At 40.3% G+C, this 126,251-nt stretch overlaps 5 protein-coding genes across 8 annotated transcripts; 3 read left to right on the top strand and 2 right to left on the bottom strand.

The window, feature by feature from the left end:
- Positions 1-17,233: 17,233 nt before the first annotated feature.
- Positions 17,234-31,352, bottom strand: CTNNBIP1 (catenin beta interacting protein 1). The gene is made up of 4 exons (XM_086476143.1): positions 31,309-31,352; positions 28,646-28,767; positions 28,091-28,181; positions 17,234-17,337 (listed from the first exon to the last, which is right to left on the bottom strand). The coding sequence occupies exons 2-4, from the start codon at positions 28,739-28,741 to the stop codon at positions 17,279-17,281; spliced, it is 246 nt and encodes an 81-aa protein (XP_086332269.1). The 5' UTR covers positions 28,742-28,767; positions 31,309-31,352; the 3' UTR covers positions 17,234-17,278.
- Positions 31,353-55,575: 24,223 nt separating this feature from the next.
- LZIC (leucine zipper and CTNNBIP1 domain containing) lies at positions 55,576-63,331 on the bottom strand. Of its 2 annotated transcripts, XM_086476164.1 has the most exons (8): positions 63,303-63,331; positions 62,378-62,521; positions 61,166-61,301; positions 59,991-60,089; positions 59,216-59,311; positions 57,326-57,407; positions 56,713-56,740; positions 55,576-55,977 (listed from the first exon to the last, which is right to left on the bottom strand). In XM_086476164.1, the coding sequence occupies exons 2-8, from the start codon at positions 62,476-62,478 to the stop codon at positions 55,941-55,943; spliced, it is 579 nt and encodes a 192-aa protein (XP_086332290.1). In that variant the 5' UTR covers positions 62,479-62,521; positions 63,303-63,331; the 3' UTR covers positions 55,576-55,940. The 2 variants fall into 2 exon arrangements, with proteins under 2 accessions (XP_086332290.1, XP_086332291.1); XM_086476165.1 differs by lacking the exon at positions 56,713-56,740.
- Positions 63,332-66,641: 3,310 nt separating this feature from the next.
- On the top strand, positions 66,642-71,016 carry NMNAT1 (nicotinamide nucleotide adenylyltransferase 1). Its single transcript, XM_009949882.2, has 4 exons — positions 66,642-66,774; positions 67,253-67,436; positions 68,133-68,278; positions 69,632-71,016. Exons 1-4 carry the CDS (start codon positions 66,657-66,659, stop codon positions 70,030-70,032), a joined length of 849 nt encoding a protein of 282 aa, XP_009948184.1. The 5' UTR covers positions 66,642-66,656; the 3' UTR covers positions 70,033-71,016.
- A 3,393-nt stretch (positions 71,017-74,409) lies between these two features.
- Positions 74,410-77,940, top strand: RBP7 (retinol binding protein 7). Its single transcript, XM_009949883.2, has 4 exons — positions 74,410-74,482; positions 77,013-77,191; positions 77,457-77,558; positions 77,890-77,940. The coding sequence occupies exons 1-4, from the start codon at positions 74,410-74,412 to the stop codon at positions 77,938-77,940; spliced, it is 405 nt and encodes a 134-aa protein (XP_009948185.1).
- A 4,369-nt stretch (positions 77,941-82,309) lies between these two features.
- Positions 82,310-123,690, top strand: UBE4B (ubiquitination factor E4B). Of its 3 annotated transcripts, XM_086475968.1 has the most exons (29): positions 82,310-82,377; positions 88,314-88,500; positions 93,532-93,667; positions 94,217-94,304; positions 96,655-96,799; positions 97,653-97,881; positions 98,344-98,754; positions 99,633-99,746; positions 103,095-103,236; positions 103,754-103,854; positions 105,028-105,142; positions 106,990-107,073; positions 108,656-108,712; positions 109,086-109,202; positions 109,314-109,412; positions 109,878-109,991; positions 110,958-111,156; positions 111,395-111,533; positions 113,331-113,430; positions 114,164-114,291; positions 114,660-114,758; positions 115,560-115,795; positions 116,575-116,701; positions 117,000-117,144; positions 118,218-118,352; positions 118,732-118,923; positions 121,180-121,354; positions 121,827-121,973; positions 122,391-123,690. In XM_086475968.1, the coding sequence occupies exons 1-29, from the start codon at positions 82,354-82,356 to the stop codon at positions 122,450-122,452; spliced, it is 4,047 nt and encodes a 1,348-aa protein (XP_086332094.1). In that variant the 5' UTR covers positions 82,310-82,353; the 3' UTR covers positions 122,453-123,690. The 3 variants fall into 3 exon arrangements, with proteins under 3 accessions (XP_086332094.1, XP_009946941.1, XP_009946943.1); XM_009948639.2 differs by lacking the exon at positions 99,633-99,746; XM_009948641.2 differs by lacking the exons at positions 98,344-98,754; positions 99,633-99,746.
- Positions 123,691-126,251: the final 2,561 nt, after the last annotated feature.

Raw genomic sequence — 126,251 nt, 5'->3', positions numbered from 1 at the left:
GCCTGCAACAAGCACCATGAAACAACTACATGCTTTCTTGCTATGTTCTCATAGCTTTAAAACTGCAGTCTTGCAGAAATGTGTCTGCTTTAAACACAAACCCACCTTGGAGCACCATCATGCCTCTCCGAGCCAATGCTTGCAGACCTAGGGGGTGACCTAGGGGGTTTCCTTGGTGCTCATCCCCAGGTACACATGCTGCAGAGAATGACTGTCCTGTGACAGAGCATTAATCCTGCCCAAACGGGGGGAACAGCAGTGCTCACAGTTTAGAGAAATACTCTGCATAGTGAGAAACCTTTTTTAGCGTAGTTTTACTGACTTCTATCAAGGCAAAATTCTATTAGTTCTGTTTGGAAAAATTCACAAGTTCTATCTAAATCAAGACATATCATAGGAATAATTAAGGTGCATGGAACCTGTCCTGTAATAGAAAAGGTATTTGCTCTTTGGTCAAAAATCTCAATGAGAAAATACTTCAACAGAAGAAAAAATACCTTGCCACGATCAGTTTTGACAACTAAAATGCAACCAACTTATTTTATAATTAGATATGACTACTCATGCTTTGTACCTATTAGCCATGTCACTCCCACAGTGAAATAAAAATAAAGTCCAGAATGTTCAAGATCCTAGAAATGTGGTATTTCTTTATTTTAAAACACATGCAATTTAAATACAGAGATTGATCTGTTCTGGAAAAACCTCCCCCTCCCTCCCGAGGCAAGCCCAATATTGTTACCTTCCCTGCTGACTACCTGTTTATCCCAAACTCGAGATGGGGACCAGCAAACCAAAGCTAAGAAACCGACTTATTCACCACCCTTCATCAGCCACTAAGCTCTCAGCAAGTTGACAGAATCTGGTCTGCAGCGAGTCAGTGCATTTGGATATCCAAAGGAAAGCTGTTCCGCCCACCCAACGGCTTCTTCCATCCTCAAAACCAGCCAACTTCACTTGCTGTATCTCAAGTGTGTTTGCTAACACGACTGTGTGCAGAGCAGAAAAGGAATATGACGAGAAATACACCGTGTTCCAATACGATGAACACTACCCCAATTACTGTCCTGTGCTATGGAGCTATCCCTTCACCAAGCAACCAAGTTAGCCCACATTTATTTCATTGACTCTGTGCTGTAGGCCACCTGCTCAATCAAGAGCTAAGACATCTTTCTTTTTTTAAGTAAAGCTACAGCTAAAACCTCAGTCTAAAACCCCTTGATTTCTCAGCCTGTCTAACATATGCTGGATGGCAGATCATGTCAGAAGAAGCCTGTAGCCCATCTGTTGCCAGATAGCTGAGTCTTTACATTCTGCCAACGCAGCTTCAGCTGACAGTATGCTACATTATCTATTTTTCTTTTGTACGGAGAGTAGGACTGTCCAGCTCAGTATGACTCTCAAACTAGTCTTACTAATTTAATGCATGAGTAAGAACCACGCCGTTAGTAAAGATTTGCAAGGCAAAATATCATCAGTTAAAAGATGATTGCCCATTGATGAATACATGATATAACACAAATCTGTTTGCCGAAATACTGGGTTTTGATTAGCAATATAACTATGTACAGAGCTTGAATGTCAGTATAAAAGTATCTAAGAGGGCTTGTAAGTCATCGGCCAGCTAGCGTGCAAATACATACACATACTCTAAAACATTTTCTGCAAAATAAATTATTACTACCTTGGAACTGGAGAACAACCTAAGTTCAGTAGGTGTGGCAGAAAAGACAGAGAAAAGAGCAAAATTTGCTCTGCACTCCATGTGGGCTATATCATGCATTATAGCGGGGGGAAGCACACTACCACCGACCACAGTAGGAAGGGGACTTCAGTGTTACCATCAGGACTCGTTTAAATGATTCTGATTCTGCAGAATTAGGAAGGAGAGACATCTTTAAGACAAGAAATGCTATGTCCAGGTAAACCTGATTTACTGCACAGTGACACTACCAGCACAGATTAATTAATCAGCTGAATCAGTCATGATGGAACTGGGAAATTTCCAAAGAAGGAGAAGGCACTGATTGTGTTTCACTCTCTAAGCAAAACTCCTCCGAGTCAGTTGTGACTAAGGCACTGATTCAGTAAAGCCAATAGTTCTTTAGCCTGTATTCCAAGATCAGTGAGATGATTTTGTTTAGTTAGATGACTAAGTGGTTTGAACTGGTGGTGCAGTGGCTGAGGATATGGATAGTATGGGTACTCCCGCTCTGGCGCAGACAGCAAAATGAAATTCTGATCTGTCATCACCAATGGAACATCACCGCTGATGTTCCATCAGCACTCACTCTAAAAGTATGGCAAATACAACATCCTCTCAAATACCTTTTGTTTCACAAACCTACATTTGATTTAAATTGCCCAGTGTGAGACCTGCTATGCACCAGTCCTATTTGCTGTTAAACAATAGCTATACTGTTTACCAGAGGTAACTGCATTTCACAAGCTGGCAGAGATTCTCACTTTATCTGAAATGCCACATGCCATTACTCCAGAGAACTAACTTCGGCACCTTCATTTTTACCACCTATCTCCCTCCTACTCGCTGACCTGCTTCTCAAACCCCAAAAAAGCATTGATTTTTATTTTACTGGTAAGCAACAAAACTGGAACAAATGGCTCCTGGCAGAACATGTTTTCCATTACAGATGAAAAACTATCGGACTGATGTCCTTGAAATGCACAGTGTGACTAATGCCCAGCTTGCAAGGATAAGGACACATTTATTGCACTTGTCAGAATGCAGCTGAGCAGCCAGAAACGAAAAGATAAGGTGATAGGTAAAAATGAATGCCTTTGCTTGCTACTTATAGGAAGCCAGTGCACACCATAAATACAGAGAGAAGCGAGACATGCTCAGTTAAGTCAACAGCAGACCTGGACCTGATTGTTAGAGCTCAGGATCAAAAATGATTTTGAATACACATGGAATATGCACCGTTACTTCCAGATATTAAGAGGTAAGAGGAAAGGGTCCAAACTTCAAATAGTCTAGAACTTAGTTGAGAACATGGTCCAGTCTTTAAATGAAGAGGCTGGAACTGGGTGTAGGCTTATTTTCATCTCAGACAATTAATGCCTGCATTCTAGTTTGTTTCTGGATTATGATTGCTTTTAATGGGAAGTTAGAACTCAGAACCCAGCTTTATCTCCTCTACTGAGCATTTGGTTTAACACAGTTGCCCTGAAATCACTTCTGAAAGTGGACCAATTGCCATAGAGACTATGCAGTAATTAAGCTCATGAGAGCTGCGTGCACAGCCAAGCAAAATATTAGATGAAGGCAACAACAGACCAGTTTCTGAGAAGCTGTATTACAGCTCCACTCTAGCTCCTCCCATTCCCACTAGAGCAACTAAAGCAACAGAAGAATCCTGAAGTATTTTGGGAATTTGAATTCTAGTATTTTTTAGTTCTGATACGACTTTATCAGTCTAAGCCAAGCAGGAAGAACTAACAATAATGACACTAAGAAAAAGAAAATTCAAGGTGAATATAAAAAATTAATTCTTCACAATGAGATCTATGAAACCTCAGAGTACACTCGTAAGGCCACAAGCAGAAGCAGCATCTTTTGGGTCATTCAAATGAAAACTCCACAACAAAATTCTAGAGCAATGCCCCTACCAGCTTGAAGAGAACACACACATAGATGACCTGTTCAATCCCTTCTAGTCTTGCCGTCCCTAATATACACAGTTGCAATCCTCTGTACATAGAAAGGCATCAAATTCACGTGTTTTTAGATTTGGTGCATGAGGGGTTTTTGTTTGGTTTTTTTTTTTTTTGGTGGTGGTGGTGTTGGGTTGGGGTTTTTTTTAATGCTTTGGAACCTGACTGTATATATTAGAGGAGAAAGAATTAAAGGACTGGTTTTTCCCCACACTTGAAAATTTCCAGAACTGCTTTGATCACGCGTGAGAATTGATTTAGGGGATGCAAATGACGGCCTTGACAATCTGAAGAAGAAAATCTTCTCCCCTGACATTTCTGAACGTTCAGAGAATTCTCAACAAGCCATTGAAGTATGGGTTCATCAGAGAGACAAAAAGAAAATTCAATAAGCAAGGAAGTACATAAAAATAACTAGCTTCCTCACAAGAAAAGTAGCAGCATTAGCAATCTTTCTACCTTGTTTAATCCTTCTTTTCCTGTTTAGACTTACCTTCTATTGCAACATACACATCTAGAAACTTGAAAGCAATGAAGGAAAGATACAAGTCTTGCCTTACAGAGAGACTGAATATTCTGCAACATCATTATAATATTTTACAACTCATTAGCACCTTCCATCCTAGTATCTCCAAGCATTTTACAAGCGTTAATTAATGCACTCTCACAATACTTCTGTGAAGTAGAAAGGCAGGTGTCTAGATATTGTGATGACAGGTGCATTACAATTGAATAAGACAGAATTTCTAGGCTTTTCATTTGCATATTTAGGAAAGCAGGGCACAATGAGGGTAGACAAAATTAAGAAGTACTGCAATACCTTGAAATACCTTAAGCATACTGTAATACCTTGAAGTACCTTGAACAGACTGGCTTTCAAGAGCTTTGCTAAAAAACAATAGTTGACTTAAGGACCTCAATAAAATTTAGGCTTTATTAATGTAAGTCTTTGCATCTAATACTACAATGGCTATTTTAAGCTGTGTTATATAAATAGAAGTGGAGTCTGAATCAAACTGGACCTGTTTCTTAAAAATTTGTTTCCCTGAAGGGCTACTAAGGTTTCCACTGTGGCCTCTGAAGAGCACTAAATAAATTATTTGTAAAGCTTAGTAAGGCACCACTAAGACAAAGAGGGAGAGAGTACAGAAAGTGAAATGGTATCAGGAATAAGCTATTTTACTAACCATCCTCTAACTCAATAAATAAGAATTACAGTCAGGTACTCTGGATGAGCCTTTCTACGTATGTCCACAAAAAACAAGGGGGTCCAGTGGTTCTTTATGGTGCTTCTTCATGGACTGTACTAACCTGTTCCGAAGAGCAGCATAGTGAGCCATGCCCACATTAACAATGGCTTTAACTCCCTAATTTATATGAAAAACTGAACTAGTGATTTATGCTGTGGGGAAGGGGGCGGGGGGGCAGAGAGAAAAAAAAAAAAAGAGGGAAATTATGGGTTGTCTTTGCAGTTCTATCACAGATGTCCCTTTGGGTCAGTGACTAGCCCCTACCCTACCTATCTCCTTATCTGACAATATAATACAGTAACATACCATGTATAAAAGGATGGATGGATAAACCAACTCAAATATTTGCACCAGGTACTGATGACAATGTTTAAATTACTCAGCTTACAGATTTTTTTGTATTCTTTAGAACCATGGTATTCAGTGAACATCTGGTCATACAATGAGGTTTTCCTCTCCTCTCTGCCTGCCCTCCTGCAAAGAAGAAGAGAAGAGCCATGTGCATGAGTATTCCCCTCCCTAAGAGCCATATGGGAATGTAAAGGCATTCTCTGAATTCATTACCCTGCCCCACAATATGATTCCATCTTTGTATGGGCAAGAAAATGGATGTTAATTTATTCCTTATTGCTAATTTGAAAAGGAGCATAAACACAACAGTTCCATTGCAAAGACTTCTACCAAGGGTGTAGTTTAAGTCCAATTATGTGCTATTAGTACATTTGCTCTTTGTTCCTGTAGCATATTAATTACATGTCTGGTATTCTGATAATTAACACAATTATACTCTCTATTTTCCCCTTTCATTAGACAATATTCTTGCATTTTATTCAGATAAGTAATTTTCTGTAGGTAAAAGGAGCCAAATTATTACATATTAATAAAATCAAGCAATGGGTTTTTAAGCGAGCTTATACAGGGAAGTTCCAGCAGTGTTCTTCAGCAAAAAGAAAAGCAGATGCTCTCCTGTTGGGTTGCAGTCTCTCTCAGAGACTTCTAAAAAGAAACCAAATTACAAGCCTCCAGTTATGTATCCAGCACTATGATCACTGGCTGAAGCAGCAGGGCCACAAGGACTGCACTAGTCCTGCCACACGTAGCTCTCCGGCAATGTCATCACTGCTGTTCAAAGCCTCCTTGTTACCAAGATCTTTAATCTCCTGCTGACATCCATGAAACTCAATGACATTTAGCAAAAAAAAAGTTACAAAGGGTCAACCAAGATGGTTTACAATTGCACAGATCACCCACAAATGAACGCTTTCCAGATACTGCAAAGACATATTAAGGAATAAAACAAAACAAAAAAGCACTCTTGCTACTATAAGACAGTAAGGTAGGTACATCTGATTAAATTAAGTAGGTATAGATGTACTCCACAGGTACCTCAAAGATTTTTTTTCTTCTTCCAGGACAAATTATTGTTCCACTGAAAACAAGTTACCGTTTCTCTAGTTTTCTCTCAAAGCATACCTGAATCTCCACAAGGTCTCACATGCTGGTCTGGCTAAAACAGCCCCACTGCAGAAAAACAGATATCCAAGCATTTCGTTCCGTAAGTGGTTGTTTGGTGAAGGAGGAAAAGAAGGAGGAATACTATGTCTTCCTGCAACAGGGTAGAAACTTAGTAGAAAGTTGTTCAGCACTCTGTCCCCAAAACCCTTGTGTCCAGATCTCCAGTGGGTCTGGCTGCAGTGGTTGTGTGTGCAGGAAACTTTACTGCCTAGCTGCTGGAGAAAATGATGAAATTCCTGTATATCAGTCACAAAAAGCGTCTGGGACAAAATTCAGAATTGATACAGATGTCCCAATTTCTGAGGCTGTGTTTTAGCTACGTAAACTATCTCTGGTGCTTTAAAGAGTCCCTTTCAAAATTATCTGGTCCAGGAGGAAAGCCCTCTTATGTTTTGTGCGTGGGTTTTGGTTTGTTGTTTTGGTTTTGTTTTTCTTTCTTTACAATTCCAGTGTTCCCAGCTTCTTCCTAGCAGTGCCTTGGCTATTTAAGTTACAGTCTCATCAGACAAGAGCGCAGCTAAATCCCTTTTCATTTCACATACTTATTTCTATTCTGACAGATACCAGTTGTGACCCTTCCTTGCAGTAAGCCATTGCCCTCCTGGCCTTCACTCTAATTGCAGATTTGCTAATCATGTTTTGATCACCCACCCATCTAATCGCTGCCTGCTGCAAGCCACAGAGCGGGCCCTATTTTCAGCGAAGAAGAGCATAACACGCAAATGCAGCGCTTGTGTTCTCGTCCGTATGGAAGGGATCAGAGGATTAAGAGGAACAGTCAGCCCCGATTAATGCTGCCGAGTGAGAGAGCTCCTTGCCAACAGCAGGGACCCATTGCCTCCCCGTGAGGAGCTCCAAGGCAGACAGTCTCCCTACAAGGACACGTCTGTCTTCTGTTTTTCAAGCTAGATGCCGCTTTCCATCGCTGCTCTGCAACAGAAAGGTTAAATGCTGACAGCAAACTGTCCTGGGGTGGGAAGGTTGTGTTAAAGAAGTGGAATACTGTTCTGGGAACATACTGAAGATAAACAGAGGTTTGTTTCTATCACTGACTCAGCCATTGACCTACCACCAGTAGGAAAACAGCAGAATTCTATTCAGTGGCTTTTGTACAGTCTGAATAGGTGTTACAAACATATTAACCTTAAAAGGGAGCCAGCAAAGAGCTGTATTGTCTTAACACAGCAGGAAACAAATACACACTCAGCGCTAAGGCTCGCATACCCAGCAGAACCAATATCGCCATGGTTTGTGCTCAGCATGAAGGTAAGGATGTCCCACCCACCCCAACCAGCCTACTTAAGTGAATCCGAGTGATTTAGAATAATTACCCCATCACAACATGTGCTGCTTTAATGTATCCATTAGTTTGTTCACTTTCTGTTTTCCTCTACTCAGTGAAGGATGATAAAACATTTCTAGTGAGTTCTTTCGTAAAGGTTATGTGCCCACTTGTTCAGTGGGATCAACTTCTGCTGGACCCAACATGATCTCAAAGACCATCCTCCTGCCTAGACAAACATTCAGCAGCCACACATTTCCATTCCCCCTGTACCTTTTCACATTTCAGGTCTTCTCTTGTTTTCAGCACAGACAACAAGCTTCTGATCTAAGACTTCTTACCCTTTCTCCTTCTGGTCTACCCACTATTCCTCTGTACCTGTCAAAAGCGGACCAGCTGATCGAGTGGAATGACACACTGTCTTCTGCCAAGGCAGTGGGGAGGGGGGCTGTAAATCCCATGTAGCATTCAATGGCTGAAGTACAGCGCTTCGCACTGCATTCTAACAGCACACGTTTCTCCATGTTTACTGCTGCTTCAATGATACATTGCCCATTGAGTGGAAGTAAAAAGCTTATGAGATGAGACAGGCATATCATCCTGTCTGAAGCTCAGCTTACACAGGCAGCTCTGTGCAGCGTGAGGAAGAGCCTCTGGGAATGACTGGTGCCTGTGCAATACTACATTAAAACACAACTCAGGATAGGTCAAGTATTTATTGACCTGATCTAAAAATGAGCCCGAGTGCCCAGTTTTCACCAATTTGAACAGGAAGATGACAGCTAGAATTCCAGAGGCTCTGCAATGACTGAGGAGTCCTCAAACTGAGTCAGGTGCACAGGAGGCTAGTCTTTCTGCAGTGTAAATGGGATAAAGAGAACAATGTGACATTTTTCTTTTGTTGAAGCCATGATTTAGGTACAAGATTAACATACGCCATTCTACAGTCCTAATCCTAGACCCTGAAGTAGCAGCCTAGATTGGAGTTTTCGACCATTTTCTAAAGTGATGTCACCAGTAACCAGTGAGACATCTCAGACAGAAAATATACTTGAGCAATGAAGGAGAAAAAAACCCTAAATAACTGTATAATAGCCTTTCTTTTTTTTTCAGTGAAAGGCATACAAAGCCACATACCATACACTAGATATGCACATGAGAGTTCAGCATTACAACATCTTCATACTCTTTTCCCTCAAGCATCTCTGTTCCCTTTGCTGCCCAGCTCTCATTCTGCCTGACAGCTTCTTAATCACAGTATCTCTGTCACATGCATAAAATATTATTTAACCTCCAGCACAGATGAAAATGCATTTATAACATACTGGGTTTTCCCCTTTAATCTCTCTTTTTTCCCCCCCATACTGCTCCCCCTCTCTTTTTAGTAGCTCTAAGCAAGAATGGTGCTAACGACCTTCATAAAGATTTATTCAGGTCCAGACAGGAACCAACTCTCTGCACTCTGTCAAGATAGGAGACTAAAGAAACAACACACATGACCTCTTCTTTCTAACTCAGATGGCAGAACACACACTCCATCAGACCACAAAAGCAGCATGGCCTCTCCTGCAAAGATGTCAGTATGTGTCATTTTAGAATTACAGAACCAATTTAATTGTGGCTGAAGCTCAACTAAGTCACTACCTAATCCTGCAGACTGAATGTTGCTTATGATCCCTAAGTGATATCTATGGAATAGTACTTGTGTTTCAGCGATATTTTTGTGGCTTTACTCTACAGCAACCTGACACAGTTGCATTTCATGTTCCTTCTGTCTGAGCTGAACTGAAGGTGTTGACTTGAAGCTGTAAGCATCACCAGGTCTAGGATCTTACAATGTCAAACATCTCATTCTCTGTGATCCATCTCACCAGTAGTTAAGCCACAGTGCTTTTTCTGACACATTCCCTATTTAAACCTCTAAGGACAGAGGAAAGGATGTTCTCTATAGAAGGATATGAGCTGTGAATTTTCACATACACAGCAGCGTTACCAGGCTAGTTTACTATTCGCTACAGCAGGTACACATCTGAGCTCTACTGGTTTTGGTTGCTTGCAAAACCCTCAGAAAGCCCTTCCTGTTTGTTACTACTACGTAGTACTAAATCTAAACACTTCCCAGTTACCCAAATTCTTGCCTCCTCCTTTTGACAATGGCACTGAAAACAAAAAGATTTCATTTAATTCCCAGCACTGCTCCAATCCTCTGACATCTAGACTTTCCTACACTTATAGAGATGAGGAAAAAAAAATAAAAAAAAAAAATCAAGCAATCTGTACTTATGTAGCTACACTGGCCAGGGTAAGTCCAAATGTCCCATTTAGTTTCAGAAGGCTGCGACCTCAAGGTCAAGGCCAGACTAAAACAAAAAGCTCTACTGTACGCCCATATGGTACAAGCAGCTAAGCGTGCCACAGAACCAGCACGCTGCACAGTTCCTTTTAGAGGGAGACTGTGAAGTCTGGTGCTGCTGGCGAGGCAAGTCAAAAGCTTAAGATTCTGTCTAGTTTAATTACCATCTTTCTCCAGGCTCAAAGCAGATTATGAGAACACAAGTGAGGCAGAATCCTCCTCTCACGCTTCCACCTATAGAAATTGATCCATTCCTGACTTGCCCCTACCTTCCTCCTCACACCTACCTGAGATTTAGCAGAATCTGGACATTAAAAATAAACCATAGAGTACAGACTATGTTGTAAACTGTTCTACTTGCACGAGCAAGCTCCACACTTAGCTGTGACCAGGCATCAGGCTCACACTTCAGGCATTAACTGCAAGCATCGATCAGGCCACACGTAGTTAATGTCTGTCTGCTCCAGGCACTTGAGATACATGACAAAAGACTGAAGGAAAATGCTTGGCTACCACTGTCCATTCCAATCACGTTCAATGCAATTTATGCTGTGCCCCCTGATTAGGAGGTCACAAGTAAAGCTGAAAATGGATTACAGTGCACAGTCAGCAGCAACACAAGCTTCTATGTCATTCCATGATCAAGTAACTTCACGTGCTCTCCTACTTCATGGGACAAATGTACATACATAACGAATAACATCCGAAGCTGCTCTCTTCTGAAGCAGCATCCTTCCTCTGAAATCATGGAAACTTGCCATCCCTTCACTCAGTTAAAAAAAACAAAACAAAATCCCAAAATCATCAGTGTCAAAACAGTGAGAGCATCATAGTCCTACCCTACACTATAAAGACAGCAACTAGTTCCAGTGCCATACTCCCTTGCCACTGTCGTTTAACACAGGGCTCCTGTTGGCAAACTAGACATGATTAAGCTTTGTTTCATCCCAGTCAGAAGATTATCTGCAGTCCTGGACCACAATTATGCATTTAGCTTCTCTGAAGGAACAGACTAAGGGCAGGAAACAAAAGCAACTTTTGAGCTCTTGTGGCAGCTTAAAATAACCCCCCCAGGTAGAACAGTGACAGAGCAAGGTTTGGGAGCCACATTCTTATTCTGGCAAATCTCTCCATCAAGCCTTGATGCAAACTTACATTATCCATGCTCATCTCACAAAACTCCTCTCATTGGGGAAACATTTTCAGAACAATCATCCTTGTTTCTTCCATCAGTTGGAATATTGCAAGCATCAGGACAGTACTGAGTTATGGCCATATCTAAGATGAGTAGTAAAATTACTTCCACCTCACTGCAAAATGGGAATGTGTTTTGCGTGACAACATGTGGACTACAGTGTAAATAGCAAACTCTGCACACTTGAATAACTTAATTATGATTTGTGTCTTCCAAAATTTGAAGTTAGCTATACAAAAGTGGCATGCAGTGCAAGCAAAATACAGGGAACTAACTCTTCGCTTGGGGCTAAAACCCTAACGAGTTAAGCCAAGAACACTATTAAATATGTATTCAAATATAAGCCTAACTAAATGGGTCCCTAATATTGCAAGAGCCTCAACTCAGAACACAGACACAACCTTAGGATTCAGCTCAACCAGCTTAAAGTGACAAGGTTAATCAGAAGTATTTTACAACCTTGGGGGAAAAAAAAAGTTATCAACCACCCGTGTTACTCACCGAGTGGGTAAAGGGCCTTTTTCTCTTGGGGGGGGTGGGTGTCCAAAGCGCTCAGGTGCTGCACAGCAATGACACACACGGCGCATGAGGAGAGCGTGCTTGCTATGCGCTGAGTGTGTGTCTCCAGCTGCTCCCATCAAGGGCACAGACAGGACCTGACCCCGCAGGGACTGCTGTATTTGGAACCGCACCAGAAAAGGGCAGCAATAATCATCTAAGGTGAAAAACTAAAGCAAGGTACAGATGCATCAGTCCACAGCTAGGTTGAAGTTTGTATTGTAATTGTTCAGCAAAGGCTGAAAGGTTATTTTCTGAGTTTCACAGGCCTCTGGTCACACTTGAGCATTTAGTAGCAAGGGGAGTTAACCTGGAAAATGTCAAGACGGCAAAAAGCTCTGTGCAAATAACTATTTCATGCTGATACATGAGGCAGCTTGTAAGAAGGCCAAGTTACAAAGCTTCAAAATTTTTTTTTTCCTCTTTTCCAAAATAAACAATCCCCAAAATTGAAGTGCTTCAGGCTACAAAGGAAACTAGCTGGGTTGTTCATAACATACTGCAGGAATTCTGCTTAGGGCAAATCAGCTGCAAAGAAAATGAAAGCACAGCTCAGAAGACAGTAGATGATTTCTTTTCTGTCTTTGTATGGGAACCTACTACAGTGTGACAGGGAATAGATCCAAGCTCCTCTCTTACCTTGGTAAGCAATAACACTACTCCTCCCTGTTATACAGCACTTTTATATTTGTACAACTGTGGAAAGCATCTGTAACAAGGAGGTTTAACGGAAACTACTGCAGAGTGTCTGTATAGACTTGCTGTATTCACACAGCTAGTCTGAGGCAGATCTGGAAGAACCACCACAGCAATCTGAAGTCACAGGATACAAAATTTGGAGGATGCAAGCACTACAGCAAACTGATCATGCTACATCTGAGGCTGCAAAAAAAAAAGTCTGTCCAGCAAACACCCACCAGCACTATGCCTGGCTCATGATTACCAAAATTTGACACATTTTAACACCTCTGAAAGCTAGTTTTGTGTGAGGCCAGTCATACTGCCTAAGTTTATTTCAATAAATTCATCCAGGCCTAACTGACACTACTCTGCAGCAGCAGGTGAAATAACGTGAAATAACACAAATGAAAAGATTTCACCTGAAAGAAATTAAAAATAAATTTTATTTCTTGTTGATGCTGTGAACAGGGAAAGATTTGCCCTGCATACACCACACACCTCTGACTGCAGCGCTGAGTAACAAATAGGTCCAGTTTCATTCGAGTGTTGAATAGGTTGATGCTGAGGCTAGATGTATGCCATATCGCTGTCAGTCGATTTAAACATCAACTGCATTCAGCAAATATCCCACCAAGGCAGCAACTGTGCAACACTTCAGCCCTCCTATTACTCTTACACCAAAACCAACTATTCTGCAGTTTTAACGAAGCTTCTTAAAAGCTCTTTATTAACAACTAAGCTTCTGAACACTTTGTTACTGATGAGTAACAGTGAGGAAGAGATGCTTACTCACTAAGGACTCTTTTCTTTTGTAGAGACTGAATACAGCTGAAGATTTCTTAAACCTCCAGAAGTTGTTCTTACTGCACTGTAGGTTTCTGCTGGCCCCAGTGCCCTGCAGCCTTTTTTTTGCAGTCAGCTCTGCCACGCAGTCCTTTGAGAAGCAAGACACCAAAAAGAAAGCTGAAGGACTGATCTTAAAGTAATCACACATTTCCCTTATTGCCCAGGCACTCAGTATGTCTTTTATAAAATAATTTCTAACACACTATATATATATGTATTTGATTCAAGGCTTTCAATTTTTGGCCGTTATTTTTTTTTCCTCCTGCATTATAAAACACCGATAAGTTTAGATATGGCACTACTCTGTTCTTGTAACAGATTCTCAATAGCTATAGAAATTTATCCCACATATGACCCTAAAGTCTTATTTAGGATGATCCCTTCTATAGGTGACAGGGGTCTTTGAATTTCATGGGCCATTTAATCTTTAGCCTTCACCAGAACCACTTAGGCTGCTGGTGAATTAGATAAACCTTATGGAACTGAAACAGATTTAATGGTAAAGCATTAGAAACTTTCACACAGGCCACTGAACAGCCAAGAGAAGGAGACAACTTACAGTAACTACTTACCTTAGGTAGGAATCAGAACAACAAAATCTGAAGAGCTTATTTTATTTTATTAGTGGTTCAGCTTCTTTCAGGCAACAGCTCCTTCCAAAGCGTTGCTGTGCCACCAGCTCACGTGTTCTGTTACTGCAGGGTTCATTTTAGGACCTGAGAGAATCAATCTATGTGAATGAGGGAGTCTCATTTTCATTTACAATGGACAACGCTCACAGACACAACGACCTACCGACAATTATAGCAATTGCTACCCATCTGGAGAGAGAAGAGAGGGGGATCTGATGCAGCTCTAAATCTTTTCCTCAAGCTCTGAAAAACACAGTGTTTTAGGAGAATTAGATGATAAGCTTGGCAAAAGAAGAAGTACAACAGCACGTTTTGAATATCTAAAGGAACATTTGTCCCAAAAAGACCGCCTGAAGGATGCGTACTTTTCTGGAAGATGCCTCTCAAGCTTTTATGTTTTTTACTGAATGCCCTAAGCACTATTCGGCTGACAGTTGAACTATACAGGCTTTTCTATTTATAAATGTATTTCAATTTAGATCTATACTCACCTCTGACCTCTAAAATATTGGATTTCTTATTTTTATTAGTAATGTTTGCTTGAGAAGGCAAGAGCACAATGGTAAATCCAGAGAAATTTGTACGTACAATGAACAAGTCAACCATGCTGAGGTACTCCGTGCAGGTTTCTCTACCTCCCAATTAATCCACGCTCCACAGTGGTAATAGGGATTTAGTTTTCATAGCAAGAAGGTAAATACTTAGAACATCATTTAAGAGGAATATCAGAAAGCCCTCTTTTCCACTACTTGCTCCCTGATTTATATATGAGTTCTTTATTATAAATCTTCCAGCCCCGGTTTAAAGTTAAAAGAAGTCACCAGTGGGGAGGGGGAGAGCACAAAGGTAACAAAGCAAGCACAAATATTCCCAAGAGACTACATCTCCTCCAGTTTCTGAATCCCAAATCATGTTGTTATCCAACATATTGCTTTTTCTCAATATGTCCTTCTCAACATACTACTCAAAACTCCAAGTTTGGGGTCTACATGGAAGTCTTCCACAAAGGTGAAGCAAGTATTTTCCGTTTGGCGGTTTAACAGTATAATAAATCAATGAGAAACAAGAGTAGCTATTAAAAACTGTATTTTTTTCCCCCCCAACAGTTACATTTTTAGTGAAAAGATTAAACCACAGAAACACCTCACTTTTCTCCTTGAAAAGATTTAACAGCTCAGAAAGGCCATAGATACACATGGAGGAGGAATGTTAGCTTGACAATGACAGGCCACCACAATCCAGCCCATTCATTCCAGCCAGCAGCCAGAGACACACGTATCCCTTCAAATTAACCCTTTAAGGGCTGCCCCCCTTTGCACCAAAGTTAAAATGCCTCTTAGGCAACAAGGTCAAAATTTAAAAGAATCGTTCGGGCTCATTCCTGGTTTATTTTAATAAAGAAATTTCTTATCTGGCCCCAACAAACAGGGGTAACAGATTTACTTTCACATTGAACTTTACAAAACTGCAACAAGGATCTTTTTCATAAATAGATGTACAGTTGTTCTCATTATGCAGTATTTATTGGCTCAAGATAATTTCCCTCCTTGAGCTCACAAGTCCATTCTCCCTTTTGCATACTTTCCACCGTTTCTCTCTTTTTCCCCATTTTGAGACCATAACAATTTCTTGCCATGAAAATGGTTGTGTTCTCACAGTCAGATTCTGGAATTGTTACTTCAAATAATTAACAACCTTATGAAAGGAACCAGAAACAGGTGAATGGAGTTCTGCTTTAATAGATTTTGAAACATCTTAAAGTCAGTGCAACCCACAGGAAAACCTTGAAGTATTGTAAAAATGACCTGCACATGCGAGAGAAAAATGAAGTGCTCAGTTTTAGGCAGCAGTGCTAGAAGTTTTCTGTGCAGATTCCTGAACAGTCAGTGCACTTCAGGAATTTCACTGCAGGTTTTTCAGTTTGTAAATGTGCGTGTGTGTGTGTTTTAAGGCCCTGCAACTACTAAGAGAGTAAACCTGAGGGTGTCACCTGTACACTCACTATTGGACAGCTTAACGCAGCGCTACTGCCTCTTGGAACAGTGCCTAAAGAAAACTGTATTATCTTAGGATCCAGATCATTTCCACATCACGAAACAGTTGCAAGGAGCCAAACCACATACAATTTTTCAAGTGATGAGAAACTTAGTTTATTAAAGCCCAGTGCAAGTTGGATTTAAGTTAATGCTCATTAATTTTTCCTTATGTGAGAGCTAGTCTTGTGCAGCAATTAAAGGGTTAAAGTGGAACTATATGTAGTATTTTCAACAAGTTCACATACTCTCTATACAAATTTGGCAAATTCATGTCACAGCCATAGATCTCATTCTTGCAATTCCTGCAAAATATCTACAGCTCCTCTGTCAGAAGCAAAGAGAGAAGCCACCTGAACAGCCAGCTCTGCCAGGAGTTCATCGCACAGCCCACACAGCAGCACAGAACGGCTGGTGATCTCCATGTTCCAGCTGAAACAGGTAGACTTATTGAACAAAATATGCTTTCGACACAGGCTCCCAAAAGAGCTTGAGGCCACAGAGCAGATGAGCATGGAAAAACTGATTGCATCAGGAACACTGCAGCCAATAGGAAATCAAAAACATGATTTCAAAGCCAATCAAAAAAACCCAAAACAAACCCCCGAAAGCAAGCATTTATATGTGTGCAGATGTAATAAATATTGCAAAGCACATTTGTCTTTTTTTTTCCCCAAGTCAGTAAATATAAAGAAATAACCAATGCACCAAAACTTCAGCTTTCTGCAACGAAAATGTCAAAGTCAGCAAAATACCTGCAAGCCAACTGAAGAGAAAGCATTTGCATTGTCAACCAATCACAAGTTGCTTCCAGTTCTATGCAGCCAAATCAAACCCTCTTCAAATTCACAAGTTTGACCTAAATAAGCACCACAGCATGAAAAGCTTCTTTAGAAGTAGGATGTCAAGAGACTTTAAAATATAAAATAAAATCCAAGATAAAAGGTTTTCATTGGTCAAGTTTGAAAAATTGTCTTCCCTTAGCCAATCACAGCCTGTCCCTTTGAGCCAATCAAAAATACACCTTTAGGTTTGTCCTTAATTAACACAGCCCAGCTGAGTGGCAGAACCTTATAGGAATAGATGGCTGCAAGACGCATTCTGAGGGTTGGGCAAAGGGAAACAAAATTACAAAGGAGAACGAATACCAAGGAACAATTAGGGTGGGCAAAGGAACTTAGTAATGCTCAGCCATCCTCCTCTATCTTCAGGAATCTCACTGTCCTCTCCAGTTCTGTGTTGTTCAGGTATCCTGTAGTTACTGTCTTCTGTCTTCTGTCTCTGATCTGGAAAATGCCATCACAACATCCTCAGCACCTGCAATAACAATGGACACAGGAAAATGTGCACCATAATTACTTCCTTTAAAGAACACTGGACAGATATAGTACCCAAACTGTCATTCTATATGTCCATAAAATTAATAGGAAAGGAGAAAGAGGACAGAAAGAAGGGAAAGCTTATTTTTCTGGGACTGGAACCTGAAGTGGTCTAAACATCTCAACAGTAGATTTAAAACGTTCCTTTGCAAGCCTAAGGAAACCAGTTTGTTTTTAAAGACAACCAAGAATTCCCTGCTTTCACATATTTTTAAGAAGCAAGACTTAAAAATAAAAATAATTCATAGAACTGTCACCACAGGCACGTAGAGATAATCCCCACCCCCCTGTAAGTTCTGGCACTGCACAAGAGACTTATTGAGCTGCTCTGAAGTATGAGGAACTCAACCGTTCAATAAAACTTGTACTGCCCTATGCATCACACTGTCCTTTTTAAGTGACATTTAGATATGCTTTATCTTTACATCTAGATATTCATTACTCTTTGCTTTTAAGAATAAAAATTGTTTTAATAGGCCAGCTAAAAGGTTCTTGCTTCCCCTGCCCTAGTCACTTAAACACCCTTTATAAACTAACATTATCTTGAAAACATTTCATTCTCTAATGGAAGTGCAGTATTTTCTTTCAAACTGAAGGTTTCCATTTGCCCAGGGAAGACACAGCTTTGCTAAGTAATGCTTTTATCCTTAGCCTGAAGAAATCGTTTCCAGAAGAATTCAGTGTGTGGACTTCCTCAGTTGCTGGATTTTTTTTTTTTCTTCCAATTGAGGCCATCAACTGTGTATAATTACCATCAAAACTCACATCCCCTAAGCACAGAAAGATGTTAATTACCTTCCTATAACCATGTCCAAGTCTTTGGAAAAGTCTTTGCGAGGTCTTTCGAGTGGGCATTTATGGTGGAAAGACCCGAATGGCTTGAAAATCACGTCTGATAAAAGCTTGTAAAGAACATCCCATCCTGAGCTCTCATTCTTCAAAAAGATACCTTGAGATCTTCAGAAAAAAAGCCACTCTCTGGACTTCCGAACTATAGAGCATGGCCTAACAGGCACTTAAAGAGAAATGTCTTCAGGACAATATGGAAATGAAAATACATCATACAGTAGTGTCAAAGCAGTGGTTTAAATCAATATCTCCAGTCTAGACAAGAACTGGAAAACAACCCTGAAGGGCTGAGTGCAATATTTTTAATTTGATCCCCAAGAAAGTCAGATAAAAGTAAACACTTTCTTTCATCTGTAGATCCCCTAACAGCATTTATCTAACTGATAAGAAAATACGATGAATCCTCCAGTCACTGTCTGTATAATTTCTAAAAATTATTTCCTCCATTCAAATGATCCTAAGTGTTTAAGTGCAACAGACGACTCACAATGACCATTTTGGCCTTCATTAATTATTGTGGTCTGCTTGGGATAGTTTTGCTTAATAAGTTTTTCTTCAAAGCTTCTATTAAAGGATTAGACATCAAAGTAGGAAATGCCAAAAGCAACACCAACTGCCTGCCCCACTCAGGTAACTGATCAGCTCTACAGAACTCCCTTACTGGGGTCCGGAAAGTTCAAATTCGACTTGGATGGAGCATCAGCATCTAAAACATCTCCAGATTTTTACTTGAAAGCATATCAAGAAGCAGATTTTCGCTTTGTGCCCCAAGCAACTTCTGCCTATACACCTGCATACTACACAAAAGAAAGAGGACCCATAAAAATTCCTCATCTCTTATAGTCATATGAATTCCACTTCTCAGTTATCTAATTTGCTCTTTAGTTGCAATATAGAAGGAAAAGTGGCCAAAAAATGGGGGAGAAGGTTGTAAATTCCTCTTGCGAATAACCTTGAAAATTACATCAATGCTTCTGAAGTGCAACTACCTTTATTTTTATACACTCCACAATCTATTTGTTACACGTACTCAAAGGAGGAAATATTAAGGACCAAGCAGTAGTTTGTTTTTCGTATGTAGGACCCCTATGTTATAGAACTACATCAAAAACAGCTCTGATGCACTCTCTTGCCAACACTCAGAAGCCCTGCAGTCATCTCCCTTTTCATCTCCTCCACAAACTGTTTTTTCCTTGATGAAAACATAAATGATATATAGCACCAGGATCCAGCTCTGAATTTACAAGTTGCCATGTCTTTTTTTTTTTTTTTTTTTTTTTTTTAAACGCACAAGAACTACTAGCCTCTACAAAAAGAAGGATTTTATTTGGAAGGATTCTGAAAAACACTCACTTTATGCTAAACAGAGGTGGGAGCAATGACACTGAGAAGCATTAAGAAAGCAAGTGCACATAAAGCACAACCTGCGCTGCTGTATTTCACTTGCGGCGCCCTTTAAAGTCGAGGAGGCTTTGCTGTGCAAGCCCAGAGCAGCTGGAGTAGCCTAGCAACCGCCAAGTCACAGATGACGTCACATCAGCACAAGAGATGAGCTGGATTACTTAACAGATGTTGATTGTTTTCCTGGGGTCTCCCCTTTCTACAGTCTCCATAGGAAAGCCATTCTCACGGGCATCCTTGCACCTTTCACGCAGGAAAGGAAATTTCATTCCAGGTCGTTACGCAACCCCACGAACACACCGGTCAATATTCCTGCCCGTCCTGCGCGCAGCCTGCCATGCCCAGCACACAGCCCTCCAACACAGGAGCAGCAGAAATAGCTTTCGGCACGGAGGACGCCGGGAATTCTGCCGGTCCTTTTCGCTTTCCCAACCAAACCAGCTATGGCTGAAGAGCAGGCTCGCACTCAGCTAGCTCTCCTTCTCCTTCTCCAGGCCCACCTGGCACAGCCTCAACACCAGTGTCACTGTCAATAGGAACTGCTGATAACTGGCCATTTGCCTGGACTTTGAATAGGAAAAGAGAAGGGAGTACGAGAAATACAGCTTGTCAATACAGCAGGAAAATGGAAAAAGACAAATTTTGAAACAGTGCTCTATCTGGAGGAAAAGGCAAGAGTACTATAAAGAATCCAGTGTAAAAGTGTGGAAAATGCTTGAATACCTACAGTATTACTGAATTATTATTACTGCATCCTAAAGAAGTACAAGAACAGTGGATGGAGGACGGGTCTAGAGTTCAAGGTTTCAGTCTTTCACGGCCAAAGCTAACGGCGCAGTCAGTGCGCGCTACCCTCGTTTTACCACCAATGTAATTACAATAACTACAGTTCTGAAGTTGCCTGAATTTGTGAACAAAGTGCATTATGTTTGGGTTTTTTTGTCATACCACCATCAAAAAGCATGCTCGCTCTCTGATGTTCTTCAGCACTTTGTAACACAGTTTCCCATATGGTACTTTTTAAATTAAGATGGGCAATCAGCACAAGGACCAAGGTAGGTAAACAACTCATTAAGGAAAGCTTATGAATTGTGTTTGAAAGGATAATCATTGGGCTGAAAAAGAGATTCTGACTGCACCTTCTCAACGCTTGGCCTTTGCACCAATTTTACTTAACATTTTTAGTAATGATCCTGGAACAGAAAAGTACTCGTATAGGAATGAAACCTGATGGCAACGTGAAGTTAGAAAGTTCCACCAAAACACCAGGGAGCAGCAAGACAACATACAGGAATGAACAGGACAGCAGTGAAGATCAGAGGTGGCAAAAGGGGTTTAGCTATTCATTTTAGAAAGAAGTAAAAAGAAAAAAGAAAAAAAATGATACATTTCTATGGCTCATGGTACAGTTTTAAACAAGATTAGTAAAAATGGATTTTACACACAACTCTGAACAGTTTTATCTCCTGCTCCCTCCTCAGTTCCTTTTGTTATTTGGTAAAGCTGCCAATGTTTTCACTTGCAGGAATTACACGCAACCTGACATTTGCAAGAGCCTCAGGCAATTGCCTTTAAAAGGCCAATTTGATCTATCAAATAAAAGATAACAATACCTTCCAGGTAGGCGAGTAAGTGGGTGGGTAACCCGAGGGCACAACACCCAACAGAACAACATCTTGCAGTAAAGACTCAAGCCTATGCCGATTTCTTTTATTCCCACATTAAAGATCCAATTTTATCCTTACTGAGGTGATATATTATTACAAAGAGGAAGACACCCTTTGTCCAAACAACAGCAGCCACCTAGAAACTTCTTGCAGGCTATCAAATCTGATGCTAGCATGAACAGGACCATCTACTTCACACCAAAACTGGCGGTTCCCATAGTATTTTCAATGCATGTATCGCTGCCCTCTGGGCATTGCAGCTCGTGGCCTTGTTTTATATTCACTAACAAAAGAGACAGTTCGGTTATTCAGCACTCGGCTCCGTTCTTCACGAGCACCGTGACTCTTGACTGGGATATAAGAGGTAATAGTATTTCCCAGATGTGGAAGCAGTTTGGTCAGGGAACTTGCAAAAAGGGAAGATACCTTCATGTCCATAAGCCGAGTAGTAGTTACAACACTGCCACAACCTCTGGAAGGGCTGTAAATCCTACTGGTTTTAGCTGAGCATTTCAATGATTTGAAAACAGCATGGAAAACTTCCCTGCTGAACTCGAGTACGGATAAGAGCGCAGTACGCCAACGAAAGGCACACCCTCGTCAGTGCTTTCAATCTTCCAGAAGCCATTTATGGAACATGATTATTTCTGAAGATGTCCTGTAGCAAATAAGGCTGGGTGACATTTGTCCAGAAAAAGGTCATCCACATTTCTCAGCACAAAAGCAGGTTTTGTTCAAGTCCAGTCCTACAACCCAAACTATCCAGAGCTAAATGAAACCAATCTAACAAGTCTGCTCATTAAGCAATTCTACAGCCGCCTGTGCTCATGTACAAATACAAACATTTCCAGAGAACAGAGCAGGGGTTTCTATGTGGTGAAAGGAAAGCAGGGATTAAAGTACTAGTGAATAGAGCTTCTGCTGCAGTCCCACTTGGCTCCCACAACGGATGTTTTCTTTCTAATCAAGTTAAAAAATTCAAAAAGCAGAGCACAGGTTATAAAGTTAAGCTGCACGTTGCCAGAAGCCTGCAACTAAGACAATAGGACGGTGAACCATGTTTACTTTTAGCACATCCTTCGCTGAGCTTTGCACTTCCAGTAATTAATGTATAGAACAATGAGAAAGGCACACTTCTACCTTCTATACATATAACCTCTCTCTCCATAGCTGTCCCTTTTCTGGGCACCTGAAATAGAGACTTACAAATGCCCAAAGTATTCCCCATCTTCTTTCAGGAGCAAATCATTAATCACCACAGACTTTCAGACGTGCAAATACTGCTCTCACTACCTCTGCCTTACACTTTCTCACCCTCAATAATTAACTGGTAAGTCTATGTCCTAGCTTAAAAAGCAATAGTGACAGTCTTATCCCGGTAACTTATAAAAAAAAAAAATCCTGCTGCAATTACGTTCTAATTGCAGTTGTTTGAATTGCTGAATTTAGTAGTTCCTTCACACCACTTGGCCTTCAGTCTTAGCGAGCCAAGATGATGTGAAGGTCAAATGACTTTACCGCACAGCAGTAAAGACTGTAGGTGGCCACTGAGCTCAGCACATGGAACTGCTAACCAGTTCGCCCAGGTTTCAGAAAACTTCACCAAGGCAACTGAAGCTAATGTTTTCCACAGCAAGTGCTCACCTAGAGTGACATCAAGCCAGTAGGGTACAAACTGGATTAAAACCACACTACCTTAACACAAAGGAAGACGCTAACTGATGCATCTAACAGCTGCTATTCCCAAGTGTTCTTTGAATGATGAATAGATACACGCACCTGATTTGTTTGTAGTCACCTACAAAATTAATTAAAGCCAAAAAGCCTTTAGCGATCAGAAGGTCAAGCCTTTCATGAATTTCTGAAGGCGGACGAACTAAAAAAAAAAAAATAAAAAATTCTTTACTTCCCTCAAGAGCTTTGTACACACACATTTCTTCGATCACCTTCCAGCAACTATCTTCTAAACGCTAACTTTCCTCTGAAATGCCTAGTATTAGTATCCTCGTCTGGCATTCTAAAAATACAACATGCACTGCTGAGAGGCGGAGCACACTGAAACAAGCATTGCGTTCAAAAGAGTAAAACTACGCTGAGAGGAGCTCTATCTCCATTTCTCCACCACTATCTGATATTTCATGACCCCTCCTAACTCCACAAGCAGCCTGGGTTCATTTTTAATGCCCTACCATCCAGAGAATGCGTCTAACCTAGCCAAGGCATGTGTTTGCATCCCAGCTTTGCCCTCCCCAAGGGACCAGCTTTCTTCAAGAACCAGCACGACACTCCTGTTGCTATAGGAACACCAGAGCTGTAATCACCAAGGTCTTAGTATAATTCACATATCATGCTTACTAGCTGCACAGCTTCCATTTACAGATTTGCCAGAGCAGCGCCTCAGAAAGCCAAATGCTAGCCTACCATTTCGAAATGTAAGTAACTGGGAAACAGGAAATATGTTGGATTTTATGCAGGAGATGCTTCTGTGCATATAACTTCCTGAGAGGCATTTTGCTTGTATCAAAAATATGTGAGAAAGCCTTAATTTCATCATTTCAAGTGCAAGAAACCTAATGAGTCTGAGCTGTGTTTGTTCTTGCTGCAATGCAGGGAAGACGACTAAAATGTTAGTATCTCAAAACAGCTCACGATTACATCCACTCTCCAGCATGTACACTGCTTGAACAGAGATGCCTTTGGGTTCCTCAGTTATTCTTGGAGCCACAAAACCAAAACAACCACCAACCCACAGATGTCAGCTAAAAAGCTCCTCGAGTAAAGAAAAATGCCCTGTATTTTGCACTTTCACATAGGTGTCAACAACATTACAGTAATGAACAAAAAATAACATGGTTATAAAAAAATGTGAGCAGGACATTAATGTTTAATCTCTTAATACTAAATTTAAGTATTAAATACTTCAGCTTAAAGTTTCACAACTCTTGCTCAGGCAGGAATCAAAGACAAAACTGTTTTAAGACTGGAGTACGTGTTCTGGTCATTCAAGATCCCTTCACACATCTGTTGCTCTAATAGACGTTGCAGCTATGGATGTAAAGAGTTTAGAACATATACTAGAAAGTTTCACACTAATTTCAATTTGATATCTGCCACAGCACATTAGAGAGCCCTGGGCATATGTCATTATTCCCTGACTCACACAACGATGACCAGTAATGCCATCAGGGTGACTTTGAGCTTCCTATCAGGAAAACAAGATTCCTTTCAACAGCATACAATGTAGATGCTTTGAGAGCAAATGTGTTCCAAAATTACATTTCAAATTTAAAAGCAGATCTGTAAACAATCCTAAAGCACAGTGATTTTGTACAGCTGAACCGATGAATTCCTTTTGAAAGCAAGATGGAAAATACAAAGATAAAGAGTTTCATTTCTCCTCTTCCTATAAAAATAAGCACAAACTGCAGAGGAGTCAGACTTCAGGCTTGCTTAAACATTACAGAGGTATTCTAAGATGGTTCTTGATCACAATTGGCAATTAACTTCTATTGCTGAACCCTAAGAGAGTAAGCACAGAGTATCCCGGAGGAACTTTAAATGTCAGAGATACCGTTATTAATAGCAGCTCGCTGAGGGTTTATGGCACAAGCAGTTGAAATGAGCAGGGACAAGTGTAAACGTTTCCTCAACGCACTGTCACATTGCTGCAAGTATATACTGGACACATGGGCTGCAGTGACTCCCTGTGGTCAAATAAACAGCCTCAGCACGGATCCTTATCAGAAACCATAGCAGGCAGCGGCGTACAGCCATCCGCTCAGCATCCTGCCTCAGGAAGGACCCGGAGCCTCCCACCCAGCTGTTCTAAGACACCATTTCATGGATGCACAACAAAGAAAAGCATAAAAATTGTAACAGAGGCTCTGATATACTTGCAAAATTCTAGACCATCTATATTCTTCTTGGGGAAAAAAACGCCCAAAACAAAACACCAAAACCAACTACTCCAAAAGCAAAAAAAAACCCACAAAAGGGCCTTCCTGCAATTCTGGAGCCAGACTACAGCATTTGTAAGTGACACACACAAATCTGCAGCTTTTAGAGTGCTAAAGCCGAAAGCGCCATTCCCCTTTTCGGAAGGGAAGGGAAGGAGGGTACGAAATGAGCCGCCAGCCTGTGGTGCCCGCTGCGGGGAGGCGGCTCGAAGGACAGGTCAGGGACCTGCCAGGCGACAGCAACCTGTGCTCCTGCGGCAGAGGAGACGGCGGAGGTCGGTAACGTGCTGACTCTGTCCGGCAGCCCTTCTTCACCGGCACCCCTGCACCGGCACCCCCCCTGCACCGGCACCCCCCCAGCTGCGGCGGGCGGGAAGCCGCGGGGCAGCGGGGCGGGGCGGGGCGGGGGGGGTCGGCGCGATAGCGCCACCTGGCGGGGGCGGCTCTGCCCGCGCTCCCTAGGCGCAGCCCCTCGGGGACCGGCGCTGCCCGTCTCGCCGCACCGGGGCACAGCAAAAGGGGCAGCGACCGCCGCCGCGTCAGGCACCCGCGAGGAGCGGGGAGCTGCGTTATGGCAGCGGCCCCGTTACCAATCCGGAGAGATTTCGAAGGAAATCAGAGCCCTGCGCCGCGCGTTCCAGCTGCTGACGGCCGTACAGCACCCACGGCTCCGCTCCCGGCCAAAGGATTTACCAGGTTTCCTCACTTCCATTTGTTCTCCACGCTATTCGCTTCTCAATTTGGAGAGGTGGCAGACCTGAGCAGGGAAAGAATCAACATCCTTTCCCACGTCTCTAAATATTTAACTATTTTCTTTCTTTCTTCTTTTTTCCCTTACCAAGGAAAACCTTAACGGTCAGACCCCCGGCTGAATAATAATTTGGGATGACTGAAGGTAGACTGTGGGGTCACCTCTCCCAGGAAAGACGGCAGTGTCTCAGATTAGATCAAAGCAAGCATCAACAGGGAGGACTTCACTTCCCTAAGGACAAAGTTTTAAGAATCTTCAAGGACTTTAAGAAAATTATGACAGAGAAACCAGTTAGCATCTGTTCAAACACGGGACAAAGACAACTTTTTGAACAACATACGAAGCTCTTACATTTCCTGTATTTCATGATTAGTGAATCTAGAAGCAGACTAAGTAACTGTTGGTCTCCCTTTTTTTAAAGTTATGTCAAAATGCAATTTTTTGAGTCTCCAGAGTCCCCTGGAAAGTGCAAAAATGTAACTTTACAGACAATAAAACCAGTCAGTTTGGACAAGCAAGTTAGATCAAGCTGTGCAGGAGCACAGCTGCACAAAGTACCTACGTCCACTGGCTGGACTTAGGTTTTTATTATCTCTTCTTTGCCAAAGTGCAGGTAATTCAGCATATATTTTCAATGTGAGAAATGTAACTACTTTAGGGATAATGCTGAAAAATGCCAACTGCAAACAAGACAGTCTTTCTTAACCAAGTATGTCTGCCTCAGTTTTTGACGAGAAACCAGCAAATTTTCACTTTAGTCAGGCAGAAAAATTTAAGAATTCTAAGCCAAAATAGACAAGTATATCTATCTCCATCAATCCCCCAGCTATGTGAGGAATGAACACAGGCTTAAAACTGAACAGCAAGTTTGTGCAGGTTGTGTTTCTAATGGTTTCCTAAATATGTATTCAATTTCTGCTCAACTCAGTTCTTTCTGGCATACAAGCCTTAAGATTCTCCTTCAGTACCAAATTCTACATTATGAATGTGATCTGGCATGAGGCCTGTGAAGGGGAGAAAAAAAAAATTCAGAAAGAAACATTCAGGTTCAGAAGAGATTAGTAGATTCAGAGTAGTGCCACACCACTGTTTACTCAGAATTCTGCAAAGAATGCACAAAGCAGCACGGATTTCATCCCCTTAATGGGAATCTAAACAACCAAAGGAGATTTGTAAACTTATTTCACATCTGCTACCCCTGTCCGGGAATTAATTACGTTGTAATTAAAGAAATGCAACGGGAAACAAATTCCTCCTGTTGCTAAATTTTCTCTATTACTCTGCTGAAATAGTAACATTGCACTTTACTTCCACATTCATGGAAACATGAAAAACAAAAGGTGTTGTTAGATGATTCCATTTTTTTATGTGAGAAAAGTGTTATCAAGGAACTAGAGTCATAGCAACTAAATTATCATAAGCATAACAAATTGCTTTTGTACCTGAGAAATCTGTACCTACTTTGTATTTTGTTATAAATCTCCCAGTTTGAACCACACAAAGGAAGGGCCTGCCACCTCTACTTTTACTCCTTATTACGCACAGATGTCCAGTTTAACAATAAATATAAAAATTTAGATGAAAGTTGTCTTATGCAGAGGATCCACACTGAATATGGTAGGACACATTTGGAACTAGAGTAACCTATGCACACATGAATTTAACTTCACCTATAGAAAAAAATCAATCAGGTTAGTTAAAATTTATTTCTATTTGATGTCTTACAGAGAGTAGGAAGCTATATACATGCATTCAGTTCACAGGACTTTGGCCATCAATGCTTTGAGTCACCACGGAGAGTAAGATGTTTAACAATGCTCTTCATCCTAACGAATCTTAGGTATAGCCAAGACTGACTTTACCTGTTAAAATAAAACCACCTGCTGAACAGTACGCTCTAGTTCTCTTCCAAAGATTACAGCAGGCAAGGACTTGCCTATCCCAGACTGCAGGATGGGTTTAAGCAGGTGGCATATTACCACAGAAATACAAGAACCTAAATTTGGTATTTTCTGAGACTGTTCTCACCGATTAAACAAACACAAGGCAAACAAATGCAGTACTCACCCTGATCAATCGAGTGTTGAGGAAGTTGGCTAAGTTGGCTATTCACTACCCCTGCATATGTGCGCAAGAACTCCTCTTCACTAGCAGTCAGCTGGAAAGGTACGAAGAGTCAGTCAGCAAAAAGGAAAATGAAGAAAGACTGAAGATAATATCTCCTACTTCCCAGCAAGAAAGATCAGTCGCCTCTCTTCTACTCCACAACAGTTCAGTCAACTGTTATTTGTGGAAACTATACTATTGGCAAGGACCATGGCAGCAAACTGGTTCTGGAGACTCAAAGTCACCTTAAAAGAGTTGCCTTATGCTGCTGGTTTTCCAATAATGAAAAACTTTAGTGTATACAGAGAAATGATCAGATGCTCGGATTTAGTTTCAGGCATCACAAGTCTCACAATACTTAAACAAAAACCAGTTGTGTTTAACTGCAGATAATGGTTAAATCAATGATGGTTACAATAATGAAGTGACTGCCTGCCCATCTCGGTAAGCACTATCCCAGTTACTACAAAACTGTCTGGGAAGCCACAAAATAAGGGCTGTGACAGTGCAACTTACATTTGATCCCATCTTCCTCAGCATGAGTAGGACTCTCACTTTCTGCTGAATATACATCTCCTCCGGACTCTTTCCGGGGACGCCCTCACGGTTCATTCCCCTCCTGCCAGCTCCTGGATTGCCTGAAAATATAAGATCAGAAAAAGACAAACTAAATAGGTAGTGGGGTCTAATAGGAATAACAGGAAAAGTTTAATTCCAAACTACCTATTTTTCATCTGTGGGCAGAGCACTTAACAGCCTGGGAGAGTAAGGAACGATGTGTCACTGGAGAAAACCTTAAAAATTTGAACAGCCAGACTGAGCCTTATATATGCGACTCAAACATTGAAACAGGCTGATGTTCACACCCCTACTAGCTCATTATCTGTTGTTACATTACAGCATGAGCAGAAAGACAGAATCCTAACAACTAAATGAAAGAATCACCCTGACACAAGAGTTTGTGGTTTTTGGTTTTTGCCCCATAAATAAGCACAACCGGTCTGGAAAGAAGATGCAGAACGCACAGCCATCAAGCCTGCAACAGCTAAACAAAAGCTGGATAAAATCTACTCTTAAATCTTTATCCTCTCTTTTTTTTTTTTTTCCTTTTTATATTGTATAAAAAGGCCACTGCAGGAGTTAATAAAATTTATTAAGTGGTTTTGGAGAGAAAGAAGAGCTAAGAGGAGCAGGGAAGGAATACAGTTTATCATCCTTTCTCTTATCATATAAAAGCTGAAGTTTTGCTTTTCTATTTTAATCAAAAATAATTATGTTACGGAATAAACAGACTGTGCTATCTAAATGCTATAGCGCTGAGCATGATTATACTTTGTTGTCTGAGTACCTGGTAATTATTTCAGTTCCACAATAGGGTGTTTACCAAGGGAAAAAAAAATAAAATAAAATGTTCACGCACACTCTTCAGCTGGTATTAAAAATTATCTTGGAATATGTTTATTAAATCAACAATACTAAAAACTTTAACTTCAAATGTAGAAAATAATGGTGCTTTAAATAACACACTAGTACCGCAGCATAACAAACTAACCTAACCTCTTCGAAGTACTGTGTGTTGGAGAAACATAACCCCCACTAAAGAACCCATGGATGGAGGTGTAAGCCAGCCGCTCTTCCACCACGCACAGCTCGGAGAAGCGTCTCCAGAACAGTTCTCCAATTAAGTTTTCTTTCACAGAACCAGGTCTGGTCCTATACTCAGCTATAAATCTGCTTTCCTGAACCTTAGTACCCAAGGGAGCGCACTACACACGAGGCATGCTTAGTGAAGACTGCATCGCAGCAGGTTCAAATACACTGTTTTCCATGTAATGTTTTCTTGCAGTCATTACCAACCTCTCTTCTCACTTTATTTTCATAAGTACTTTTAAGGGCAAGTAATCTGGGTGTGGAAACAGTTTAATATTACACATAGGCCCTCCTGAGTGAGTCAGAAGCAATGAAAACTTCAGTAGCAGCTGCTGGGATTGGCTTTACCACCCACATCACTTAGCGTGAAGATAACCGTAGTAAAAAGTGGAGAAAGCTTTATCACCAGTCCTACTGGATTAAGTTTCCAGTGGGAAGATCATCACTATGCTGATTTGCTACAGAGGGTTCTGCTTGGAAACTTGCAGCCTGTAAATGGGCAAGGTGATCGTATTTCTTTGCTATAACGAGCAACCTGCTTTCTGAAGGGGGAATAAAACGATCCCACATTTTTGTGCAGTATCAACTCAAGTAGACTGGATTATGTTACTAAGCATATACGCCACAGTGCAACTTACTGAGTGCTAAGAAGTGATGTCAATAGTAAGACAATGAACAAAACAAGACAGTGAGCAAGAGACACTAAGTTATCCAGACACTGATAAAACAACAAACATTTATCATGGTATCAAGTAAGTCTGAAAGGTTGTGACTGGTTCTGAATATTATACTGACACAATTTTTTTTAAATATTGTTACTTGAAGAAGGAAGGTGCTGTACTAGTAGTCAAATAAATCAATTTAGAAAAGAAAAAGCACAACAGCAAACACCTGAGGTGTGGTAACACACCTATCACTTAAAAATGGAACAAATTATATGGGATATCTATCAATAGGTGGCACCATACACAAAGCCCAAGAAAATGCCACAGCTGCCCCCACGCCAGCTAGGAAGACCACATGTATAAAGAGGTTAAATTAAGATTACAGAGCAACAGCACTTTGCTCTTCATACACTGCACAATTATTCTGGGTGACAGCAACAACCACCACAGCTTTTCCTACATGATGGCATCAAAGCAAAAAGACAAAAGTCTCAAGAGTACTGAGACCCCAGCATGAAAAACTTTAATAAATCTCTGTTCCTGTAATGTAAAGCTTTTATAAGACACGGTTTAGGATGTCAATACTCCCCAGCATATATTACATCAGTAAATTTCCAAAACCAAAGCTAGTCTATGCCCAGAAGACAGCACAATCCATCTTTACAAATTAAGGACTGAAAAAGATCTTATCAAAGTACCTATCAACTTCGCTTTCTCAAGAAAGCTGCATTACGATGCTATACATAACGAAACATTACTTAAGCAGAATTTCTGTAACCCTACAATTCCTTCTGGCACATACATGAAGTCGTCATCCCCCCATCCCCAACCAATAAAGCATCAGAGATTTCCCTGACAACATACCTGCTTCTAAAAACCACAGGAGATCAGATAACCCACGTGTTCAGTCCTGATTAATGATCGTAGCTGGAAAAAATGTGTGAGGAAACTGCCCTGTGAAAACAAATGAGCAAAGCATTACAGAAACATACAAAGCTGAAAACCAGAAAGACCCTTTATTCAATCTGCTTTGAATCACAGTCTGCCTTAGAACACAGTCTAGCCAAAATTCTGAAAACTAAAGGCTTGCCTGAGTTTGTAGACCCTTTTTATTTTTAAAGAGTAAGTTTTTTTAAAGGTCAGTTCCTTCTTCATCCACAAGATTTACACCCTGACCATACCAATGACATTCCCAATCACAAGAATGGAATGCATTCACGCTTTGCATTCTTTAAGAAGCTTTCAGGATAAAACTCAACTCCCTGGAAAACTCAATAAATGTCATGACATATAATTTCTCCTAGAAAAAAAAATAGCCATATCTTACCAAAGATTTGAGGAAAACTAGGGAGAAATGTAAAGCATGCTGTTTTTGACCAAAATTATTGTTTTCAACTACGCATATGTTATCTGAATATAGCAATTATGAAGGCTGGCACTTGAGAGCTGGGCTGGAAAATCCTTTGTGCAGAATTTTTCAGACCAACCTCACCGTTCAGTCACCAACAGCTAACAGTTATAGACTTTTTTTTTTTTTTTAAGACTCGTGACATTTCTGAACATATTTCACAACTGACACTGGGTATCAGGGCATGGTAAAAATTTATTACTCTTCCATCCCATTAGCCTCTAAGACAAGCAGCTCCGTGTCACAAACAAAGTGACAGTTCAACCCTCTGTAATGTGCAATGAAATAGCAAGTGCCTGCTGCTCAGGACAGCATTCCAGCTAGAATCATGTAATTAATAGCGTAAGTTGCTGTACTTAATGAAGAGTTCCTGATCAAGGAACATACACATACCTACACCACTTGTGAATAAAGTCTGGGTGGAATATATGAAATGTACTTTTTTTTTTTTTTTTGGTGGTCAACAAGCAAAGGCAGATCTAGACAAACTCAACTTCTTTCACTGCTGTTGATCACCCCATGCAGATGTCATTACTAGCAGGGAAATAAGACAGGAGTAGCTAAAGCTACTCAACACACCAGGTTCATCTGAGAAATGCTGAATCCAAAACACCTGCTAGCTTCACCCATAGGTTCTCTACAGCATCTCTTACTAACAAGTGCTGGAAGTGGCTGAGCTTTATCAATGGCTTAAAAGAATCATTTCACCTCTCCAGAGGAGAGAAATTGCCTGCTTTGAAAGGATTATTTAAGCCATACCTCACTAATTAGTTCCCACTGTTCTTGCCCTCTAAATATGCAATGCAGTCCCAAGAAAGATTATCTACAGCACTGACAACAGGACCATTTGCAGGAACTAATTGCTGTTCTCATTTCTATGGACTTCAAAGACACACACTCACCACCACCACTGTACAAATACTCACCATGCAACTGTGTGAACGCCTTCCTAAAGAAAAGGATTAGAGCACGGCAAGTAACCATTTCTGAGATGCACTTCTGCCCTACCGACAGTAACAGCGTATTTATAGTTACCATTAAAATTCCCCACGCACACCCCAAATTGCAAGTAATAGGAATCTACACATTTATTACATTTAACACCAAATACAAATGGAAACAGAAAGATCAAATGTTTTTCTAACCTTATACATTCAGAGGAATTCAGCTGAGAACCCAAACAACCTTCACAGGCCATTTTCATGACCAACCAGAAGGCTTTATCATAGACAGTTTCCCATTCAAGCAAAAGTCCAGTCCCTCCACAAGCCAGCAGCAGCACTCAAAACACACTCTCTTTGCCCGATCCACCTGGCTGCCCCCACCTGAACTCACCTCACCACTGGCACAGCAAATACAGGGGTAGAACATCAAGCCTGCACACCAGAACTTGAGAACTTCTCTGCTAAACCATAGGGCACATCATCTGAATAACAAGCACCTCTATTGCTAAAGGCTCCAAAAACGTCTGGAGTAAATAAATAAAATGAAAATATCAGGTTTCATTACTTTTTCTTAAAAGTATGAGAACCAAGTAAGACTAAAAGGCCTGGTGACCAGTCCAAAGCCACACAAAGGTTCTCCTACCAACCTGCTCCTATCTAGTCTAAACGGCAGCTCATACTTCCAACGTTTTCAACTACACATCAACATTTCCACATTCATCTCTAACGAACCCGAAGAAATAAGATCTAAAAATATTTTGCAACTGTGTATTTTGGGGGTGGGAGGGAAGAAGTGCAAAATACAAGAAAGAGTTTAGCAAGACAGCTGAGGAACAGCTGAATCGCTACTAGCACGAGTTCTGCTCACAATCTTGAGTCCCAACAGGCACATCCCTGTGGGCTACACAAAGACCCATCCCTGAAGCATTTTCCAGGTTAGGTAATTCTTTGCCTCAGAAGCAATTACAAGCTCTGAATTGTGTTTCTTTGCTTGCCTATATCCACCTTTTAGTCCTGCAAGGTCAGAACATTGTTTATTTTGCTTATGCTCACTTCCAATTTTTGTCTTAGTCTAAACAAGTGGTGACTGCTTCATTGAGTCTATTAATGCTGCAGGACTCCGGTAGGTCTATATCACTCTACCCTCACACGCCTCTTGTGTGCTACAAACAGCTGCTTGGGCTTGTCACACCAATCAGCACTTCTACCACAAAAGCAAGATTCAGGTTTTCTCCTGGTCATGAGCTTCTGTCAAAGCTCGACTCATACCATATATTCCCACAAGTACAAAAAAATATAACTGAAGGATTTCCAACTTAGGTGTCACTAGAATACAAAAACATAAAACCATTTCTCAAACTTGCAATCAAAATTCTTCTTGCCCCAATGAGCTGATATTACCAGCCAGGACTTACAAAACCACACAAGGTCCTTTAGCACGGAAATGAAATGGAAACTCTTCTAAGAGTCCAGTTTCAATCCATCCTTACCCTCCTGTCCTAAATGATTCTGCTTCCTTACAATGGTTTACACTTGGGTCGGAGATTGCTACAAAGAGTATTTTTTAACATAGAGAAAAACTCCAAAGCAGTGAAGCAATGTTTACAAGTTCAGAGATATCCACATGGGAGATAGAAAAAGGTCAAAGTCTTAGCTTTAGGTTTTATCCCTTAAGAGATCATCTTGCTTCCCCAAACATTGCTAGGTTAAATGAGCTTTTAAGCTAAAATTTAAGGCACACTATTGAAAATAACTATGTTTTTAAAGTACATGTCACTGAATTACAACAACATAAGGAAATTGAACCAGCATCAGGATGTAACATGCCAAATGCGGGGTGCTGGCAGTTGAATGTCAGCTGATCAGCAAAGATAAAAACAAATTTTGCACATCCTCTACATTATAAACAAACTTATCAACAGCACTAATGAATCCTACTGTTTATAGTTAAAACACAGACTTCATTTACTTACCTATTCTTGCCAGATATATTACATTGCATGACAGAAATATTCCCTGAAAGATAGCACTCCCATCTGAATTTTCAGCACAAAAAGCCACAGGGAGACAGAAAAACAGGAATTGTCCTGTACTGGACTGAAGGAGTCCCCACAGCATCACCAGAACTCAACCGGAAAGCTGTTCATTCAAAAGAACAAACAGGCAAAGCCATTCAGAAGCCCAGTTACACGTCCACTGATACTTATTGGCCTAAGTGAAGAAATACTGGGGTCTCAGCTGAATTTCTGGTAATCATATCCTGAATTACTAGCACTAATGGAAGAGATGCCAAAGGCTGATGAAGCCTTGCAAAATGCACTGTCCTATCAAGTCTGGAACTGGCCTCTCCAGGTAAGGGTGAGGCAGTTGTGAAAAGCCACTGGGAAAGTTCAGGCTGCCAATACCTTATCTGTTTTGCAGCACGGTTCTATTCTCCAATGCCATTATTCAATTCCTTTTTCATGAAAAAGACTAACCTGCACATTTCAAAAGCTGTAGTTTTACTCTGAAAAGATTTCATTCTTCACTAAACTGTGTTAAAAAGACTAAATCCTACAAGCTTGTCCTGCTACATCCCACACACTGCAAATGGACATAATTGGGTCACCTAATTTTCCCTTCTTTGGCAGGCATAGGGAATGAAATTTAGTTCTCATTTATTTTTAATATGATTCACAAGACAGAATAATAAATGAAAAAGATCTATCTATTACAGCCAAAGCTGCCAGCCCAGCTTTGCCGAAGCAATAAATTTGAGTTTAAAAACGTTCCCTCCCTTTCCCAAACAGTAAAGGAGGTTGGTCAGCAAACAAATGGAAAAGCTGTCCTGTTCTACAGCACTTCATTCCCTGTGCTGCCTGCAGAAGGGCTGGGTGAGGATCACAGGAATGCCTTCTGTTCTGCAAGGCCCAACATGTGGACTGGGCAGAGTCAAGCACGCCTGACATCCCCATTCTGATCCCTGTTTGCCTACCAAACCCATCTCTTTGGCTGTGGGAAGAGTATGTGCGATCCTGTCCCCTCGGCCAAAGAAAGTGGAAGTATCACCTTCATGTGAAACGCTACAGAACGAAATTACATTTTCTAGCAAGGCAGTAGGTCAGAGATGAGAGCGAACTGGATGCGGTTTTGGAACCAGAAGAGGTAGGTATGTCTACACCGAAAACCAGCTGGGCTATTTTACAAGAATGTTACCAAAGTAGTAGGGGATTAAGTATTTTTAACTTTTCCACTAGCATTAAGAGATGCTTCCCTACCTCACAACATTGTTACTTGTCCTGAAAAACTTATAGTGAAAATACAATATAATCCTTCCCAAAAACTAACTGAAAGACCTTACTTTCTCTTCATTTACTAACCCTGGACACAACAGTACATAATGAAAGAATACTGCCTTTGCAGTTAGCCGCCTCCCCTGCCTTTTGTTTTTCCTAACCTGTTGTAAAACATCAGCTACAGTGTTTTCGCTTTGAAACATGCAGACAGGAGAACTCTGTACTCAAACTCAGTTTAACTAGTCTGTTTTACGAACAGATGGAAACAGCTCCTAAAGAAGTCAAGCTCACCAGCAAGAACTGTTCTGACTGAATGCTTTCAGCAGAGGGGGATTCCAACACACAGGAACACAAAATTACAGATTCATAACTATTTCCCTCACTTCTGCCTATACTCTTACGAATTCAAAACCTGGAAGAGCTTCTCTGCTGGACAATGCCATGGATGGGCTCATAGTAAAGGACTTCTAAATTACTCTGACTGTCCTCCTATCTTCCCTTTAAAAAAAAAAATTCATATCACAACAGAAAAAGAAAAAAGACACACTAAAAAATGGTATGTTTATAAATTTTGCATAAGGCAAACTACTTAAGCATCCCATTTAATTTTAAAGATATGCTTATTTAATGCAATGAGAAAGCAATGGCAGCTTTTGTTCCTTCAAATTACATGTTCCCTGCAACACTGTAGTCCTCTGTAAAGCTGAAATTCCTAACATCCACATTTTACTAGTATGGGAAAAAACAAAGTGAAACTCAGGAGTCTGCACAGCCTAAATTAAGGAAAAAGAAAAAAAGAAGAAAAAGGCAGTAAGCTGTCAGTAAATGTAATATTTTACATACTCAGTCTTAATAATTTAGAGTACTTACAGCGGCCATCTGGCGAGCTCTTTAAAATGTAAGTCACAGCTGACTACTTCTAATATCTTGTATCATTTCCAGTTATAGCCAAAAGAAATCCAACAGGAGTTAGTTCAGCTACAATTAGTTATTTTTTTTCTTGAATCTGGCTGGTTCTGTTCAAGGCAGCTAAAAACCTCAATTAATGGGATAGGATTAGAAAAGCTCAGATAAGGAGTTATGGTGAATAAACCCAACCACTGCAGGTTTCCTTTGCACTACACAAATTGAGTTAACAGCCAGCATGAAGAGGTGCCTTTAACTCTATGATATCATTATCCGAGGTTAAGCTATTAGCCTCCACAGTTATGCTATTGAGTACTTCAGTGGTTAAAACATGGTCATACTGGGAAGCTTCTAAGTGCAAGGGGATGTTGCACCTTTAAGCCTTGTTAATTTTCAAATGACATTTTACAGAGAACAGCTAGAGCCCTAAAAACCTTCCAAGCCGGAGCCTGAAACCTGAAGTCAGGAATCAGAGGCTGCAAAACCCTGCTACAAATTCTCCTCTAATTCAGTCTGACTCATGACCTTCAGTCAGAGGCAGCTGGAGACTGGATTAATTCCCATCTCCAGAGGCATACGACAATGAAGAATTTGTAACAGCTACCTATTTATAGGTGAACAGTAAGAGTTGAAATATTTAATACGGGGTTTTTTGATCTTCTTTTCATTGTTTAGTATTACCTTTTATCTGACGTTATAATCTGAACCCTCGTGTCAGATTTTGGTCCATTTACAGCTGGAACTCCAGTGGCAGGATTGCCTCTCAAATGTTGGATTTAAATTTTTAACAAAACAGTACAGACCTCCCTCTTGAAAAGGGACAGGAAACAGCCCCAAACACTGCCATTTAGACATGAAAAAAAAAATCTACAAAACCAAGCAGGTTTGGTTTTTTCCAGCGCTGGATCACCTTTCGGAGCTTCAAAAAGGACTTCAAAAGTAGTTATGAAGTGCACTCAAAAAAGCTTCGCAATATACCAGAACAGTTCTTAGATCAATGCTCAAGCTAGCTGGAAAGAAAAAAAATCCTTGCATTATCATCACCATTTTTATGAAATTAACGCTTGCTTCCTGACCTTCAGGCACACAAGAAAGAGATTTTTTTTTTTCTTTTTTTTTTTTCTTTCTTTTTTTTTTTTGGCGTACCACAGCAGCAATCTCTCAAGAAGACATCTATCATGTCTCATACAGTTGAAAGAGGCAGTAGAGGTTTTTAGGTAGTTCACGCCAGTCAACTTGAAGCCTCTGAAATTAAATGGAGTAACAGCAACAAAACCTTAAAAAAAGACTTTCATTTCACAAAGGTATTCACACTTCAAAGATGAATTTGTCAGAAATTCTTTAAAAAGTGACAACACTTAGCTGCAGCAGTTTATACACAAATTCTATCCCAGTCAAAGAAACAATTCCAAAAGAATGTTACAATACTTTACTCAAGATGGTCTTCAAGGGCTGGATTGACGAGTGCTGCTCCTGTCCTAATGACTACATCTCTCACAGATGCTCACGCACCTCTTCCCCTATTTATAACAAAGCTACAAATCTTCTGGACAGGAAATTAGGCACTAATGATAGATAATCAATGATTTTAACTACCAGGTATCCCACACAAAAGAATTACTGCTGTAAAAAAAGTGTTACATATGCATCATCAAAATAAAACTGTACCGCAATGCTCTCTATGGATCTCTTTGTAAATATTCTACCTTTTCAGAAACAGAAAATGAAGTCTCTGGCACAGAGACATAACAAGCTTGAGATGCCTTTTCTTGTTCTTAAGAAGTTAGCTTTATTTTCATAGTTTGAGTTTAACTTGAATCATAAACCAGTGAGAAAACAGAGCACCAGTAACAGGTAAAAATTTTATCAACAGCTTACAAGAATCAAATTATTTTCAATATATCCCATTTTATATGGTAGGCAAGCTACACACATTGTACAAATATGTACCCACGTAACACCTCCACCTATGAAGTATCGTATTTTTGGACTATTAATTATTGACACCAGTGCCAGAGCCTCCTGCAGCACGTCTGTTCTATGATAATTGCAGAAACTGAACCAAGGCAATACACAAACACGCACAAGGAAGATCGAGACCATTAATTGTGGCCACTTCATTTTCTTGTAATGCTAACCAGCTTTACGACAGTGTTTTCAAATAAGCTCTGCAAGAAGTGGTACCACTGGACTCACACTCCTCTGAAGACTTATAGGTCATTAAAACTGGGTTTTACTGAAGACTGCCATTTATATTGCAGAAACTAAACTCAACAGGCTAAAAAATAACATAATACATGGGATATGAACACCCTACACTCATGAAGCATAAACACTGATAAATAATTAGTTGACTACAGAAGCAAGAAATTAGTTCAGTGTTCATAATGAACCTAAAAGAAGCCTACCATGCCTACACAACGGAGTTCAATGTCAAAATCGATGCAAGTATGTGTATACGCCCAAGGTGGAGGATGGTTTTTCTGCTTCTTCAGTAATTCTCAAGTGGTTGAAATGGAACAGGAAACAGAAATATGTGTGAACAAGCACACATTCAGAATTACCAGCAGTGCTAATGGAGAAGCACTTCAGTATTTGGTATGTTTCCAACCAAATAGTTTAATTAATACCATATTTGTACTCAGATTTTTGAAATTAAACTACATCTAGTGCAAAAACTTGATGTTTCAGTCAACTTTAATAAAAAGGCACGTGACACTATTAACCAGTCATAAACGATTACAAAACAATTTAAAACCAGAATAAGCAAAATTCAAGTAAGTACCTGTAAGCAGGTAAGATAACAACAACATTTCATTTGAACTTACAAGCATGCAGTAAAACCCCCCGAAAACCAGAAGCACCATGTTAGGAGTCAAACTGCCTGTGGTCTAGTGACCAGCGTCTCAGCAGCTTAAGCACACTGCATTGTTATATTTAACCAGAAACGGCAGACACCATGAGTAATGCCTCCTGAAAGGATTTCTCTCCACTATTCCACTCCCTGAAGTACTATTATATTTATAGGCATTTCTTCGGTACTCATCAACGCAGTATCTTTCTCCAGATGCCTAGCATATTAGAGATAGCTTTCAACTGAAAACGTGACCTATTATGCCCTGTAATTTATACTGACATCTGAACATCGTTAATGACAGATCATACACATTTTACACTGAAAATGCCTACAGATCTTTTACAGTAGAGACATTATGGCTAACTAGTGTTTTTTTTAAAGCAATTAAAACGTGAGCTGTTATTAGGTTGGTGACTGCTTAGCATTTTAGTATTTCGCAATACTGTATCAAAGAACAGTGTTAGGACCAGAGACTCTTAGATTAATAGTTCATGACTACCAAGATTGCCTAACCATTGGACAACAACACAAAATATTATTCTGGCCTCATACATCAATAAAATTCTCTGTAAAATGTGATAAACACACCCCTTCTGACACCTACTTATTGTGCTTCTTAAAAGAAAAAAAAAAGCTTCTGGGCTGCTTTCCCCATGGATGCGCTGCATAACCAAAAAGGCAAAGAAGTGGTTTCAGTTTTGAATCAATGTACGGTTTAATGTTTTTAAAACATTTAAAGAAGTATTTTGTTGATAGCTGTTGCTGAAAGTTGAGCTAAGACTTAATGACTATTTTTCTAATACGAATATATTCCTTGGTCACCTTTTTTGCACTAACCACAACACAAAACCTTTGCCTCCTCAGTGATCTGTTAGCATCAGGAATATTATTGGACAATATGGGCAAGAGACCCCTGCTCCTAGGACCTTCATAAAATAGTACTGCTTGAGAACACAGAAACACTATAGTGCTTCATAAACTGGTCTACATAGCTGTTTTAATCATTATGTACAGAAGTATGCCAGTTCCTCTCTTCTCTGAAGGATTTGGTCAAAACAAGAAGCACAAGAAAAGGATTTTTGTTACCTTCTTTAGGTCATCAAACAAGACCATGCTGCAAAGATATCTGATGGAGAGAGGAGGAAGGAAAAAAAATCCTTGTCAATTTTGAGAGAGGAATTTTATCACTCACAAGTTTAAACAAATTCCTAATTACACACCAACCTTACCACAGATATTTTGCTTTCTCTATTTTTTGATAAAGTGGGATTACAAGGAAGGAAATCTTGCCTTCAAGAGACTTCCTATTTCTCAGGAAAAGGGACGCAATTTCCTTCCTCCCTAGCCACAATTTTGAATGTTACCTTAATTATGTTAGCCCTGAACTGTGAAATAAACCTGTATGAGGTCATTAGTTTGACAGCAGCAACTCCCTTTAGCACTACTGTACAAACACACGTACATGGGCTGGAGAGAAATCAAGTAACCACTATGAGGGTGGTTTAAGGGTTATAACAAGTCCCAGTCAGTGCTGGGACTGATTCATTTCAGAGTACCATAAAAACTGGGAGAATCACAGGCAAGACTGAGAACGCACACATGTTAAAGGCAACCAAGCGGAGCTGCGTGGAAAACAGTATGTAGAATTGTGGGGCAAGTTTGATTTATTCAGAGATCAACACTGATGAAGTTAAACACTGAAAACTGATTGTTTCAAGATCTCCTATACATGTAAAGTTTACTGCACGTAAATGTAAATACGGGGGCATCATGCAGATGCAACAATATGTATTTTGATTAATCAAACTCCAATATACACCACTCACAACGAAAGGTGTTAGCCCAGAGACCACTAACAACAATACCCAGGACAAGGCTGATCCTTCTACAAGTAAAAACTACTGGAAGATTCCAGACCACTTCAGAAAGTTTCCATGAGCAGGACTGCATGCAACAACCACCAATTTAAGGCAGAACGGGGAAAGAGAGTTACTGAACTTGCAGACAGATTTCTGCACTTCCCAAACCGTTAGTACAATTACAGTACATCTTCATTATATTTAATTCCTTAACAAAAGGAAGGAGCTTATAGCAGTTATGCCAAAAACTCCAGCTACCAAGAAAAGAACAATTAAATGGATATATTAAAAACAAGGCGCCAAAACTGTATTTCCTCACACATGCTATTACACATACATAATTTTATTCAAGGTTTAAGATGTATTTTGTAAGACTTAGTGAACTAAGAATCATGACAGTGAAACATTAAGAAAACCGTTGAAAACAGTTTTATGTGAACTGTGAAAAGTTTATTTTGCCAAGTCCCCTGTAGCTGCCCACCAAATTTTCAGTGATATAAGTTCTGTTTAAAAAGCCTGATGTTTCTGACCTCTGAAGTTAAGCAAAACCTTTCATGAATTCCACATAAACCAGTGAGTATTATTTGGCATCTACAGACATTCCTGAAAAAAAAACCCAGCTAAGCAGATGTGAATGCTCCTGTTTTTCTCAATTTGGCATCACCTTTTAAAGATAATTATATTTTAAGTGTGTTATTGCTGATCATTTTTGCATAAACATTCAGTTAACTGTGTTCACCTTGAAGCCTGACAATGCCTCCCCGACCAACTGAGCAAGCTGTCAGGACACAATGAAATTCTCAGTTTTCCATGTAAGATCCAGCACACTCACAAGTTAAGAAACTCTATTAAAATTACATCAGTATGGTAACAGGCACCAGAGATCACCGCAGTTGCACTATCCCCTTCTCATTTCTAAAGAAAGCCTTCCATCAGTAGTTTACCATAACCTGTTTCAGTATTTACACTGCTGCTTTACAGAAACTCTGCTGCAAAAATGTAGGTCACATTTGCTTTTAGTGTACACGGGGGCATGTACACGTATACTTATTTAAAGCTCAATGAAATTAATTAAAAGCTCCTCACTGACTTCAACGTGCATTGAATCAGGACCTGGATGAGTTCAGAGGCAAAACAATTACACTTTAATTAAACATCTTAACATTCTTGTGAAGCAGTCAACTAATTTTATATAAGGATAAACTGAGTCAGAAAGTTTCAGAACTTGGTCACGGTCATAAACAGAGTTGATTACTTAAGTTGCTTCCAAGTTCGTTAGTTACCCTCGTAAAATGGACTTTCTGAAAAATCAAATAAATTCTTGGCCCACACATTTGTAGGAAATCAAACAGGACATCCTGAGACAAGTGTAATGCTTGTACAAATCTATTGGCTCAGTTTCTGTTCCCCAATCAGTAGCTAATTCAGTCAGTTGCAGGAATTCCAATAATGTAAGAAGATGAAATTTTCAGGGTTTTTTTCATGGCAGTTTATCTCCAGATGAGATTTTTAGGCTGTGGGGGTTTTTTGTTTGTTCTTAAACTAGAATTAATAATTATGATATATCTACGTTATTTTTTTAAAAAAGAAAAATAGGCTTGGCAGATTTGATATTTTGTAAAACCTTGAAAATACTTGTTCAAGAGCAAAAAGCATGATTACACTTCCTAAATTCAAACGGACATTTAAACATACATAAGCACTGCAACATTCTGTCAAATCCCCAGTAGTGAGCACAAACAAGAAAACAACTTTCCTCAGGTTTTTTGAGCATTTGTTAAATGATCCTTCCCCAACACTGAGTCCAAAAATAAATCCCAGAGTCCGAAGAGTGTTCTCCTTATTCAATTACCAACTAACATTTTTCGATTATTTTTCTGATCTTTGGTTTCTTCTCACCTATTAACACTCCGTAGTTTTGCTCATTCTGGTCTATCTGCTCTCTTATGCCAATCGCAGTTCACGGACAGGCCTCGGCTCTTTAAAGGGAAAAAGAACTGTAAGTCTCATCCGTTCGCAGAGATACAACAGCATCAACAATAGTAAACAAAGGGGTTTGGTTTTTTCCTAAATTAAATTAAGTTTGTTGGCAAAAAGTTTTTAGTACATTTAAAACCTATTTATGTATCACTTCTCCCACGTACTTAGAAGCAAGACCATCAGACTACCAACATTTCTTCAGATGTGGAGTGACAAAATGTTTTCATTCCAATAAGATACATCTTTGGCGTACATCAGCATCAAAACATACACCATGGGATTATTCACATACTTGCATACACGCAATAGCTTTACTGGAATTAAATTAATGGATACTATTACTTTTCCAGCAAATCAGAAGTCTCAGACTGAACAACAACAACAACAACAAAATCTCTCTCTAGTATCTGTGATGCAGAGTTATTTAAAAGAACTTTTTAAAAAAGGTATTATGACTATGAATGATGTATTGATTCTGGTTATATGGTTTAACACAGAAGACAAAATACTTATACAAGTATACTTTCAAAGAGAATCTTAGAAGATATCATGTATTTTTGTTAGTCTACTGGCAAAACATACGGGAATAAGTGGTTTGTTTTTTTTTTTCAAGAGGGCTAAATTAAAACTATTAAACACTATGATTTTTTTTTACATCTTCCTTATTAGAAATCAAGGTCTATTTTCAGCTGAATACCCCACCATACTGTTCCAGAAGTACCTCATTGACAGTTTAAAGAAAGAACATGATTGACCACCTTTACCATCATGACTATTAACATATTTGGAAACATAGCAGAAAAAGTAATTTATTCTCACTATCTGAAAATTTAACTACAACCACCTCCTAGCTGTGACAGTTGTGCCAACTCCCAGAATACAAACAGTTGGCATATTTATTAGGATTACAAGGTTTCCAACTAAAAACATTAACACCAGGTTCGATCGCTTCTGCGCTATGTACACAATGGTGTGGTACAGCTGTAACAGCTGCTACTGTCCTCGCTGCATTTCGGCAGGAAATCCAATCTGATGACAGCTCGCAAGAAAAAGAAATACAGTTTTGCATCTGCACGTATAGGAATATTTCTGAAGAAACCCAATCCTTCTTGTTTGGAAAGAACTCTACTGGAAGTTTCTCCAAGCATATTCAACAGCAGCCTCCAGAAGCCTATTGCCTCTCTATGCACAGCACTCGGGTGCGTTTTTGACACTTCAAACTAGGTCAGATGCTCGGGAGGGGGGATGCTTTGTAGTCAACAACAAACTTAGGAATCGAAATACTTAATAAAAATCACAAATGTTTATGTTGGTTACAGACGACAAACATTCTGGAGAGTGAAAAATTCATATTAAACTAGTATGAAGAGACTGATTTCATACAAGTTGTTTCTTAGGCAAAGCATCAATCTTTAACATTAGTTTCACCGTATCAAGCACGGGCAGATGTTGGCCTTGTTTGCCTGCATGCAACTGCAGGACGGCTTTTAATTTCTAGCGATGGATGTATATCGTAGTCAATGTTTGCAACTATAAAACTTAGATTTTGTTTCAGTCCACTTTTGGTTTTGTTTAGAAAATAACACAAATGGATTTGGAAACCTCTCCTTATTCTTACAAAGTGAAGTACTGTAAAACCCTGGATGGGAGAAGGAGGGAAACGACACAGGATGGAAGACAGCAGAAACTGATGCAACTCGATTTCCCATAAAACTGGGATTCAGACCTTGCTTTCTGTGCAGCCCTAATACTTAACATTATGTTACATATCTAGTGAAATGCATGGGTATTAACCAATTCTTGCTGAGACAACAGACAGACCCTTCAATTCGTATCGTGAGCAAACAGCCCTCTTCCTCCCCCACACCTACACTGCTTGGGCAGCACGCAGAACTCCTACACAAACTGCAAACAGGCACTCACACAAGAAACATCTGTGGTATATCCGATATGTACTTATTACAATGACTCCTGTCAGGCTATGGGACGATTTTCCTGGTGAAGATTTCAGCATCTTCCCACTTGGATATCAAAAAGAATCCTGAAAGCACTTTTATGTCCTATGTAACTTTTCATAACTTCTGTTGCAATGCTTAAAAGGACCTAAAAGAGAACTACTGCTTTGAAGCAATTTTGGGTAAGCCATAAAACTCCAGCCAAACCAATTATCAGTTAACTTGTTCAGAATGGCCTTGGCTCTTGCATTTGTTCAATCCTACGTGCTCCTTGTACATTTACACTATTACAATGCACCACATCAAGTAAGACAGCATGCAAACCCATTTACCGGCAAATCTAAATTATACTGAAGAAGCTGCCAATTTCTACCAAGCTGCCAGAGATTCAATAAAAGAGATGATGCTTTTTCAGGTAACGGCAAAGTGAAGCAACTCCAATGTATCTGAAGTACACCTGCCACCACTTTCCAGCTGAATGTGTCTGTCAAGGCAAGCAGTAGCTTTGACATTGGTAAGAAAATAAGCCTGCATTTAAAAAAAAGTAGTAATACATAGCTTTCTGTATGCCCCCTCACCTTGAACACCCGCACTTTCAAAATAACCCTCCTGAAGTACATACTTGACCCTCGCTTTTCACCGTTTACACAGTGTTTCTCCTTCAGCAGGCTATTTCATACTACATGTGAGCTCCAAATATACCAAGGGCAAAAGAAGTTGACAGCTTGCAAGTTCAGCGGCACTCCACTAAAAGTTAATGTAAAATTTTGATTTTGTAAATATATCTAAAAATTATGTTCTTAAAATACTCAATAGATATGCCTATCGCCATACCGGAGCCAGCTCTGATCAGAAAACTAAACAAGCACACCTAACTTGTCTCCAATGTTTGTTGTTTTTTGGAGTTTGGTGGGGTTTTTTTTAAAACCACCACATCTGCAGAATGTCTTGCTCTCATCTTGCAAAGCATCAAAGCTTATTTCATTCCACGTGCCAAGATGAGGAACGGTCAAATAGATGATATACAACAGAGCAAAATATTCTCTTCTTGAGGAGAAAGCAAACGCCAGTCTGAAAGTCACACGTACCCTGATGAAGCACATTTGGATGTTAAGCAGAAACTAGCATCATCTCTCATCTGCTTTCTGGAGAACTAATGTGTTCTGATTTGGAAAATGACGCTGCTCCTCTCTCACACATCTTTCCAAGAGATTCAGAAGTACTGTGTGCCAACAAATACTGCCCATCCTCGCACTGAAGTTACCGAGTGCTGCTTCAGATGCTCTTATAAACACGATTTTGAGCCCAGGCAGCAATTACCCCCGAGCGAAGCCCTCTATCAAACACCACTCCCAGAAGCGTTTTCCCCAGGCAGTCCCGGCGCTGCACGCCGAGGGCCAGGACGCGGTGCTGCCCCGCACCCCGTCCGTGAGGCACCCGGGGCGTCCAGACCCCGCGTTTTGCCTCCTGCGGACGTGACACCTGCCCTCCCGACGGCTCCAGCGCACCTTAAGCGGCTTTACGTGGGCATGACTTCACCTGCCACAAAAATGCAGCCATTGCTGGGGTGGGACACCGCCGCCGTGAAACAGGGTGCCACATGACGTAAGAGATGATGCCAGAAAATTAAAAAGGCACCTCCCGTACCTGTGCCGCGGGGCCACGGCCTGCCAGCGCCCACGACCGCTCGGCCGCCGCTGCCGCCGGGCCCGGGGCAGGTCAGGGGCCGCGGCCCCGGGCCGGACTGGGGAGGGGGCGCGGCAGCCGGCGCCGGTGGGGCGGCAGAGGGGAGGCGCGGAGGCCCGGGGCCGGCGAAGCGGCGCCCCGGCCCGGGCGAGCGCCTTTGTTCGCGGCCGGGCGCTGTGCACAAAGGGCAGCCGCGCTCACCTGCGTGCGGGGCCGGGCCGGCCCCGGCGGTCCTGCGGCGCGGGCGGCGGCAGCCGGGCGCGCTCAGCGCGGGCGGGCGGGCGAGCCGAGCGGAGCCGAGCCGAGTCGAGCGGAGCGGCCGCCTCCTCCGTCGTGACTCACCGCGGCGGCCCAAGGCGGGAGGGAGGGAAGGAGGGAGGTGCCTGGGCGGCTCCGGGGGAGGGACCCGCCGCGTCCCGGCGCCCAGGGCAGCGGCGGCGCCGCAGGCACCACCCGAGAGCCGGCCGGGAGGAAGGGGCGGGGCGGAGCCGCGAGGGGCGGGGCGCGGCGGGGAAGGGGCGGGGCCGGCGCGCCGCCCGCCCGCAGGGAGGGGCCGGGGCAGCGCCGGAGAGCCGGGGCGGGCGCGGGGTCGGCGGGGCTCCCCCTCGCAGGGCTCCCCCTCGCAGGGCTCCCCCTCGCAGGGCTCCCCCTCGCAGGGCTCCCCCTCGCAGGGCTCCCCCTCGCAGGGCTCCCCCAGCACCGCGCCCGGGGGTCGGGAGGGCGGCCCAGCAGCAAGCCGCCGGCACTCCCCGGCTACCGGCCCCCGCCGCTGCGGGCCGCCGAGGCGCCTCGGCGACCGAGCTGCTCCGTGGGGATCGGCGACGCGCGAGAGGCTGGCAGCCGAGGGGGCGGGCAGCCTAATTCCTGCTATTAGCCATGTGCTTACCTCGAGGAACGTCTGACATGACGTGGTGCTGAGCGGGTCCGTGAGCTCACGCGTCCCCTCTCGCCGTCCTGTCCGGCGAGGCCAGGCTGAGGAGCGCAGCCGCTCGGGTGGTGCCGCCACGGGTCCCATTCGTGTTAAACCAGGTTGCGTGACCGTTTTTCAATAAAGCTATGCTAAGGAAGTTAAAGACACCGCAAAATTGAGCGCAGCTTACTTCAAGCTAGTTCAGCAAATCGAGAAAATGCCATCTTCTGAGAAACTCCAACTCCAAACTCATCTCCTGAGAGACTCCAACTTGATGAATAACCGCTTGGGCATTCAAGGGCTCAAACGTAAAGTAATCCTTCCCCTCGATAGACTGATGCAGAGTAAAACTACAGTGAGAAATTAATTAAAAATAATGAAGATGACAGAAACCATCAAAGGCTCATCCCCCCTGCTCCATCACTAACCTGCATCTTGGTTTCCCACTAGGCTTAACGGTAACGCTGCTCACCTATAATGTGCACTGGTGGGGTCAGCAAGGCAAGTATAAAATTCCTGAAGATAAAATGCTTTGTGTGCTACGTGTCATTTGGCAAAACGCATCTGTTTTCTACCCAGTATTTAACTTAATTGCATAAAAATAGTCACAGTAATGAAATAGGTGGCACTTCCTTTAACAGCTTGCTACTTAATGACATCAAAGCCTGATGCCACTGAAATCCATACCCCACTGCCAGTTAATGAAGGTCTTAACATGAAAGCCTATGCAAAGAGCAAAACCAAGCTGCTGACAGGAACAGGAATGGTGCAAATATGCTGGGATCTGAGATCACTAGCACATACCCACAGCACAGCAGGCAGTAATGATTATTAATTATTTAAGAAAAGAACATAAGAGCTCCAGCACAAGCTGAAAAAAATATGCAGAAGCATTGCTCTGGGATCCTCCAGTTGGATTACTGTTAATTAGCACAGTACATGAGTCTGAGGGAAAGATCTAAAAGCATCTTATGCTAGTAGGAGCATATAATTAAGCCATCATTTGCATCTTTGCAATAGTATGAATTTTCTTACTGATAACATCACGGGCAAAACACCATCTTATGACTAAGTATTGTCTAGCTCTCCTGTTCTAATTTAGCTGGCTGACTGTACAACAGTGTAATACAATCTTACATAGCATCAATTTAGCATCCTGCACTGACTTTGAAAGGGTTTTAGCAAAGAGCGATAGAGGCTTCCTCTACCCTTAGAAAATATCAGATTTATTTTCTTAAAACACCGAGTCTAAATCAGCTTCAGCCCCACTGTAGTCCGTTACCATCAAGCTTACCGAGATGTTTAGCTATGAAGCAATGTGACATCTTACCATTATAGTAATCACTTGTATCATCATAAGGCATTACGGATGCTCAAGAGAGCTCTTAACTCCCAGGTCCGCAACAGATTTAGTACAATATTGTTCATGTCTCACGGGAACGCACGGACCTTCACAAAGTAAACTGAAGACAGGAGTGCACTGCACTTGATCAAATCTATTACCTATCAATCACCACCCTACTTGCCCCAATCACAAAATGGGAAGAATACAGCTCAGCAGCAGCAGGGGAATACAGGAAGTTTAATTATCTAAAGGTTAAGTCTTTCTAACATTTTTTACAAGTATTGTACAAAGATTGGATATTATTTTATAAAAACCTAACAGATTAAATAGATTTTTCTTTTCAACAGTTTCTAATCTCTTCTGTTTAATGAGGCTGCTGTTTGTTCTAGTAAGCCAAAACTTCATGAAACCTTCTCTTCCGAATCCCTGCTTGACTTAGAAATATTCTCTCAATTCACCCTGTGCTTCTCTGATCTCCAATTCTTTCTGAATCAGCTCTGAAATTCATTTAAGATTCCTTCACAGTACAGCTGCTTCCACCCTCCAAGTCCCTCTGTATTTGCTGGCATCTCCCTCTCATTAAGGGCTTCCACAGCATCTGTACACACAAGCCCTGCTTTCATTATCCATTTGATTTAACCATATGCAACAATAGTGAAAACTCTGTTTCTCTTGAAGATGTGTACAGTACCCACTGAGGAAACTGGGTTTAGTTTGGGATCTTTTTTCTTTTGGTAATCTTTTATATTTCAGACTTAGTCTGACAATTCCAATCCATCAAAATCACGCTCTGATGCAAAACCAGTACAGCGTTTCTTGAAAATTAAATGCAGTTCAACCAATCAACTCTTTGCATACTTAGGGCATGTATAATAAATGACAGAGGGTCACAAGAGTCAGCTGACATTTCCATGACTCGTGGTGAGCACAACTTGTGTAGGGTAGAGACAGTAGACTAGAGGATTAAGTAAAGAGTTCAGCTGCTTTAGTTACAATATTTGATGTTTCTACAGACTGTGTAGTAAGGAGATATGCAGAGGTATTTTAGGGGGATGGAGAGAAAAAAGCCCTTTACTGTAAAAAAGGCTATGACAATCTTTTTGTTAATCCAGACTTAGGTTGTATGGTAAGAAACCTTCTCAGCTGCGTATTTTTATTCAAAACCAGAAATGTTCTCAGATTAAATTTGGTATTTACAAAGTTGCAAAGCACACACTTCTACAACATTACAGAACTGAATTTCCATCTCCACCTTACAAGGATATTAACCAGACAATCAAAAGGAAAGCTATTTACCCAGACATTAATACTTCTGTCCACAGGATCTGCAGGTGGCTCTGCCTGATGGTTTTCAGTACATCTGCGATTATTACCGACCCGTTTTTTGAGGCATGTTGAAAACACCATCCTAAACATTATCAAGCAGCAAACTATTATGACAGCAAGATAAAAAGAGATGTCCATGATTAGAACTTGTTCTAAAAAGGTATCTGCTATTAAACACATCATTAACACATTACTGTGTTAAATTACAGTAGGTATTTCAGTGCATAATACAACAATGCCTTATATATAGTTATATCCACTAACCTTATGTCTGTATTTCCTCTTTTAAGACTTTATTTTAGAGACTACTTACCCTGAAATGTTTTTATTTATCCTGTCAGATACTTCAGGACACCTTTTTCAGATGCTCTGAAAAGCAGCTCCCGCTTGACTGAGGTGGGAAGCTTGGATGTTTAAAAAAGTTTGGGAGAGAAATCTTGGGCAAACTCCAGTAATTCTCCCCTCTCCCTCACAGGTGTAAAACCCTATTAAGGTAAAGTTGAAAACCGCTACAACGTCATAGCAAGACAAGGTGTCACAGTTTCCATGGCCCCTAAAGAAAAACTCCAACACGAGCACTCTCTCATGGGTAGCTAAGCAGACAGAATTGAAATAAGAGTTTACTTCCCTAATAGAAAAGACTTCCCCAGAACTCAGCGAGGATAATTTAAAAGCGATGCAAGTGGGGAAACCAAAAGACGCCTGCAGGCTGACTTATTTTTTTACAATGTAAAAAGTCCTTATATAGGAAATGAGCAGCTATACTGGAAACAAAACCAAATGGTTGTATTTTAACTTGCCTGCCGTTTCAGCCACTAATGATACGGCCTCAAGTGCCTGGTCAGTAGGGTATCCGCAATACCAAATTCTCTGTCAAAATGAATTTGCTTTTAACAGGCAAGGTAACATGATGAACTACGGGATCTCTTAAGCAATCTTGTATTTTTCCTTTAAGACCAAGATAACTTGCTACTTCTCCATTCACGATCAAAGAAGGGAAATAATACAAGGAGACAAAGGCAGAAAAAAGAGAGACAGAGCATTTGAAGCTTCAATTTTCTCTCTAACACTTTTTCTTTTAGATCAGCACAATCACTAGATTCACCCTATAGAGCCAGAAGATTAAAAAAGGGAGGTTATATATGGCCAAAAAGAACTCTGGGCAACTTTGCTGATGTGTTTAAAGCTACTGTACTTTACAATTCTTATTTCAGAAGCAAAATGATAAACAAAAAACAAAGCACCTTTAATCTTCAAAGCAATGTATGATCAATAACAACTTCATAGCACTCGATATTCAAGTATCATAATCTGTATTTTACTGCAGGAGAGAAAGACGTGTAGAGAATAAGTGATCTGCCTGGGTCTAATGCTGAACCGGGGATGGAACTCAAACATCACAAGCTTGTACGTCAAACAACAAAACCACGCTTTCATTTAGTCGTTCTTTTGTAACCAGTTTTTACTTGAGCAAATTATTGTAATAATAAATAGATTATGGACTTTTTTCCAGCCCCTGCAGAAATATTTCAGATACTAGTGGAGGTACATCCCAGGTTTATTTGGCAAACTATTTAGCACAGCACACCAATTAACTTACTATGCCTCTGAAATTAACCTAACCACTCCAAGTAGGTGACTTAAATAACTATTTGCTAGGGTCAACATATGAATAGCTTCATATTAGCAACAGCTTCCTTGTTAAATTACATTTGTAGTCAGGGCATTCTGCAGGGCATATCCAGCCTCTGGGTTAGAGCTATGTTTTCTGACTCTTCACAACTTTTGAGAAGGGAAGTCTGACCTGGCATACTGAATCTTGCAATAATATTGGTCACTGATCTCAATCTCATCTTTGCCCAGCTAAATCACAAGAGATCTTTTCAAGAGCAGAAGGAACACAACATTAAAAAGATACTCAGTCAGGGATCAATTTAATGGGAATTTTACAACTGCCTGCAGTACAGAAACTTTGAAAAAATCCTGAAATATTTGCAAATCAATTAAAAAAAAAAAGAAGTTTCTCCTGGAAATGTACACCTCTCAAACTACAATGAAAGAGATTTCCAAATCGTTGTAAACTTACTGCGAACTGTGTGAATGCTGAGAGATTAATTTACATACTAATGCTGCAGCGGGTTGGGGGGGTGTGGGGGGAGAGGAGTTACTTAGCACCAGTAATGAGCAGAAAGGAAAAGGAGGCAGCTACAGTCCCCATTGACTGTTTTGTTTTCAATAATTTTAGACTGTCTAATAACGCCTTTTAACAAGCTGCTCTCAGCTATAAAGCTGCAATCAGCCACTGTCAGAGAACATAATGCTGCCCCAGACAGGAAAATAGTTCTGATGTAACCGACAAAAGACCCCATCTCCTTAAAAAAAAGAAAGCAGAAAAAAGTTCCACCAGCGAAAGACATAAATTAGACTGTCTATACAGTGTATCCTTTCCTTTTCATTTCTAAAATACTAGATTTCAAAAGGATATCTATTAAAGCAAAATACATCCTAACAAGCACATTTTCTGGTTTACTCTACTCCAGTCCTAGTTTACAATTAGACGAACGAGCTTATTTATAGGATATTTACGCCATATAAATGCAATCTAAATTAGGACTGATCATGTTAATTTTCTGTTTCCAGTCTACACTACCCACTTAGTCTCTTAAGTGACTATTATGCGACACTGAGATTAACATTACAACAGGCTACCCAAATTTAAGACTACTCCCACTCGCTCAATTTAATAGCACTTCTCACCGAAGCTCAAGCCTAGCTATAAACGCCTAAGATAGACATATGATAGGTAAAACACGGGTGTTCTGCTCCATTAAACATAGGATTCCTCAAAACAGTGCTCACCTTCACTGCTGACGAATGGAGGTCCAATGCCACTGCTGCCAAAACCAGCTATGCACCATAAACTGGAACCGAATGTAGCCAACGTTCAGATCTAAAAGTTGGTTTATAAACCATCACTAATTCTAAAAGAACTCAGTATCATCCTTTTAGCACACGTATTTCTTCATTTTTGTAATTCAAAGCACTAACAAGATGGAAACAAGATCACTTTTTTCCCCTAGGAATTCTTCTGATCTTTCCAGTATTATCACAGTCTCATTTTCTCTCCAGCAACAGACTTCAGTGATGGCAGTTACCACATTTTACAGATCAGTACAGAAACACGCCTAACAGTTAAACAAGACACGTTGTCAAATCACTAAAATCAGCCCACAATCTGTTTGTCCTGAAGATACACCTATAACCTCAGCAATATAGGCTGAGATCTCTGTTTAACCTCTTTTTAATGTCATTTGCTGGAGAGTTAGCACAAGCCACTGTGGTATTTGGTTTTTGTACTTTGCTCTCATTTAAGGAAAAATAAATTTATCACGTAGAAAAAACAGATAATTTGTGGAGTTTAAGCAGCAAAATCGTAGCTTTCCTCTCTTGATACATTCTGCCCCACCTTATGGGAAGGGGAACTGACTGTATCTGTGACTGGCAAGTCACACTTTCTCTGAGGGGTGCCAGAGAATAATAGCACGTCAACACACTCACAGCCAAATGTTCCTTTTGCCAATGAGATTTCATAACGCTTCCTCCACTTCTGAAACTCTCCAAAGAAAGGAAGTGCCAACTCCCTGTTAAAATATATAGTCCAAGGGACCCAAAACTGTCTAATGTTTGAACTTTTTGCACAGAAATAGAGGGAAATTACTTTTTTTTTTGCATTAAGTTAATATTTTTTTTCCCCAGCTACAAGCTGTACAGTTTTCTCTAGCTCATGATAAAGTAAGAAGGGGAACAGGTACGAAATTCACTTAAGAAATGACTTTTTTTCTTTTGGTTGCCAATATCATTAGAATAATACAGGCCTCCAATCAGCTGAGACAAAATGCTAACTGAATTGAAGTGTGAAGCAGCCAGTACTTTAAGAACAAGATCTCTAATATTGATTTTATAAAAAACAATTTATCAGGAAGTTAAACACACATCTAGAGTCCCAAATATTTTCTCCACACTCAGAGCTAAAAATTCAATGAGATTCTAAACCCTCCTACACCCTGAGATTATTCAAGATTATAACTCCCCTGGGGTGGCACAGACCCTCCCCTCTCCACAGCACCACCATCTGATAAATAGACTGAGCAATACTTGCACTGATCATGTAATGAGAGCCTTTCCTCCCTTTTTAAGCTTGTTTCCACTTGCAAGCTATTTCATGCTATCTCAGGAACACTGGTAAATAACGATGGCATGTAGTTATACACCCAGAGCTAAAGTAAGAGGTCACAGAAAGGGCTTCTCGTTGCCATTTCCTAGCAATTCCCTGTCATTCCAATACACAAGGTTAAATTACTCCAGAAGCCTCCCTACAGGGCGTCCATTGTTTGTCAGTCAAGGCTTGGACACAATGACGCTCATTCATGCACAGCAAACAAGAAGCTAAGGGCCAGCGATCAGCATACAGTCTCATTTTGGGTCTTCTGCAAACAGTTTGTAGAAAGATGGCATTTCAAATAAACTATGTCAATTTTTCAAAGCTTCAATGCATTTCCAGTACAAACTACTTAGTGCAGACAAAAATTAAGACAACTTGAGAGCAACGTGAAGAATCACCCAAAAAACCACTCACTCATTAGGACTGGTCCTGAAAAAGATCTGCTTGCTACAACCACATGCAAAAAGACAACGTTTTAATAGTCAAGAGAAATACACATTCAGAAAAGTTCAAAATAGTTGACTCTTTCCGAAGACAGTCATACCACGCTTTTGTTTTCAGTGTACCACTTAGTATTCAGCCTCAGAGCTTATATTACTGAGGGGTACAACAGACACCAAGGTTCCAAAGTGCACTTAAGGCTGTTTACTTCGTATCTTCTGGTTAAGAACCCAAGAGGTTTAGGGTTTTGGGTTTGTTTTCTTTTGCTTTTTTTCAACATGTTAAAAATAGAAAAAACAAATGCAATACGACAGAAGTCCAATGCTGCTAACCGGAGAGACACAAGCCTCACGCACCTCTTCATTGCTTTGCCTTTTCTACTTCAAAACTTGCTAGAGCAAAGACTTTGTCTCCTGATCCTACGAGAGGAGAAAACATTTTCAGTAAGTATTAGTAGAAATTGTGAATTTCCTTACACACAATTTAAATCAAGCAAAACATTTGATATCAAAGGAAATCAAACCCACATTTTGAAAACTAGAGCTAATTTAAAAAAAAAAAAAAAAAAAAAAAAAAAAAGGAGACATACTGGCTTGACAGGTCTGAAACCGGCCATGTTGTACTGGGTCTGGCTGAGATGGAGTTAACTTTCCCCCTGGCAGCTCTCACAGTGCTGAGCTTTGCATCTGTAGCTAGCAGGGTTTTGGCTACCGCTGAGCAGTGCTGGCACAGCAGTGAGGCGCTCTCTCACCCCAAAGGCCAGTAGGTTTGGGGTGGGCAAGAGGTTGGGAGGGGACACAGCCAGGACAGCTGACCCACACTGATCAGAGGAGTAGTCCATAACATTCGACACCACGGTCAGCAATAAAAGCTAGGAGAAAGCAGGAGGTGGGGGATTTGTTATTAAGGCATTTGTCTTCCAAAGGAACTGCTACATGTACCAAGGCCCTACTTCCCAGAACGTGGCTGGACATCGCCTCCTGACTGGAAGTAGAGAGTAAATCTTTTTGTTTTCCTTTGCTTCTGCGCACAGCCTTTGCTTTTCTTCATTAAACTGCCTTTATTTTGACCATGAGTTTTTAATTTTATTTTCTCCCCCTGTCCTGCTGAGGAGGGGGAAATGAGAGAGTAGCTTTGAACAAAAGAATTCTCACCTTGCTTCCACTCTCAGGAAGAGGAGTACTGAAAGGCAGGTCACAGAAACTGTTTATTTGACCTAGTCTGGCACGTTCCTGCCACTCATAGTTCTTTCATCACAGTTCTACCTGTAAGGCTAGAATGAACTGTTGTGCTTATTCAATGCATATTATAACTATTATAACTGGACTTCTCGTCAATATGATTAGAATTACACCAATCATGGCAAGAACAGTGCTTTAAAGCTGTACTTTGACAATGTGCCAGTAATTGCCAAATACTCTGCATCAAGCAGAGCAAAAGGCTCTCCTGAAGAGTCATTAGTGCAAAAAGATCTGTGTTTAACTGTAAGAGCAGTATCTCTGCTTGAGATAGATCAAACTTACAGCATTATGGGCAACACTTGGCATTTTACGGACATTTGGCACTGGATTTATTTGCTGCGTTACTTTTTCCTCATGGATAGTGTATCAGAGTTTCATCGTTAATAAAACAGAAAAACGTACATAAAAATTTCATGGCATGAATCTTCTGTTCGTATTTTCTCTTTCATAGGGGAATCACAGGTATTTCTATTAATCAGTGCTCAATGAGGCAAAGAAACTGGAAGTTATGAGAACGAAAACTTACCAAGGTCAGTGGAGACTCTCTCAAACTGGCTCAGGGCTGCACCAGCATTTGCTGACAAGAACGTCTCATCATCTGGAGTCAGCTAAATCAAGAAAGGCCACAGCTGTGAACTTGGTACCCTAACCGGGCATATTCCCATCATTGTAATTCCCACCACCTACATGAACTACGACAGGTTACAGCAATTGTCGATTTGCAGTTTCTAAGTGGCAGTGTAATCTAACACATTAAAAGCCAAACTAAACCCACAAGCTACTCCCCCTACCACTGGATTTTTTCTCAGTGGTGCCCGTCAGCCCAGGGAGGACGACAGCACATGCAACGTCCTCTACGTGCCCCACTAAGTTTCAAACTGACCTCCAGTGGTAATTTTCGATGAAAAGGTCACACTGTACCTCTGTACCAAAAACTATGCAAAGTTAATTTAAAATTTTAAAATTACTTTTTTTTGCCATGTGGCCAATCCAGTAATGAGCTGAGATCTAAGCTTGCTTCATGTCATCTACTGAGGAGAGTGAAAATACAGCCACTACCAGCTTTGACCATGTTAAGAGTCAATGACCTAGAAATGGTCCTCTTCCTTTAAAGTAACGTTTGCACATGTATATTTTGCTTTTATGCATGTGCTCTGATGCCTTATGACAGATGCCCATAAAATATTTACAATAATGAAGTAGTAACCTACATTTGGAAGGTTCAGCTAGTCTAAGTTAAAACTCACTCATTTAAGTAGCCTCAGATATACACCCTTATTAAAGCAAAGCGTAAGTGTGTCAAACTGTCCACAGTGCTTGTATCAGTTTATTTATTAAAAATATAAAAATCAGGTATAGGCCTTCAGAACGATGATGGAACAAAGGAAAGAATTAGTTACCTGCCTTTGCTGTGCTTTGTAAGCAAGCATACAACTACTTAACGTTTTGCAGTATTGTGCAGACAAACATGTAACATTTACCATCGCTTTTCACATCCAGAACAGATGTGAAACTACTATCCTAGCAAGTCCTCTGTGAAGTACATTTTAAAAGATGAAGAGGTTATGTCAAAGTGTGGTGAAGTGGCTTGTCTGAAGTGATCCAAGGAACTCATGCCAGGAGGATTAGATATCGTCATGCACTCTGTCCACAATCTTAACTTGCCTTTTAACCTATTTCCAAAACATTTTTTTTTCCTGACAGTCAAGCAATAAAAATATTCTGAGGGAAAGCATTTGCTAATATCATCTACTTGGAATGCAGCTCCTTTAAGAACTGCACTTGATCTTCTCCATTGCATTCCCTCATTTCCTAAGAAAGTTTAAGTACAGAGACACACAGCAACCCAGTTTCTTCATACACCATCGTAAAAAAGAAATAACAACTTCTCTTCCTCCCTCTGGTGGTAAAAAACCGGGATTGTTCTGCCCCTGATGCAGTCATTGGGGAAACGGTTTACCACTCCTCTCTTCAACTCACTTATCTCACACCAAGACGCAGGTATTCGCACCAGTACAAAAGTAAAGCTCAATGTACGTCAAAAGTCTTGGATAGGTCCTGCCAGGTGAACAGGTGGTGGTGAGCCAGTAAAAGACGTGTTTTGTAGCTTTTATAAATACCGTCAGCTTGTACCAGCTTGTTCGTTATTCATTCATATGACCCACCAAAGAAAGCATTTTCAAGAAGAAACAGCCTTATATAAATGTACAACACTATTTGATACATGTTCAGTAGTGAGCGCTTCAGAAAGCTCAGCAGTAACATGGAAGGACATTCAAGTACTACAAAAGCAAGCTGCATTTTGTCATTTGCTCACAAAAAAAAGTTGTAACTTCTTATTTTAATGATTTCAAATGTCCTCTTCAATATATAGATAGAAATCTCTATTCACCTAACTATCATACCAACACCTTACCTTCTCACCCAGCTTTCTGAGGGCAGTCAGGATTTCTACCTTCTGCTGTGTGTACAGGTCTCGTCCCAACTTCCCAACCATTAAGTCTCGATCCATCTGTATACCAGGGGTGGGGGGATAAGTCAATATATATAAGCTTCCCACTAGTTTCACTCAATACAACAGCAAGAGAAACGCAACAGCCTAAAAATATCACCAGTAAGAATGGTACCCACGGAAGTAAGTGACAGAGGCACTCGTCATTTAAAAGATGGCTGAGAAGATTTTCTGAACATTCTGCAAGTACTCTTTGCACCCAACCTTAGCATTCTTGATTTCTCCAAACTTGAATCTCTTTCAATCAAAGGCTGCTATTCATTCAAAATTATGGATTCACATATCGCTGATACATGGAGAATCACATTTGATTTCACTTCATCTGGTTCTCAAGTTCAGTCTAGATCTCTGAAACACCGAGCGCACTCTCAAGCCCCTCCACCAATACAGGTTCACATTCTTCAGATTTTCTATTTGCAGTTATACTCAGTTCACCATCTGTTAATCACAGTTTTGTCTTGAAGTAGCAAGATAGAGGACAATTCAAGAAATACACATTGTGGTCCCCATTGCCTCAAGAAACATTTAAAAGTGAGCAAATTCTGAAAGAGAACTCCTCTATCTCCTCATGATGCTGCCACCAAGTTTCTAACACGCTTGGTGCTCTCCTTGCAATCATTACGATTTAAATCAGTCTAGCTTAAACAAACAGTTTTTGAAGTAAAACAGAAACCTTCACCTCTGCCAACCTTGTCCTCAATTGCCTTGGTTGTTTCTTTGCAAACATCCTAATTACTTCTGGAGTTTTAAATGCTTGGCTGATGGCTGCTTGTATTGCCTACAAGGAAAAGAGCAAGAATGACCAGAACTAATAGTAGATTAATGAAGGCTGGAAAGCATCATTAGTACCCTTTGCATCATTTGATACAGAGAGCTTTTATTTTTTTTTTTTGCATAACCATGGAAGTGAGATGAAAAAAATACATGACCTTTGTGCAGGTCTTGAAAAATCCACCAATTAGTGCAACTACACAGACAAAGAGCTGTGAAACTTTCCATTACAGTTCAGGTCTTAATTTCTAACCTTTTCGAACATCTTCCTGATATTAGCACATCACAAGTGCATGTGCTATGCTATCTTCAGCAGTTTTAATGCCCACACCAATGATTACATCTCTTCTAAGGGCAAGCAGAACGTAAATGATGAGGCAAATCTCCTACTGTTATTCAAAATCCTCTACGAAGCATCAAAACGATCACGAGTAAATCTCACCACAGTTATGTTTGGACAAATCGTGATCTCTCTGTAAACAAAACCCTGAAACATTTGGCTCGGAAGGAACAAAACATGCTCTAATTGAAGATTTGAAAAGAGAGAAAATAGATCAAAAGTTTTGAAGTCAGCATAAAACAAGATCGATTCACTACAAGAACTGAAAGTTACACAGTCATTCCTACAGCTTTTTCATTTGGGCTGGTATGAATCTGAAAGAGAAATCAGCAATGACAGCGCAGGAAATGCCATCTTTATGCTTTCTAACAAACAGGCATGAACTTTATTTCTCAGGAGACATATTGTCCTGGCTTGACATGTTGGTCCTCACACCTTCTACATCAATTTGTATTATTTTATGTTATTTTCTAATATTAAGGATCCGATATATTTAGTCCCTGCAATTCCCCACAGTTTTTTCTACAGTGTTATGGTTCTAATTCTTCAATTTTTTTTTCCTTTTAAAATGAAGAGACCTAACGAAGTTTTTCTATGTACATATATATTAAATAATAAAAACATTAGATACATAACTTTCACACGTGCCTGTCTAAAAATTATAATGAACCACTTGTACCTATTTTCTGTCTCACTGGGTTCAGGCAGAATATGAACTATTTTTAGTAACACATCATCCTTACCAGTTGCATCCCACTGAGCTCATCCACCAAAGTCATATCTCCAGACATAATCTTCTTCAGGGAGTCATTGATCTCACTCAGCTGCTCTAGAGTTTCTTTTTTGGTCTCTTCATACTCGTCTGCATCCAGCTCCTCTCTAAAGAGGATCCAACAAGACACATTAATTCATAGGATTAAACCCAAAACGTAACATGGACAAAAGGACATCAGGGAATATCATGAAGCGTGATTCCTCAGCAATGAAAACATTCACATCACTGCCAATTATTCTGCTGTAGCCCTCTTAGCTGCTATTTAACTAACACATACGTAGTTTTCTTGGCTTTGCACCACCTCCTGGCCACCCATGCTCTTACCTTGTTTGTATCAAGCCACTTGTATTAAAAGGCCCTGACAACTATGAGATACTCAACACCTGGTGCTGCATTCAAAAGTGCAAGATTGTCTTGCTCGAAGCTATGGTGAATGAAATTAGCTGAGAAGCCTATCTCCTCACCCCAAACCCACCAAGTTATTCAGGAATAACTGATCCTGCAGTCTATACCTTGCCCAATTCAAAGAATGGCACTGCCAACCCTTAGCATTATAGCTGTTCTTGAAGAGAAAAGTATACTGCTTGGGCAAGTTAGAATCATAGTCAGAGAAAGCATCTAAAACGGCACAGGATGTTTAAGTGCAAGTACTGAAACAGAAAGAAACCTCTTTTCTTGGTAATTCGGTTTATCTCAAATTTTATTAGCCCACAGAAAAGTAACACAAAATCACATGAAACAAACCACATGAAAATGTTAAGACAAACAAAAAAAATCCCCAAAACAAGCCCAAACCCAAACATCTGTAATTATAAAACAAAATAGACACAAAAGCTATTTGCAAACTGCTATTAAAAAAGTCTGCAAGAAAATTGTGAATTCTGCGAACAGATACTAAAAGTTAAAGTCGCACTGAAATACAAAATTTCAGTGAAGAGTATTTCTGCCCGCATTTTCCTCAAGACAACAAACAGAATGATTGTCATAAGAAGAAATGTTTTTAAAAATAATTTTTACTACCTAATCACAAACATTCTATCTAATTTAAAAAAATATAAAGCCACAGCAAAACACAAAATAAAAGAAAAACCCACAGCACTTTTGAAAAGTACCACTTTTTTTCTGCCAGCCACTTCAGAAAAATATTACTATATAAGAGGAAAGCATCTATTTTTATTACCTGCATTCCTCCAGGTCTTGAAGCTGCTGCATTAATCTATCCAACTGCTCTTCTAAGTTTTGTTTTAGTTTACAGGTCTCCGTTGCTCCTCTTGAAGCCATTTTCTGTTTTTACATGAAAATTTTAAGCTGTTACATGACAGTCCTAGGAGAAAGAACATTTTATTGTTGTGTATCAACGACTTAGAACTGATTTTAAAACTCTCCAAGTATCAAGAAAATTATGCAATATCTTGATGATGGAACATGTGATAAAGACACGTGGAGATCTTGCAGCAGAAATATAGGAATGTCACACTGGGTCTACAGGATTGCTACCTTTGTAGCACGAGGCACTTCACCACGGCAATAACTCAAACAGCCACAGCACATAAAACCAAACAAGTTCCAAAGCAAGTAGCTATAACTGAAACACGGCGGCCCCGCTATATAAACTGCAGCCCCTGCTCTCCAGCGGCCCTTCGGGAAACTATTTAAGGGACCCGGATGCAGGTGCCTGGAGCATGCAAACCCCTTAGACTGAGGAGTCTGGGGAAAACGAGAGCAGAGAACATCCGTGCTGCTTTGGGGATCAACCAGGAGCAGCCAGGCAGCCCACAGCAGCAGCAACGGCATCGCCCCGGGTCACGCACCGGCTCGCCAGCCGCTGCCCAGCACGCTCCGAGGTTTGCACTGACGGAAACGCGATCCCCCCCCCCGCCGGAACGGTGCGAGAGAGGAGAGCGAACAGGAAGGCTGGGGCGAGGAGGGCCGAGAGGGAACTTGGGCACTATGCGAGTCCCGGCCGCCTCTCCCCGAGGCCGGGCTCCGGCCCGGCTCTTCCTCCTTCGCGCCCTCGGTTCGCGCAGGTGAGTCCGCGGCAGACCCGCTCCTGCGGGCAGGGCCGCACGCACAGGAAGGAGGCCGCGACCGCCCTCTCCGCCCACCTCGGCCCTGACCGCCGCCCTGACCGCCGCCCGGGCCCACCGACCGCCTCACCCGGGGCAGGCCGCGGCGGGCGGGAACGGGCGCGGGCCGCGTCGGACAGGCGCCGCTTCCGGCGCGCCCGGGCCAATCAGAGCGCGCCGCCGCCGCGCCGCCCAGTGCGGCCCCTGTGCGCGGAGCTGGCGGCGCGGCCCCGGGCGGTAAGGGCGGGCGGCGGCGGGGCGGGGCGGCGCGGCCGGGCCCCCCGGTGGGTGCTGCGGCGGCGGGGGCCCGGCGGGGCGGGGGCCGTACCCGTGTGCGGGCCTCTGGCGGCGTGGAGCTGTGGGGAGGAGGTTGCTGAGGCGCACGGAGCCGTGGAGCGCTTGGCGTGCGAGAGCTTCCAGCAACAGCCTGCGCGCCGCCCCTTTAGCGGGGTCGATACCCTACGGATCTATAAGCGTGTTTAATAAATATTTACCTCCGAAATAGAGATGAGCTTGACCAAAGCATGGGCAGCAGTGCCTGCTTATCCAAAGGAGTGGACAGGTTGGTTTTCAGAGCCATCCCAAAACCTGCTGTAGGCTACTTCGATGGCTTTTAGTGCAAATACGTGCCCAATCCAGCTAAGCACTAGTAGGACTGCAAGTGGTACACACTAAATATTAGTAATATTAGGTATAAGATTATATATAAGCATATATGTAAAGAACTACATCACAGGGCACCTCATTTTTCCTTCTGAGGAAGAGAAAACAATCTAGGATGCCCTACACTTAACGGAAAGTCTACGTGAAGGCCATTTTACCTTGTTTCCCCATCTTAAGTCTCTGTGGAGAGATTTGACTAATCTTCAGTATTTGGCAAAAGAGAGCATTAGTTATTTTAAGACTGTTCTTGGTTATGTGGAACTAAACACCTCCGTACAGATCTCTTTCACCTCTCTATAGAGGAGCTGGGCTGCTAGTTTGGATCTTGTGGTCAAACTGCAATAATTAGAATTGTGTCAAGCAGTGCCAAATTATACGTAAATCATCAAAACTACTAATGTTATTATACAGTAAGAATAGCCATAGTTCATACACAGCTCAGGCAGTGGCTGGGCTTTAATCATCGCTGGAACCTAAGTTTTTTTTCTCTCTTGGCATGTGCAAATGGCATATCTTTCCCTCAAAAGTTAGAGCCCTATGAAGGTCATTTCATACAAAGCAGATCCCAGCTCTGACGGTGCTGTTGGTTATAAGGATGACGTAACAGTGAAGGTAATCGTGGGATGATACATCTTTGCCATTTCCTTTGCTCTCCACATCAACCGGGCAGCTGTTTTCTGTGAACAGTGCTAGGCAGAGGGTGTCAATGCAAATTAGGAGACTGGGGGTATGTGCAAACTATTAAATTATATTTATATTCTCAATTTCTATGCAGATATGAAGCCCTACAAGGTGAGTTTATGATGCAATAATTGCCTGTTTCTGAAAACTGTAAAATTAGCTAGCAGCGTGGAAAAGGAGATTTGACTTACTCCAGAAGAGGCACTATATAGTTTGATCTTAAAATTTTCTATTATTTTTTCCCTTGCTTTTTTTTTTTTTTTTAAATGAAAAAATCAACCCTTTTCAAAATTGCAGCATGAGTCACTTTCTTTAGAAAGTAGGGCTTTCTGCATTACAAAGGCAAGTCTGACTCCTTTCCTGGCCTGTTCCCATAGTAACTCTTCCCGCGATGCCCCTGTGAAGACTGCATTGCAAGTAACACCCAGCCCTTCAAATGCTGAACTACTCTGCACTAATAAAGAGTATTTTAAAAGTTTGTGAAACTCTTGAAAGCGCAAAAAAAAAGTACTAACGCTTGCAAAATGTGAAGCCTTGCAAGACTTGGTTTTACTCAAGGGCTATTTGATGTTAGTACATAGTAGCTGTTACAAGATTTAGCCGTGATGATACCTCGCCGCTGCGGCGGCTGCGGACATCCCTCAGCTTCTTTGTAAAGGAGACGGAATGTGAGGGTGACCTTGTGGGATTTTTGCAGGCAGTGATGTTGCTGTAGAAACAACGGCAGACTATTCAGTGCTCATCACAGACTCTTCAGTGCTCAACACCGATGTCTCGGACATCTCACCAACAGCAACCACAGGAGGACGGCCCATAACATATTCCAGTTTTTGTTTGTTCAGGGCCGTGCTAGGGGAAACCATCTTGGCAAGCCGGAATATTGTCATGAAAGGGAAGAACACTGAGCAGCAAAAGTCCATGTAGTGTGAGGAGAAATAAAAAAGTAGTGAAAGTTCTGTATTTTCACCAATTCTTAAGCAGCTTTCTGAAACTGAAGTTCAAAATTGGAACAGTGCTGCTGTGTTTTAAAAAGGGAAAAAACCCCAAAAACCAGGCATTTAGTTGCAGCTCTTACTAAACTTTTTTAAATTCACTGTTCTGTCATCTGTTCCAGTGGTAAACCTACCACTTACTTTCTGCAACACAAAGTAGATTGCTTGTTTTCACGTTTAGTCCATAGCACTCTCTTCCCACATACCAAGAGCATGTAAAATGTAAAGAAATCCCAAATGAAGAAATATTAACGCTCGTCTCCTCCAGAATTTAATACCATATAATGTTAGTTCTCTAGATTTTGCTGAAAAGATTCACTGCAATGTAGAGTAGCAGCACTGGGAACTATCACAGAATGTTCTATTCCCCCTGCAAGCACTAGAAGTAAGGGGGTTACTTCAAGGAAGTTCCCTGCAGATCTGTCTCTTAGCAGTTGATTGTCAATGGCACCTTAAAAAAAACGCAGAGTTCTAATAAAGTTTGTACTGCAACCAGGACAAGTAATCTTTCCTCATGAAGTGTTTCTGCATGAGTTCTTTTCTTCAGAGCGGGCTGTCCTCTCTTCAGGCAAGCAGGCTGGTTTCAGTGGTGTCATTTTCAAAGATGTTTCCTCTTGCACATAGGAGGGAATCGCAGCTGCTTTATAATACACGGACAAGGCAGCTTTGAGTTCGCCTATGTATTACGTATGTCATCTTCCTAGCATGCTCACTTTTCTCTACATCCTTGGTTTCTGAAGCCCCACTGAGGAATTGGCGTCCTTTCTGCAACATAAAGCCACTGTCGTCTCAGCTCCTTGCATTGTACCTCTATCCAGGGGTAACCAGAAGGAACTAGAGACGGTGGTTTTAATCTGTTAAAAACTGGATAATGCAGTATCCTGTGAACAATCACAGGCCAAATGTTGATGGAAGGAAGATACAGTGTTCAATTTGATCTTGAAATCTTCTGCTTATTGGCAGCACAAATAAGTAGGAATAACTAATTTTTTAATCTGGTCTCTTCTTGTAGTGGCTGGTAATTCTCCGCTTGGCTGTGTATCTGTGAGGAACAGCTATGGAAGATCCGGACAAGAAGACTGAAGTAGTACTGCTGGCCTGTGGGTCCTTCAATCCTATTACCAACATGCATCTAAGGCTCTTTGAGCTGGCTAAAGACTACTTTCATGAAACAGGTAGGCTGGTAATTTATATCGTTCAGAACAGCTCTGATAACTAGACACTTAAATGTTAAGGTGAATATTTTGTGTATATGAATGCCTGTTGGACAGTGACAGGTATTTCTGGAAATACTAATTAGATACTGAAGCTGGTATGCTTGTATATATCGTACAAAATCATGTAGGCCAAATACACAAGAGAACAATCTTAGATATATGTTGCTTATTACTAATTTTAGTGAGCTAACCCATAAATCTTACAGCTTTTCCTTATAGAACGAGGTCTTTCTAATATATCCTACTAAACCTTTAGTTGTGCTGCCTTGCACAGAAGTGTACTGTACTTTTCCACTGGGCTGGCTGTCAGAGCTGGTGTTGGTGACCTTAGAGGTTGCTGTGAATAATGGTTATGTAACAGTTTAAACACAATACAGTGGAAGTAACATCTGCTCAGCTGCTTTTCATGTTCTTCTGTGATGTGTTTTTTCCACAGGAAAATACAAAGTAATCAAAGGAATAATTTCACCAGTAGGTGATGCATATAAGAAGAAAGGTCTGATCAGTGCGAATCACCGAGTAACTATGGCAAAACTAGCTACCAAAAACTCAGATTGGGTGGAAGTGGATGATTGGGAAAGCAGCCAGAGTGAGTGGTTGGAAACACTAAAAGTTTTAAGGTATTCTTCAGCCAAACCCTAAAATGTCTCAAGAACCCGTAGAAGGATAAGGAATGGTGTTAGCTCTAACAAGTGACAGTAATAGCAGGCTAACCCCAAATCATGTGAATAGACTCAGTGAATTCAGAGGTACTACTGATGTGAGCGTTGTAAATGAAAGCTTGCACCATTAGTCCTAAATGTGCAAAAAAATGAGCCTGTGAACAATTTTTAAGATGTATTGTTTCTTAGGCTTTATTCAAATTTTGTGCTGAAAAGGTATTCATGAGAAAGGACAAGAGACTAGAATAGGCTAGACACATGCTACACAAGCTTCCCTCTTTTGATTCTGATTGTGCTATGCTCCCCATTTGTGTATTTAAAGGCTGGCACGAGAATGGTCTGAAGGAGTATCTTTTTTTAAGTTTTACATTTTTTACTCTTTCAGTTACTGCTACTTCACTGAGGTTCTTATTTTAAAATGAATTTTTATTAAAAAAGAAACGAACCAACCTTGTACTTGTTGCGTTGAAATCTTTGCGCTTTGGCCGTCTTACAATGCAGCTCCCACAATTCCCTTTCCAGCAGATCAGTTCTTGAATGGTTTGTCTGTGAAAGTACTGCAGGAGGAAATGGTGAAAAGATGATTTAGTAGGCCAAACTCTTCCCTATATTCTCCTACATCTTTAAAATACCTAAAATACATCTGTTTTGCAGGTACCATCATCAAAAGCTTTTATCTCCTGATGCCACTAATAGTCTGCAGAATGCTATACCTTTAACAAAGGCAGGACGGAAGAGGAAGCAGGAACCTACTAGGCATGAGCCCGTGAAAAAGAAAAATCAGAGTCCAGATATAAAAAGTTAAGTCTGTTTACAAATGAAATGCTTAACATACTTGCTATTTCAAGGGAGTTGCACTGATGAGTAACTTTTTTTGATGCTAGTTCTTCATTCTGATTTCACTGAATAAGTTTATTCCCTTAGATCCCACAGCATAAAGCAGTAGGCTTTGTAACAAGACAACTGTAAGGGTAAAATATATAGGACATGAAAAATATTCAAGATAATAGAAATTTGAACTGAAACAGGTCTGAGCTATCCGTTTTACCTACAGGACTTTGCTATACTGTAGTTACAGCTGAGAATTTTGGATCATATTATAAATTGCTGAAGAAAGGAAGGACAGGATTAAGTCCTGAAATGCAAAATAAATCTGTGCAGGATCATTTTAAATTGTAATTTAAAACACACAACAGACATAGCTTGGCTTTGTAATTTTAGGTAGCATTTATTTTCCTTATTGCTTTTAGATCTTAATTTTAGTTCTTTAGCTTAACACGTGCAGGTGTATGTATTCATATAGAATTTCAAATAGAAATACATATATAGAATTCATATTCACATAGAATGGCCTTGCACAACAGCCATCTTAATCCTTTAGATGAGCAAATCTTGACTTCTGACTTCTTTCCTTGAACCTTTCCAAATTCCACTGTTTAATTGATAGCGTTCTAAAGTAAGTGCATTCAAAGAAAAGACCAATAGCATCAAGCAGGCGTTTTTCATATCATACTGACAGATTTTTTACTACGTTCCTACCCTGTGACATTACTGGAAGCTGCAAATCTGTAGCACTCTCCGTTTTGCTTCCATCACTTTAAGGTGGTCTCTATCTGCAAGCTTCTGTAGATTCCCTATAAAACACAGTATGGAAGACAGTCCTCCGAAGTCAGGTCACACAGTCTATGGGTTTGGGGGTTTTTTTTGGTCGTATTTTCTTTCCTTTTACATAATCCCTCTGCCCCCTGTCCCATCAAATCTAGCTCCTTTTCTGTAACTCTATGGGCAGTCAGATAAAGTTTTAACAGCATTACAGTATCCTTTCATACTTGGCTATTCTGGAATTTTCTCTATATTTTCTTTTATTTTCACCCTCACAGTGATTGATTCACTCCAAGGCTAAATGAGCATATTAGCGTTTATTTTTCAGTCCTTTTGAACGAAGGGACTCCTATAACCTTTTTTCAGAAAAATCTTGTGTTGAGGCTACTAATTATAAATTACATACTCTGAATCTTTTTTAATTTCATTCCATTGTCTCATCTTAACCAAAGATACAGAGAGGTAGCCTAGGACTTAAATGTCCCCATCAAGTTAGCTAAAATCTAGTGGCCTAAACCAAGCCCTGTTTCTCACTTACTTTTCTTTTTAAGGTGTCCCACAGGTTAAACTGCTTTGTGGAAGTGACATGCTGGAATCTTTTGGCATCCCCAATCTGTGGAAGCTGGAGGACATCACTGAAATTGTGGAAAATCATGGCCTTGTATGCATCAGTAGGGCTGGAAACAGCGTTCAGAAATTCATCTATGAATCTGATATTTTGTGGAGGCATAAGAATAACATTCACCTTGTGGAAGAATGGATCACAAATGACATTTCCTCCACCAAGATTAGGAGAGCACTGCGGAGGGGGCACAGCATTCGTTACCTAGTGCCTGATGCAGTTCAAGCATACATAGAAAAAAATAATCTGTATAGTCCAGAGAGTGAAGACAGGAATGCTGGGGTTGTCTTGGCTCCCTTACAGAAACATGCAAGTGATTCCAAGAACTAACAGGCACTATACAAGTAACTTACTTTCTGCTGTGAAAAAAAGCTACAGATCAGTACAGGAAAATGTGGTTTTTTAGGTGCTGTTTTTTTGTTTGGTTGGGTTTTTTTTTAAGTAAGTAGTGGGCTAATTCTGTGGCTTTAGTACATAGGTAGTTGCTGAGGTTTGTTGCACTCAATAATTGGACCTACACTATCTTTTTTAAATCCAATAATAAGATTTTCACGTTTAAACGTTTTGTCACAGTGCAGTGAACTAAGTATAAGAATTCACACTTGCATATGAGAATTACAACAACAAACAAAACAAATGAAAATGTTCTGATTAGTTTTAACTCAGACTGCTCTGACTGATATTTATAAAATACTTACACAAATATTTTTAATAACTTCTAGTGTCTTTACGAAGCCATTTAATTTCAAAATGTACCACTTACTGATAGTAAATCTATAGAACTCTTCTTTTTTTGTTTTTAAATTGCCAGCATGCGGTGCACCTCAAAGAAATTATTTAGTTCTGTTCTGGAAGGGAAAAATTTACTCCTGGCTGAAGTGGTGCTCGATATACCATGCTTTGAGCTGCCTGCCTTTCAAATACGCAGCCTGTTTGTCTGCAGTCATAGCATTTACTCCCAGAAATGCGTTGTGCTTTACTTTTCCATTCATGTTTCCAGAGCTGTACGTTAAGCTCAGTACTTTCTCATGGAAGGACAGACTTACTTTAGAAATTGGTTTATAGCCATTGATTTATGGATAGAAATTAATAATGGTGTTATTGCACTGATTCTCAGACAGTTGTCCCTTTATTTCAAATAATAAAGAGCTTTTGCTTTTGAGCCAAATGTGTATAGCCAGAATTGTTTTCTGTAACTGGAGTTGAGAAGAAATGGTAGGATATTAAGACTGTACATAAGTGAAATGTTTTTCTGTGCTAGAAATCTGGTTTTGAATCTAACAGTATATTGCCTGTATTATGTGAATATAAACTAGGGAGGCACTGTGAATCACACACAGAATGTTAGGGGTTGAGAGGGACCTCAAATGTCATGGTGATAGAATTCTACCTCCCTTTATTTGCTGTCATCCCATTTTTCTTTGGATTATGTGCCTTATTAAAAATGTAAAGGTTTCCAAGATGCTACGTAATGGGTCAACAGCTTTTTCATACGATCTCTATGAGATGACTCCCTTCATATTTTTCAGATCAACAAATCCAGCAGAATGGGAGACGCTCAGGGCAGGAAGCCTAGATGCTGTTGGGCAGGTCTAGAATGAGGGACATGTTCCCAGATTGTAACTGTGATAACCCATCATCCTCCTTCCCTGGGCAGGGGATCCCCAAAATGCTGAGGCAAAGGGCTGGACTTCCCTAGGAGCTGAGGGGGATTCTAGAAGCCAGAAGCCAAACACAGAACATCACGGGTGGCCCTAGGGCCTGCAAGGCTCACATAAAAACGATCAGAGGAGCTGAGACACTGTCGGGAAAACCTGCAGCCCTCGGGGGAGGTAGAATCGGGCGCGTAAACTTGGAGCCCCACATGAAATTCTGCTGTTACCATACACTAGAACATCTGTGTTCTACTAGTTCCAGCCTGTAAAGGCAGCTGTCTATAGAGAGTCTACAAGGAGACCAGTGTAATAAAATCACGTCACAACGTAGAGGTGCATGTGTAACTGCCAAAGTGCTCAGTCTGCCATTTTTTCCCCGAGAGTTCAGGCAAGCTTGCACTGTGCTTTGATGATGAGGCTGGGTTAATTTATCATCAACAGTAATAAAGGTACCAAAGGATAAATTATGCCCCCTGTGACACCGTAGCTATCAAACTGCCATAACTGATTGAAGAGAACTATCTTATTGACAGCGCGTAGGAAAGGATGAGATCTACTTTTCTCTTTTGCTCGCCGTCTGACAAGAAGAGAGGGCAAGGAAAATTTATTTTCAGCAGCCAAGTCAACCAGTGTGCTTCTGAATAAAGAGCAGATCTTTCTAATGGGAAAGCACCCTATTTATGTGGTCACTTTTCAGAGTAAAGCTGCACTTTAAGTCAAGGTTTATTCTTCTAAATAACACTGCTGGTGTGTGTTGGTGCACTTTGTGTAATTCTGGAGAAACTGTGAATTCCATAGGATGTTTATAAAGCTTTGGTCTTCAAACAGTTATATTTCACTGGGTTTTAATGTAGTTGTGTGTGATGGGTCTTTCAATAAAATAAAGTGCATGTAATATGCTCCTTTTAGTCATCCTGTTCTGTTATTAACCAAATCTGATGACTACGTGATTTTTAAGTAGGTAGAATGATGTCAGTACAGTTTTGGCTATACAAACCAGAACATTTTTCAAAAATTACACTGACTGCTGAATATGGATCTTTTGTTTTACTACTGGGATCTAGAAACCTGTCTGTTACAACACTAGAAGTAACCGCACACTGACAATCCACTGTTCCAATCAGTTACAAATATCAGCATCACAGTCAGTGATGTGGCGTGTTAAAAAATGTTAGATAGGTATAACTTTCAAGACTAGAAAGACTGGATCTAAAAGAGAATATATACTTGAAAATGTAAGGTTTGTGAATAATGCAGTTCACTGAACTTCTTTATGAAACAGTCATAATGCATTCACAGATGTTCTACAAACAAAAGTGAGGCTTTTTTTTTTTACATTACCGCATTTGATACTGCTTTACTAAGAGAACATAGGGCCCTTACACCACACGTGCTTCAGACTCAAAATATTTTATAAAAAATCTAATAGCAAAAGGAACCACTTTACTTCTGTAACGAGGCCACATCCTTAAGGGAGTATGTTAGATACTCAATGCTGCACAGCAATTAAGATGGAAATGGAAAAAAATAATTGGGACTTTGTAAGGGAGAAAGAAACGAACCACATTGGCTGTGGCCAGGGCACTCGGCAGTTCTTATGAAAAGTGCCATGGGCAATTCTTTGGCTGAGCCTTGAAATGGTAACCCTAGTACCCTTTATAAGTCTTAGTTTAAGTACTGATTTACAGAAGGAAGCACTACATCCCAGACAAGCTTTATAATCTTACTTTTCAATTAAAATGTTATATCCAGGCTTTTACATAGGACTTACCCAAGTACTGACTTCTCTTTACTTGGAAAAGTCAGTAGCATTGCAACAGTGCTTTACTACCACAACCTCGTAATTACAAATTATGGGTGAAATGTTACTATTTGAGTCCAGGGGAAACAGTAATTTGCATTTCTCTGTGCCATTCCTAGTTTAGTATAGGATAAAGAACAATATCCATCTGCAAACAGGAAACAAGCTTTGACGTCTTAATTTCCCACTCGCATGATTCTGTGAGTCATATAGGTCAAACCGTCAGCTCCAAAAATGTAGCTAAAGTTCAGGGAAACTTAATTTTTCTCTGCAAAATACTATCTTTTTATTCAGCCTCACTCGAGTCAGTAAACAGATAAATGTAGTAGCTGTAGGTGAGTTTCCTCATTCAAGATTCAGAGTACCAAATTCCCTTTTTACTATGGTAGCAACACAGTTGGATTTTTCAGGTATTTGTCCTCTTTCCCATCTAGGAAAACTGATAAATGTGGAGCTGCAGAACTGGGAACTGAGCTCAGGCCTCTGGACCTGCTGTCTTATGCCTAAACTGTTACACATGTATATGCATGTTCATTTAACTAGGATATAATTAACAGCATTAAAGAAACGAGAACACAAATGGGTAAACTGTGGCACAATGGAACTGTGTTGAGAGTCATATCAGAGAATAACACACACAAACAAGTTTGGTCTTTCACTTTTCTGTTATAACCACTAGACACAATGCTGCCTACAATTCACTCCAGACATAAACCAACAAGATATAACACTTATCTCTACTACTGTGTCATAAGTGCTGCTTTAAAATTTGCTGACACAATACTATCTGCAGTTTAAGTCAATCCCTGTCTGTTCAAATCTACTCTACAGCGAGTAGATCACCTTTTCAACAAATATGTAGATTTCAGATCACAAAGCCACAGATCTAATACACATGCAGGGAACTTTAGTAACAACAAAATCTGTCCGTGATTCTCTTTAAAGCGTATGGGATGGACACAAATAGTTTAAACCAGTTTTTGGTTTGCATTGTGACTCTTGGGCTATTAACTTTTGCTCCACACAAAGATTTCAGAACTGTGAACTTTTCCCTCCAATGCAGCTGAAGCTGAGCTACAAATACCCTCTCACCTATTGGCTCAGCAATAGCACCCTTCCCCTCCATCAGAAGGGCTCTGGGATGTAATCCCACCCACAGTCTTCCTTATATAAGGCCCGGTTGGAAAACTACTTCTTCATCTTTGCTTTTTTGGTCAGAGGTTGGCTGTATCTTCTTTCCACAGTCTGGCAATGACTGTGGATTTCAGTGGAACGTGGAACCTGATCAGCAGTGACAACTTTGAAGGTTATATGGTGGCCTTAGGTAAGTAGAAAATACCTGATTCTATCCTTCCTCCCTTCTCCCATAAGGGTCCCCATCAATTTTAAGAGTCTGAGTTCTTCTAAAAGCTAGATATTGCTAAAGTTGTTTTTTTTTTTCTCTGAAAAACAATGGAAGGATCTTTGCTTACTCATAAACAGAGAGCATTAACTGTACTTCACATGGTCACCCAAATGTCATTGCAGCTTTCAGCCTAATACTTGTTAAAAAAAAAAAAAATTGTATAGGTTTTATCAGAGACAGGGAAGAGTTTGCCCTGTCCACTCATTTTCTCTTGCTTTTGAGCATAAACTTACAGAAGCTATGACTACAGTTAATTAAATGTTAAGTAACAAAAAAAAAAGTGCTTGGATATTTGCCACTGCCAGGCAGTTGTTTAGCTTAGTGTCCTTTATCTAAGCAGCTTACAAAACACTTCTCTCATTACTGTGACTTGTTGAGAAGTCTCTCTGACTGTCCCTTCTCTGGAGCGCTTGAAGCTAACCTCTTACCTTGCTCAGATCTTTCATAGAGAGAGATTAACAGTAATGGAGAACTAAGAAAGTTCTTGGTGCTTTATTAGCTTTCTTGCACAAAGCTCATTACAGGCTGTGACAGCAGACAACCTTGAGCGCTGCCTCCTTTTCCCTCTGCCTCTCCCACCCCTTTCTGGCTTTTTGACTTGTGTAAAGTGATGAGTAGCAGCATCCCTTGTTGGTTATGTTATATGGAACTAGAATAAATCAGTTTTCTGCCTTTATCTATGCTGGGTGACCTATTTATATTGTCTGGTTGATATCTTTAACGTGGTGAAAGAACTCTTCTCTGTTTCTAGTCCTACTGTGTTATCAAATAGAAAAAAAGAAAGGTTGCTTTCATCATGAGAACTTATTCTCAGTTTGAATACTAATATACTCTTGATGTATTAATGTCTTCAAATGGAAGAGCGATCCTCTCTGTTCCTTGATAATAAGCATTGTCCAGCTAAGTAAAGGGCTTTTTTAATGAAATACAACTAATGTGTTTAAAGGTCGCTTAGATGTGGTGCTTGGTGATATGGTTCAGGGGTGTACTTGGTACAGTAGGGCTGATGGTTGGACTTGATGATCTCAAAGGTCTTTTCCAACCTGAACGATTCTATGATACCTATGATATACCAGTCTTATGAAAAATGCAATTGGTTTCCAGCATGTAACTGGGGGAGCTTACTTAAAAGTAAAGGTGAAGAATCCTGGTGATGATTTTCTCCTGCTTTTTTGCCAGTATACTGAACAAAACAAGGACTGAAATCAATATTGTAGAGGTAGAATGAAAAACATTTCTGCCAGGGTAAGCAGAGTGAGGAGACTAGTATCTGATCAGCTGAATAACTAGAGGGTTATGTGTAAGGATGTGGCTATTGCAGGCCTAGCCCTTCCTTCAATTTAATGTCTACCTCTGAAGAATAGATTTGTACATAGTTTGTATTTATACATTCTTACAACCATGTTAAGGCTTAATGGGTATGGCTTGGCAGTACTGAATTCAAACCCCTCTATCCTAAATTAAACTGGTAACCACGTAAAAACATGACTGACAGATTCTGGCACTATTAAGCCCTACTTCAAACACAGACTGTGTAATGAGCCATATAGTTCAACACATGGTCGCTGAACCCACCCTGTCAAGAAGAACACAACCCCAGCCTGCCTAAAGTCAGAAACTTCTAGTGGTCCTATAAAATGACAGTTTTAATCTAGGTGATGAAAGCAACAAAATTAATTAATACACACACCCCCATTTTGCCCATCCACCTTCTTGAAACCCCAACTCTGAACATGCTGTGTAATTCTTGCCTGCCCAATAGATGGCCTGTTCCTCGAAAGAAACAAACATTTGCTAGAGAAATAGGAAAAAGCTCTAAAGCACTGCTTTAAGCCCAGTATTACCAAGAACATCAGGATTCTGTTAAAGGTGACTGATTGTTACAGATAACTAGGAAATCTTTTGACAAGTGTGATATTTTCTAGTTGCACTTAAAAAGTGTTAATAGCAAGTGGCATGTCCTGAAAACAACCCCGAGTAATTAATTTTAGGACTGTCCTTCATTTCACCATATTTAAGGTACAGGGTGCAACCATTTCTTGTTAATTCACATAATGCCTTTCCTCTGACAAAGGATGAGAATAGGCATTACCTATTCCCTCTAACTAGGCAGGGGATAGGTCTGAGATCAAGACTGGAGTGTCTGTGTCGGGGAAACCAACTCTCCCCAACTCCTAAAAGGACTCTTCTGACTCAGCCCAAGAAATCTTGGATAGGAACTGTGCAGCAATTGAGTAAACTGGTTTCCAAAGGGTAAAATGTACAAGAACATGACCAGATCTGTGTAACATACAGCCTTAAACAAACAAAAAACCCCAAACAACAAAACCTTGCATAGCAGTATGGTCAAACTATCTAAGAAATGCTTCTAGTAGTAATAAAGGCAAGTCCTGGCTGTCAAAATGGCTGGTGATAAATACAACTCTGATCTTTTTGCCTCCTGTCCAAGGTATTGACTTTGCAACACGCAAGATAGCAAAAATGCTGAAGCCTCAAAAAGTGATCAAACAAGATGGTGATTCGTTTTATATCCATACCACTAGCACATTCAGAGACTATTCGCTTCAATTCAAAATTGGAGAGGAATTTGAAGAAGATAATAAAGGCCTGGATAACAGAAAATGCAAGGTAGGACTGAATATATAAAATCAAGGGGCTGTGTCAAAATTAAGATGCCATGATCAATCCAGCTACTTGAGCTGAAATTGTTTCAAGATTATTATTTGTAGTGCAATGCAGAGGCAGGAGCCTGAGTTACAGACAAGGAGTTTCACTTCCCCTCAGGAGTTGTACTCAGGTTCCCTTTCATCCAGGAAAAAAGGACATTGTCTCAGTTCTGCAATATACTTGTAGACAAAGACATAATTTTTTTGTTTTGTTTCTTCTTCCACAGAGCCTGGTTACCTGGGAAAATGACAAACTAGTCTGTGTACAGGCTGGTGAGAAGAAGAACAGGGGCTGGACTCACTGGCTTGAAGGAGATGACCTCCACCTGGTATTTACTACAGATTTCCACTAATTCTGTCTCTATACGACAAAAATAAGATCTATAATGGGGTCACGGTGTGCACAAGTCTTCTAGCTCTGTATTATTTGTAATGGATGGTATACAGTGAGCATATGCTGCTTTAATTTTAGCTTAGCTAGAACAACTTCATTGTTTCAGTGTCTTGCATAGTTAAACTCAGAATGTTAAACATAACCTATTAGCCTGGCAGCAGAGAGGTAGACCGTAGTCACGGCAAAGGATCTATCTTCACTTTTAGAAGCAGTTCCTTGGATTACTATAGCCATCTATACTCTTGTTTTGTTGTGTTTTTTGGTAGGAGCTTCGTTGTGAGAATCAAGTATGTAAACAGGTCTTCAAGAGAGCTTGAATAAGTGTACTGGTTCCTACATGGAGAGACAGCTGTATACAGGAGAGTAAGCATCCTCATGTCCAGTGATGGCTGTACGGACAAGAACTGATTCCTTGTACCTATTAAGCGAAATGGTCTGATGTTTCTGGCTCAGGAAACAAGTCTGCTGTTGCCAGTGTCAAAGATCTGATTTTTGCTAATAAATGCCCCAAACCAAACCAGTCTTAAGTACCTGACTTCTGAATACACTTTTGGAGGGGGAAAAAAACCAACCCAAAACATAAGTGATTCAGCTTGGGTGTCTAGTTAACTCACAGTCAAAATCAAAACAAGAAAAACTGCCTATTCTAAAGGGGCATGCCAACATCAAACAAAACAGAGGGGGAAGGATAGTAGAGAAGTGAAGATAACAACAAAGGAAGCAGATAACAAAGGATACAGATTTATTATGCCAAATACTTCTTTTTAAGATGCAGACTAGCAGTTATTTCCACTTGCTTGTATCTTAAATGTGCAATGTTAGGTCCTATATTGTGTCATAGCTGCTTTGTTCTCAAAATAATTAAGTTCAGCTTACCAGAGGAAACCAGCCTGTGATCAAATCTCAGAACAATGAAGATGGGTCTGAGGAAGCCATGTAGATTCCAGTCTGCAAAATAATTGAACTCTATAAGCACATATACAGAGTGAAAACAATGCTGCTTTAGTTAAGATTTATTTGCACCCATCTGTTCAATTAGGTTAAATGTTTTTCTTTTTGAGCATATGTAATGCTGCATAGAGCAGTAGTGTTTATTCTGCCTCACGTAAACCCACATAAGTGGTCAGATCAGCTGGGTAGTTACACGTGAAATGAGTTGCTGTGAATTGTCAGCTACACTAACTTTGCAGGGATCTTATCACTAGTGGAAAAAGAAGTTTGCTTAAATCTAGCTTAAGCTTAGTAACTTAACTACTTTCTAAGGAAAAAAAAATTCTGAAGTAATCCTTGACACTTTGAAACATAAGTAGCATCACCTGTCTGATACTTCTTGTCAGTTCAGAACACTTAAAGCTACCACCAGAGGCAGACACAATCTGTTGAAATGCGGAGGGCTTTTTGTTAGATTGAACACCCCTCCCTCCACATACTTACTAAAGGCTTATGTTAAGCTAGTTTCCAAAATACGAAGAACGGACTAGTGTTCTTTATAGTTAGGGATACTTGGGGGTACCAGCAGTAAAATGCCTGGTGTTTATTCTATGGATCCTGGTGGTGTCTTCCTTTTAATTTATTTGAAAACAAAACTATTCTCACCATGTCATTCTAATATAAATAGCAAATTAATGCAGCAGCCCTACTCTGTCACCTCTATCAGCAATCTACAGCAACAGCTAGTCCACTAGATGGCACCTCTGGAACGCGTTGCGTCTTTATTTAAACTGTAAGGGTTCCTAACAGCGGTATTTAAAGCGTTAAATATTGCAGATACTCTCAAACCCCATAGCTTTTAAGCTGTGCACTCCAACAACGTGTGCATGAGAAGCAATACAGAAAGGCAATGATGACCTTAAGAACTCTGTTAGTATAGACTCCAAGTAGAAATTGGAGAAATTCAACCTTAGAGACCTGTATGACTGCAAGTGTAACAACTCATTAGTAAGGCTGCTGCTAGGAAGTCCTTATTGTTAGAAATATAGAAGAGTTGTTATCAGTAATGATACTACTTTTCTTATTGCTACCCTCCTACTTCAGATTGCTGATTTGAAAGGTAATGCTGTGCAGAACTCACTTGAATATGTTTGGAGATCTCGAAGATGAGAGAAGCTACTGCAGTGACATTTATGCTAACCAACTCACACAATTTCACAAAATACAAATTAAACATCTTGAAATGCAAGGTGAAAGAAGAAAGGGAACAGTCACAAGTTCTGGAAGAGGGGGAAAAAACCCTTAAGAGCCTTTGCCAAGAAGATATGCACTTGAGCTATAGAACTGAAGGACAAGAATGAAATTCCGCTGAGAAGCACTTGAAGGGTTTTATTCAAAGGTGTTTCAGACCACTGCAATTATCTTACACTATTTCTTTGATGGTGAAACTTTTTCATCAACCAACCTCTGAGGGTTTTTTTAGTGCAACTACTGACAATGACGCTAAGGTATGCCAGCTGCATGTGCAAGTACTGCATATACAGGTGAAGAGAAGTGTGTAGCCCTCTGGATCTTACAATCAAAATAGGCAATGAAAACCAAAAGAACAGCCAGGATTCACAGTCTCTAAAACACTTTCTGTAACGATGATGTGTAAAAAAAAAAAAGTTATACAACTGATATATAAAAATGTGAGTGGTCATACTGAGTGTAATTCGCTACTATTGTTACTAAAAGTTGGTCTTCATGACAAACTTACACAGACCACTTTTTAAAAGAGCATGTAGCCCTTTTCCATGACATCATCAGAAGTACCTTTAAGGTTATTAATTTTTACTCAAAAGCTTTTAAGACCTAAATTTGTCTGTAGTCTCCTAATAATTTTCTTGCATGCTATTCTGTGCAATGACTATATAATATGGAATAAACCAACAGTTTAGCATAAGAACAAAACAGCAAGTAAAAATCACATAAAAGCCTGTACTTTGGATTACAGCTCCAACTCCATTGGGAAAAAACCCCAACAAAACGAAACATAATCCCAAGAAGATAAAGAAACACAAAATGAAGCATAACCTAAACATTAATACACATGTTCTACAAAAAGACTGGCAATATATATTACATCCAATTATTTACAAAAGAATTTGTTTCCCACTCTGGACACCTTGGTTAAGTCATCAAAAACATTGGTTTTGTTGAAACACCTTTAAATCAATATGGTATGTTACTGAAACACAAGACCAAATACGGTACCTGCCTCATATGGATAAAAAAAATCTGATCAAAAGTATTGCTTTATAACTATTTGCAGTGCTCATAGAAATAGGTCTTAATTCTATCCCTTGTTCATCCAGACCAGTTTGCTTCCATCTTAATGACATCCCGTTGTCCCCCTTTTATGGGTTCTTCCACTCGCTGAGGCAAACCAGGCTGCCCTGTGCGCTGCTGTCTGTTAAGATCTTACTCTTAGTGACTGTTCATCCCAGGGCAAAAACCTGCTGATGCAACTTTTTTTTTTTTTTTTGTTCTCTTCCAAAAGAGCAACTTCTCACTTCTTTTTCGCCTACGTGTATTGTAACTGATCGATTGTAACTGATCGAACAAGCGGAGCTGGAAGCGAACACCCGATTCACTGCGAGTCAGCACAGCCCCTGGCAGTTTTCTCCAGCTGACTGTCGTTTTGAGGGTGAGGGAGAAGAAAGAGGAGGAAAAGAAGGGTATCTTCCACAAAAATACCATTTTGTGGTATAACGAAAGAACCAGGTGCAGAAAAGTTTGTGTTTTTACACAAGAAAGGAAAAAAAACACCTCAGGTTCACACTGCACTCAGAAAGGGCTGCGGCCCAGCCCTCACTGGGGGCTCAGTGCCTTCGCTTCCCCTCGGTATGTCACACGGACTGCAACAAAGAGGCAAAACCCCTGTAGTATCTCGGTCATTCGCCCCTGAGAAGGGGGCCAACACCTTAAAGGAGCGGGGCACGTCGGCACCCCTCAGAACGGGAAGACTCCAGCAGCCTCACCCCAGCTCGGACCACCACATCCCTACCTGCGCGGCTGCTCCCGCCTCCGGGCAAGCGGCGACGCGTCTGCCGGCGGGCCACTGCCTCCTTCCCGCCCTTGTGCCCACCCCTCCCCGACCCGCTCCCCAGCCCGCCTTCCCGCCTCCTCCCCGCCCCTCTCCCGCCCCTCTCCCGCCCCTCACGGCCGCCTCCCCTCAGCACCGCCCTCGCCCCCGTTGCCATGGCGCGCGCGGGCCGCCCCTCCCTTCCCGCGCCGCCACGACGAGCCGCTGGGCCCCGCCCCTCCCGCGCTCCCCGCCGCGCCCCGCCTCCCGGCGCTGCCAATTGGTCGGCGCAGCGCGGGGCCCGGCATGCCCGGCTCTCTCCGCGGCGCCGGGCGGTCTCACGTGATCCCGCCCCAAGATGGCCGCCGCCGCCCTCTTGTTTTGATGAATAATCTCTGCGCGGGGCAGGGGCCGCGGCGCGGGTGGGGGCCGAGGCCGAGGGGCGCGGGCGGGCTGGGGCAGCCGGGAGGCGGCTCCTCCTCGGCGGCGGCGGGGCGCGGCGGCTGCTGAGGCGCGGGCGGGCGGCAGGGAGCGGGGCCGGGGGCGGCGGCGGGGCCGGCTGCCGGTGGGCGAGGCGAGGCGAGGTGAGGCGAGGCGCGGGGCGGCCGCCCCGGAGATGCCCTTGTGAGGCTGCCCCGGGGGGCAGAGGCGGTAGGAGAGCGCTTCCTCGAAGCTGCCCCTCGTCGGGGCAGAGGAAAGCGCCCTCCCTCCCTTCACCATTAAGAGGAAGGCGATGGAGGAGCTGAGCGCGGATGAGGTGAGTGCGGGCCGCGGGGCCCGGGGCCTGGGAGCGGGGGGGAGGCAGGCAGGCAGGCGCCGGGGGCGGCCGGCCCCACGGGGAGAGGGCGCTGGGCTGTTCTGGGCCCTTTTCCTGACCCCAAGGTGACACCTGTATGCGGGAAGGAGCGTTGCTGAGGCGTTCTGCCTTGCCCGGTGTCTGTGCTCAAGTGGTTTTCGTCTTTCTTCTCTCTCCGTGCTGTCCCTGATCTGCGACCCCCTGGCTGGTCGATGGGGTTGAATTGCTTCCCTCCTGGTTAATTGCTTATTCTCTGCCTCCATCTGCCAGGTAGTCTTTGTCTGGAGGATGTCTCCTGTCTATGTTTGATGCTAGATGTTTTATATGTTCTCTGTATGTGACTTAAACCCCTCCACTACTTTTTAACATAGTAAAACACTTAAAATCTTGCTTTCTCAGACTCCTTGCTGAGAAGCAAGGGGTGTGTGTGGTCTTATATTTAATATTATTTTTTCTTGAAATGCTTTGAAACAGGCTTGCCAGGTTTCCGATGCTTCCTTTGATTTGTTTTTCTTCTTTTATTCATCTTGTTTCTCTTAGGAGTTATATGTGCTATGATGTGATTGACAAACATCTGATATGGATTAATATGAACTGTTTCTTGTTTTTTCCTTTTTTATTAAATATAGACTGAGGTCTTATGTTTTGCTTGTATATTGGAAGACACTCAAATGAATTCTGCTGTGGTACTTACTGATCAGGTTATAGGGAGCTTCCTACTGTCCCAGTGTAATGCCCAAATCCTGTATGATTTTCAGTCTTCCCTCATCTCTTTAAAGTAATATTTTAATTTTAAAGTGTATTGCTTACATGTAAAGTGTGTTATATTGGACCAGCTGTACCATAGGCTTGTTGCTGTACTTATACTCCAGGGAGGAGCAAAAGAAGTTATTTTTGTTCTGTACCATATCATATGGTGGGATTGTAGAGCAGGGTGGCTGCTGTTGTCACTCAGATTTGTATTTCCAAAGGTTAAGATGTTTTTGATTACATCGTATATCATGATTTAGCAATCCTACTATGTTGCAGCAGGAACTAGGAGGAAATACTTCATGCTGTTTACTTGATGAAGGTCCTCGTGCTCTATGGAAGCATTGAGAAAAAGAGTGTGATTCCAATCCTTTTGGAGAGTGGGATAGAACTCTAGTGTTGTAATTTCTACTGTGAAAAGGAACCTCTAATTTTATAGGTGCATTTCATCAGTATTTTGTTTACATGCAATTCTTCTGATTGTTAAACTGCATCTGATTATGAGGTGTTTTATGATTAATTTCAGAATTATTTAACCTATGTAAGCTTGTTTGTGTCACAGCTTCAGCAAATTACTGACATCATCAAAAACACTGCATCATTGAACTGAGGCTGCAGAAAATGAGTTCTCCAGTAGGGACTCATCTACCTTTTCTGGCAAAATGTTTGTCTCAAGTGACTCAAGTTTTTCCATGTTTTTCTAGTACAGTTCAGCTAGGACCAAAGCTGACTGTCTTTTAAGGCGATTACTTGAGACAAACTTAATCTTACATCATTTTAAGAGTCATGCTGTCACTTTGTATTGTTAATGAACCCCTCATTGCAAAGTTGGAGCCAAGTCTGTTTTAATATTCCTCCACATCTCCACTTTGCTGTTACTTGGTGCAGTGGACCCTGGATCAGAGGTGGACTATATGGAAAAACAGCCTTCTGAAATACATTATACGTGACTTCAATATGACTTTTTATCTGGCAGTGACTGAAGGTGAAAAAACACTTAACTAGTGTTGAAATTAATTGCAAGCCTCTGATAGATTAGATTATCTTCATATATCAAACTGTAATTAGGTATAACATTAGCAGATTGTAACTTGAAGAGAGACAGATACAATTGGTAATGACTTAGCTTCAAGAAGATATTTTCTACTCCTGTCAACAGTGTGTCTCACTGAAAATTTCTCAGTGTTTACTCTGTTAAAGCACTAGAAGTTGTCATTCACTACAGACCATACTAAAATCTTTAGGAGGGGAGAAAAAAATTTCCTTTTTAGTATGTGAATTTGAGCATGCGTGATAGATAGCACATGATGAGAATAGGGACTACATGGGGAAAAAAGCAGAATCAAGCCAAAAGTGGCATAAAGTGGGCAAGAATTATGTGAATTTAGCATCTTTTAACATGCACATGATTTTTGGGTAGTGTTTTCTGAGCATAGAACATGACCAGTGTCACCAAAAAATGAAGCATTTCTTAAACCAATTTAACGTGTTGTTATGAATACAAGAAAAATCAAGTTAGCCATTCAAATTATCCTTAATTGTACAGCTTTAGAACTCTTTTTATGATTATGGTAGAATAAAAAATTTCCTTAGGGTGGCACTAAGCAGTTGCCACTAAAGCAGATGTTGATACAAAATTTCTTCTTAACTGGGAGTGTGTGAGCCTGAGGGACCAGTCTTCCTGGTTGTATCTTCATTGGTCTGCTACAAAATGAAATTATCAGTTAAGTCTTTAACAGGGTGCTATTTTTACATTGTTTGTTGTAGTGTGTCCAGCTATCAGCTTTTAATAAGTCTAGTAAGATCAAAAATGTACTTCTGAAAACTACTATTCAAAGGCATGGTCCAGATGTGTCCAGCAAACACTGTACTAATTAAAAACCAGTGTGCATTTTCCATTCAGCCAACCAGATTTTTTTTATTAACCTTTTAAACTGTATGTTTTGGAGTTGTGCTTAGTGGGAAAGATGGGCCTGATTTGTTCCATAGCCTCTGTAATAATTAGTACTAAATAACTTGTCACTATTAGGTAATAGAATGATACAGAACAGCTTTGTCATATGGCACTATTGCAGGTACTTCCTGCTGAAATCAAGGGTTGGGTATTGTTGGGGGTACCCTGAACTTTTCTAAGGAAATACTTAAAAAAAAAAAAAACAAACCACCAAAGCCAAAACCCAAACAGCTGTGTTTCGTCATGGTAATTTGGAGAGTCATTCAGTCTGAAATGAGGGCAGGTCACTTTGAACTCCCACAATTCTAACATATGTTATTTGTGTTAAGTGAAGGCAACAGGTTGGGGCCTCATTTGTGCCTGGTCTGTGCTAACAAGGTGCATCTTCTGAGTCCCCATGTTGTGCCCTGAGCATAAAGCCCATCTTCCCCCGTCTTGATGCTGTTTGGTCTCATGGCACAAGGGAATTAACAGGATAGAATGTATGCACCACTGTTAGGCTGTATCCTCAAACTTCTCTTTCAGCCTGCCCCTTTGCTTTTCTAGCATAACATGTTTGTTTCTTCTCTTTTCTCTCTTACTTAAAACTTTCCAATCTTCAGATCAAATTTCAGATTTCTGTGATAATTTTATGTAAGCCTAGAGGAATATGACGACTCAGGTTATCTAAGAACCAAATCTGGTCCTTTAACAATTGCTGAATGTGCCTTCAGTTGTGAAAGCTGTCTCTTTCAGTGGAAAAAATATTCAGCACTTACTTGTGTTTCAATGTTGATTTGTTCATCAGTAAGGAAGATAAGTGTAATTTGCCTATCATCCTTAAAGGGGCAGGGGAAAATCTTGTATTAGTTTTAATTGCAATACCTTATCTAAAGGCAGCCTGGTCTCTGTGCAGATTTATTTGTTCCATACCCTTTTCAGAATGTTTTTTTCAGGACAGGTTGCAGGCTGGGGGATTGGTCCATAAGAAAGATGGGTAGTTGATGGACTAAGAGTGACAAATACAAGGCAGAAAGTTCATTTTAGTGTCCTCCTGTTTCGACACAAATGATTGCAGCTGGTTTTGATGTAACTTTGGCATTGATCTACCCTAGCACTGTAGGTGAAGGAATACTGAGTGGCACAAGTAACCTCAATTATCTACTTGAAACTGGGAGATGATGAAGAGAGATTTTGTGCAAATCATACCTTGTGATGGGTATGACCTTGTTTGAGTAACCAATGTTTGACTGTCTTTGAGAATAAATAGATAAATATATTATCTGCTCCTTTTTCTCCTCGCATATTTCCTTCCTAACATCAGGCTTAGAACTAGCTAGCAAGAATGAATATGAACAGTTGTGGGAAAGTTTCATATCACATTTATTTTTCTTGCTTTTTACATAGTTCATCTTTCTCCTTCAGCCACTTCTGCATATATGGGCTGTTTATGTCTGCATTTGTATTCTTTTTTTTTCCTCCATTCTTCCCTGCCATTCCTTTGTCTGAAAACCATGCTTGTAGATCAGTTGAATGGTAAGGAAACAGCTTTTAAAACTTCAATTAAACCCCCTAATTCAAAGATATTTCAATTTGCTGGATCGTTTTACTGATAATATTTTTGGTACAGCTTTGTGAGCTGTGAACACTTCATTTGGATTCAGCAGTAGGGAAAACGGATATGGGCTGACACTTTCTGAGGTCTGCCTCTGAGGGGTGAGGTAGTTCTGTAGTTTTTTCAAATAAACAGCTGAAAAATTAAGATGTAAGATACAAGTGGAGAAAAATTAAGAAGTTTTTAAAAAACTTTTTAGACACCCTAATACGTACAGCTTCTACTTATGGCAAAGCTAAACAATTTATGGAATAAGCTCCCCTATTTTGCTTGACAAGGAGGAGGGATTAAGGTGTTCTAATCACAGCCTTTTTTGATCATAAGGAAAAAAAAAAAAGAATTTATTTTCTAGCTGCCTTCCATGTTCGTGTGGTGACACCTGTCATGGAGGGAGATGTAGATCCAGACACTGTTTTCCCCACAGTTTTTGAAGCCTGATTTAATTTGATCTGTTCTTCTTCCTGTTTCACAAGCCATTAAATGACTACAGTAACGTAGCATATAGACATTGACTTGACACAAATCTCTTGTTCACTCTTTTACTTGCTTGGCAGTTCTGTAGGATTATGAGCAGAAATGATAACTGATACGTTGCATGTGATGCTCGAGTGTCATAATACAAAGAGGGAATAGCACGAACTGCTTATTTTTGCAGGGAGTGAGCACCCTCAAATACGATACTTTTATTTTGTGCTGGGCCTGTTTCGAGCCGAAGATGTCAGCTTTAGGAATAGATCCTCTGAGGCAGCCTGTGATAATAAATACTTTCTTTTTTGTTTTTCTTTTATGCTTCAAGTTTCACTATAAATTATGAGTGTTATTTTGTCTCTTTATTTCTCATGTATAATGTTAGTGTTATGCAGTCACATACTAATTTTAATAAGTAGGTTCATAAGAGTTTTCTGGAGTTGGATTTTGAAGGCAGGTGCTTCTGTGTCTTACTAGTTACATGCAAAAACTGTTTTTTAAATTCTCTATGGTGGAATGTCTGTAGGTGATGAAAGGATATTAGTTATTGTCTGACTTCCCAAGGTGCTTCTGTCCAGCAGATGAGTTGTGTATTTTTAGTGTGTTTCCGATTAACTTGGACAGCGGTTGTCTTTAATAGCTTTCAACTGGACCTTCTTTAGCTCGGATGTTTTTATTAGTGTCATGTGGAGTGAAATTGAGGCAAAGGTCATGTTCATATTGTCCCTTTTATCAGATTAATGCAGTTTGTTTCATCAAATGCCAAAATAAATGGGGAGGAGTGTTACAGGTTTTGAAATTGCTGAGCAGTAAATGTTAAACTTGTCTTACACAACCGTTTGAGGGACAAACACACTGTTCTCCAGTGCTAATGGTTTTCCAAGGCAGCAAATACATACTCAAAATCTGAATATCCAGGGTATTTTAGTGTTGCCATGCAGAACAGAGAAGCAGCAGTAAGACTCTGCTCCGTTTAGCAGGTTATCCAGTAAAGCTGCTATATCTGCAGTTTGACAGGAGCGAATACTGAATACCCCGGCCGTGTAGGAGGGCCGAAGGGCAGCCATGGGGTGCGTGTGCACGTGTGTGTGCAAGCAAGCATGTTTATTTGCTGTTATTTCCATTGTGCAGATTCGTCGAAGGCGCCTTGCTCGGCTGGCAGGTGGACCATCTTCCCAGCCTACCACACCACTGACGTCACCGCAGAGAGAGACCCCACCTGGACCACCTGTCGTAGCACCAGCCCCGGGGCCATCCCATAGTCTAGGCCTAAATGTCCATAGCATGACCCCAGCTACCTCTCCAATCGGTGCATCAGGTAGGCTGGCCTGTGAGTGGCAAGAATTATTATTGTGTGTCTGCTGAAAGCTGTTGGGCAATTCTTCCTCTTTCGAACATGAACACCGTTACTGCTGTTATTTCTGCCGTTAGTAAAAATCATTTTCAGAAAGAAACATTCTAATGTGGTGAGCGAAGGTACTTTTTATTTTAATTTTCCAAGTAATAAACGGTTATTTACAATTGTTTTCAGTTTATCAGTAAACTGATAATGGGTTACCAGTTATCAGTTACTGATGTTAAATAGGGGTTACCACAGCTTGAAGTTCGTAATACAGTTTAATATTACAGAAAAGAAAGCCAATCTGTCAAGGTGACAGGAAAAAACGCTTTTCAGTCTTGCAACACAGTTTTTATTGATTGGTTTCTAGGTATATTTTAGCAATCAGTCCCAAGTTCATTTTTGATCTTTAATTACTAGCATTTGGCACAATTAAAAACAATAGGCTCTGGTTGTACATTGTTAAGGTAAGAATAAATTATTTGCTTTCTTCTTTGTATCACTTTGCCAATGTCACTATTTACTGGAGTGGATACAAGTAGGATACTCACAAATGGGGTTTATTTCAGAAGACACAAATAAGGCCTGTTCTATTAACATCAGACAAATGCAGAAAGCATGGAAAGTTGAGAGGGTTGCTTTGTAGAGGGTGAAGACAATATTCTTACATATAATACAACTTGTGACCTAAAAAAAAAATAATTAAAAAATATTTTGATTTCAAGTTAGATGTTGTGGAAATCAAAACAAATTGGCATGTTTTCCAGTATTGTCATCTTTATCTGCAAACTTAAATTGTTTTGCATGTTGTGTTACTAATCTGAGAGATTCACAAAACCAATGTTAAGACAAATGTCAAGATTCTATTAAACAGGTTTTCAATATCCTAGAATAATTTAGATTGGAAAAAAACCCTTAAGGCCATTGAGTCCAATGGCTTGATGTCCTTGTATTGAGGCACCCAAAATTGCACACAGTGCTTGAGGTGATTTCTAGTAATTTGATACAAAGAATATTTTTTTCTAATGCCTCTTGATAAACATGCAGAATTTTTTATCGATTTACTTAGTTGCTTTCTGAAATTTTATGTTTTCTCCTTTGGCAAGTACAGTAATTTACAAGCTTGAATCTTGTAATTTAATTACAGTGCTGTTCTGAAATACCTAAAGTGACTCCTTCCTGCTTATTTTGTTGCCTTGTATCCAAAGCAGGACAGAGAAAAGCTGTCAAAAGCATTTTCTGAGAAAAGCTCATTGCAGATGGAATTTAACACTGTGTATTGTCCTCATGATTATAGACAGCAGCCCAGAAGCAAAGGTGACTCCTTTTTTTTTTTTTTTTTTTTTAACAACAGTGCGGAGGTCACTTGCTGTGTTCGCTAAGCCTGTGGTTACATGGCTTTTTTAACCCATCTTAGGTCTGACTCTTGCTCAAAGGAGTATTTCTCACTGCCTCTCCTTCTCCTGTCCTTAGCAACTGTGTGGTGAGGTGGATCGTGGACTTAATCCAGGTAAAAAATAACCAGGAAAAGTAAATGGTTAGTTTTCAAATAGATGAGGTCGTGATCCATCTTGCTGCACAACCGTATAAATGATAATGGCAGCAGAGCAGGAGGTGTGGAAACATGTACCTGAAGGTAGAAAAGTTTGTGTATTGGGAGACAGGCTTATCATGGTTTGAAGTGGTCAAGACCTTAGAGATTTCTCTTTTAAGAATCCATCTGTCTACACTGGGTAGTTGGTAATGTTTGACCAGAAACAGAAGTTACCTAGTCAGTATAGCGTTGGCTTCCGATAGTGCCAGTCATTGCAGTGATTTAATAATGCCGATCTCTCACACCAGGGTAAGAGATACGGTTAAATTGGGGAATAGATCAGGAAGAAATGTTCACCTGATTATCTGCTGTATTTATTTAGCATAAATGAAGACTCAGCGAACGTTGTGTGGTTTGCAAGAGTTCCTTTGCATAGTAGACTAAAATGACTGGCAGAGGATTTTAATTCATTTGGACACACAGAGAAGCAGCCCCAGCAGAAGAGTGTCCTTGTAAGAATCCATTTTCGTAAGAAGTTGCATGTCATGGTGAGATCAGACTTACAGGTCAATTTCGTGGAAAAATGAGCTTTATTTTTTAATGCGTTTCGAAAATATTTTGGAGAGCCTAAAAACAGTATATCAGTGACAGCCACACATACTGAGTGTGTGGTCTTCATACTTTTAACATCTCTATATATTGTTGTTTCCTTTTTTTTAAAGGAAAACTGGAATTTCATGTGTCAGGTATATTATTGTATACCTGATCCAGCAAAGTGTAGATGGAGGTAAATTCTGGAAAATTTATTGTGAAAAGGTGGTAGGTAGGACGGTTTGTTTGAAGAGGCTGCAGTCTAACTTTGGAAGTACATTTTCCTGGCAGTGTGAGTAAGACCCCAAGGGAATGTAGAACAATGCGCTGCTTTACCCTGGTAAGCCATGTTTGCTCTAGCCTCTCTGTCTACTGACTTAGCTAGCTTTTTCCTTGGGAAGAGGGATGAGGAGAGAGAGGGAAGACTCAAAGAAGACTGCCCCTTTATGATCGATAATGTACTGAGGAAAACAGGGCTGTAACTGGGATATCTTAAGTCAGCGGTGTGCTTTAATACCCTGCTGAAGTCTGCGTTCCTCTGCTATGGACAGCATGTTTCTGCTGGGTGTTATCTCTAGGGAAACTACATCATTGAAGTTCTGCTCTTGAAGTTGCTTTTATTTAAGTTGATTGACCTGAGCAACTTTGCTCTGTTCAGACACTGTGCTTGACATTTCTATATCGTTGGTTTTGTGGAGAAACTGTACTAGGCATGCAAGGACTTTCAGTGTCAAAGCTGTAATATGCATCACTAAAACTCCAGGACTGGAGGAAATCACAGAATGGTGGGGTTTGGAAGGGACCTCTGGAGATCATCTAGTTCAAGCCCGCTGCTAAAGCAGGTTCGCCTAGAGCAGGTTGCACAGTATCGTGTCCAGGCCAGTTCTGAGTATCTCCAGAGAAGGAGACTCCACAACCTCTCTGGGCAGCCTGTGCCAGTGCTCTGTCAGCTCTTTAGAACTGAAATGGAGCTGTTCTTGACGTTTTCTTGCTTCCTGGGTGAAATCTTCTGCAGACGTTTAGCATTGGCAAATAGGTGGTTAAGTGAAATGTAACTTTTCTTGGGGGATCTCTGTACCTCTCTTGATTCTCCGTTTCGTACTGGAAACCTGATGGGCTCAGGAATGTTGTTTGAATGTTTATAAATGAATGATAGTACCCAGCTACAGCCCTAAAGTTAGTAACCACAGCACAGAAGCTTTGAACAAAACTGAGTAAAATTTACATGTAGCAAGTGTTTTGTGATATGTGCAAGCTACTTGTCCTGCTATGCCTTGGAGTGCTTTTACATGTCTTCAGTTATAGAACATAGGTGTTTGGACAATCTGCTTGTTAAATTCTTTTGTGAACACCAATGCAAATTAACTTTACCTCACACATCTTTTCCACTTTTTATTTGAAGATCTGAGTGATTTCTGGATGCTGACTAATTTCCATCCCTAATATAAGAAGTTAAATATAAAACTTTTTATACCCAGGGAAGTATCAAAGCAGTAGAATGAAGCAACTTTTCCTACCTCCCGTGCTCAATATCTAGATTTTCTTCAGCAAACCATCTTCTAAATGGGATTTTTCTGCCTTCTGCAGTTTTGTTCCTGTAAAATGAATTCTTTCAAGATCTAGCAGAGCTTTGGGAAGGGTGCTGGAAAACAAAACAGCTTGTGTCAAAGAGCATAATCCTGATTTGTTCTGTTTTGCTGCCTCCGCTGTTAACTTCAGACTGTGTTGCTGCCATAAATGCAGGACAAGCTTGCACTTTTCAGTAGTAACACTGAAACACAGTCAGTGCTGGAATGTAAAAATAGGTTGCCAATCTGGTTTTACACTTCTCACCTGAAACTTAATACTGTTCGGGAATGTCTTGTAAACTGCAAGCAAAAGAGCCCAAAGGAGTGAAATTCACTGCTGCTTTCTTTTTAAACAGGTGATGAATAATACCTTTTTTCCTACTCTTTTGAGAAGTCTGTTTACTGACATGCCAATACCTAATAATGGTAAAACTACGGTTGCAGCTTGCAGTTATTGCTACTTGATTATAAATCATGACTTGAAACAGTGTCACTAGGCACAAATTTTAGGAATAGGCTACATTTAAGATCCCTCTTCATTTAGATGTTTGTAGAACCCATTCAGCTTCCATTGTTACAGAATGCAAGGCTTTTTCTGGATTATTTGGAATTATGCATATAACTGTCCTCCTACCATGCTAGTATCTAACACTTCTCTAAAGAACTCTTCACTGCCAAATGAATCCATCCGTTTGTATCCTGACCCTCACCAGCCATGCTCCAAAGCCATTATATTGCTCTCCATTTGCTGCTGTTGCACGTAGTGCATGTTGTTAGGACTTCTTGGATGCTTGTTTTATCCTTGTGGAGAAGGAAAAGTACTGATGACTTCCCAGTAAATTGTCGGAGGTTTTGTGGGAAGACTATCGGAATTCAGATTCGTTTGGTCCTGTATCTCAGCCAAGTTAACTCCGTTGTAATGACCCAGTGTGAAGTCCTATTCTGATAGGACTGACTTTAGAGGGTCTTTGACAAAGTCTTAAGGTAGGGCAATCTTGTAAGAGATCGGTTTGCTAGTGTGTGTTTTTTTTTTTTTTATGGGAGTGAATCTCCGAGCACTTCATGGATGCAAATTTAGTTTTGTTCCCTGTGTTATAATACAGGTAAGCATTCCTATATTGTGGCTGCAAGAGGAGGTAGAATATGTGATTATCTGTAGTCAAATGTGAATATTATTAACATTTATTTCCTAATGCATTACTAAGAATGCTTAAGAGCTGGATTGAAAAACACAATTTCCTCTCCTTTTCCATCCAAATAATTGTGTAGTGCCTTCTCATCGCTGTAGTAGTAATCTTGGTGGTGCCTTTTCTCTAGGAGTAGCCCACCGAAGCCAGAGCAGCGAAGGAGTGAGTTCACTCAGCAGTTCTCCATCTAACAGCCTTGAAACACAATCTCAGTCTCTCTCTCGGTCTCAGAGCATGGATATTGATAGTGTCTCCTGTGAGAAAAGGTAAAAAAAAAATGCAGCTTGTATGAGCCGGCAAATATTGCACAATGCTAATCGTCAAAACCACTGACACGGGGAAATATTCTGCCGTTTCTCACTTCCAGCTGTGTTGATGCAGTGGGGTTTAATGCTTAAAAATGACTGTTTAGACCACTGTAATGCTTTTTGTAGTCTGGTTTTAATGGGGATTCCTGACCTAAAGTGATAAAAACCAAAGCATTAGCTTAGTCATTAAGTGATAAGCGTGTCTGGTGGGGATAATTCAGCTACTCCCTTTAAAAAAGGAAAGGTTATGGGATGTGATAGCTGTGTAGTTTGTATTGCCTGCTGAAGAAATTTAGAATTGTTTCTTGAATTCAAAATAAATGTAATGAGAGAAGGATTTATCTACTAGTGATTTTAATTGCTCTTTGTGCATATGGCTGTTCCTGTTGCATTGTTTCTTCTCTGCTGCTTCTACTTAGGACGACACTCCTTCAGTCAGCCTCTTACAGAGGACTCTCTGCAGCTTTCTACAAGTTAATGGGCTTCTTCTCTTGTTTCCACTTACAGTATGTCCCAGGTAGATGTGGATTCAGGAATTGAAAACATGGAGGTCGATGAAAATGATCGCAGAGAGAAAAGGAGCCTGACGGATAAGGTTAGTCTGGTTTATGCTGGCTGGATGGAGGAGTGATGCAGAGTTTTAGCTTGCAGTGAGTTCAGTTATCTCTATTTTGAACACGTGCTTTCAAGAGGATGGAACTAGCCCTCAGATGTCATCTGTGAGCAATTTCTTCACTACATTTCCTCATGAAAATTTGCGGGAAGGAAGAAAAGTCAAAACTTTGAATATCAAAGCTGCATTTCAATTGTCTTAAATTGGTTTATGAATGATATTAGAAAACTCTAATGAAAATGTTTTTCTAATATACCCTACAACAGTGACCTATGAATGCTCAGATCTATTTTTTAGTATGTTGTAGGCCTGAAAAAGACCAACAAAAGACAATTCTGAAGATTGTTGCAGCTTATTTGTATAGCGTTCGGAGGTCTACTAAAAGTACTGCATCAAATGTTATGTATGCTATGTAATAAGGTTTTCTTAATGATGATGTAAGAAAATAAATAAGAAAGTTTACCTCTCAAAGTTTAGACATGTGGTAGAATCCTTTAAAGTAGAAAAAGAAAGCAAGTACAAAGCTTTAATTCACTTGTAGAATTGTCCTCTTTGTAGTTTGATGTTAAAGCCTGTGTGAAATCAAGCCATAAAAAAATGGGACATCAGTGTAGTGGAGAGAAGTTTCTACAACAATTCTTGTAGTGCTCATTAGATGTCTTTGTTTATTCCTGCACTGTCAGTAATAAGGTCAGTTGGTAAAAGCCTGGCTTAAAGCCACGTAGCAATAACCCTGCCGCAGAACCCTTTCCAGTCAATTCCTAGCTGCAAATCAGGCGATCGGACAGCTCGCATTGTGCTACTGTGAAATAAATAGTTTGGAATCAAGGACAATCTTGAAGTGGGGGGTGGGAAGCAGTGTAAAGTAAAATAAAGCTTGGCAAACTTAGTTGAATTCCTCTTACTCATTTGGAGATACCAAAAAGTAGATAGGAGACAGCATCGTCCTCGTTCACGAGCAAAAATTTTTCTTGCCTGGTATCTGCGTTGGAAATTATGTCAATAATAAAGCCTTCTGTGCAGAAATAGGCAGGAGGAATAGAAGCACTTGAAACTAAATCATTCTGTGGTTCTATGAAAACAGTAAAGTGCTAGTAGACTAATAAAAATGTATTAATATGCCAAAATTTATGGTTCATTAAATGATGGGGGGGAAAGCTTTTGAAAAGGGTGCAGTGTTGGTAGTTGGTGGAAATCTCTAATGAATTTAGGCTTACCTAGTGGCCATTATGAGGTGTCAAATTTAAAGGAAAAAGAGAGCTTTTTAGTGGCAACCTTGTTGTTTTCAATCTCCATTTTGTTCTTTCTCATTGACTTACTGTTTCTGAAAAGAGTATTGCAGTCTCAAGAAGTGCGATACATAGCAGTACAATGTACACTTGTATTAGTCAAGTATCAATTTTTTTTATCTAGTAAATATCTACAACTCTTGCAAGAGAACTCTTGCAGGAAAATAGCCTTGAAGCGAAAACTTTTCCATCTTTGACATTCTGTGCAGCTGAATTGCCTGTTTTGTATATTATGTTGCTTTTACAGTGTTGGTAGAAGAGGGTAAGGGGGAACAGAGTTCTGTTGCTGGCTTGTCATGTATGTTTAGGAAATATTTTTAAATGCTACCTCTCCTGACACGGCAGGGATAATTACTTGAGGTTTTTTTTTTCTTTGTATTCCACCATTTTTTGGCGTGTGCGCTCAAAGCTGCCTTAGGGTTGCAAGAACCCTCCCAGTTAACCTTTGCTAGCCACTATATATGGTAGCATTCTTTTTAGAGAAACTACTTTTTCATTTTGGGCACAGTTTATATGATCTTCCTTTTTTGGAAGAAAGGGGAACAAGGCAAATTCTTGAGTCTCTTGTGGTGTCCTGACTTCATTCAAGTGAAAGATGTCTTTATTATGGGCAAAGATTTGAAAGCAGGAAGGACTCGGGGAAGCTCACTCCTTCCTGTGCTTCCATTTCTACAAGAAACTCTTAAAATACCTGTGCATAATAAAAATTTGAATCCCCAATTAATTCCTGAAAGCAGACACCATAGGTATCTTGGTTAAATTTCCCTTCTTAGTATACTGTTTTCAAATGTGTTTTGGGAATTTGCTTCCTACTGGATTTGAGTATTTCTTCTACATCTTTTCTGCATCTGTTTTGTGTTTCTTCAGGGTATTTTTTCCAAATACATTCTGACAAATATATCTGTATTCTTTCCTAAGTATACAAAACCTGCCATTAAGAGTTAGTCTGAAGCCATTTAAAGAAGACCTGCATCTGATTGTGACTTGACTAATAACAATTGCAAATAAGTTGGTGGCTTTTTCTTTTCACACCTTGTGGCCAGGAACCTCTGTCTGGGTCTGAAGTATCTGAGGAGCAAGCTCTACAGCTGGTCTGTAAGATCTTCAGAGTCTCTTGGAAGGACCGAGACAGAGATGTTATCTTTCTGAATTCACTCTCTGCCCAGTTTAAGCAGAACCCAAAGGAAGGTAGGTGTCTGAACTGTCATCATTTTCAGGGATTGTTTCAGTTGTGGCATATTCCCTACTCTTTATTTTTAGCTTTTTGTCTTTGATATAATGCTGGAGCCACCTACTTGTGGTCTTTGCGCAATTTCAACCTCAGCTATCAGCAGATGTAGCAGGAACTGGACTCTCCAAAAAGGAACATGGGACCGATTGGTCATAGCTCCTGTTCTAGTCAGTTGCTGTGTTCGCTGGCTGTGTTTTCTGTTGTCAAACTGGAGTGCTGATATTGTGGTGTTGCTGGATTTTTTTTTCCTTTCTAGAAACCTTTTAGCAAATTAATGGCTTGTCTTGCATCATAATGGACATTTAGCAGTTAATTTGATAAGCTAAGAATTTGTGATTGTTTTGTATAACAAATTGTGTTTTATGTCAGCTATAAGATTTGACCAAATTCAAAATTGTTATTTTATGTGCGGGCATATGTGGGGGGCGTGTGTGTGGTTTTGGTTTGTTTTTTTTTCTTTCTTTATGACGCAACTTGCCCAACTCAACAGCAGTGTGGGGAAAATATGAGAGGGATGCACAAGACTTCTCTAATAATCAACAATAACAACATTGAATCATCTATGACCTGTTGTACTTTCCATAAAAGTTATATTTTTGTGTAGCTGTAATTCCAGAACGTAGTCAATGTAGACAGTGTGATAGTTAGAAATGTGTCAGTCTATTGTTTTTGCCAAAAGCAGCACTTAATTCACGGAAGTACATGGATGTCCCTTTTAGTTGAAATCTCTGGTGATGTTTACATCTCTGACTAATGTGTGGATGAAGACAGTGGGTGAGGATACTGACTCTCTTCTTTTATTCTTAACAGTGTTTTCAGATTTCAAGGACTTGATCGGGCAGATTTTGATGGAAGTGCTGATGATGTCCACGCAGTCAAGGGATGAAAACCCATTTGCCAGCCTGACAGCTACATCACAACCGATTGCTGCAGCTGCCCGCTCTCCTGACAGAAGCCTGATTTTAAACATGGGCTCTAACCCAGGAAGCAGCCCTATGTTCTGTAATGTGGGCTCCTTTGGTTCCAGTTCGTTATCCAGGTGACTTCTGATTATAACTGAATACTGATTTCGCTTGAATATTGGTTGGTAGGCTAGAAGAGAGAGGAGTGGCATAAAAATGTCCCAAGAGCAATAAATAGAATAGATTTTTAAAATTCTTCACTTTTTTTTTTCATGTGAATGTCCCCCCACAGTTTTTCACCACACTGCCATGGCTAGAAGTGTATTTGATAGGTTGAAGCCATGTAGCTGGTTCCTTCTGGGAAGTATCCCTAACTTGAGTCAGTGAAGGCTGTGACTCTTAACTTAAAAGTGTGTAGATTGTGACAGTTTTGTTCAACATTAGTAAAAAGAAATAATATGTGTGTGAGCTGCAGAATTATTGCTGAAGATTCATCAGAAGAGCAAGGGACTTTCTTGCTCATTTTGTCTTTTTCACCCTTTTTCTGCATATCCTAAATCATTGCTTTTTTTTTTCTTTTTCCCCTGTAACTGGTTTAGTCTCTATGGGACTAGTCCAGCTCCTACTACCAATTTCACAAGCTATGTACCAATGACTGGTTCATCTCTTACCCCACCAGCCAGTTCAGTTGCCACTACATCTGTGCCTTCCATTACTGTCAGCTCTCACCTCACAGCAACAAGCCCTTCTTGGATGCAGCCTTCCTCTCCGAGGTACCGACCATACACTGTTGCCCATTCTGGAGGCTTTTCAGCTTCTTCCATCCCGCGTTCCTTGAATATTTCCATCCCATCTAGTTCAACAAGTCCTCCAGCTGTGGCTGCTAGCCCTCCAGCCATGCCACTCATCACATCCAGACAGAGACCCACAACAATGGGTCCACCTTTGTTTACTGCTTCACCCAGTACCTTGCGCAGGCGTTCTCCTTTACTGAACAGGATTCCTTCTAGGTATTTCACAAGAGCAAAAGAGTGTGTTTAATGTGTGCCGTGCAGGGTGTGGCATAATCGTGCAGTTTGGAAGAACTTACATTTGTGCTGAGCTCACCCTACTTACCCCGAGCTGATTTTTGCGTTTTGATTTGCGCTAATCTGTTGACTTCCTAACAAGCCATCTTTGCCAAAACGTTAAATCTGCTTCTGTGTGCATTTGAAATGTAATGTAATTAATTTAAAGGTAGCAATATTGTTTTAATTTCCTCCTCTTCTTACATCCATTCCAGTTAAAGTATTAGTTTTCTGTTCGGTTGCTATGTCTGGATAGTAAACCAAACAGACCGCCTGCTTTGAAATCAGTTTTCTCGGTTGGGCTGTAGTTGATTTGTTGAAAGTTGTTACTTGCTGGACTGTGTTAGATTTGATTCCCTAGTGCATAGATTTAAATCACAGATTAGCCTATTTCAGTATGCCAGGCCAAGTACTACTACGTTTTCACTGTTGGCTGCTCCTGGAATCTCCAGTCCCTGCAGGAGGGAGAAAGGAGCATGCAAGGTCTTTGAGACCATTGCTTTAAAGTTCAGTAGCTTAGAATTGTAATACTTATTATATGTAGTGTCTAAACATTCCCACTTCAGCCATAATTTTTATTAGGTCTCAAAAATTCTTTTTCAGTTTTTTGTTTATGGATGTGTGGTGTGTTGATTTGCGAATGACTTGTAGTCGTGTAACGAGCATGTTAGTAATAGTCTTGATTTTGCTAACATGGAGTTATCTGTTATCTGCATGTTTAGAGAAGATGATTTGTGGCAGACTTACAAAGAAAAGCTACCATTTATTTTTTCTTTTGGCTTAAAAAAACCTGATGGCCTTTTTCATTTCTGTTGTGGTAGTATATACGACAACCCTTTCTCCCTCCTTCTTCTTGCCGTTTCTGATGTGTCTGAGGACAGTAGTGATGAAGAAAATGAAGATGATGATTTTTCTTGTGTCCAGTTTGGGTCCAGGTATTGGAGAAAGAGAATGTAACCTGCATGTTTGGTTGCTTAGGAACTAACAGTCTGTGTAGTGTCAAGTGTTCTTCAAAGTGACTTAGGAAATGACTAAAGCAAAGGAGATGACTTGGATGGGTTTTTAAGATGGCGAATAACACATGTATAATGAATGCTAGTTAGTCAGCTCTTTTTTTTTTTTTTTGAAGAGATGACTAAGATAAAGTAAATGTTAATCATATGGCCTTTTTGGTTTAATGAGCGTGGCTTCTGAAATGGTGTTGGAGTGGAACTCCTGATTGATTATATGAGTAGAAGGAATGTTATTCGCCCATGGTTGTGGTTTTAAAACCAGTGGTACATCATGTGCATATTTTCTTATCAAAAATGTGAAAATGAGAACAGAGATTAACATGTAGAAAAAGAGATAGTGGCAAATAGCTAGCTGATGCAGACAGACTGTTGAAGATCCATTGCTGCTTGCCAGCTGAAGATGGCTCCTCTAGCCTGTAAAGAAAATACAAGTGAAATTTTAAACTGGTCCTTTGACATGGTAAATAGTAGAGGCTGATGTAGTTGGAACAGCCAAGAATGGAGGAGGAAGAGCAGAATATTTACTGTAAAACAGATTTATGAATCGTACAGCAAAGCCCTTTCATTTGTGTGACATTAAGGTATGTGAAAACAAAATGAGAATTTATATTAGTGAGTTCTGTTTGGAAGCTGGCCAGATAGCTGTGCAAAAAACCCTGCAGAACACTGCATATGCCAAGATATGCCAAAAAAGCTTTTGGAAATGTAAATGCAGGGTAGGATCTTCTCTAGTTTTACATTCCATTGCAGAGTAATGCTGCAGTGTCTCGGCTGATACACAAATGTTTTCCCAAAGAAATGCCCCATTCTTTTGTATCAACCTGAATCAGAGAAAGGAATAAATGTTGTATATAAACCCCCTGTATTTTAGAAGACTTACATGAAAAATCTAGTGTCCTGAACGTTTTCTATGAGCATTTGGACCCCTGATTGTGATAGTAATGTTGAGGTGGCCTACAGCTAGCCATACAGCCTGCTAGAGCCAGTTACAATTTGCAAATATATAAGGGAAACAACATGAGTGTCTTAAAGACTACGCGCGTGTTGACCAACTGGGAGGAAAAGAGTTCCTCTAAGGCTTTCAGTCCCCTTGGAAATATTTTATTTAGAGCAAAAGTTGGGGAAATCTAATCGCTTGGGCCTTCTAGAACTAAGCTGGGTCAAGACTTTAGGAAGTACCTTGTTGATGTCAGGGAATGCCCAATAAGACTTACTATGAGATGATCTCCCCCCCGCCGCTTTTCTGCATGTGATTGTTCCTCTGGTAGGTTAGGACACTACTGCTGAAGCTGGACTGTTAACTAGAAGACCTTCCAATAGGATCTCCTCTTTTTCATTCCAGTCTAATTTCAGGAAAGCGAACTCGGTATCGCAGGTTTAGGGGTTTTTGCGTACATGGAATTTAGGATTCTTTTCCCTCAACGTTTTGTTTAATTTTTATCCTGTTGGCAGTTTAATCCAAGTGTTGGATTGAGTTGTGCAGCCTCTGGTAAGGGTTTCTGAGGCTGCTGTGCTTCTGAAGTCTTGGTTTGTGTATTATGTCCTGGTATTCTGCAGACAGCAGTAACATGTTAGTTAAATTACAAGCACAGTGACTATACAATTATGCAACAACTTGCATTCTGAAAATACCGAGGCGTTCAATATGTGTATGAAGGATGTATGAGCTTTGCATTAGAATAATTTTGGTTACTGCTGCAGTGAAATCATTAACAGAATGACTAACTATAGAAGTAGTGGGGTTTTTAATATAAACTGATGTTCTTAAAAGGGTGATTTTTAAGCTGAATGTGAGAATTTAAGAGGTTTAAAAGAGAGGCTATAGAAAAGAAAACATGTGTGTGATTTCATGGTTACTAAGTACTATTTTAATAGACCTACGTTTTACATGGATTAATTTTAATTGAATAACTGAAAACAAATTCTCTCTGCAAAAAGAGATTGCTGCTATTAGAAGTTATGTTCCTTACCATGCTGAGCTACCAGATGCTTAGCAGTAATAACCTTTCCCTCATTTGTCGGTTAGACTGTAAAGCTTGCGCAATAGATTTGTACGGCTCCATTATTAAAATATGAATTCTTTTACAGTTTAAAGGAAATTCCAGTTTTGACACAGTTTGTAGTTTTAAACGTCTTTTTAAAAAGCTGCATTTAAGGAAACAAATACTTTTATTTTCCAGTGTAATGTCTGGGGCTTATAAATTGGTCTTTATATAAATGCACCCTGAGTGTACACAGACTTTTCTTTGAGGAGTAGCAGCAGACCATCCACGTAATTGCTATTTTTTAAAATCCGTTTGCATAAAGTGAATACATCTTGTCTCAATTCCCTTCTGTAAAATGAGGGGTTTGCTTTTAATTAGCTTTGCCAAGCTGTTAATGTAGAAAAGAATTCTGTTGAGATAACAAGTCTTGAGATTGAGAGCCATGGGATCTGTTCTCACTTTTGTATTTAATTTCTCTCACCTCAGGCACAGTTTTGGTTTTGTGGGTTTAGTTTTCATGTTTACAATATCAGTGTTTTCTTCCCCCCCCCACCCCAGAGGCTGATTTCTCCCCCGCTACTTCATGAAATGGCTTATTTTACTGTAAGGGAATTGAAATAAACTGAGTTGAAATTAAATTATCTTTAATGTGGAACATTTAAAAGGAACAATTGCTTTGATGCATTGCCTCCTATTTTGTTTATTCTCCATCCTTAGAATATAGAAAGTGAATGTCTGTAGCCCTATGTATCAGCTAAGGTCTCTTCTCTGCAGTGGGAGGATCTTGCCTTCCATGGATTGGCTAGTGTTAACAGAGTTGGTGAAATTTCTACCATTCTGAATGCTAAATACAGCCTGTGCAGAAACTGTGCGGAGGTTGCATCATGTCATGGAAGTGTTGTGATGTCCTGAGCATTCAAACAGTTTTGATGTCAGGTACAACTTAAAGACTGTTCGGTTTTGGTGTTGCCATATGAGAACAAGATTTATTGTTTCCCCTGAAGGTCACACACATTATTGCTGTCTTTCAGATACTTACTCATTTAACATGACAATTGGTTCTTCACTCATGTTAGAGTACAGCTGAACTTCCAGTTTTGGCCAAGCTGTTAAATGGAGAGCTCTTCACAGAACACAGAAATGATCTTAATTATTGAGCCATGTGTGATGGGATTGAGACTTGAGAAAATTGACAGAGGAAGTCAAGAACTCATGAATTATTTGGTTGTGTGCGAGTGAAGAACTGTACCTGATGCTTTGTTTCTCCTTTTTGTGTGTTTTAAAGTATGGGAGGCTCTGGCAGCTCAAGTGTTTCCGATTCCTGCAGTGACCACTTCACCATTGAAAATTGTAAGGAGACAGAGATGCTGAACTACCTCATTGAGTGTTTTGACAGAGTTGGAATAGAGGAGAGAAAAGCACCAAAGGTATATTTCAGATGGGTGAAGTTGTATCAGTGCTGTCACAGACACTCCTCTTACTGTTTAGGGGGGAAAGTTGGTGGAAATTGACAGTTTTTTCTGGATGGGTTTGCTGTAGAAATAGATTTATAGAATTTATAAGGTCCCTTTGACTCTTACTAATTCATTGTATTTGAATCATGTATATGTTTTACATCTCTAAAATAAGCACTGTGTTAGAAACTGTCCTTCCCCTTTTGATCTAGTGCACTTTATCCAGGTTTATTCCATGTAAAACATACTTTTGTGAGGCCAGCTCCCTATCAGTGTTCTATATTCTGCTTTAAGCTTTTGCTTCTGGGGAAAAAACAAAAAACAAACAACGCTTCTTACTCAAAAACTGAAAGGTTTTTAGCTGAAGTAGTGCTAATCTTAGTTTGCCGGTTACATTCGTACTGCATGTATAAAGAAATTCATCATATTTCCTGTCTGTTCTACCTCTGAATACTTCTAGTTTGTATTAAAATAAAGTTATTTTTATCAGATGTGTAGCCAGCCAACAGTTAGCCAGTTACTGAGCAACATCCGATCACAGTGCATTTCACATGCTGCTTTGGTGCTACAGGGATCCTTAACACAACCAAGGTAAATACAGCTGATGTTAATCATGAAAGTTACACTGTTCTGGGCTTTTTTTTTTCCCCCCTAAGGATTAGTTTTCTTATCTAAGATCAGTCGTTGGAGCAGGATATATTTATGTGCCAGAGGAATAGCTTATTGGTTTACCGTTGGAGACTTGTTCCCATCGTTATGTTGGTGGAGAGCAGTTTCAGTGTTTTCTAATTGTGTTTGGGTGAAATCATCCCGGTTGATTTGAACAGCTAAATGTGGGATCTGAGTTAACCAAGCTGTTTTTTTTGCCTTACCTCCTCCGTAAACTGTTTTACTTGCGGATTGTGAGAGCACTACTCCTGTGAAAGTCAGTACCCAGTAGGGCTGCCTCTGAGCAACAGTCTGCTCAAAATGTGTGGCCAAAACTGCTAAAGTGGCATAGCACTTGTGTACTTCAGAGAGTTTACCACAACAGATTTGGTAATGGAAATCTGTGTGTAGACGTTCTACACTAAATCACAGCTCTGAGGTTTCAAGTGCAGTTGTTTAACTAGCAGCCTGTTTAGTTGGAACAGTAAAAACGTTTTTAAAATAGGATATGTGACTCTTACTAAAATCTGCATGATTTTGTATTTGTGTTTCCAAACACTACTTCTATAATCTTTAAAGGTGTACCAGTTATCCACTGTGCTTTCAGATTAGTTTTGTCTTTACATAAACCAACGTTGATGTTAGAATAAGTTTTGTATGTGTAATAAGGAAAAAAGATACTTTTTCAGAAATTCTAGGGAGCAGTTAAGAGTAACGACTGTATTAATTCAGAAAGGACTAATGTTATGTCCTTTTCTCAATGTGGAAAAACAAACATCAAAAAATTGTTGTTCCTTCACTAGTGGAGCTCAACAAAGGGTTTTTTCATTAGAGGGGAGTAGAAGGGAGAACCAATTACTACACAGAAGTTGATATTTTCTTCCAGCCTCATTAAACTAAAGTGTGATGCTGGCGGCAGCATCTGTTTCAGAATAACCTTTCCACAAGTAACTTGGGAAGACAAGGTTAGTTACTTCTGAAAGTAGTGAAGAGCAGGTGTGTCTACGTGTTGATAATCTGCTTTCTGGCCCATCCTTACATGTGATTACGCTGACATTTTTGCAAATACTACTGCAAATAATTGGTAGTTTTGGATTTTTTTTTTAACAAATAAAGGTCGTTGCAGCAGCAGTCTTTGCTGGTACCATATATGCTATGTAGGAATCTCCCATTCGGCTTCATCCAAGAATTGGTGAGAACAACTTATCAGGATGAAGAGGTGTTCAAACAGGTAAGACATAAGTAAAAAAATATTATATACGATTCTAATATTTGCAGTATCCAGGAGACTGGAGGCTTATTCTGCATCTCACACTTCTGTACCTATTACTTCAGGGGCTAGCAACCTGTTAAGAAATTGGAGTTCGTTTTTGTTTATTTTTGACTTGTTCAGCATTTTGTGAAAAAGACTGACTTTCATGATTTGCTGGTTCTAATTATTAGAAGTGCATTTGTTATTAAGCAGGATGCATTTATGTAATGGTGAAGTGAACTACTTGGAATATGCAGGCATATATTATGGGATTGATCTTGGGTTTTCATCATTTTTATGCTTCTATACAAAATATCCTAAAAATGTATGTGTAAGACAGCAATCTTCTGTAATTATACTCAGAAAGATTTATAACTTTTTCTATCTTGCAATCTTTACCCTTCTTCACAACGTTAATAGTTTGCCTTTTAAGGTGCTAAGAGCATTTTACAAATCCTAGTCCATTAAGTCATTATATTTTACAGAGGAAATGACTGAGAAACATCAGGTGGTTTATTCTGTGTGTCAGAGTAGTTCACTGAGATGGCAAAAAATTGGAACTGGTGGGCCTAGTAATTGAGACAAAAACTAGCAAACTTCTAGCCCATGTAATGTTGTAATTGTCTGTAACTAGTGCTCCCATAGTATTATGTCACTTAGCTGTAAAGGGGCCTTCAGAATGGTGTTTGATACTTCCAGTTTTGAAAAAATGACATTAGCTAATTTCTATGTGCAGTGCAGTTACCTTTGAATAATTTATGTCTCTGTCTGGACACGTTTTAGTAGAGATTCATGCGGTTGAAGGTGTATTTAACGCTGTCAGAAAGTGGTTATGGAAACTGTGAAAGGTCACCTACCCTGGAGAAGAGAACCATTCCTCTAGCTGAAGCAGACAACTTCTTTATAGTCCTTTTCTGGAATAGGATTTAATAATATTTTTTCTCTCTTCATAGAAGCAACACAAACTTAAATGTAAAATTCAGTGGGACCTCTTGTTGTTATTGTGGTAAAATTACTACAAGAGTTTATTTTTTTTATTTAGTTGTCAGGACCGTGTGATTGGGACTTACTAATTGGGTATAATTACTTTTGATTAATAAGTTCCTGTCATGTCACTTCCTCTTTCATAATGATCCTTGACTGTTCCTTGTTTTTTTTACTCTTACCACAGTTACAACTTACCAGCACAAAACCAACTTGCTTACATGACATGCAAAATTAAAGCTATATTATGACCCTAAGTGTACAGGCAAATAAATCATGACCCATTTGGGCAATCAAGTTGTTGGAGACCTCTACGAAACACGCATACAGTATCTGCGGTGATCCTCTATGAAAGGTGTATGTGCTTCCCCACGTGGTTTCCATATGCCAAGAACTCGATCGAAGAACACGGATTTTTGTCAACATGCTGGCATTACTGTTTGTCAGCTTCAGCTTGGATCTGTTAGCTTGGGGTCCAAATCTAGATGTCGGTGTCTCTGGGTTTTTTTGGTTTGCAAAGTAAATGTTTGGAAACAAGTTAGAATGTGAGCAGGAAAAATGCATGCAAGTGCTTGGAAAGAAGTTTTTATGGATAAGTCACTATGCCCAGGCATCGAATCAATACATCACTTGCACTATATCAAGCAAATTGGTTTTTAGCTTTAAATAATCTCATGAGCTTTCAGGCTTAGCTGATAAAAATGTAAAGAAAAGATCTTAATTTTTCTTTTGCGTAGCTTGCAGTATTGAAGAACAAAGAGGCGCTTCGTGCTGTGTACTGCAATAGCATCATTTAATTGCTTCCTATTCTTGAATAAAGTAATCTACTTCTTATTTTACAGATCTTTATTCCCATCTTACAAGGCCTGGCTGTAGCTTCCAAAGAGTGCTCCCTTGATAGTGACAATTTTAAATACCCCCTTATGGTAAGGACTGTTCGTTTCTAGAAGCAGTTTCTTTATCGTTACTGATAACTTATGCAGATTTAATGTTTTCAGGATTTTTTTTGGCTGGTGGATTACTACTAAACTCTTATGTTTGAAGCTTAATGTGGTATGAGAGATGTAGAAGACCATTTAAAAAAATCTAGTAGAGTCTGAGGCCAGTGATATTTTCAGCTTAATGTACAGTGTTTGTGTAGTGGGCTATTCAGATGGTTGTATGTATTGCTTTATATCAGATTAAACAAACATATGGAATTCGTCATGCATACTAGTTATAATACTGTGGGTGGTTATAAAATCCTGCTAAGCTTCTCCCAATTTAAGACTGGGAAATAAGGCCCACTATCCATAGCAATGTTTGTTGGACTTGCTTTTGTATGTGAAAGACTAAAATCTATTGCAATAAACCAAAATTATTTGAATTGGTGACTATTTACTGTAGGAAAACATCATAATATTCCCTGGCTGGAAGGTTGGGGGGTGTTTATTTTTAGGTTTTCTTAAGCGCATACTTTAGTCCTAGATCTGCTTACCACTCCTGCTTTTATTGACAAATCAAAAAAAAAAGTCTTTTGAAAAGCACGCTTGGCCACAAAAGAGCAAGCGAAATTCTTGGCTAAATTGAGCGTTGTCAGCTAACACTCGCAGATTTTAGGCTCTTCAGTGTATGATGCCAAAAAAGGCTGTTCCATCTCAGGTTGAATTCGTACCTCAGGAAGTTAGCTGGACTGGGGTGCTGCAAATCAAATTGACGAAGCAACTCTGGTACTTTTGCAAAAATAACAATTTTCGCTGGTGTGGTGTTTTCCTGCTCTTCTGTAATTCCACCCAATTTAAATTCTGAACTGTTGCAAATTTGGCTGTTGGCTATAAGTGAGGGCTACTTGAAGATGATATTCCATTTTGATCATCTCTGGTTGGCACAGTGTGCAACGAAAGGATGGACTAGTGGTTACTAGCTATAGTATAATTGAAGAATGAGAACATGTAATACAGGAGAAGCAGAATATGTGAAAGCCTACAGTATTTTTGTGTTTTCAGAATCATCTGTTATAACTGCTTTCTTTTTTCTGTGCTGCAGTTGAAAGTGAGTTAGAGATCTTGGATAGAATTCTTTGTTTCTGGCTTCTGTGTTCATCTGACATTTTTCCAGTCTGATTCAAAAGACAAAGGCCTTGGTGTATGTATAGAACAATTGCTGTATTTATTGTTGTTACTGACTTTTATGTGGCAGTTCAGGAGTCCAGCAAAGGCATTGTTATGTTCTGAACAAACAAACAATTTGCACAGCTAATTTTTGAAAGAAGTGCAATAATGTATTATCCTGTGAGACATGTTAGCTTTTTTGAGACCACTTGGAACAGCTGTAAAAGCTAAAATGGGGGCAGGGTGTGCTCTAGCTCTTTTTGGACCTCCTCACCGTTGTAGAAGATGGAAGTTTTTCCCCTGATTAAGGGGAAAAGGTTTGGCTTTTCCAGCAGTTTACCGCGTTCAGCTTGTTGTTTGCAGACAGGTTACTTAAGAATTATGCATAAAAGTAATTTTTCTTGGGATTTCTTTATAGGCACTATGTGAACTTTGTGAAATCAAATTTGGGAAAACACACCCTATGTGCAGTTTGGTAAGTGCATCCAGTCTGACTTCTTTTCAAGTTAAAAAAACCATGCGACTTATTTTGTTGTTGGTATCATAGAATCCACATTGATGATGTTCTTCAATACTCCAAACAGGGACTGCTGTAGTATCTCGTGCTAAACAATACCTTAAAGTAAACTGGTGAAGGGAGTCCTTTCCCTGAGAATGTAGGAAAACTAGGACAAACAAGACTTGCTGAATTGCTGAAACGCTGAGGAGATGTTTCCATTTAGATATCAGCATGACTGAATGTTGAAGAATAGAGGGCATGTGGCAGACACAGGAAGGTGACAGTGCAGACAAAGCAGTATGGCTGACATGGCAGCTTTGATTAACTTACTGTTTCTCCTGTTTTCTAGGTTGTCTCTTTGCCCTTGTGGTTGCCTAAATCTTTAAGCACAGGTGCAGGAAGAGAGCTGCAAAGACTTTCCTATCTTGGAGCCTTCTTCAGTCTCTCTGTCTTTGCTGAAGATGATGTAAGTGTTACAGAAGGATGTTGACAGTAGCATGGTGGGGTTGGTTTGTTTGGTTTTTTTCCCCTTCCCCTGTACGTCTGATACACTTGCCAATATTCATTCTATTTTCAGAACAAAGTAGTTGAAAAGTACTTCTCAGGGCCTGCCATTACTCTTGAAAACACCCGGGTTGTTAGCCAGTCTTTGCAACATTACCTGGAATTAGCAAGGGTAAGTGTTCTCATGTTTAAAAAAAATTTGGTCTTGACATAGATGAAGAATATAATTAAAAAATATATATAAAATTTTGCTTCTGTGTTAAATAACAAATCTGTTAGGATATGGCTAAAGGGAATTGGGGAAAAAAAATAGAATGCTAAAAATATTTCTCTAAGGCTGTAAGCCAATTCAGAAAATATCAGAACAGTTAGTCGTGGATTATAATTCATATTACAGGATGGGTTTAAAAAATTCATACTGTATTAGTACTGTGTGTGTTGCGCTAGTCTTCTATATACGTCTTTTCTGTAACCTGCATGATTAATATTTGCATATAAAGTTGATAACAACTTCATATCAGAAGTTGTAGTTAGTTTTGTGGAGTTTGTAGAACTTGAAAATACGGAGCATCAGAAAGCAGGAATGCCACGTTGAGAAGTATGTCCAACCTGACAGAATGTTTACTTGAAATTCCAGCAAGAGCTGTTCAAGATTCTACATAGTATTTTACTGAACGGTGAAACTCGAGAAGCAGCCCTCAATTACATGGCAGCTATTGTCAATGCCAACATGAAAAAGGCACAAATGCAGGTAAGTCAAGGGGAATGCTCTTCCTGTGAGTCACGGAGCTAGTCAGTGCACAAATAGCACTAGATGCCTCCTGAGTGGAGGACAAGAGAATTTTGAATGCCTACTACAGCAGGCAAGGAGCCCCATCATTGGTCTTTATCTCTTTCAATACACTTCCCGTTTCTGAAATTGTTCTGTTTTACCGATTTGATCAGTTTATTCTTTATTCTCTTAGGACTGATATGTCACTTAATTAATAGGGGCTCTATGTTAGATATTTAAAGCTTTGTACTTCCTCCCCCACCCCCCATCTATGGGGGCTTCGTTCCGATTAGCTAAGTTTAAAGCTTACCAGCTTTCCCAGCTGGTGAGTTGCTAGGCTTTGTGTGGTTCCTGTAAAAGGGGTAATGCAGATATGAACTGGCATGGTTCCAGCGAAACAGCAGGAATGTTATTTTGCCATTGTTTAATTAATGCATTGCGCTCCCTTCCTGTGATAAAATCTGTGCATGAATCCTGAACAACTGAAGTTTGCATCGTTGTTGTCTTCAAGTCCCATTTTCAAAAGCAAACGTTTTGAACTGTTACTAGGAATATTTCTGTGAAATTCCAGTGAAGAAGTAATAGAAACTTTACAATTAAAGGGTAAAACTTATGAATTGAAGTTCAGCAACTATTTGAAACTTTTCTGATGCTGACCAAATCTGTGGCAAACCGTTCTTGAAAGAGGCCTCCTCTTAGGTCATCTTCTACTTCTTTTTATATGTTTGTTTAATGTTCTTGAGAATGAGTACTTGAACCATAGAGGAAGATAATATGTGACCTTCCCATTATCACAAAGGTCTCCTTGCAGATCCACGTTCTTCATCGTTTCTCCCTTTTCTTGAACTTGCAGAGTGCACTTATGTTGCATACTGTTAAAGCAGCAGAAAATACCGTTGTACTCTTAAGCTTATGTCTTCAACTGTTTACTTTCTTACCCCACAGGCAGATGATCGTTTGGTATCTACAGATGGCTTTATGCTCAACTTCTTATGGGTACTACAGCAACTAAGTACGAAGATAAAGCTGGAAACAGTTGATCCCATGTACGTATTTCATCCCAGATGTCGTATTGACCTCCCAACAGATGAGACAAGAGTGAAAGCAACAATGGAAGATGTCACAGCCTGGATTGCTGAACTTCGTGAGTACTCTTGCTGAGATATGTGAAGCATTTACTGTGCCTTCAGTTCTTGATTCTGGAGGTACGTGGAAGACCTTGATTCCAGCAAATAATTGCCCTATTCCTAAGTGCTCTTTCTTGATGCTTTCTGCTCATATTTGTTTTAAAGAAAGTTGAGTTTAAGATCTCACCGCTAGGTAAGGTAGTTAATTTTCTAATTAATTCACCTGTACTGCTCGTTTGTTTATTTGTTTTCTAGACAGGGATCCGTCTCCATTTTCTGAGCCGAAATTCCCAACAGAATGTTTCTTCCTAACCCTGCATGCCCATCATCTCTCAATCCTGCCAAGCTGCCGTCGGTACATACGTAGACTGCGGGCCATCAGGGAACTCAACAGGTTAGAAGTTATTATTTATCTAGTGCATCTGAGAGCCCTAGTGTCCTAGCACTGTCCTCTTCTCACCGTGATGGCAAGTCCTATCAACTGAATGGAATTAGAACAGCAATTTGGCTAAAACTGTTGCTGAGTACAGATTGTCTTAACTATTTGTTCCTCGCTGCTTTTGGCCCTTGAGGGTTTTTGCTTACGTTGAGGGACTGTGGCTTGAATCAGGAATTCAGGGAATGGTGGGATGGAGGTTGTTGGTTACACGGGGCAGCTCAAATTGGTGCGAAGACCATTCCGTTTAAAAGAGAATTTAATTGTCTTCAGAGCATTTTAGGATTCATGACATTACTTAATGCTGTTTATTGTAACTTTAAACTGTGGTGTGGTTGGTGTGTGGACTTCAGTGCCTCAGGCTCTGGCATAGCTGTAGGGGTGCATGTGAAGTTACGTGTCTGATATTCAAGTCATCGTGGATGACTTGTGATTTCAGGAACAAGACCTTGTTAGTTGTACCTGAGCTATTCTGTACGCCCCGGAAGATATTTACCTTTTTTCCCCTTGGCTTCTGAGGTGGGATAACTTGTCGTACTCTCAGGGCAGGGGGAGGGAAGCCTTCAGCGGTAATCTCTTAATATTGTTGATGTACATGTAATCCAGCACGTGGTCTACCATTTTAAAAATTATAAATAAAAGTTATGATGTTGACATGAAGATACTGCTGTTTTCCATTTCTCTTGGCATAAATTCAAATAGACTTCTATAGTTGCTAAACCTCGAAGGATACTCTGTTAAAATTAGAACAGATTTTTGTATCATCAGTATTTTCCATTGTTTATAATTGCACTCGTTGCATATTGGTAAATGTTCCTTGGCAGTAGTACCATGAGTTCATTACAGGATTTTTGGACTGCATTCGTAGTGATTTCATTTTTAGTTTTTAAAGCACATGCAGGCCAAGAACCTGGGAAGCTGCGGAAAGCATCAGTATATCTTAAAGAAAAAAGTATTTTCATATCAACAGCTTGTAGATTACTTGTAAATAAGCCATATGTTTGGCTTGAAAAAGGAATTGCTGCTTTTTCCTTATTTAGAATTGTGGCAAAGAATTGCTTATGCAGCAATCTCCATCTAACGGTGCAGAGTGAAGAGCTCTTGGCTTTTACTGACATCAGGAGGAGCTTAGTGTTTAGCATTTTCCATGAGTTGCTTAGTTGCTTGCAACACCGGCCAACGTAATTAGATGTTGATAATAAAGAAATTACACTGGGGATCTTTCTGCTGTATGTGTGTTTAAAGGAGGGATGAAAGGGGAATGAATTCATACAGTTCAGTCAAATCAAATATCTTGTGTTATCTGGACCAGCCCTTCTTTGTGTTAGGGTTAACTTTAGTGGCGTCCTTTTAATCTTCCTTTAGAGTGACTGTAGGCTTCAGTGTGAAAAAATGCAAATACTTTTTTTAATACAGTGGATAAAATTAGCTCGTCAGGCAAGATAGATCCCTTCTCTGTTTTATCCTTTTTTGTTTGTTTGTTTGTAGTTCGCACCGTTGCAATCTAACAGGCATCTATGCCGGAGGTGTATGTAGTGCCTTTGAATGCACGCTGTGCAGATGTTCGGTCTGCACTTACAAAAGCAATTTATTTTTCTTGTTATGATGATGAGTAACTTCTATCAAAATGATTACCGCTTTTCCCCACTTCTCAGTATTTCCTCAGTATTTAGCAGATAAGTATGTTACGTACTGCCATCTACAAGGCATTTATCCCCTCTGTCATGGTAACCAATTACTGTGTGTGGTTTTCAGGACTGTTGAAGATTTGAAAAACAACGAAAGTCAGTGGAAGGATTCTCCTCTGGCTACCAGGCATCGAGAAATGCTGAAACGTTGCAAGACACAGCTTAAGGTTTGTAAGTGATTCAGTTCTCAACTAAATGCCGTTGTCAGGCTGTCTGTATGTTTACTTTGTGTCCTGATGTTTCAATGCAACTTCCCACTGATGGTTCTTGAAAATGGTGTTGAATCTCATGTGAGTACTGCACTAGATGGTGGTCATGACACGAGATACCATTAATGGCGAATTTAAAGTATTCGAAGTAACGCCAAGATTAACTTAGGCAGTGTTCCTCCAAAAGAAGACAATACTGTTTTTGTTGGAGAGCGAACAAGCCAAGGGACTGTGATTTGTTCAGGTGTAGTTGTGCATGTACCATTCATGCCCAATACAGAGATGGAGCTCTCGAGTTTCTAATCACATGTAGGATTCTTGCAAAGGTGAGTATGCTGGGGTCCTCTTTTGAAGGTCTGTCCTGCTTGGGTCTTCCTAGTATAATTTGACACACATTTTCTGAGCTGTATCACTAAAATGACTTTAATTGCTCGTTTTACCACTTTGATGCTTCTGTTATTACCTTTGTTGTTCCCATAGAGCTTGAGAAGGCTCTGTCCCTGCAACTCTGAATTATGTGTGTGTTTTTCTTGGTATGTTAGGGCTTAAGTGCCCCATTACTCTTGAAATAAGAGCATATTTTTAGGACAGACCATTGTGTAATTGTCATAATTCACAGATTTATTGATTAGCTTGGATAGGTTTTTGTTTTGTCTTGCCCTGGATTAGTTTTTGTATGCATATTCTGCAGAAACTGGTGAGGTGCAAGGCTTGTGCAGATGCTGGTTTGCTGGATGAAAACTTTCTCAGGAGATGTCTGAATTTCTATGGCATGGTGATTCAGCTGATGCTTCGCATTCTTGCCCCTGCCTATCCCAAGTGAGTGTCAGGATTATCTGTGTAAGTTGTATCAAAGATACCTCAGATCATGTTAGATTGTTCACCGAATTTAGCAGTACTAGAATTTTACTTTTTTTTATTTACGGTGTCTGCATTCTTACATGACTGTTACTTTGTCAGTGACAGACATTCCTGCATGGCATACATGACTTAGTTTAAGGTTCAGTTGGGGGGAAGCAACTCTGAGGTGTGTTTATTACACTTGAAGTACTGACATGGATTTTTAAGAAATCAGTTTGAGAACTCTTGTGAAGTGTTCCCATAGGAGCATTCCATAAGAGCTCGTGACACTTTCTACTTAACTTTGCTCTTTTACTGTCTTGTTTGTTGTCTCTTTTATTCTACAGCATAGAATTGCCTTTAACTCCTGATGTTCCGAAGGTATTTGCAGCATTGCCAGAGTTTTACGTGGAAGATGTTGCTGAATTTTTATTTTTTATTGTACAGTAAGTAAAGCTATAATGAAAGGAAACGTGTACTACCATTTACCCCTTCAACAGGTGGTGCACACATAAATTTAGGGTGCGAAAGCAGTTCCCTAGCTATTCCGTAATTCTGGTTTTTAACAACAGCCACGAGATTATGGCATTGGCAGGCAGTGCTGCAGCTACAGGGCCTCGAGGAGCTCCAGGGTCCCTTCTAACCTAGCTTTTTTCTTGGAATAAAGTCAAAGGTTTTTTGATTCCCTCTCCCCAGAATTTTCTTTATAGTTTGGAGTGAGATCTCATATGTTAAATCATCACTAGAATAATACGTTTTAAAAGTTATAGGTTAGTAAGTAGAAAATTCCTCCATTTATAAATTTGCTGGGACAAAACATTTGCATAGTTTTAGCAGTTTAGATGGGCATGGATACTCTTCATCCTGGTGTTCTGAAGTTGGTCACTTTCTACCCAAAAATGTGCCTTCAAATTCAGACTTCGCTGTGTTGTTTGAGGAAATGTTTGCTTTTGCCTTCCTGAGGCGCTGTTATAGCGGTACTTCATCGTAAATTTGTCATTATGCACAAGAAAAGAATACGATAGCGTCTCAGGCTAAATTCAGCTTCCAGTGAACAGCTGGCAAGACCTTTTGGAAGAGTAAGGATGTAGTTTGTGTAGAGGAAGATGGGAAGTGATGGTAAAATGACTAAACTTTTCTGGTTGCTAATTGAGTGATCTGAACTTACTTAATGTATACGATAAATCTTCTGTTGACAACACAGGGCTGGGTTTTTAATTTTGTTTTCTTTGTCTCACTCTTTTCAGATATGCTCCTCAGGTGCTTTATGAGCCCTGTACTCAGGACATAGTCATGTTCCTTGTTGTGATGCTGTGCAACCAGAACTACATCCGAAATCCTTACTTAGTAGCCAAGCTGGTGGAAGTGATGTTCATGACAAATCCAGCTGTTCAGCCCCGGACACAAAAGTTCTTTGAAATGATTGAAAATCATCCTCTCTCCACTAAATTGTTAGTCCCCTCCTTGATGAAGTTTTACACAGGTAAGTGCTTCGGGTCACTGAGCGTACAGTAAGCAATGAGTATTATGAGGCAAAAGGCTGTGTTACTTGTTGTAAAATTAAAAAAAAAAAGAAAAAGAAAAAAAAAAAGAAAAAACCAACATAAACACAAAACAAAACGCAACAAAAAAACTGCCCACAAAATAACAGGTATATCTTGGGTCTTGCAAAGATGAGGCTTTGCTCAGAAATCAGGGCAAATAGCATTAGGTAGAACCTTGAGAATCTTAGTCCTTCCACAAGCTGCTGTGCACTGACCACTCTAGCACTGGGCATGGATGTGACAATTGTTTTTGTGGTGTTCAGATTCCAAATTTGAAGCTTTTTGTTTGCTTTGTAAGGGAGTATTGGGATTTTAAAACTTCTGACTAGTTTTGCTAGTCCTGTAGATTTGGATGCTTCAGGAGGGTTTTGCACCCATAGAAACAGCTATTTTTGCATTGTTACCAGAGTTTTCTTATTAGTGAAATTTTAGACTGTGGGACATGGAGCGGAGTGGGGTTGAATAGAACAGAGTTTTGTTTTCTGAGGGCTTTTCTTCAGAAACTAGATTGGTTCTGGATTAGAAAATGGACAGTGCTCCTGCTTTTAATGGGGATGAAGATGGAGACTTCTGAATGGGAATTGAATTTCACCTCTTACAGCTAGGTGCTTGAAGCTCATCACATTGGAGACAGTAGGGGAGAGATGTAGTGTGTTGCAGGTGAATCCTGGTGGAAAAGAGTTTTGATTTCGGTTCTGGGATCTGTTTTCTTTTTCAGATGTTGAACATACTGGAGCCACTAGCGAATTCTATGACAAGTTTACGATCCGCTACCACATCAGCACCATTTTCAAAAGCCTCTGGCAGAACATAGCTCACCATGGTACCTTTATGGAAGAGTTCAAGTGAGTAAGAAATTGGGTATCACGCTGCTTACTGTCATGCAGGCTGCTCAGGCAGTGACCTGAGGAGGCCGTTACCCTTGGGAAGGGGTGATGCTGCTCTCCATTGTATTTTAAATGGCAACCCCTTCCAGTAGAACTGGAGTGTTTCTAAACTGAGCTCTGGACACCCCAGTCAACTTGGCCTGGGGAATGGGATCGTTATTCAAAATATACAGTGCAGAAGGAGTGTTGCTGGGGTTGCAGTCTGCTCTGCACACCCATCTACTCTGCCGTGATAACTGTGTTTCAATGTTTTCAGCTCTGGGAAGCAGTTTGTTCGCTACATCAACATGCTGATAAATGACACAACTTTCTTGCTGGATGAGAGTCTGGAGTCACTAAAACGTATCCATGAAGTGCAAGAGGAGATGAAGAATAAAGAACAATGGGACCTGCTGCCCAGGGTGAACAGAGCTGTTTTTCAAAGTGCCCTTTACTTATTTTTAATTTTTTTTATAAAAGACCATTAAAAAACTTTTTAATAAGGGGCAGCACCAAAGAGCTGCTCATGAGAAGCAGTTCTCGATGCTTTTTCTTGCTGTCAGTATGGCCGTGGTCACTCTGGATGACATTCTGCAAAAAACATCTTTCTGCATAGTTATGTTGGGGCTGGCAAAGTGTGTGGTGTGAACTGGAAATAGTACCAAGTTTTAAATTACTGTGCACTTAATTCTAAGTGGAGAAACTGAGACTTTAACCTTCTTGAAGGAGGTTTTGGAAGATGCTCGCCAGTTGAATTGACTTCAAGGAATAGAAGCTTTTATTTTGTTAATGCATTGATCCTGGGTAGATTCGATGCAGACAATTAGAGTCCTATACCTCAGAACTTAGCCTGATCAAACAATAATTGTGTGTGTTGACCCACCAGTGTCAGGTATTTCTATTTTAAGGTTATTGATTTAAAAAAAAAAAAAAAAATTGAAAAGAAAAGCTATAAAGATCTTGTTTGTTAAACTTACCTGGTTTGCTGTTCTGAAGCCTTTCATCCCATTTGTGCCTGCTAGCAAGGTAAAACCATTCCTATAGTGACAAAATGAGCTGGTACATCATCTACAGATTGTTCCAGTGTGGAGTGTTTATTACTCAGGATGGTGCATAAATTAGAACCTCATTTGACTCTCAGATCCCAAGATGATTTTAAAGTATTGGAATTTGAATGGAAAGGAAGCATAACCCGGTTCTGCAGCTGTGGGGAGCCATTACAGGATGTGAAGAGACTCAATAACTGTGGAGTCTTGTGATACCATTTGCATTCATTTTTTAGTGTTGCAGAATTCTGGAAAATTGGTGCAGAGTTTAGGATTGGGTAGTAAAAGTGAGTGTACTTAAATTGAGAAATGTATCACATCTGGATTGAATTGCCATCTGTTCTTTTGTCTGTCTAGATCTTGTTAGCATTTGTGGCTGATAAGGTTTTGATGGGTGACCATGTAGGAAATTCTGTGGGCTTGTAACCACTGCATGTTTTATTTTCTAGGATCAGCAACAGGCTCGGCAGTCGCAGCTAGCTCAGGATGAGCGTGTGTCTCGTTCGTATCTTGCCCTGGCAACAGAAACTGTTGATATGTTCCATATCCTTACCAAGCAGGTTCAAAAGCCTTTTCTCAGACCTGTAAGTCCTGCTCACATTTAACTTGGTTCCGAGCTTCTCTAACATCTCTACTGTGGGATAATAACCTGGAAATGTTTGGTAGCCCTTTATCTCCATTCTCCTCCCCTTTCTCCACCTCATTGAAATGTAATTGCAGTTGAAGTTATTTTATGTTAAGAGCATTACCTGAGTCACGGAGATGATGTGGCTCTGCTAGACAGACGCTGTTTGCGTTATATTTTTTTTAATGGAAAGCATACATAAAGAAAAGACACTTCTTGCGAGCCTACAAAATGATAGTTTTATTAGTTAATTCCTGATGTTGCTGTAACAAATCTAGTGATAGTTGTCTCCATCACTGCCTTCACGCCATGATCTGTGTTTTACTTTGATCTTGCAGGAACTTGGACCACGATTGGCTGCTATGTTGAACTTTAACTTACAGCAACTGTGTGGCCCCAAGTGCCGTGACCTAAAAGTCGAAAACCCTGAGAAATATGGGTTTGAACCAAAGAAGCTGTTGGACCAACTGACTGACATTTATCTGCAGCTAGATTGTGCTCGCTTTGCTAAAGCAATTGCTGATGATCAGGTGAGCTCCAGAAAGACGAGAGGGGGAAGGGCAAAAGCCCTGTGGACAAACAGGACTTTGCAGAACACTCCAGAAGAGTTTCATCTTACTTGTATGCTGACACCCAGTTTCCGTCGTATATGCTTGCAACTTGTTTTCTTTCAGCAGATCATCTCTGTTCATGTTCTGTCTGCCCTTTGTAGATGGGTGTGTTTTCAAAGTGTTTTGAAAACCTGTTGTCATGCATAAACATCTATGGCACTTCCCACACAGAGGAAATTTCCTGAGTGTTAGTTGCTAATTAGCTACAGCCTCGTTGTTAATTAGCAGAAGTACTTTGTCCTAATTTTGCAAGTTGGAAAACAAGCATACAAAGGGGTTTGACTCCCTCCCCCCTTCCTCATCAAGAACGCATGAAACGGGCAGAGCTGGGACTGAGAATAAGAGCCTCATTTAACAATCCAAAGCTTTCTCTAGGCTAACAGCTTCAAGCTTTTATATCACTGTATTAAATGCTGCGTAATAAACTGCCAGAGTGCAACATGTGTGAGACACCTTTGAACCCCTCATGGGAGTCTTCAATTAACATGGCAGAAAGTTAATTCTTAAGGTAGATAAGCTACCGCTTACCTCGTTCTTGTAAAGTTGTCAGACTGTTGCATCGCATCTCCCCGTGCCGGGGTCTTATGACACAAACTTTTCAAAATCTAGACGAAAAAAATATTCTCAGTGGCTACTTGAAATTCTAGTGGAAGCTGTTTTACAGTATGTGAAGCTGTATTTGCATGTCTAGTGAAGCAGAGGTATCAGAGTAACTCATGATCCTTTTTCTATAATTAAGTTCTGATAATTGCAGATAACAGTAATGCTTCTGAAACAGACCTTACATGTTTGCATGTGTGTAATGAGCATGCAGTGTATTTTTTACGCTGTTGGGCATATATGAAAGTGAGAATGCTATCCGTCGTTCATTCACGGGTGCTAGCCACAGCAAAATGCACAGCAATGACATAGGGATTAGAAAGAAAGGAGCCTGCTGGTGTGGGAACGGGAAGAAAGCTTAATTAACAAAGTAGCCCTTCATAGAAGTGGGGGGGAGTGACTAGTATCCTGGAAACTGTCAATGACAGGAAAGAAACACCAAGGAAATGCACACTTGGTTAATGGCTACTGGTATTAGGAGGAAAAAAACCAAACAAAACAAACAAAAAGTTGCTTGATCATGGCAGGGTCTCTCTAAAGCATTTTGATACACCTCCCATTTGCAAATCCTAGCACGTATTAGAAGGAATCTGAAAACGTTTATAAAGCTCTGGGCATGCTGCCATAGTTCTGTTCTCCTCTGGACTAGAAAGGAGTTTGGGTGGGCACTGTGTGTCCCGAGTAGTGAATGGTATTTCTCAGTGCGATGCAGTGTAGATGAAAGCAGTAGGGCTGTGTTGAACACTTTAAAATCCCCAAGGAAAATAGAAATCTGTGAGACTTAGCGTGTTTTGTTTTGTCATTTAATTCAACCTTGCACTGCAGTGTAAATAACAATTTTTATTAAAAGGCTTATATCAAAACATGGCATTGTGAACTTAAAACGGCGTCTTTAGAACATAAGCAGCTTCCAAAAGTCCTTGCCCAACTTTTTTTTTCTTACATGAAAGCAATGCATTTGGTCTCCGAATGCCGCACTATGCAGCGGTGCAGAACTATGTTCTTAGTGCACCAGTTGGCAAGTTTCCAGCAAGTATTCGCTCCCTCTGAGTCCCCTTGCTATTTTTGCAACATCATGGGGTGGGTTTGTGTGTGTTTGTTTTTGTGGTGGTTAGGAGAAAGAATCACTTCTTTCCCAGTACTTCCTTGAACATGATCAGAGAAGTTAAGAAAGCAAAAAACCTCTTCATTTTATGCTGTATTTTCAGCTGAGACTTGGGAGAACAAGAATACAGACAGGGGTGGAAAGACAGATGTTTTGTCTAAGAAACAATCCTAATAATTACAGTCACTCTCTATGTGTCTTACTCATTTTGATTAGGTGATACTGCCTCTTATTTTGTCCTGCACAGTTCTATAGTGGTGATGACCAGTAAAAAAGCATAAGTCTACCCCAAAGTTGACATTTTGGTGCTAGATGAAATATTACCTACATACTACACTTTTCTGTCTGACGTAATGTTGAGGTGTCCTTGATCCCTCCTAAACTTTTAAAAATGCATTAAAAGATCTTTAGAATATTTGTGGCGTGTCGGTACAACACAGCAAAGTTGTCTCTTCATGCTTACTTTGTAGAGGTCCTACAGTAAAGAGCTCTTTGAGGAGGTTATCTCAAAGATGAGGAAGGCTGGAATCAAGTCAACCATAGCAATAGAGAAATTCAAACTGCTGGCAGAGAAAGTGGAGGAAATTGTTGCCAAGAATGCCCGTGCAGAAATTGATTACAGTGATGCTCCAGATGAATTCAGAGGTAAGTTGAGTTTTCCAAACGCTGACTTTTTAGAAGAGGGATTTGGTTTGTTACGTTGATTCTAAATATAAGTATATATTAGTAGAAACGATGTATTGTTATGAAGCCTTGCATCCTGCTCTATTTCAGTTAAATAGGTAAATAAATAGAGAGCTAAGAGTTTCTTTGTTTTCTTCTGGGATCGTACTGCGCAGTCCTATCTGTGTTTTGCTTACGTGTACTTTAAAGAAGTACAAAAAACCCCACACCAAAATCTGAAAATAAGGTGAAAATAGCTAGTGCTTCGCCCCGATTCAGAAAGGGAAAAGCTGTGCGAAGGCTGAAGTCCACTGCTCCTTTCAACTATTTTCGGTAACTTCAGCAGTACACCCGCCTGGGCACCCCGAGGATCAGTTCCGCGCGGTGGTTCTGTGCGCAGGTAACACTTGCGGCTTTTGTCACCAGTGTAACAAGCGGATGCTTGTGCCCTCAGATCCCCTTATGGACACTCTGATGACTGATCCTGTGAGGTTGCCATCCGGAACCATTATGGACAGGTCGATCATCCTGAGGCATCTGTTGAACTCTTCCACTGATCCTTTCAATCGTCAGACGCTGACAGAAAATATGCTGGAACCAGGTATCATTTAACAGTTAGTAATGGAGCTGTGGACCGGGGGAAGGTACTCGTGTGCAGCTTGTTCCGTGTACTTCCAGGAGATAGTGTTAAGGCCTCAGTAGAGGTAACTTCTTTCATCTCAGCTTGCACAGAAACGTTCATTCCTTCTGCTTTCCTTTTTTCTGGGAAAACCCCCCACACCTTTGCCTTCATAACTACTGGGGTAAAGGATATTATTACAATTGGTAAATGAGTCATTCATTTACTTAAAGCTGTGCAGAAAATAATTGATAGAGAAGAAAATAAGTCGTAGATATTCCTGATCAGATTTCTAGAAAAGAAATTGCTTTTGGTCATGAGGAGCTTTCTTGTAGTAGTATTACTAAATAATTTAACTGCTAAGTTAATAATTCTTTTTTCTCTTCTCTACACTATTAGTGCCAGAACTTAAAGAGCAAATCCAAGCCTGGATGAGAGACAAGCAGAATGCTGACCATTAAAAATTCCCTTGCAGTGCACGCCAACACCAATGGGAAGAGCAGGGCGTGGGCTGTTCTGGGAATAGTGGAGCAGACACACTTGAAAGCTATTGATGGGATTAGCACGCCCACTGGCACTGCCTTGCAGTAGTGACCAGAAGCATGTGGACAAGGAGAAAAGCGGCTTAATTCTTGTACATATATTTAAGTGATAACGATGGTCAATAACATGGAGGACAAGCTAGGAAGTTGCTTATGTTACAAAACTGTCCTTCAGTATGTCACATTTTGGAGTTTTTACAGCTGAATTATTTTAGCAAAGATGAATGGATCAGGGCAGCATCCCTTCAACCTTATTTTTTACAGCCAGATATCCGTTAATTTGATTGTGGTTAGAACCTTGGACATTTTGCTGCTAAAGTAACTTTTTCCTCCTTCCCTCCCTTCTTCCTCTTCCACCCATCAAACCTGCACTGCTGTCTTTTTTTTTTTTCTTTTGTATTGCAAAAAAAATCCCTGTGAAAATCAGAATCATTCCCCTGCCCTCAAGAGAACATATTCTGTGCGATAACTGTGCCTGCAACAAAGTGTTAATCTTGGGATCGTATTTTTATATTACACACACTTGCATATTTGGTTTTTAATTCGTCATAGGAATATTTCAAAAAAGCGAAGATTTCACACATGGATTTTAATTTCCATTCTTTGAAACGTCCCTTTTCTTTATGTTTATCTAGATGCTCTGGTATTTTTGAAAAGCCTTGAGGTAGAAGTATGTTAGAACAGCTGCCATGAATGAGATGCTTGGGAATACCAGGATTTCAGTGACTTTTTAAAAAATAAAATCCATTCTTTTAATGCTGCAGATACGATATATGCTAAATGACACTTCTGAGCCATTAGAGCTTGTCCGCAGAGAGCAGATCCTTTTATTCTTGGAGGCTGCAGTTGGGGCAGGGGTCATTTTTTATGTTGCGTACCAATTTGTATCCATGGCTTGGCCTTACCAAAGCAGAAAGGGTGCAGGAAATGTAGAACTACATTTTTAAAAAAAAAAAATAAAAAAAACATTCACAAACATTTTTGTATTACTGCCCCCTGCATATGATACTTGAATTTCCTTTTTAAAAAGGATTTGAAACCACAGTGTTTTAAAGTTAAGTCTGAAAAAAGGTTGTTTTTCTTTTATTTGGTTTTTTTTCGCTGTGTCTTCTGTTCAATTCCTGACTCTTGAACTACAATAAATGATACACACTCGCACAAAACGTTTCCTGTGTCTTTCCTTTACGTGTCAGTGAAAGCAAAAACCAGAAGTGATTGGGTGTCTCTGTTCAGTTTTGCTGATAGCGACTTAGGAGCTGGAGATAACTTAGTAAATTATGTGAAAAATTCCTGTGCACACAGATACCAGTAATACTTCAAACTAGCGAATGTTCCCAAGTGGGTGACTCGTACATCTATTCATAGCTCCGTGACAGTTGGTGACAGGCTCCAGGTGGAATTTTGCTTAGGTTATATATAATCCAGTGCTGCCCTTTGAGATGTACAAGTAACTTGACATTAAAATGGGAAGATGTAGTGGGGTTTGGGGTTTGTTGGGGCTCTTTGTTTTGGGTTTTTTTGTGGTAGTGGTGGTGTTTCCTTCCCCTGCAGTGTGTGTGTGTGTTTTCCCCAGGGCTGGGAGGAATATTCCGAAGTTTGTCTGCGTGGACTGTCAGAACAGAGAAGCTCGTCTGTTGACTGGTTTTACAGCTCCTTAACTGTCACTTCTTCCAAATTCAAATCCCCCTCCTCTTCCCTCTTCAAAAGTCCCAGAACAAAGTCTGGTTTTATCTGCAAGCTGTCATTCAGCATCCAAATCCATCACTGGTTTTGAATATGTTACAAGGGCACGCAGTGAGCTGTAACTTTCAAGGTGCGTCTGTTTTAGTGAACAGGCAATTATTTTCTACATAAAGAAAAAAGTGTTCCGCTGTCATCTCAGGATTATAGCACAAAATCTCTAGAAACGTCCCACAAGTTATACTTTGTTCGATGGAGGACAACTGTTCAGCAGTGTGTATTTGTTTTTACTGGAAGATGATTAAACTGCTATGATTTCATATTATGGCTTTTTTTTTCCCTGCAAGTTGGTATCGTACAGCTTTTCATTTTATTGACAGACTTGAATGTATGGGAAAGATGGAAGAAATGCTTGCTTCTGACTTTCTGCAGCTATTGCAAGTTAAACACACCACCACCTTTTATGAATAACGATGCTGTGGAAACAATGATCAGTCGTATAAAATGAGAAGAGCACAAGCAGAAATAATCCCTCCTTAAAGTAAAGAAAGCTGGTTGCTTAAGTGTATCCTGTACAGGGCGTGAGGCCTGCTGTTCTCCAACAGCCCTTGATATTTCACATTTGGACTGTTATGATTAATATCAAAGAGGTTTCTGAATAGAAGTGTTTTACCAGAAAATCTGGACGGAACTAGCTCTTTTTAATGCAACCGTAACATGAAAATACTATATTTTTGTATTTATTTATTCCATTGTACCAACTGAAAGGCTTGTTTGAACAAATTCAGGATGTCTCTCTTAACCTTGTCTGACGGGAGGGAATAGAAATATTTACATGTGCTATAGGACGTATTAATCAAGATAATGCCCTTCAGAGTCTGAATTTATATTTACTCCGCCATCCTATCAGACTTCGACCCGAGGAATATAAATAGCAAACTGCATTACTGAACTGTTTTCTCTAATTATGGCATGCATTTATCATTTGAAAATGTATCAGTGCAGATATTGCAGAAGACTCGAAGGCTCACATTAAGTGGCTAAACCAGTTTTATCTGGAGAACTAGTATCGAGTACTTCAAAGGTGCGAATTCAGATAAATGCTCTCCCAAAATCAGCAGTTGTGGGCAGAATAATGAAATGTATTTCAGTAGGAGCAGCTGAAAGTACCATTGTATTGCTGTCTGTCAGTGGACAGTGGACATGGGAGTAACTAAAAAGGAAAGCTGAGGTCAGTATTGGATTAAGAGAAATCTCCCACAAAGCATATCAGTTGTGTGATAATTCTTAGTTTAATTCATTTAATACTACCTCCAGGTTTTTGTGATTTTTTTTTTTTTTTTTTTTTCCCTCCTCCTACTCTGTCACTTACCTTTTTGAATCCCACTGTAACCTTATTATAATACAGAGACTTTGTAACAGATATCACAGAAACTATCACTTGATCAAATTACCTTTGACATTTACGTGTATCTCCAGAATCTGAAGAGCTTGGCAAATCTTCATAATCTGAAGAGCTCCCAGCAATGGCTCACTTCCTTAAACGCTGCAAAATGTGCTTTTCTTAGAAAATTTGAACTAACACGAGCATGTCCCTGGTCTCTACTTGCCCTCTAGCTATGGGACCAGAGAAACTCCTGGGGCGAGTTCTGATGTTAGAGGAAGACAATTCAGTACAATTGATTCTATTACATCACAATTTACACTTGCGTAAGAGCAGGGTTTACATCTCTGTCGACTACTCCCCGCTGGCAGCAAGGACAGCCTGGTGCTGTTACCAGCAGGACGGCAGCGCTGCTTCAGCCGGCAGCAGCCTGACTCTAACAGTCCCCCCAAGCACTGCGCTGTGATGTAGCTGTCTTCTTTTTTCCTCACCCCTCAGCTCAAACTCACCCCCTTTCCTGTATTTAAATGGGCTTCCCAGTTTTAGGTACTACATCTCAGTGATTTGAGTAACCAACTGTATTTGGTTGTTCAGTCAATAAATGCAAAGCATTTTGTACTAACAAATGCAAGAGTTTTTTTACAGTACTACTTC

The sequence above is a fragment of the Leptosomus discolor genome, chromosome 20, assembly GCF_034619465.1.
Source record: "Leptosomus discolor isolate bLepDis1 chromosome 20, bLepDis1.hap2, whole genome shotgun sequence".
NCBI classification, from domain to species: domain Eukaryota; kingdom Metazoa; phylum Chordata; class Aves; order Leptosomiformes; family Leptosomidae; genus Leptosomus; species Leptosomus discolor.
The sequence above is the reverse complement of the archived record's forward strand: the minus strand, read 5'-3'. Positions and strand labels throughout refer to the sequence as shown.

Coding starts and splice junctions, on each gene's coding strand:
- CTNNBIP1 (XM_086476143.1), bottom strand. CDS start 28,741: ATGAACCGTGAGGGCGTCCCCGGAAAGAGTCCGGAGGAGATGTATATT. Junction 28,182..28,645: donor TGAGGAAGATGGGATCAAAT/GTAAGTTGCACT, acceptor GTACCTTTCCAG/CTGACTGCTAGTGAAGAGGA. Junction 17,338..28,090: donor TCAACACTCGATTGATCAGG/GTGAGTACTGCA, acceptor TTGTTATTGCAG/GTGCTGAGGATGTTGTGATG.
- LZIC (XM_086476164.1), bottom strand. CDS start 62,478: ATGGCTTCAAGAGGAGCAACGGAGACCTGTAAACTAAAACAAAACTTA. Junction 60,090..61,165: donor AGCTCAGTGGGATGCAACTG/GTAAGGATGATG, acceptor TTTTCCTTGTAG/GCAATACAAGCAGCCATCAG. Junction 57,408..59,215: donor TCAGAAAGCTGGGTGAGAAG/GTAAGGTGTTGG, acceptor TTCTTGATTTAG/CTGACTCCAGATGATGAGAC.
- NMNAT1 (XM_009949882.2), top strand. CDS start 66,657: ATGGAAGATCCGGACAAGAAGACTGAAGTAGTACTGCTGGCCTGTGGG. Junction 66,775..67,252: donor AGACTACTTTCATGAAACAG/GTAGGCTGGTAA, acceptor TTTTTTCCACAG/GAAAATACAAAGTAATCAAA. Junction 67,437..68,132: donor GAAACACTAAAAGTTTTAAG/GTATTCTTCAGC, acceptor TCTGTTTTGCAG/GTACCATCATCAAAAGCTTT.
- RBP7 (XM_009949883.2), top strand. CDS start 74,410: ATGACTGTGGATTTCAGTGGAACGTGGAACCTGATCAGCAGTGACAAC. Junction 74,483..77,012: donor AGGTTATATGGTGGCCTTAG/GTAAGTAGAAAA, acceptor CTCCTGTCCAAG/GTATTGACTTTGCAACACGC. Junction 77,559..77,889: donor AAGGAGATGACCTCCACCTG/GTATTTACTACA, acceptor GTTTTTTGGTAG/GAGCTTCGTTGTGAGAATCA.
- UBE4B (XM_086475968.1), top strand. CDS start 82,354: ATGGAGGAGCTGAGCGCGGATGAG. Junction 99,747..103,094: donor TGTGTCCAGTTTGGGTCCAG/GTATTGGAGAAA, acceptor TGTGTTTTAAAG/TATGGGAGGCTCTGGCAGCT. Junction 121,355..121,826: donor TGCTCCAGATGAATTCAGAG/GTAAGTTGAGTT, acceptor TTGTGCCCTCAG/ATCCCCTTATGGACACTCTG.